We start from the raw sequence: 120,494 nt of genomic DNA, 5'->3' as shown, positions 1-120,494 counted from the left end.
TCTCGATCTCCTGACCTCGTGATCCGCCCGCCTCGGCCTCCCGAAGTGCTGGGATTATAGGCGTGAGCCACCGCACCCGGCCAGTCGTCTTAATTGACAGCTGTTGCCTACCACAAACCCCACTGACAACAGGGCCTGGAAGTGGATTGGGTAACCTGCTTTTAAGTCTCATTGCTACCTCTGGCAATGATTGTCTCCTGCCTCACTAAAATCACCTTAATAAAAGAGAGAGAGGCGGGGCAGAGTGGCTCACGCCTATAATCCCAGCACTTTGGGAGGCCAAGGTGGGCGGATCACCTGAGGTGGGGAGTTCGAGACCAGCCTGACCCACATGGAGAAACCCCGTCTCTACTAAAAATACAAAATTAGCCGGGCGTGGTAGCGCATGCCTGTAATCCCAGCTCAGCTACTCGGGAGGCTGAGGCAGAAGAATCGCTTGAACCCGGAAGGCAGACGTTGCAGTGAGCCAAGATCCTTCCACTGCATTCCAGCCTGGGCGACAAAGTGAGACTCTGTCTCAAAAAAAAAAAAAGAGGAGAGAGAGAGAGAAAGAAAGAAAGAAAAGCCACTAAGTTGCCCAGGCTGGGCTCGAACTCCTGGGCTCAAGCGATCTGCCCACCTTGACCTCCCAAGGAATGAGCCACCGTGCCCAGCCTAAAAGCACCTTTTGAAGTTTATGCTATGACCCATAGCTTTTCATTATGGAGGTCATCTGTAAGATCTCTGACTCCGTTCTGGTGGTGCACGCCTGTGGTCCAGCTGCTCAGAAGGCTGAGGTGGGAAAATCACGTGGGCCCTGGGAGGCTGAGGCTGCAGTAAGCTGTGATTGCACGACTGCACTTCAGCCTAGTGACAGAGCAAGACCCTTCTCAAAGCAAAAGAACAGCCACACAAAAAAAAAAAAATCTCTGACTCCTGTCGACAAAAAGAGTCAAAGTCTGTAAAATTGTTGCCGGAAAAAACAGAGTCCTGATCCAGACCCAAAGAGAAGGTTCTTGGATCTCGTGCAGGAAATAATTTGAGGTGAATCACAGAACACAATGAAGGAAGCAAGTTTATTGGAAACTACTCCGTTGAAGAGCGGAGCAACCTCAGAAAGCAGGCGGAGGAACACAAGGTCCTTTGTTACTGTCTCTGCTTGTAAGAAACTGTAAAGAGCTGTGATTAAACTTGGAATGCGCAGATGTGCTCACTAAAGGTAGGGCTATTGTGCTTTCAGAGACCATTAATCTTTCAACCTAAGCTTGCTCATTAACGTCATCTTTAAGTAAAGTGGGCTGCTCTTTAGAACATCTGGACATTCTGCAGGCTTAGTGGGAGATGTCCTGTATGGCCATAAATATTCTGTAATTATATTTGGTGGCCAGCTTAGAATGTGGCTATTTTTAAACCATAAGCATTAATTTTATAGGAGCCTTGTAAGTGCCTAGCTACTTTAAGATGGAGTCACTCTAGTCATGTTTTATTAAACCACAGGTCTGGTAAGCAGGGGTTCCTCTAACAGAATATTTAAAGAGGTTTATTCTGAGCCAAATATGAATGACCATGGCCTGAGGCACAGTCTCAAGGGTTCCTGAGAACATGTGCCCAAGATGGTGGGGCTATAGCTTTGTTTTATACAGTTTTAGGGAGACATAAGACATCAATCAATACACGTGACGTATACATTGGTTCTGTACAGAAAGGTGAGGCAACTCAAAGTGGTGGGTTCAGGTCACAGGTGGACTCAAAGATTTTCTGATTGGGGCGGATGCGATGGCTCACACCCGTAATCTCTACACTTTGGGAGGCCGAGGCAGACGGATCACTTGAGGTCAGGAGTTTGAGACCAGCCTGGCCAACATGGTGAAACCCCATCTCTACTAAATATACAAACATTAGCTGGGCATGGTGGTGCGCACCTGTAATCCCAGCTACTCGGGAGGCTGAGGCAGGAAAATCGCTTGAACCCGAGAGGCTGAGGTTGCAGTGAGCCGAGATCACACCACTGAACTCCAGCCTGGGCGACTGGGTGAGACTCTGTCTCAAAACAAAACAACAACAACAACAACAACAAAGATTTTATGATTGCCATTGGTTTAGAGTCAAGCTACTATCTAAAGACCTGGAATCCATAGAAAAGTTTCTAGGTCAAGATAAGTGGTTGTGGACCCCAGGGTTAGTATGAAGTCTCATAGGTGGCCACCCAAAAGTACTAGAAGCTGGATGTGGTGGCTCACACCTATAATCCCAACACTTTGGGAGGCTGAGGCTGTGGATTGCTTCAGCCCAGGAGGCAGAGGTTTCAGTGAGCCCACATCATGCCACTGCACACCAGCCTGGGCAACAGAGCAAGACCCTGTCTCAGAAAAAAAAAAAAATTTAGGCTAGACACAGCGGCTCACACCTGTAATCCTGCATTTTGAGAGGCCAAGGCAGGCAGATCACCTGAGGTCAAGAGTTCAAGACCAACCCAGCCAACATGGTGAAACCCCATCTCTACTAAAAAGACAAAAATTAGCCAGGCATGGTGGCAGACGCCTGTAGTCCCAGCTACTTGGGAGGCTGAGGCAGGAGAATCGCTTGAACCCAGGAGGCAGAGGTTGCAGTGAGCTGAGATCACATGCCACGCCACTGTACTCCAGCCTGGGTGACAGAGCAAGTATTGGATCCTCAGTTAATCTCTTCAGGATTGGGAGGGCCTGCCAGGGGAAAGATCTTCTTATTTATTTATGAGACGGAGTCTCACTCTATCGCCCAGGCTGGAGTGCAGTGGTGCCATCTCTGCTCAGTGCAACGTCTGCCACCTGGGTTCAAGTAATTCTTCTGCCTCGGCCTCCCAAGTAGCTGGGATTACAGGCATGCGCCACCATGCCCAGCTAATTTTTGTATTTTCAGTCGAGACGGGGTTTCACCGTGTTGGCCAGGCTGGTCTGGAACTCCAGACCTCAGGTGATCTGCCTGCCTCGGCCTCCCAAAGTGCTGAGATTACAGGCGTGAGCCACCAGCCAGCTTCTTTACAGATGTAGATTTCTCCCCATAAGCGACGACGTTGCAGGACCATTTCAAAATATAACAAAGAAACATATTTTGGGAAAAAATATTTTGATTTCCTTCTTTATCTGTCATGTGATGTTATGCCAGTCAGGTTGGAAAGTAAGCTGGGTTATATAGGCTTCAACAAAACCCATCTGATGAGATTTTTATGGCTTGTAGGACATGACTCCCCAAGTTCTGTAGATAGGAATTTGGACAAGAAAGAAAAAAGATCAGAGTTTAGTTCTCACTCACTAGGCCTCATTCTAAGATTTGGCAGCTAGGCGCAGTGGCTCATGCCTGTAATCCCAGCACTTTGGGAGGCCGAGGCAGGAGGATCACTTGAGGCCAAGAATTCCAGGCTAGGTTGGTATTCTTCTGCCTCAGCCTCCTGAGTAGCTGGGATTACAGGCGTCCACCACCACACCTGACAAATTTTTGTATTTTTAGTAGAGACAGGGTTTCACCATGTTGGCCAGGCTGGTCTGGAACTCCTGACCTCAAGTGATCTGCCCGCCTTGGCCTCCCAAAGTGTTGGGATTACAGACGTGAGCCACCGTGCCCAGCCTAATTTTTTAAGGTTTTTTGTTATACAGAGAAGGTCTTACCATATTGCCCACACTGGTCTGGAACTCCTGGGCTCAAGTGATTCTCCCACCTTGGCCTCCCAAAGTGCTGGGATTGTAAGTGTGAGCCACTGCCCCCGGATTGCCTCTACAGTTTACTCCCTTAACTAATACTTTTTTTTTTTTTTTTTTTTTGAGATGGAGTCTCACTCTGCCACCCAAACAGGAGGGCGGTGGTGTGATCTTGGCTCACTGCAACCTCTGTCTCCTGGGTTCAAGCAATTCTCCTGCCTCAGCCTCCTGAGTAGCTGGGATTACAGGCCTGTGCCACCACAGCCCGGCTAATTTTTTTTTTTTTTTTTTTTTTTTTGTATTTTTAGTAAAGACGGGGTTTCACCATGTTGGCCAGGCTGGTTTCAAACTCCTGACCTCAAGTGATCCACCCACCTTGGCCTCCCAAAGTGCTGGGATTACAGGCAACTAATACTTAATGCGGCTCTGTGCCAGGCACTGCTCTATGCTTTTCACAAATGTTAACTATTTAATCTTCATAGCAAACTTAGCCCTATTCCTGTTTTACTGATGAAAAAAATGAGGCATAGAGAAATTAAGTAACTTGCTGAAGGTCACACAGTAAGCAGCAGAGCCAGATTACAACCCAGAGTCTGAGCCCTTACCCATCATGCTATGCTTCCTCCCAGGTGACCTGCTTTTAGTCACATGCCCACCACTAGGCTAAGGGAAAGCAAAAACCTTGACCACTATACCCACTGAGACCTTCAAAAGAAGCATGAATGAATCATGGGAGACCAAAAGACAACAAATGTTCACTATACCAGCGGGAAAAAAAATCATGAAGTCAAGATTATACAGCCCAATTTTCATTATAAGTATTTCAGCAATTAAACTTTAATTATATTAAATGATATATGACACAGAACTAGGATCTCTTACAAAAGTTTAGATCAGAGTGTCATTGCAATTAAGCCCAATGTAGCCAAAAAATAGATTAACACTCTTCAAAGTCACAGGAATAAAAACAGGAAGTTTAATGTAATACAAATTGCGTATTCAACCAAAAGGGGTATTTTGTTGTTGTTAGTTATTCAACATCTTGCCCTGAGAGGACAGGGCCATTAGCATGTGAATGATTTGATCCGTTCTCCTCTTCCAAAGCTATAATATCTGGAATTTCATCAGTCTCAGATGTCAAGTCTATGGTGGTGAAATCAAACACCTGTAAAAGAAGAATCTTGGATATTGAAACAAACACCGATGAAGTGAGTTGTCAGGTCCATCTGAGCTCATGGAGACTTTAGTGCATGTAGGTGAACCTTGCTTTGTCCATAGCTGTGCTTTTTGAAAAGATGTTTGTGGTCTTATTCCTGCAATTCCCTCATACTATAAAAGCACTAAGGAAACCTTTTAAAAAGGAAACTAACTAGTGGTGGAACCTAGTCAATGAAGCTTTTTAAAAAAATACCAGATATAAAGCATTTTTTGTTATTCAACTATTAATCTATTACTTTCTTAAAAACAATAATACCCCACTTTTCCATAAGCAAGTGTCTAGGCAAATGTTTAGCAACTGAGGAAACAAAAGGTCTTTTTATGGTTGAAACAGCCATCACAAAACCCTACCTCTTCCCTGCACAGGAAAGCCTTTAGGGACAAGAAACTCTATCAAATTTTATTTTATATACAATTTCGATAAGCTAGGTAACGTTTCTTAGCAAACAACAGATTAAAACAAGAAAATTAAGGCCAGCTGCAGTGGCTCACGCCTGTAATCCCAGCCCTTTGGGAGGCCGAGATGGGAGGATCACGAGGTTGGGAGATCGAGACCATCCTGGCTAACACAGTGGAACGCTGTCTCTACTAAAAATACAAAAAGTTAGCCAGGCGTGGTGGCATGCCCCTGTAGCCCCAGTTACTCAGGAGGCTGAGGCAGGAGAATCACTTGAATCCAGGAGCAGTGAGCCGAGGTTCACCACCACTCCAGCCTGGGCGACAGAGCGAGACTCTGTCTGAAAAAAAAAAAAAAAGAAAGAAAAGAAAAAAAATTAATAACATATAACATATTACCAAAGGCTAGAATCTTGATAGTGGAGGAAAAAATGTAGCTGATTACCTAACAGAGGAAAAAGAGCTAACAGCAACAAAAATCCCTCAAAAAGACCGGATGCGGTGGCTCACGCCTGTAATCCCAACACTTTGGCAGGTGGATCATGAGGTCAGGAGTTCGAGACCAGCCTGGCCAACATGGTGAAACCCCATCTCTACTAATAATACAAAAATTAGCCGGGTATAGTGGCAGATGACTGTAATCCCAGCTACTCGGGAGGCTGAGGCAGGAGAATTACTTGAACCCAGGAGGCAGAGGTTGCAGTGAGCCAAGATTGCACCATTGCACTCTAGCCTGGGTAACAGAGCAAGACACTGTCTACAGGGAAAAAAAAAAAATCCCTCAAAAAATAGAAGGAAAGAGGGAAATTGGGGAGTTACTGTGGGTTTTTTTGTTTTGTTTTGTTTTAGATGGAGTTTCACTCTGTCCCCCAGGTTGGAGTGCAGTGGCGTAATCTCAGCTGTCTGCAACCTCAGCCTCCCAGGTTCAACTGATTCTCCTACCTCAGTTTCCCGAGTAACTGGGATTACAGGCGTGCGCTGCAACCATGCCTGGCTAATTTTTGTATTTTTTAGTAGCGATGGGGTTTCACCATGTTGGCCAGGCTGGTCTCGAACTCCTGACCCCAAGTGGTCCACCCTCCTTGGCTTCCCAAAATGTTGGGATTACAGGCGTGAGCCACTGCACCCAGCCTGGAGTTATTGTTTAATAGGTACAGAATTTGTGCTTAAGATGAATATAACGGTGATGGTTGTATAACATTGTGAATGTGCTTAATGCCACATAATTGTACACTTAAAAATTGAAAAAATGGAAATTTTGACATTGGATTTCTTTTTGTTTTGTTTGTTTGTTTGTTTTGAGATGGAGTCTCATTGTCACCCAGGCTGGAGTGCAGTGGTGCGAACTCGGTTCACTACAACCTCCACCTCCCAGGTTCAAGTGATTCTCCTGCCTCAGCCACCCAAGTACCTGGTATTACAGGCGTGTGCCACCACACCCGGCTAATTTTTGTATTTTTAGTAGAGATGGGATTTCACCATGTTGGCAAGGCTGGTCTTGAACTCCTGACCTCAGGTGATCCACCCACCTTGGCCTCCCAAAGTGCTGGGATTACAGGCATGAGCTACCGTGCCCAGCCAGCTCTACTATCTTTTATATGGCACTCTCAAATGGCACTTTCATAAAATCTGTACCAGCTAAAAACCTAGAAAGTATATTATGTATCAAGACTAGGCTCCCTTGTGAGATTCAAAGCCTTTCATTATATTATATTTCATATTATATCTCTAATCTGCAGGCCCAGTTTAAGCAAGAAAAACATGAGAAGAATCTCAGGCAATTCTGTCTACCTCCCACTGCAAACATTTTCCCCTCGACTGCCTTCCTATCACTTCAGTTAGTCATCTTACTGACAATCTTAACAATTTTTTTTTTTTTTGAGACGGAGTCTCGCTCTGTCGCCCAAGCTGGAGTGCAGTGATGCCATCTTGGCTCACTGCAACCTTCGCCTCCCAGGTTCAAGCAATTCTCATGCCTCAGTAGCTTGAATTACAGGAGCGAGCCACAATGCCCAGCTAATTTTTGTATCTTTAGTAAAGACGAGGTTTCACCATGTTGGCCAGGCTGCCGTTGAACTCCTGGCCTCAAGTGATCTGCCGACTCGGCCTCCCAAAGTGCTAGGATTACAGGCATGAGCCACCGCACCTGGGCAATTTTTACAATTAAAGATGTATTGTGTTAATCAGCAGTTTCATCTGTCAAATTCAACGAAGTATAGGCTGCCTGCCTCTCACCACCAATTAAGAGTATAATTTTCTAATTCAGTCTTTTCCTTCTGAGCACTCTATTCCTGACTCTCAGCTTAGGATGGTTAGTTAGAAGTCCTTAACCCTCACCAGTCCTAAAAATATGACCTGGGACTAGCCCAGTGAGGGTCAAATTGACGCCATTTTTTTTTTCAGGAGTTAATAATTTCTAAAACTAAGGTTTTAGAAGTTCAGTTCTAAAGAAGTTCATTTTGGGGTGGAGGGAGTGGGGTAGCATCAGAATCTCAAAAGGTAACCAAGAAAGATACCATAAAACAAGTCTTTGGCTTAAGCTGACCTGTAGCCCTATATCTTACATAAACCAAATTTTAGCTTTTTCCTTTTCACTTCATTAGTTGTTTTTTTTCCGCAGCCTTGAACTCCTGGGCTCAAGCAATCTTCCTGTCCCAGCCACCTGAGAAACTGAGACTATAGGTGCATACCACTAGGCCCAGTTTCATTAGTTCTTTAATACCTATAACTGCCTTATCAAAGTGGATGTATTTTCCTAACCATGAGCTGGTATTATATACTCACACCTTGAACTGCCAAGTTAAAGATACTACATGTCACTGTCCCACAGATGATGTCCCCATGCCTCTAGCGCAAATTTAAAAAACACACCCCCATCCTCAACACTCACTTCCATCTGTTGAGGCAACATTAACTTAATAGATGAGAAAACTAAGGCTCAGAGATTAATGGCCAATGCATCATATTCCTTTGCATTTTTGCATAGGACAAACTAGAAAGACTATGTTATCATTACAGGCAAAGGAAAAAACATTCTTGAACACTCCCTGAGGCACACCATGCCAGGTTTCATGCAGTCAAATGTTTACGAACCTGCCATGGTTACATACTATGTTAGCCTTAGTCAGTATTTTCCCTCAAAAGAACTGTTTTCTGGAGGAAAAAAAGTCTGTAAAACCAAAATTTTCTGCCAGTTTATGCAACAATGAAGCTGCAAGATGTGAGAACACAGGCCAGGTTCAGTAGCTCATGCCTGGAATCGCAGCACTTTGGCAGGCCGAGGTGAGTGGATCACTTGAGCTCAGGAGTTTGAGACCAGCCTGGGCAACATGGTGAAACCCCATCTTTACAAAAATACAAAAATTAGCCAGGTGTGATTGTGCATGCCTATGGTCCCAGATACTCAGGACACTGAGGAGGGAGAATCGATTGAGCCTGGGAGGCGAAGCTTGCAGTGAGCCAATCACACCACTGCACTATTGCCTGAGCAACAGAGCAAGAGCCCATCTCAAAAAAAAAAAAAAAAAAAAAAAATGCCAGAACACCATAAATCCTGAGACATGTTGACAAATGAATGAAATGCATGTAGACACAAACTTGAAACACAAAGACAGCAAAACCATGACCAACGTGCACAGCTCACAGCAAAAAGCAAGGGCTGCTGGTGCTCTTCTAGAAGCTAAGGATGTTCTACATTTTATTCTGCCCCTGCTCAGGAAGAAGAGCTTTGAGACCTCTCTCCTTTTCATAAGCTATTCAGTAACGACTACAATTCTTTTTTTTTTTTTTAATTTGTACTAAAGTAACACACTATAACTCTTATAATAGGGAAACACAAAGGTGTATGTTCAGGATAAGAAAGCATGTGTGGCCAGGCGTGGTGGCTCACGCCTGTAATCCCAGCATTTTGGGAGGCCGAAGCAGGCAGATCACTTGAGGTCAGGAGTTCGAGACCAGCCTGGCCAATGTGGTGAAACCCCATCTCTACTAAAAAGACAAAAACTAGCCAGGCATGGTGGTGCACGCCTATACTTGGGAGGCTGAGGGTAGGAGAATAGCTTGAACCTGGGAGGTGGAGGTTGCAGTGAGCTGAGACCACACCATCACACTCCAGCCTGGACAACAGAGCAAGACTCTGCCTCAAAAAAAAAAAAAAATTAAGAGGCAGAGGCCTAGAAAATGCCAGTCACTGGGAACAGGAAGGCAAGTGAGTGACTAGGCTCTGTCCTGGAAACCCATAAATCACAAAAGTCCATCCTTCCCAGAAACCAGAAGCTCCTTATCTGCAAAACAAATCCTAGGGATTTCCCACCTACCCTCCAACTCAACTCACCTGTTTACTGATTTCTGGAGTTACAATGAGAAGAAAAAATTTGTAACTTGATAAAAACCTTTTTTTTTTTTTTTTTTTTTTTTGAGACAGGGTCTGTCACCCAGGCAGGAGTGCAGTGTCACAATCTCGGCTCACTGCAACCTTCACCTGCCTTGGTTCAGGGGATTCTTGTGCCTCAGCCCCCAAGTAGCTGGGGTTACAGGTGCATACAGCCATGCCCGGCTAATTTTTGTGGGGTTTTTTGTTGTTGTTATTTTTGGTTTTTTTTTTTTTTTTGAGATGGAGTCTCGCCCTGTCGCTGGACAGGCTGGAGTGCAAAGGCGCAATCTCAGTTCACTGCAACCTCCACCTCCAGGGTTCAAACGACTCTCCTGCCTCAGCCTCCCGAGGAGCTGGGATTACAGGTGCACGCCCCCATGCCCAGCTAATTTTTGTATTTTTAGTAGAGACAAGGTTTACCATGTTGGCCAGGCTGGCCACTGTTGGCCTCTCCTGACCTCTTGATCCGCCAGCCTCAGCCTCCCAACGTGCTGGGATTACAGGCCGTGAGCTACCACGCCCGGCCTAATTTTTATGTTTTTAGTAGAGACTGGGTTTTGCCCTGTTGGCCAGGCTGGTCTCAAACTCCTGACCTCAAGTGATCTGTCCACCTCGGCCTCCCAAAGTGCTGGGATTACAGGCATGAGTCACCGTGCCTGGTCGATAAAAAACTTTAATAGACTCACTCACACCAAAGGAACATGTAAAGTTATGTGCCGCTTCCTTGTTTTCATGGAGAGAAAGGGGTGAACCAGGACAGAAAGAGACTAATGTGAGTTAGACTTCCCAGTTCTGCTGAGGGCAGCCCTGCTTACCTTTTAGCAGGGACAGCCAGAAGCATGTAGCTCTATTTCACACTTTTTTTTTTTTTTAAGACAGAGTCTCACTCTGTTGCTCAGGTTGGAGTGCAGTGGCGCAATCTTGGCTCACTGCAGCCTCCACCTCCCAGACGCAGGGGATTCTCCTTGCCCAGCCTCCAAGTAGCTGGGATTATAGGCGTGCACCACCAGGCCAGGCTAATTTTTGTATTTTTTGTAGAGAAAGGGTTTCACGTTGTTGGTCAGGGTGGTGTCGAATCCCTGACCTCAGGTGATCTGCCTGCCTCGGCCTCCCAAAGTGCTGGGATTACAGGTATGAGCCACAGCGCCTGGCCTATTTCACAAGTTCTGAGACTCACTTTTAAAAACTAGTTTGACATATTTCATCTGTGTGACAAGGAGATTCAGGATGGTTCCTAAATAACCAATGTTGAATGGACTAGAAGTCTGAATACCATAGGCAGAAGGTAAGAAGAACCTTTTTCTACAGGGGGCTTAAAGTCTTTTTACTTCTAATTAGTCTCACATGGTCTTCTATACGTATGTCCCCAACAACAACTGAGGTTAGTGACTTTTTCCCAAAATGACAACACAGTAAGTTAAGTCCAACTAAGGCTGGACACTGAAGAATCTCCCTTTAGGACTCACGCTTTAACTGGTTCCCTGGCAAGAAATGCCCAATGCCTTTACATGATGCTGATTTAAACAATCACTTACTTCCTTTCAGCTCTGATTCCTTTTCAGTGAGGTAGTCAGACATGACTAGGCCCTTTTACTGGTTTAAAAACCCACTCACAGGGGTCCAGTAAGTTGGCAAACAAAGAGGGCCAACTGTCACCTAGTAAAATTTGAATATGCACATTAGCTTTTAATTTGTTTTAAATCTGTTATCAAGCATCCTATTTTTTTTAATCTGTTATCAAGCATCCTATTTTCTTTTCTTTTTTCTTTTTTTTTTTTTTTTTTTTTTTGAGATGGAGTCTTGCTCTTTCGCCCAGGCCAGAGTGCAGTGGCGCTATCTCGGCTCACTGCAAGCTCCGCCTCCCGGGTTCACGCCATTCTCCTGCCTCAGCCTCCTGAGTAGCTGGGACTACAGGCACCCGCCACGGTGCCCGGCTAATTTTTTGTATTTTTAGTAGAGATGGGGTTTCACCGTGTTCGCCAGGATGGTCTCGATCTCCTGACCTCGTGATCCGCCCACCTCAGCCTCCCAAAGTGCTGGGGTTACAGGCGTGAGCCACAGCACCCGGCCAAGCATCCCATTTTTAACATTAGCCTTCCAATGTTCTCACTCTGCCAAACTCCCCAACAGGCCAATTGAAACTCATGTATGTATAATAACTCTGTCATGCAGGTTAAGCAGCTCTACGAAAGCAACACACAAAGCATATGGAACAAACAGCATGTAACTGGTCTATCCTGCATTGAATTTTATTGAATTCAAAGGTAGTATTCCTATTTGAGAAATGAAAAACTAAAATCAAGTTTTACAAGCAAGCATCATGAGATAAAGCAGTGAAGAGGCCTTTTCAGATCACACCAGAGCAGACACCAGTTTCTACCCCAGCCCACATGAAGATGTTTTTATTCAATACAAACAGTAACAGAGGCAACACAATGGCCATAGAATGAGAACATAAGTGCATTTGAATTTTTTCTGAGTTCTGGCTATAGGCTCTGACAAGCCTATCATTCTTTTCTTACCAGGTGAACAGAAATCATCTGCTAATGCCAGAAACTTTAAAGCTCTTAATTCAGCTGGAAACAACTACAATTGAGGGCCTTTATACTAGCTACTTGCTTCCCAATTTAGGGTTGCCTAGCAAGTTAATTTCAACATAACAAAAGGTGTCATCTGTCTGGCCACAGCATGCACTAGTGATAGGGGCAGGTTTAATGAGTTTTGTGCTCAGATCGCTGGGTCTCCTGGCTGCTCTTGTCCATCTCTGCACCTTGGTCCTGAGCATTCTGAGACTCAGTCAGCTGAGGATAAAAGGGACCTACCAGCCAGTTGAGGGGCGTGTTGTTAACAAGATAATCCATCACGTCATCTAAAGATTCCTTCATTTTCTGCAGCTGCCCCTTGCTAGAAGTGAGGAGGCCGTCAGACACTTCTTTAAAGGAGGCAGCATTGCGGAACACTGAGTAGATGTCGCCTGCCATCACCCCCATGTGCTTGGCCTGATCTTGGATGTTCTGCGGTACACCTTGGATGTTGGACAGGAGTGTGTGGCACGTGGTCTGGAGCTGCTGAGTCAGGTTGCGGGCAATTGCAAGAGTACGTGACTCAATGTGCTAAAAATAAAACTTAAAATTAGCAGTGGATCCAATAGTGCTATGTAGAAATTAGTTCAATGACAGTAAGCTGGTTATGTGTCCACCACATATGTGGATTCTTTGGCTTTTAAAAATCCTCATTACAATGCCGAGTGCAGCAGTATTATTCACATTTCATAGATATGAATATAAGCTTAGAGTTTAAGTAGATGGCTTCAGTTAACAACTGGAAAACAGCTGGGTAGGGATTCGAACTAGTGCCTGAGTCTCCAAAATTCATCATCTTAAACTGAAGAAACATATTAGGTAGGGGAGACCCAAAAGAATGGAAATATACTTCATGTTAGTAGTGTAATGTATATATTCCCTCCTCAAATAAAATGACAAGACATGAACGAACAGTTCATATTGACTTCAGAGCTTTTGGGACACAACCACTTTCTAGGACTATAAGAGGATATTTCTTTTCCCTTCCTTCCTCCCTGCTTCCCTTCCTTTTTCTTCTTTCTTTCTTTATTTCTTCTTTCTTTCTTTTCTTTTCTTTCTTTCTTTCTGAGACAGGGTCTCAGTCTGTTGCCCAGGCTGGAGGACACTGGCACAATCATGGCTCACTGCAGACCCGACCTCTCGGGCTTAGGTGATCCTCCCACCTCAGCCTCTCGAGCAACTAGGACTACAGGTGCACACCACCACACCCTGCTAATTTTTGTATTTTTTGTAGAGATGGGGTTTCACAGTTGCCCAAGCTGGTCCTGAATTCCTGGTCTCAAGTGATCTGCCTGCCTTGGCCTCCCAAAATGCTGAGATTACAGGTGTGAGCCATTGCACCCAGCCAAGATGCTATGTCTTCCCTCTGGAACCTTGGTCACCTTATTGCCCTTTCACCTAGTTTATTCACCCATTAGTTCTCAGCTTACCATTCATCTCTTCCAGAAAGCAATGTGACTCAACTACCCCCACTCCAAGGCTGCCTGAGATAGTCTTCCCATATGTTTTCTTTTTTTTTTTTTTTGAGACAGAGTCTTACTCTGTTGCCCAGGCTGGAGTGCAGTAGCATGATCTCGGCTCATGGCAACCTCTGCCTCCCAGGTTCAAGCTATTCTCCTGCCTCAGCTGCCCGAGCAGCTGGGACTACAGGCACGTGCCACCATGCCTGGCTCATTTTTTGTATTTTTAGTAGAGACAGGGTTTCACCATGTTGGCCAGGATGGTCTCGATCTCCTGACCTTGTGATCTACCCGCCTCGGCCTCCCAAAGTGTTGGGATTACAGGCGTGAGCCATCGCGCCCGGCCAATAGTACCTGTATTTATGCCGTTAAACAACAACTGGACTTGGCTACTCTGAGTGTACTGCCTATGAGATAGCCCTCTTCTGCAAGGAGCATTAAAAAGGCACAATAGGACAGCATGGCTGGCTGTATCCCCTGTTAGTCTGTACCCATTATGAGGGCAAGGCCTGTGTTTCTCATTTAGTTGTATCTCACTTGGGGCATATGTATACTCATAGGTTGTTAGATAAAATTATTCGCTGCCTAGTTTTGCTTTTCTGCCACATAACTAGCCACCTATGTACATGGTATTGTTCAACCTTTTGATAGAGAAGAGTATTCTAAGACATAGTATGGAAAAATTGAAATGAAAAGTCTGATAAGAATTTCTTCAGCAACCAGCAAATGACCGTCCCAGTCATCTTACCTCAGCACAGTGGGACTCATCAGTATCATCATATCCAATGCTCCTTTTCCACTCTACCCACGAGAGGTAGAGCTTATCCTGAGCATCCTGAATTTTCTGATTGGCACTATATACATTCTTCCTGGCAAATTCAATCTAGACACATTGAAACAAAACAAAGGAACATACAAGTCAGATATTCACGTTAGCCTGTTTGCAGATGTATGATGTAAATCAGGCAACATAAAAACTAAGAATTTCCTGGAGTTGAATAAGATCTATTCCTGCTATCATTATTATTTATTATCAATATGTATAAATTAACCAAGCAGTAGTAGCTCTTTACTGCCTCTATTTAACTATTAAATCACTGACTCCACATTTACTTCCAGTTTAGCACAGGTAAAGCAACTAAAAAACTACAAAAAAATTTTTTTTGAGTCTCACTCTGTCACCCAGGCTGAAGTACAGTGGCGCGATCACAGCTCACTGAACCTCCGTCTCGTGCCTTAGCCTACCGAGTAGCTGGGATTACAGGCATACGCCACCATGCCCAGCTAATTTTTGTATTTTTAGTAGAGACAGGATTTCACCTTGTTGGCCAGACTGGTCTCGAACTACTGACCTCAGGTGATCCAACCACCTTGCCCTCCTAAAGTGCTGGGATTATAGGCATGAGCCACCACGCCCAGCCAGCAACTAAAATTTAATGTGTACATGAGTAAAGGATAAGTTAGAATTACAAAACAGAAAGGAATTTGACCTTCCTCTTCCCTGTTGCCAACCACTATTTCCCCTTCTAAGAAGAAATGGTTTTCTCATGGCAGTACAGAATGGTACATACTGTTCTTTAACTTGGAAACCTTTAATGGCTACACAGTAGTCTATTGTGATATATCAATTTAATTAGTCCTGTTAGTGGATGTGCATTGTTATAGTCTCTTGCAACTTTAAACAAATATACACATCTGTAAGATAAAAAGTAAAACAGCTCCAAGTGTAGGTATGCTTGTAACTTTACTAAAACTGTCTCTTGGATCAGTCCCTTAGAGCAAGAGCTGCACAAGTGTGGTTCTTTCTCTACACCGTTGCCAACAGCCACATTTCCCATGTGGCAGGACAAGAGAGATGTCAGTATTTGACCCCTCAGAGCGAGATTAGCATTGCTTCCTATATTTCAACTAGTTATACTTCCTTTTTCTGTGAGCTGTCTTCATATTCTTTGTCCAGTTTTCTATTGGGTTGTTCGTCAACTAAGAATGAAATTCTTGGATTTTGTGATTACATTTAATTCTTGATCCTAGAGATAAATGAACCCACTTCAGATACCTTAAAATAAAGTTTTACTCACCAGGTGAACAGTAGAATCGAGCTGAGAAATGGTCTGTTGGCTTTTTTGCTTAGCTTCTTTAACCCTGCTGAGAGCCTGCTGGTAGGCACGGGAGCGAAGCTTGGTAGACAGGGATCCCAGTCTAACATAATAACTTGGCTTCTGAACCAGATCAAATCCTTCAACTTTTTTTGCTTCTTTTTCTGAAGTTAGAAATAAGAGACAAAAAAACTTAAGGGATCACAGTGACAAGTGATAAGGCCTGGACTCTAACCTGGGTCTTGACTTTCTTACTTCTACCCAATCACTTAGCAATCATGCAGTCATTTTTCCAAGACTGCTCACGTCTGCTGCTGGACTTGACTACCCTGAACATATTACTGTATCTGATACACACTGCATGCATCTACACGTTTCTCCCACTAGAGTAAACTGCTTTTTTTTTTTTTTGGAAACAGGTCTTGCTCTGTTGCCCAGGCTGGAGTACAGTGGCACAATTTTGGCTCACTGCAGCCTCAACCTCCCGAGCTCAACTGATCCTCTCACCTCAGCCTCCTGAGTAGCTAGGACTCTAGGAACAAGCCACCATGCCCAGCTAATTTTTGTGTTTTTTAGGGTTTCGCCATGTTGCCCAGGCTAATCTCAAACTCCTGAACTCAAGCGATCTGCCTGTCTTAGCCTCCCAAAGTGCTGGGATTGTAGGCATGCATGCACCATTGCGCCCAGCCTAGAGTGAACTTGAGCGGCATGGTACCTGGCACACATTACCTAATGATGATTCTTTGTAATGAGGATTTTATAAAGCAATCCATTAAAGACTATCCATTTACAGAAAATATTTTTCAAGGCCAATTTTTGCTAAAGTTTCAAAACTTACTACGTACGATTCAATGTGAACTTTATGATTGCTTTAGGAAGGAAAATCTATAGAGGCAAAAAGATTAGTGGTTGCTCACATCTGTAATCCCAGCACTTTGGGAGGTCAAGGCAGGTGGATCGTTTGAGCCCAGGAGTTCGAGATCAGCCTGGGCAACATAGTGAGATCCCATCTCTATAAAATTAAATTAAATTAAAAAGGACTGACTGCAAACAGGCATGAGGATCTTTTGGGGTAGCAGAAGTGTTCTAAAACTGGATTGCGGTGATGCTTGCACAACTGTGTAAATTTAGACTAAAGATGAGAGTATATATGTCAATGAAGCTGTTTAAGAAAGATTTAATATAAAACAGTATTTCAAGATAAAATTCCAGTTACCTAGTTCTTCCTCAGTGAGAGGGAGGTACTGTTCTACCAACAGCTCTGATTTGGTGAGTGCACTTTCTACGCCACTGCTCACGAGCTGCATCATCCGACTCCCCAAGACTGTGTTAATGCTGCCACTGACCACAGACTTGGTCTTCTCCACACTGCCAGTCACCGCCCCTTTGGTCTTGTCCATCACCCCTGTGATCGTGCTGGCCACAGAATCCTTGGCCTCAGTCACAGTAGTCGTCACAGCATCTTTTGCCCCAGTCACAGCACCTTTGGCATTGGCAACAATCTGTAAGTAGAAAAGCAGATCCCTTGGCTGGTGAGAAAAATGAGCATAAGGACATACCTAAGGTCTTAACTAAGGCAGCACAGCTGAAGAGTTAAAGAAGCAATCTAGTCCTCTCACTCTAGCTTTAGGTCTTGGGCAAGTCACTAAGAGTTGATGAGCTTGAATTTCCCTATCAAGTATATCTGCCCTACCTGCCAATCCTTGGGAATTGCTGGAGGAGCAAATGAAGTAAACAGATATGAAATTTGTCTGTTTGCCAAGGCTGCAGTGAGCCATGATTGTGCCACTGCACTCAGCCTGGGTGACAGAGCAAGACCCTGTCTCAAAAAAAAAAAAAAAAAAAAAAAAAAAAAAAGAAGAAGAAAAAAGAAAAAAAAAGAAAAGAAAAGAAGGTAAGTTATATAGCTTATTCCAAAGTCACACAAATCCAGAGAGGAAACTGAAGATCAAACTATACCTGGCCCTCGGGGTGTTATTAGTATGCAGTTATTATACATGGCAGGGCATGGTGGCTCATGCCTGTAATGCCAGCACTTTGCAAAGCTGAGTCGGTTGGATCACCTGAGGTTAGGAGTTCGAGACCAGCCTGACCAACATGGTGAAACCCCGTCTCTACTAAATACAAAAAATTAGTTGGGCGTGGTGGCACATGCCTGTAACCCCAGCTACTTGGGAGACTGAGGCAGAAGAATCACTTGAACCCCAGAGGTGGAGGTTGCAGTGAGCCAAAATTGTACCATTACACTACAGCCTGGGCAACAAGAGCAAAACTCTGTCTCAAAAACAAACAAACAATGACAAAAAAAATTAGCTGGGTGTGGCGGGGCGTGCCTGTGAACCCAGCTACTGGGGAGGCTGAAGCAGGACAACTGCTTGAACCCAGGAGGAAGAGACAGCAGTGAGCCGAGATTGTGCCACTGCACTCCAGCCCGGGCGACAGAGCAAGACTCTGTCTCAAAAAAAAAAAAAAAAAAAAAAGAACACAAGTTACCAACATTTAAAGAAAATATCCGAAATGGAAAATAACTCTCACCATTAGCACAGTCTCAAGCAATGTAAGTGAAAAATTTAAAAGATTTGCACAAGCATTCTAAAGGCTATACACTAAACTTACCTATAGTTGTGTACCACATAATATTTTGGTCAGCGATGGACCACTATTCAATGATAGTCCCATAAGATTATAATGGACTGCCCTGTAACAGGTATACTGTTTTTTTTTCACTGTACCTTTTCTAGTTTAGATACACAAATACTTATCATTGTGTTACAGTAGTCAGTGTAGTCATGCTGTGCAGGTTTGTAGCCTAGAAGCAAGCAACAGGCTGTATACCATATAGCCTAGGTATATAGCAGGCTATACACCATATAGCCTAGGTATATAGCAGGCTATACACCATATAGCCTAGGTATATAGCAGGCTATACACCATATAGCCTAGGTATATAGCAGGCTATACCACAAGTCCCTAACCCCCGGGCCATGGACCATTACCAGTCCATTACCAGTCAGAGGCGGCATTAGATTCTCATAGGAGACCTAACCCTAACCCTCTTGTGAACTGTGCATGTGCATGCTCCTTATGAGAATCTAATGATACATATAGTGCACTTGAATCATCCCAAAAACACCACCCACCCCCTGCTAGTCCATGGAAAAACTGTCTTCCATGGAACCAGTTCCTGGTGCCATAAAGCTTGGGGACCACTGGGCTCTACCATCTAGGTTGGTGTGAGCATACTCTGTGATGTTCACACAATGGCAAAATCACCTAATGTGCATTTCTCAAAATATATTCCCATCACTAAGTGACAGATGACTGTATTTAGATTATGAAAAGACACAGAGCTATATTTTTCCCTAACTGGTATCCTTTTGTGCCATTCTGTATTCTTAATTTGAAACAAAATTTTAGGACATTATCTGAACCAAAGGATCACCAGGACAGACAAGCCTATCATTTTTGTCAACACTGGCTAGCTATCCCATATGGATGGTAGTTCCTGGCAGCATTGTACAAGCCAGGTGAGAAAAGGTTATATATATCACGTCTGCATTTATTTAATACCACAAGACAATCAGTTACTTGAGACAGCAATTTCATTTATAGGAGCAAAGACACAAACTGATAGACAACACACTAAAAGTTTTCTAATCCAAAGGAGGCTAGTTCTTCTCTGCTTCGTAGATACAACTTGACAACAGTTCAGGAAGTAAGGAAGTGGCCATTATTTTTCAAACATACATCCAGATCCAGGTTGGGAAAACAAGTATTTGCCTGTTTGTGATATGTACAGCTTGTTTTAACAGATAGAAGATGAAAACATGTGAAGTGTCAAGTCTCAGCACTTTTGTCCCAAGCTCACCTGAGTTGATGGCTGATTCAGAATAGGCAGTCTCTCCTCAATCCTGTCTAGCCCCTTACAGGCATAGGTATTGGCAACTGCAACTAGAATCACAAATGGGAAAATGTTAATGTAGTACTACAGGTATAGAATGAACACACATTTCCATAGGCCTTATAAAAAATGGCAATAATGGGCTGGGCGCGGTGGCTCACGCCTGTAATCCCAGCACTTTGGGAGGCTGAGGCAGGCGGATCACGAGGTCAAGAGATTGAGACCATCCTGGCCAACATGGTGAAACCCCGTCTCTACTAAAAATACAAAAATTAGCTGGGCGTGATGGTGTGCGCCTGTAGTCCCAGCTACTCAGGAGGCTGAGGCAGGAGAATCGCTTGAACTCAGGAAGCAGGGGTTCCAGTGAGCCAAGATGCATCATTGCACTCCAGCCTGGGTGACAGAGCAAGACTCCATCTCAAAAAAAAAAAAAAAAGGCAAGAATGTTGATCTTATACAACAGAAGGCATTGCCTGGTTTATCTAGTTCTGACAGGAAGAGGCCTGGCAAGTTGCTGGCAACTCTCTTCTAAAGGTAAGGAAATATGGGGGTGTGAGGGAGGAGCAGGCAGAGGCAGTGACAGGCCAAACAGGAAGCTGGCTCTGAAGCTTCTTCCTTATCAACTGGCCCCTAATGTTAATGCCAAGAGTAGCCGGGCTTTCCCTGAACTGTCATTCAGAGAATAAGGTATCTGGAAACGCTCTCAAAATCGGCATTCCCATGCTAGTTTAATCCCTACCTACGCTTACTTCAGCACAGGTCAGTGTATTTGGGGTCCTCAGGAGGAAAGAGTATGCCAAGACCACCCTGGATCTCCCTAACAAGGGAGATTTTAGTGTGAGCTTCCCGCTAAGAATACCAAACCAAGTACTAGTACCAAATTCATTTAGGAAGTAGCAGAGTTGGAATGGCTGGTCTCTAAAGGCTCCTTATAATCCTAAAAGTCCCTGGCTTAACCATTTGAAAGAATGATTTAAATCTTTATTCAAAAGCAGTTCATGATGTGGAGAAATTGGAGCCTCCATACAGTGTTGGTGGGAATGTAAAATGGTACAGCTGATTTGGAAAACAGTCTGGCAGCTCCTCAAAAGCTTAAACAGTTATTATATAACCCAGCAATTCCACTCCTGGATATATACCAAAAAAACCTGAAAACATGTCCACACAAAAACTTGTATACAAATGTTCACAGAAGCATTATACATAATCTCCAAAAGTAGAACGAACCCAAACATCCATCAGTTGAAGAATGAATAAATATTGTCTGTCTAGACAGTAAATTACTATTCAACAATAAAAAGAGATGCAGTACTGATATGATGTGACAAGACAGATTAACTTTGAAAACATTATGCTTAATGAAAGAAGCCAATCACAAAAAAACCCACACATTTTATGATTTCGTTTATAAGAAATATCCAGCATAGGCAAATCTATAAAGACAAAGTAGATTAGTAGCTGCCTCAGGGTGGTTGTTAGGAAATGGGGAGTGACTACTAAGTATGAGAGTATGAGATTTCTCATGGAGTATGAGATTTCTGTTCTTTATTTTGGTAAAATATACATAACAAATTTCACCATTTCAACCATTTTTAACTGTGCAATTCAGTGGCATTAAGTCCATTTACAACATTATACAACCATCACCACTATCCATTTCTAAAACTCATTCATGGCCAGGCATGGTGGCTCACACCTGTAGTCCTAGCACTTTGGGAGGCCGAGGCGGGCGGATCACCTGGGGTCAGGAGTTCCTGACCAGCCTGGCCAACACGGCAAAACCCTGTCTCTACTAAAAATACAAAATTAGCCGGGCATGGTGGTGTATGCCTGTAATCCCAACTACTCAGGGAGCTGAGGCAGGACAATCACCTGAGCCCGAGAGGCAGAGACTGCAGTGAGCAGTCTCAAGTTCCAGGCCTCAAGCGATCCTCCCATCTAGACCTCCCAAAGTGCTAGGATTACAGGTGCAGGCCACCGTGCCCATCCTCTGGGGGATTTTTAATTAAAGGATCATAAACATCTGCCAAAGCTATGAAACAGGCCTTCTGTGGACAGGCGCGGTGGCTCACGCCTGTAATCCCAGCACTTTGGGAGGCAGAGGTGGGTGGATCACAAAGTCAGGAGTTAAGCCTGGCCAATATTGTGAAACCGCGTCTCTACTAAAAATACAAAAATTAGCTGGGCATGGTGGTGGGAGCCTGTAGTCCCAGCTACTCGGGAGGCTGAGGCAGGAGAATCACTTGAACCCAGCAGACAGAGGTTGCAGTGAGCCAAGATTGCGCCACTGAACTCCAGCCTGAGTGATAGAGTGAGACTCCATCTCAAAAAAAAAAAGGAAAGAAAAGAAAAGAAACAGTCCTCTTACGGTAATGAGGGTCACCTGAAAGTTTCTAGGTAAAGGCAGTGTATGCCCCAGGAAGGGCTGAGGAGTTCCAGATGTTACTGCTGTGAGCTCAGGGGCTCGCCACTGACCAGTCCCTTGACTTGCATCTTGAAAAATCAGAACTCACTTTGCGGCTCTAGCTTCTGGATGATGGGCAGAGCACTGGTCATGGCCACGGAGGTGATGGTCTTCACACCGTTCTCTGCCATCTCACACACAGACTTCAGGTAGGGATACTGGTCCTTTGTATTGAGATAGGCTGAGGACATGAGGTCATACGTGGAGCTCACCAAGGGCAGGTTGACCACCCGAGTCACCACACTCTGCAATCAAAGTAGGGAGGGTATGCTTATTAATCTATCAAAACACAAAAGGAGAGAAAGTAGACAAAGGCTACTCAAAATTCATACCGGTTGTGGATCAACTGCAACGGATGCCATTTTTCTTCCTGGAGAAAGAAATCTGCAGAAAAGAGACTTATTTCAGAACACTGGGATAAGACTCTCCCAAATTCATTCCCCAACCCAAGCAAATGCTGATTACAAGTGGAGAAAAATGCAGGGTGAGCTCCGGGTAGTCTTCTGCACTTCTTTCCTCTCTCCAGCTCTCCAGGTCCCCCTCCTGAAAGAGCCACACCCACACAACCCCACTCCCTCTTTTGAGGCAAAGTTTCAGAGCTTATGTGTAAACTTGCAATACTCAGGAGGGAGAAGTAAAGTTGTTGACATACTTCTCTTGTTTCTCCGAGTATCTGTTAACAAAAATGCTAGCCAAGCCGGGCGCGGTGGCTCACGCCTGTAATCCCAGCACTTTGGGAGGCCGAGGGGGGTGGACTGCTTGATGTCAGGAGTTCAAGACCAGCCTGACCAACGTGGTGAAACCCCGTCTCTTCTAAAAATACAAAAATTAGACGGGCGTGGTGGCGGGCGCCTGTTATCCCGGCTGCTCTGGAGGCTGAGGCAGGAGAATCGCTTGAACCCGGGAGGCGGAGGTTGCAGTGAGCCTAGATGGCGTCACGGCACTCCAGCCTGGGCGACAGAGCGAGACTCCGTCAAAAAAAAAATGCGGTTTTCTAACGCGTTTCCCTTTCGATAATGTCCCTTCGACAAATATTAATTGTTTTCCCACAACCACCCAAGCAGGCCAAGGGACATTCGATAGCAATCGCCCTAAATCTGTTGGCAGGAAAGAAGCCTCAACGCACAAAGGCAAGGGTCGAAAGCGCGGGTTCAGGAGACCGCCCCTACCCAGCCAGGACCTGGAAGCCGCGAGGCGAGCGGGGGGTCTCGGACCATCACCCCCGCGTCCCGTCCACCTTTGAGCCCCGCGGGGAGCAGAGCAGCGGTCCCAAAGCCCTGGGGAGCCCCCCACCCCAACTGGGCGCCGCTGGGGGCCCGGGACCTGTTCGCTGGGGCACCCACTGGGCGCGCACTCACCGACGGACTGCAGCGAAAGGCGAAGAGCAGGCGCGTCCCGAAGACGACTCCGGCTGCCACGACCCGGTCAAAGCGTGGGGCCCGCGGGCGCCCGGGCTATAAACCCCGCCTCGCCGCCCCTCCCCAAGCCTCCGCAGCACGTGACCCGCGGCAGCACGCCCTGTCCTAAGCCCGAGTGTCACCCTCGGGCACGTCCCGGCGCCCTCCCCCAACGACGGCCCTCCTAGAGGGGTGGGGGCCCGGTCGGGGTGAGAGGGTGTGCTGCCTGGGCGAGGGGCCCCGCCACGGGGAGAGGAGGCTGTCGGGAGCCGGGCGGGGGCCCGGCCTGGGGAGGCTGGGAGTTGGAGGTAGCCCTGCCTGGAGTCGGGGCGCTGCCTGGAGTCGGGGCGCTGCCTGGGGTCGGGGCGCTGCCTGGGGTCGGGGCGCTGCCTGGGGTCGGGGTCCTGCCTGGGGTCGGGGTCCTGAGAGGCCCGGGGCAAATGGGGATGGCGCCCAGGCCGGCTTTGGGGTTTTGAAAAATGCAAACAAATTCACACCAACTTTTGAACGGCGTTAGTCCTCAGAATAGAACTCTAAAAATGGAAGCGATGGCTCACGCCTGTAATCACAACACTTTGGGATGCTGAGGCGAGAGGATCTGCCGAGCCTAGGAGTTCGAGACTAGCCTGGCGAAGATTTTTATTTTATTTTAAAAAATAGCCCAGCGTGGTGTCGTGCGCCTGTGGCCCCAGCTACCTGCGAGGCTAAGATGGGAGGATCGCTTGAGCCTGGGAGGTCGAGGCTGCAGTGAGCCGAGATCGCGTGGCGCTGCACAATGGCTTCTACGCTGTTATTTTTAGCGAAGTAATAACTTTTAAAAGTTTTGTGGCGGCTGGGCGCGGTGGCTCACGCCTGTAATCCTAGCACTTTGGGAGGCCGAGGCGAGCGAGGCCTGGCCAACATGGCGAAACCCCGTCTCTCTCAAAATACAAAGAAAGCAGCCCAGCGTGGTGGCGCGCGCCTGTAGTCCCAGCTAGTCCCGGCTGTTTAGCGGGGTTGGGGGCAGGTGGGTGGGTGGCTGAGGTGAAAGAATCTTGAGCCCAGGTGGTCGAGGCTGCAATGAGTCGAGATCGCGCCACTGTACCACTGCACCCCAGCCTGAGTGACTGAGACCCTGTCTAAAAAAAAAAAAAGAAAAAAGAAAAAGAAAACAAAAAACTTAACCCCAGATCACTCCAGAATGACACCTGCCTAGGGTTATGTGACATAGGCAACTTTATACGTGCAGGGTTATGCATTGTTTTTCAAAGACAACTTAAAACGTCATCTGAGTCCCAGTTGTGTTTTTTTGTTGTTGTTGTTTTGTTTGTTTCTTGTGTAAAACGCACAGATTTGGAACGAGATTATTTGAGCAGACAAGTTGCGCCAGCGCCCGAGGCCAGATAGGGCTCGTGGGACTTCTTCCCCCGTGAGTGGCGGGGGATTTCCAGATGAAGCTGTCCGGCCTCGGCCCCCACTCCCCCCCCGCCCCCGACACAGCTCGCAGGGAGGATACAGCAGAGAGGAGGGTTGGGAGGTGGGAAGGGAGCAGGCGCTGGCGCCGCGGGTCCGCCCCCTGAGAAGCCCACAGCGTTGGAGTCCCTGGCTCCAGCCAGGAGGGACTGGCTTTGTGAAGCTTTGGAGTTGAAACTGTAGGAAGCTCTCAGAGACTTTTACCCCAATTTGTTTTCATTTTCTGTTGTTGTTGGTGGTGGTGGTTTTTTTTGTTTTGTTTTGTTTTTGAGACGGAGTCTCGCTCTGTCGCCAGGCTGGAGTGCAGTGGCGCGATCTTGGCTCACTGCAACCCCAGCCTCCCGGGTTCAAGTGATTCTCTTGCCTCAGCCTCCCGAGTAGCTGGGACTACAAGTGCGGGCCACCACGCCCAGCTAATTTTTGTATTTTTAGTAGAGACGGGGTTTCACCATGTTGGCCAGGATGGTCTCGATCGCTTGACCTCGTGATCCGCCCCCCTTGGCCTCCCAAAGTGCTGGGATTACAGGCGTGAGCCACCGCACCCGGTCTAACCCAATTTCTTAACCAATCTTGCATGCACACAGATACTGTTGATCATATTTAAAGCTCCAAACGGACCCATTAAAATGGTATCCCTTATACCATTATACCTGCATACATAATAGTACTTACTTAGCAAGAAAAATTAAAGTATTTTTACCCCTCCTCCCCACATGTAATTCAAAATAAAATACTAAGCCATAAATACTGAACCATAAAATGTTATGAAGTCCAAAAATGTTCTGGTTTGGGTTTTTTCCTATGTTGCCATCTTCAGTGTTTTAAGTAATTAAATTATTATGTTTTTCTTTTCTTTTTCGTGTTCCGGCGCTGTTTGTTCCCTAAGCAAATGTTTGCTCTGCTTACTGATAATCCATCCCTGCTCTAATGACCTCTTATTTTGCATCAGAAGACTCTCGCCCTTTCACCTACAAAATGCCTCCATCTTTTCCTTTTTTGTTTTAAACCTGTGAGTCATTTCCTCACTTAAGGCTGAGCAAGCTTCTTTTTGCTTTTATTTGCCTGTGAAGCAGAGGGCCCCAGGGAATAATTTTGGGAACAAGAGACTCTTCAAGCCCACAAAGGATGAAGCACATCAAATTCTGCATCCCCAACTGTTTTTCAGCTTCGTGAGTCTGAGAACATGAAACCAGTGGCAAGAATAACACCCAAGGTGAGATGTGTAGTGAAGGAAACCAAAAAATTTTACCCCAAAATATACTTCTTTCACATATTTTGAGATATGGCTGTTCAGAGGACCTGCAGGCGGAAGTAGTCCTACGAAGCTGTTTGTGTGTGTGTGTGTGTGTGTGTGTGTGTGTGTGTGTGTGTGTGAGAGGCTTGCAATATACAGAGAAAATCTGCATTGATGCAGCCAGGTGCTCTCTGAGGTTTTCCCTTGTCCAGATATAGAAAGGTTAATGGACAGTCTGACACCTTTAAAGGTCTGAAAGAAACATCAACCATCTATTCTTTCCAATGGCTACTACCTGTGAGGTTTCATCTACATCAGCGGTCCCCAACCTTTTTGGCATCAGGGATAGGTTTCATGGAAGACAATTTTTCCATGGACCAGGGCAGGGGGATGGTTTTCAGGATGAAACTGTTCCACCTTAAATCATCAGGCATTAGATTCTCATAAGGAGCTGCAACCTAGATCCCTTGCATGTGCAGTTCACAACAGTGTTCTTGCTCCTAAGAGAACCTAATACCAGCTGCTGACCTGACAAGAGGCAGAGCTCAGGCGGTATTGCTCACTCACCCGCCACTCACCTCTTGCTGTGCGGCCCTATTCCTAACAGGAATGTAAATGGCCACAATGTAAATGGCCCAAAGTTTGAGGACCCCAATCTACATAATGAAATGACTTTTGCTAGCCAAGTTTCCATTTCTGTCTTGCCACTAAATCCTGATTTACCACCATTCTCTGAGCCCCCAAACTTTCTGTAACCTCAGGAGGGGTATATAAGCTTCTGAGCCCACTGAGAGGTGGAGTAATTACTCTGTGGTTCCCCCACATGCCCAATAATACATTTACGTCTTTTTATAATAATACATGTATATCTTTTGCCCTGTTAATTTGCTTTCCGCCAGTTGATTTTTCAGTGAAACTCCAGAGGACAAAGGAAACGTTTTTCCTTGGCCCCTGCAGTAGGTTGCCATTAGATAGGGTGTGTACAGTGTGGCAGTCCTGGGGAGTGGCAGGACATTACCAAGGATTTGGCCAACCTGAGACTCCTGGAGGTTTTCAGGGTTTTGTTTGGTTCCCTCCAGGATTCGATTTACCGTCATTCAGCATCTGGCTCCTGTCTCTTTCTCACCAGCTTCTTCTCCGGACTTTACCTGTGTGAAAGGAAAATAAATCTTGGGACCCCAAAATCACTGAACCAAAGGGAAAAGTCAAGCTGGGGACTGTGTCACACAAACCTCCTATTCAAAGATAAGCTACATAAGCCAGGCGCAGTGGTTCATGCCTGTAATCTCAGCCCTTTGGGAGGCTGAGGCAGGCGATCACTTGAACCCAGGAGTTTGAGACCAGCCTGGGCAACATATTGAAATCCCGTCTCTACAGAAAATACAAAAGTTAGCCGGGTGTGGTGGCATGCGCCTGTAGTCCTACTTGCTGGGCTGAGGTGGAAGGATCATTTGAGCCTGGGTGGTCAAGGTTGCAGTTGGGGACCGCTATAATGGAGACACTGCACTCCAGCCTGGATAACAGAGTGAGACCCTGTCTCAAAAGAAAACAAAACAAAAAAGCTACATACCTCCCTCATAATTTGCCCACTAGGAAATTCCTTGTGGGCCCCAAGATCTTTACCCTAAAAAGTTCTGTTGAATTTCATCCTCACAATGTAAATTGATAGCTTATATTCACAGATGTGGGACATAGGACAGAACACAATAGCATCCCTCTGCTCACCTGAGACAAATTAATATTTGATTGCTCCCTCTGGCCTATGTTTATTTTATCTTATGTAAAAATGCAGATTCACTGAGCTAGATGAATGCGTGACTATTCCTCTACCCCCCCATCTCACATGTCAATGGCTAATCAAAGACTCGAAGGAATGCAAACATTTGCCTCTTACTGGCCCACACCCCTTAAAAATTTCTCCTCTCCCCAATATCCACTCCTTTCCCCTTTAGATATTGAAACCCTCAAAATCATCTTTGGAGAAAGGCACAGACCTGTCTCCCGTGTGTGTGTCCTTACCCTTGGCAAAATAAACTTCTAAATTGATTGAGCCCTGTCTCAGATACTTTGCGTTGCACCTATCTTAAATTTTAAGCTCTAGTCACACAGATTTACTTACAGTCCTTTGAACACATCCTATTATAGGATTCCTGTATGTCATTGCTCATGCTTTCTCCACCTTGTTCACTGGGAATTTATCCTTCAAATTCCCACCTGGGAGTGGTGGACAGATGCCACCACCCCCAGGAAGACCTCCCGACTACCTTAGATGGAATCTATCACTCAGACACCTTTGCACCTCCGTACTTTGTACATTTATGCTTGCTTTTTTTTTTTTTTGAGACGGAGTCTTCACTCTGGAGTGCAGTGGCACGATCTCCGCTCACTGCAAGCTCCGCCTCCCAGGTTCAAGCAATTCTCCTGCCTCAGCCTCCCGAGTAGCTGGCATTACAGTCATGTGCCATCATGCCTGGCTAATTTTTTTTTTTTTTTGAGATGGAGTCTCACTCTGTTGCCCAGGCTGGAGTGCAGTGGCATGATCTCAGCTCACTGCAACCTCCACCTCCTCGGTTCAAGCGATTCTCCTGCCTCAGCCTCCCGAGTAGCTGGGATTACAGGTGCCCACCACCATGCCCGGCTAATTTTTGCATTTTGAGTAGAGACGGCGTTTCACCATGTTGGCCAGGCTGGTCTCGAACTCCTGACCTCAGGTGATCCACCTGCCTCGGCCTCCCAAAGTGTTGGATTACAGGCGTGAGTCACTGTGCCTGGCTAAAACAATTTTTTTTTTTTTAAGATTGAGTCTCACTCTGTCGCCCAGGCTGGAGTGCAGTGGGGTGATCTCTGCTCACTGCAACCTCTGCCTCCTGGGTTCAAGTGATTCTTCTGCCTCAGCTTCCAGAGTGGCTGGGACTATATGTGTGCACCACCATGCCCAGCTAATTTTTGAACTTTTAGTAGAGACAGGGTTTCACCATATTGGCCAGGCTGGTAAAAAAAATTTTTTAATGAAAAAAAAAAGTTGGCCGGGTCCGGTGACTCACGCCTGTAATCCCAGCACTTTGGGAGGCCAAGGCAGGCGGATCACCTGAGGTCAGGAGTTCGAGACCAGCCTGACCAACGTGGAGAAACCCCATCTCTAATAAAAATACAAAATCAGCCAGGCGTGATGGCGCATGCCTATTGTCCCAGCTACTGGGGAGTCTGAGGCAGGAGAATCGCTTGAACCCAGGAGGCGGAGGTTGTGGTGAGCCGAGATCGCACCATTGCACTCCACCCTGGGCAACAGGTGCAAGACTCCATCTCAAAAAAAAAAAAAAAAGAAAAGAAAAACGTTTTGAAAAGTTGAGGAGAAGAAAAATAACGGTGATTACTTCATAAGACTTGTGGGGATTAAATGAATCAATTCACTCAACAGAATAATGCCAGGCACATAGAAATGGTAGCTATTATTCATGGTTTTTTGTTTGTTTGTTTGTTTGAACACACCCCGAGAACTGTTGCCTAAGAAAGCCTTCCTGGGCATTGAGCTGAAGAGAGCTCAGCTCACAGGATTATTGGAAGGGACTTCAAGGGACCAGTAATATCCTAGGCCCCTTCCAGTCTGCCTTCCTAGACTAAGAAGTATAGGAGACTCTGCTGGAAAAGCCACCTTTTCTAGAGTTTGTATTATAGCAACTCACGCTTCTTTGGGTATGTTACTGATGCAAAGTAATATTGATATAGCAAGAAAAAAAAAATCTGGCAGTGGAGTTTCCTCTTCCGGAGACAAGACAACAGTCTCCCTTTCTTCCCATAATTTCTCGTCCCTCCCCCAAGAGCTCCATGTGCTCCAGCTACAGCCACCTGCATCCCTTTCTTCATTAAGCTCATCCTCCCTGTCATAGCTCCTCTTCAGATATACTGCTCCCTCTGTCTGTATTGCCTGACCCTCTGGAAAACTCCACTTTCTCTGTGTAGCTCAGCTTTTCACCTCTCTGAGGCGCTCCCCAGCCCTAAATCATAAACTAGTAAATGGCAGAGCCGGGCCCTGCATAGGGTTTGTCTAATTCTAAAGTCTACATTGTTACTTCTACTAAGTGTGTGCTCTTGGGCAACAAATACACTTAACCTGACAGGCTTCAGTGTCCACATAGACATCATAAGATGAAGGAATTAGACTTGATGATATCTAGGGTTCCCTTCAGTTGTGTTGTCTTAATCAACAACAACAACAAAAACAATTGCTTACATTGTATATGGCTTTATAATGTCCTTTCCAAAACATTATCTCAGACAGGTGACTTTTGCTATTCTCTTGTCACAAGATAGCTCTATCCAATCACAGAGGAAAGTTCCTATATTCATTTCTTCTTTTCTTTTCTTTCGTTCTTTTTTATTATTTTGAGACGGAGTCTCATTCCGTTGCCCTGGCTGGAGTGCAATGGCACAATCTCGGCTCACTCTAACCTCCACCACCCGGGCTCAAGCAATTCTCCTGCCTCAGCCTCCAGAGCAGCTGGGATTACAGGCGCCTGCCACCATGCCCGGCTATTTTTTGTATTTTTGGTAGAGATGGGGTTTCACCATGTTGGCCAGGCTGGTCTTGAACGCCTGACCTTGTGATCTGCCCACCTCAGCTTCCCAAAGTGCTGGGACTATAGGTGTGAGCCACCGCTCCCAGCTTTTTTTTTTTTTTTTTTTTTTTTTTTTGAGACAGAGTCTCTCTGTGTCACCCAGCTGGAGTGCAATGGTGCGATCTCGGCTCACTGCAACCTTCACCTCTCGGGTTCAAGTGATTCTCCCTCAGCCTCCCGAGTAGCTGGGATTACAGGCGCATGCCACCACACCTGGCTAATTTTTGTATTTTTAGTAGAATTGGGGTTTCTCCATGTTGGCCAGGCTGGTCTCAAACTCCTGACCTCAGATGATCCACCCACCTTGGCATCCCAAAGTGGTGGGATTATAGACATAAGCCACCATGGCCGGCCTCATTTCTTCCTTTCACCTGAGCTTGAAATTAGATCAAACTACTTTTCTTATGAATCAGAGACCAAGATAATGGGGTTACAAGTTACCAATCAGAAGGCCAGATGATTTCTGTTTTGACCAGTTCAACTTCCATGCAAACTGGTCAGCAGCAAGAACAATTTCTTGGATGACTCAATTACTCAGCATTCTTAATCACCCCTGAACTTGATCCTCTGCTTTTCTTTTTGTGTTTCTTCTCCAAATACCATGAAGAGGAAAAGGCAATGCCTCTTTCACATGGACCTTGTTTTGACTTTGTTTCCAAAGAGACCAACCTCCTTCTCCCCATCTAAACCAAATCTTTGAGCCTGCCCTGGCCCCTTCTCTTTCTGAAACAGGTAATTCAAGCAAAAGGATTCAAAAGATAGACCTTGTCAATTTCAAATCTATTTCTCATCTAGACTACTTGTCTTCTCTATTTTGAAGCTAGCTGTATGTTTGAGATCTCATGAACTGAAATTATCCTGGGCTGTCACAATTTCAAGTATTTTTATTCTCTTTACATGAATGCAGTTGTTTAGTAAATTCATAATTGTAGCTTGCTTTTTATTATTTGTTTATATCTAATTCATTCTCCACCACACAAAAGATTTAAACTGCCTTACAAAAATGCACAGAGTATAGGAGGAATAAACTTTAAGTAAGCAAGAAGAATAAAGCAAAGAGAAATTCAGAAGAAGATTTTAGTTTTCTGGGTTTTTGTTTTGTTTTGTTTTGTCTTTTTGAGACAGGGTCTTACTCTGTCACCCAGGCTAAAGTGGAGTGACATAACACTTATAGCTTTTATATTGTCATCACCACATCAAGCAATTAAGGTTCACAATAGGAAAAACTCATGATTCACCAAAAATGAAGAAACAACTCCCAATCTACTGTATACAAATAAGGTGTGCACTGGAGCTTATCAATTACAGTAAGCTCTTTTGTGGTTTCTTAGTGGAGCATTGTATAATGGAAAAACCATTGACTTTTTTTCAGGCAGCCCCTGAATCAGAATAGGTTCAGAGAGACTCCTGAAAAACCACTGACTTTGAAATCAGATTTCCCAACTTTGAATCCATGCATACTATGGTGATAATAATACCTACCTCAAAAGATCATTGTGGAGAAAAATATGACAGTGTATATAAAAACCTAAACATACTACAAGGCAAGTAGTAGTTTCTTTTCTTTTTTTTTTTTTTTTTGAGATGGAGTCTTGCTCTGTCACCCAGGCTGGAGTGCAGTGGCGCGATCGTGGCTCACTGCAAACCTCCACCTCCCGGGTTCAAGCGAGTCTCGTGCCTCAGCCTCCTAAGTAGCTGGGACTACAGGCACGTGCCACCACCCTCGGCTAATTTTTTGTATTTTTTTAGTAGAGACGAGGTTTCACCATGTTGGCCAGGATGGTCTCGATTTCCTGACCCAGTGCTCTGCCCACCTCAGCCTCCCAAAGTGCTGGGATTACCGGTGTGAGCCACCATGCCTGGCCTGCAAATAGTAGTTTCTAAATCTTTGTTATTTCCTGTCTCCTTTTAATTTTGCTTTGATCACAGAAAAATAGAGCTAACTACAATTTGGGTCATGAGAATTATAGAATTTTTGAGCAGGAAGAGAATCTGTTGACGGTCTTATCAGTGGGTCTCTGTGTGCTTCTGTGTGCATGACAATGGCCTGAGCACTTGCTAAAAATGCAGATTCTAGGGCCTCATCTCCAGAGATTCTTATTCACCTGATCTAGGACACAATCCAGAAACTTTTATTTTATTTTTAAATGATTAGTTTAGTTTATAGAGACAGTATCTCACTCTTTTGCTCAGGGCTGGTCTTGAACTCGTGGGCTCAAGCGATCCTCCCACCTTGGCCTCCCGAAGTGTTGGGATTACAAGTGTGAGCCACCCAGGTCATTCTGATGCGGGTGATCCAAGAACCACAGATTAAGAAACACCGCATTCAAGTCAGACTCTTCATTTACAGAGGGTTACAGCAATCGAGTTATTTGCCTAAGGTACCACAGCTGGCAGATTGAAACCAGGACCTGGGGTGCGTGACTCCACGGCCTTTCCTCCATGCTGCATTGCTTCCACAATGCATATAAAAATACAACTAAACAATAAGTCTATTTCACCTCATCATTTTTGCATAAATTGCCCTTTATTGCTGGGCACAGTGGCTCACACCTGTAATCCCAGTACTTTGGGAGGCCAACATGGGTGGATCCCTTGAGGCCAGGAGTTCAAGACCAGCCTGGCCAACATGGTGAAACCCCATCTCTACTAAAAATACAAAAATTAGCCAGGCATGGTGGCACATGTCTGTTTTATACATTTTTTTTTGTTTTTTGTTTTTTGTTTTTTACAATTTACAAAATACCTTCTCATGTGAAGTGGGAAGGACATGTTTTTCCTATTCTGTCCTCTGCCTGAAAGAGATTAAGTTACCTGTTCAAGTTTCCCCAGTTTGTAAGTATAGAGTTAGATCAAAGATCCTGTCTACAACCTTTGAAGCCAAAGTTTTTTCAGTTATATTATGCTGTCTCTGAGGGATAAATGTCTGAAGGTCCCCAGTGAATGTTTGTTGAATGAATGTTGAAAGAAAGAGCAAGAGGGAATGAGGTAATGAGAAAGAAAGACAAAAAAAAAACAAAAAACAAAAAAAACTGAGCATTATTCCCTTAAGGGGGCCAGAAAGGAATTGTTTGTTCTTGGTAGATAGAGAAGGCTATGTAAAGTTAACATCCCCCTCAGGCCGAGCGCAGTGGCTCACACCTATAATCCTAGCAGGAGTTCAGGACCAGCCTGGCCAATATGGTGAAACCTTGTCACTACTAAAAATACAAAAAATTAGCCGGGCATGGTGGCACACGCCTGTAATCCCAACTACATGGGAGGCTAAGACAGGAGAATCGCTTGAACCTGGAAGGCAGAGGTTGCAGTGGGCCAAGATTGTGACATTGCACTCCAGCCTGGGCAACAGAACGAGATTTCCTCTCAAAAAATAAAAACAACTCCCTCAACACAGACAGACACACACACACACTTCTTCCCCCACACACTATTGAAGCAGCCATTGTAAAATTGTAACTGAGACAGTGAAAGAGATCTGACCTAACCAACATCATCTTGCTTCTCGCCTCCAAGCTGTACTTGTTCACTCCTGGATGTAGGCTGAACTAACTTTAGGAGGAACTTAGTTTAGAGGTTTTGTTTTTTTTTTGTTTTCGTTTTTTTGTTTTTTGATACGTTGTTTTGCTCTTGTTATCCAGGCTGGAGTGCAGTGGTGCAATCTTGGCTCACTGCAGCCTCCACCTCCTCAGTTCAAGCGATTCTCCTGCCTCAGCCTCTGGAGTAGCTGGGATTACAGACATGTGCCACCACACCCTGCTAATTTTGTATTTTTAGTAGAGACGGGGTTTCTCCATGTTGGTCAGGCTGGTCGCAAACTCCTGACCTCAGGTCATCCACCCACCTTGGCATCCCAAAGTGCTGGGATTACAGGCGTGAGCTACCGTGCCCGGCTATAGTTTAGAGTTTAAAGCAAAGATGATAACACCCCTTTCCCAAAACAAACCCCCTTCTTGCCTAGGGACTAGACTGCCTTTGTAGGACTGTCAAATTAGCTGCAAGATTAGAAATTATGGTTTAGGGCCGGGAGCAGTGGCTCATGCTTGTAATCCCAGCACTTTGGGAGGCCGAGGTAGGTGGATCATGAGGTCAGGAGTTCAAGACCAGCCTGGCCAAGATGGTGAAACCCCATCTGTACTAAAAATACAAAAATCAGCTGGGCATGATAGTGGGTACCTGTGATCCCAGCTACTCAGGAGACTAAGGCAGAGAATTGGTTGAACCCGAGAGGCGGAGGTTGCATTGAGCCGAGATTGTGCCACTGAACTCCAGCCTGGGCAACAGAGCGAGACTCTGTCTCAAAAAAAAAAAAAATATTATAGTTTAGTAGTCATGAAACTGGAGGCTACACGACTCTGACCCTCTCCAAATTGCTCCTGGGAATAACATCACCTAAATTTTAGGTTTATTGTAAAACCTAAAACCAGTGCTTAAGGTATTTTGCGGATCCTTCACTTGATGGATCAGCTGGCACAACCTAGATCAATAAACTAGCTCATCTGATCTTATAGCCCTCCCACCCAGGAACTGACTTAGTGCAAGAATACAGCTTTGACCCTATGATTTCATCTCTGACCTGACCAATCAGCACCTCCAGATCACTGGCTTCCCCCTACCCACCAAATTGTGCTTGAAAATCCTGATACCTGGTGGGCCAGGCACGGTAGCTCACACCTGTAATCCCAGCACTTTGAGAGGCTGAGGCAGGCAGACCACCTGAGGTCAGGAGTTCAAGATCAGCCTGACCAACATGGAGAAACCCCGTCTCTACTAAAAATACAAAAATTAGCCAGGTGTGGTGGCATATGCCTGTAATCCCAGCTATTCAGGAGGCTGAGGCAGGAGGTTTGCTTGAACCCAGGAAGCGGAGGTTGCAGTGAACCAGATCGCACCATTGCACTCTGGAATAGCTGCCTCTGCAGTTTTGTTGGAGGCAAGTGCTGTTGCTAGCCACGTTTGGGAAAAAAACAAAAAACAAACAAAAAAAAAACCCTGAGACCTTTTATTTTGGCTCAGTATTTTTTTTTTTTTAAGAGGCAAAGTTTCACTGTGTTGTCCAGGCTGGCCTCAAACTCTTGGGCTCAAGCCGTCCTCCTGCCTCAGCCTCCCATGTAGTTAGGACTACAAGTGCAGGCTTGAGAAGCCATGTCCAGCTCAAGCTAGGCTTCCTTCATTTTTGTGAAGATGCCTGATCCTTTCATTTCTGAGTCCTATTTTTTGAGAGCCAGTAGGAAAGAGGAGTAGGAGAAAAGGAGTGATTTTTTATATATATTAGTATGTTAATTTTGGAAAGAGAACTGAGCTAAAGTTTCAGGAATAACTTAACCATTATATTCACTGTCTATACCTCAACATTCCAGCTCTGGAATTGCATTTGGCAAATATTCTTTTCTTAGGTTGGCTTCTGACAGGGCTAATGTTAGTAGTTCTTAATGACTCAAAAACAACTGAGGGAGTTCGGGGTACTATGACTTTACCAATCAGTGCCAGTGTATCTCATTCTCTGAGTTGGTAGAGTGAATCCCTCAAGGTCAGGATTAATTTTTGTCATCCCTGGACAAGTCATTTCTTTTTTTTTTTTTTTTTTTTTTTTTTTTTTTTTTCCAAGGCAGAAGAATTTTTCTTAGTACAGAACAAAATGAAAAGTCTCCCATGTCTACCTCTTTCTACACAGACACAGCAACCATCCGATTTCTCAATCTTTTCCCCACCTTTCCCCCCTTTCTATTCCACAAAACCGCCATTGTCTTCATGGCCCGTTCTCAATGAGCTGTTGAGTACACCTGCCAGATGGGGTGGTGGCCGGGCAGAGGAGCTCCTCACTTCCCAGTAGGGGCGGCCGGGCAGAAGCGCCCCTCACCTCCCGGACGGGGCGGCTGGCCGGGCGGGGGGCTGACCCCCCACCTCCCTCCCGGACAGGGCGGCTGGCCGGGCAGAGGGGCTCCTCACTTCCCAGTAGGGGCGGCCGGGCAGAGGCGCCCCTCACCTCCCCGACGGGGCGGCTGGCCCGGCGGGGGGCTGACCCCCCCACCTCCCTCCCGGAGGGGGCGGCTGGCCGGGCAGAGGGGCTCCTCACTTCCCGGTAGGGGCGGCCGGGCAGAGGCGCCCCTCACCTCCCGGACAGGGCGGCTGGCCGGGCGGGGGGCTGATCCCCCCACCTCCCTCCCGGACGGGGCGGCTGGCCGGGCGGGGGGCTGACCCCCCCACCTCCCTCCCGGACGGGGCGGCTGGCCGGGCGGGGGGCTGACCCCCCCACCTCCCTCCCGGACGGGGCGGCTGGCCGGGCGGGGGGCTGACCCCCCCACCTCCCTCCCGGACGGGGCGGCTGGCCGGGCGGGGGGCTGACCCCCCCACCTCCCTCCCGGACGGGGCGGCTGGCCGGGCGGGGGGCTGACCCCCCCACCTCCCTCCCGGACGGGGCGGCTGGCCGGGCGGGGGGCTGACCCCCCCACCTCCCTCCCGGACGGGGCGGCTGGCCGGGCGGGGGGCTGACCCCCCCACCTCCCTCCCGGACGGGGCGGCTGGCCGGGCGGGGGGCTGACCCCCCCACCTCCCTCCCGGACGGGGCGGCTGGCCGGGCGGGGGGCTGACCCCCCCACCTCCCTCCCGGACGGGGCGGCTGGCCGGGCGGGGGGCTGACCCCCCCACCTCCCTCCCGGACGGGGCGGCTGGCCGGGCGGGGGGCTGACCCCCCCACCTCCCTCCCGGACGGGGCGGCTGGCCGGGCGGGGGGCTGACCCCCCCACCTCCCTCCCGGACGGGGCGGCTGGCCGGGCGGGGGGCTGACCCCCCCACCTCCCTCCCGGACGGGGCGGCTGGCCGGGCGGGGGGCTGACCCCCCCACCTCCCTCCCGGACGGGGCGGCTGGCCGGGCGGGGGGCTGACCCCCCCACCTCCCTCCCGGACGGGGCGGCTGGCCGGGCGGGGGGCTGACCCCCCCACCTCCCTCCCGGACGGGGCGGCTGGCCGGGCGGGGGGCTGACCCCCCCACCTCCCTCCCGGACGGGGCGGATGGCCGGGCGGGGCGCTGACCCCCCCACCTCCCTCCCGGACGGGGCGGCTGGCCAGGCAGAGGGGCTCCTCACTTCCCAGAAGGGGCGGCCGGGCAGAGGCGCCCCTCACCTCCCGGATGGGGCGGCTGGCCAGGCGGGGGGCTAACCCCCCCACCTCCCTCCCGGACGGGGCGGCTGGCCGGGCAGAGGGGCTCCTCACTTCCCAGTAGGGGCGGCCGGGCAGAGGCGCCCCCCCCACCTCCTGGACAGGGCGGCTGGCCGGGCAGGGGGCTGATCCCCCCACCTCCCTCCCGGACGGGGCGGCTGGCCGGGCGGGGGGCTGACCCCCCCACCTCCCTCCCGGATGGGGCGGCTGGCCGGGAGGGGGGCTGACCCCCCCACCTCCCTCCCGGACGGGGCGGCTGGCCGGGCAGAGGGGCTCCTCACTTCCCAGTAGGGGCGGCCGGGCAGAGGTGCCCCTCACCTCCCGGACGGGGCGGCTGGCCGGGCGGGGGGCTGACCCCCCCATCTCCCTCCCAGACGAGGAGGGAGGACGCTTCTCACTTCTCAGACGGGGTGGCTGCCGGGCGGAGGGGCTCCTCACTTCTCAGACGGGGCGGTTGCCAGGCAGAGGGTCTCCTCACTTCTCAGACAGGGCGGCCGGGCAGAGACACTCCTCACATCCCGGACGGGGCGGCAGGGCAGAGGTGCTCCCCACATCTCAGACGATGGGCGGCCGGGCAGAGACGCTCCTCACTTCCCAGATGTGATGGCGGCCGGGAAGAGGCGCTCCTCACTTCCTAGATGGGATGGCGGCCGGGCAGAGACGCTCCTCACTTTCCAGACTGGGGAGCCAGGCAGAGGGGCTCCTCACATCCCAGACGATGGGCAGTCAGGCGGAGACGCTCCTCACTTCCCAGACGGGGTGGCTGCCAGGCAGAGGCTGCAATCTCGGCACTTAGGGAGGCCAAGGCAGGCGGCTGGGAGGTGGTTGTAGCGAGCCGAGATCACGCCACTGCACTCCAGCCTGGGCGCCATTGAGCACTGAGTTAACGAGACTCCGTCTGCAATCCCGGCACCTCGGGAGGCCGAGGCCGGCGGATCACTCGCGGTTAGGAGCTGGAGACCAGCCCAGCCGACACATCGAAACCCCGTCTCCACCAAAAAAATACGAAAACCAGTCAGGCGTGGCGGCGCACGCCTGCAATCGCAGGCACTCGGCAGGCTGAGGCAGGAGAATCGGGCAGGGAGGTTGCAGTGAGCTGAGATGGCAGCAGCACCGTCCAGCTTCGGCTCGGCATCAGAGGGAGACCGTGGAAAGAGGGGAGAGGGGAGAGGGGAGAGGGGGGAGGGGGGAGGGGAGAGGGGAGAGGGGAGAGGGGAGAGGGAGCTCTATCTACCACACAGTCCTTCTCTGAACTCAACAGGACATTCTTTAATTATAAGTCATTTCTTTTATCTGGGCCAATTACTCAAAGCTCCACATTCAACTTAATATTTCATTAAAGAAAAATCCAAAAGGCTTCACTATGTGAAGACAGAGGGTTACATCATGATTTCCAAAGTTTAGCAAACATGTGATTACCACACTACTTATAAATGTTATGAAATCCATCAAGAATTCAGAATTTATCTTCTAAAATGTAAGGCTATATTGATGTCAAGTCAGCCTGATGTAATTTTAACAGATCTCTAAAACACACAAAAAATCATCTGATTGAGGCATGCAAAGAGGCAGAGAAAAATAAAAGAAGAAACAAAAAACAAATCAATGGCCGAGTCTGGTGGCTCAGGCCTGTAATCACAGCACTTTGGGAGGCTGAGACAGGCAGATCACTTTTGGTCAGGAGTTTGAGACCAGCATGGCCAATGTGGTGAAACCCCGTCTCTACTAAAAATACAAAAATTAGCCAGGTATGGGGTCTCATGCCTGTAGTCCCAGCTACTCGGGAGGCTGAGGCAGGAGAATCGCTTGAAGCTGGGAAGCAGAGGTTGCAGTGAGCCGAGATCACACCACTGCACTCCAGCCTGGGTGACAGAGCAAGACTCCATCTCAAAAAACAAAAACAAAACCAAATCAATCTGTCTTTGAAGTTAGAGCACTGCAATGAAAAAATAAAAAAGGTTTGTGATCCAAAGTTATGCTGTAAGAATGGCATCTACCATAGCAACATCACTTTTCTTTTTTTCTTTTCTTTTCTTTTTTTTTTTTTTTTTGAGATGGAGTTTCACTCTGCTGCCCAGGCTGGAGTGCAGTGGCATGATCTCGGCTCACTGCAGCCTCTGCCTCCTGAGTTCAAGCAATTCTTCTGCCTCAGCATCCCAAGTAGCTGGGATTACAGGTGCCTGCCACCAGGCCCTGGCTAATTTTTTGTGTTTTTAATAGAGACGGGGTTTCACTATGTTGACCAGGCTGGTCTCGAACTCCTACCTCAAGTGTTCCGCTCCCCCACTCCTCCCAAAGTGCTGGGATTACAGGCATAAGCCATCGTGCCCAGCTGAAACATCACTTTTTTCTTTTCTTTTCTTTTCCTTTTTTTGAGACAGAGTCTTGCTCTGTTCCCCGGGCTAGAGTGCAATGGTGCAATCTCTGCTCGCTGCAACCTCCACCTACCGAATTCAAACGATTCTCCTGCCTCAGCCTCACCAGTAGCTGGGACTACAGGTGTGTGCCACCACACTGGCTAATTTTTTGTATTTTTAGTAGAGACGGCGTTTCACTGTGTTAGCCAGGATGGTCTCGATCTCCTGACCTCATGATCCGCCTGCCTCGGCCTCCTAAAGTGCTGGGATTACAGGTGTGAGCCACCGTTCTCAGCCTGAAACATCACTTTTGTAAGCTTCCAGAAATGTTCAGGCTTAGGCTTTAGCAAATGAAATCACTCTAGTCTACTGTCGGAGAAGAAGAAACAGTCCATTGCTCTGAAACTAAAATACAGATCAGCCATGAATCTGCCCTTGTTGACATTCATCACTCAGATTCTGATTAGATACAACTAACAGAAATGGAATATGAACTCAGAAACACTCTGCCACCCCTCCACTCCCTATATTAACGCATCTCAGGCTGGCTTTATAGGACTACAGATGTAACCCTGGAAATGTAGAATGGCTAAATCCAAACGTCTCTAGTTAACCAAGAGCTGAATTAAATTAATGTCATACATATAATGCATCTTGATTTTTTTTTTTTTTTTTTTTGAGACAGAGTCTCGCTCTGTCACCCAGACTGGAGTGCGGTGGCACGATGTCGGCTCACTGCAATCTCCACCTCCTGGGTTCAAGTAATTCTCGTGCCTCAGCCTCCTGAGTAGCTGGGATCACAGGCGCCTGCCACCATGACTGGCTAATTTTGTTTTTGTTTTTGTTTTTGTTTTTGTTTTGAGACAAGTTTCACTCCATCACCCAGGCTGGAGTGCAGTGGTGTGATCTCGGCTCACTGCAACCTCCACCTCTTAGGTTCAAGCGATTCTCCTGCCTCCCAAGTAGCTGGGACTACAGGCACCTGCCACGGTGCCTGGCTAATTTTTGTAATTTTGGTAGATTCGGGGTTTTGCCATGTTGGCCAGGCTGGTCTCGAATTCCTGACCTCAGGTGATCTGCCTGCCTCGGCCTCCCAAAGTGCTGGGATTATAGGCGTGAGCCACTGTGCTTGACCAATTTTTTTTTTTTTTTTTTTTTTTGAGATGGAGTCTTGATCTGTGGCTCAGGCTGGAGTGCAGTGGTGAGATGTGGGTTCACTGCAACCTCTGCCTCCCAGATTCAAGCGGTTCTCCTGCCTCAGTCTCCCAAGTAGCTGGTATTACAGGTGTGTACCACCATGCCTGGCCAATTTTTGTATTTTTAGTAGAGACGGGATTTCACCATGTTGGCCAGCCTGGTCTTGAACTCTTGACCTCAGGTAATCCACCTGCCTTGGCCTCCCAAAGTGCTATGCATGAGCCACCGTGCCTAGCCCAAAGTGTGGTTTTTAGATGGATATTTGTATCAGATTCTACTTAATGCTCATAGAACTAAACAACTAACAAGAGAAGTCACTGATGAGTGCTAAATTCTACCTAGAACTTGGTTACAGAAAGCCTGTAATTGGATGCAGCTCACTGTCCTAGAAAATCCAAGCAAAATTTTACACATGTATGTGAATCAAGGACTCCCATAGCAGCTTGGAGATTGTCAGTTAGGGAGTCTCAAACTGCAAGTTAATTCATGAGCCAAAACATATTCTCTCAAATGTTCTGTAAAAGTGTGGACGTGGGAGCATAAACTCAGCAAAGCAGCCACACTGTTACAGAATGAATAAGAATCTAGGGGGCTGGATGCGGTGGCTCACACCTATAATCCCAGCACTTTGGGAGGCCGAGGCAGGTGGATCATTTGAGGTCAGGAGTTCGAGACCGGCCTGACCAACATGGTGAAACCCCGTCTCTACTAAAATACAAAAAATTACCTGGGTGGTAGTGGCATGCACTTGTAATCCCAGCTACTCGGGAGGCTGAGGTGGGAGAATCCCTTGAGCCTGAGAGGCGGAGGTTGCAGTGAACTGAGATCAGGCCACTGCACTCCAGTCTGGGTGAGAGAGTGAGACTGTGTCACAAAAGAAAAAAAAAAAACAAAACACACACACACACACACACACAAAGAATCTAGGTCTCTATCTCCTTTCTCCAAGCAACATGTATCCTTGAAACACAAGGACTACTCTCTGGAACTGCTTAGTGGCTGGTGCACTGAGTGGGTATGCCCAAAACGCACACGGTTTTACTTCCATGAGGGAGTCGAAGTTTAACTTGCAGGTTTCCCAGTAATTGTTTACAAAAGGGTTTCTCCTCAAGCCACCACTACAGAATATCCTTGCTAGGCATAAAAAATATGGCCCCTTCCCTTTACATGCTCATAAGAACTTCAGGGATGCTTGGGCAGAAACCACACCTAGACCACCATGTTCTTCTTCCTCTTTTTTTTTTTTTTAATAGAGATGGGGCCTTGGTATGTTGCCCAGGCTAGTCTCAAACTCCTGGGCTCAGGCGATCTTCCCACCCCATCCTCCCAAAGTGTTGGGATTACATGCGTGAGCCCCTGTGCCTGGCCTATCACCATGTTCTTGACAGCTCTCCACCAGGGGAGCATATGAGGCTCATAACCAGTTCTTATTTATTTAATGGAGGGTGGGGGAGATTCTGATTGGGGTAGTCTCGGACTGAACTAAATTTTAATATATTCATGTTAAATAAATGATTTGGCTACCTAATTAATAACACAATTTCCTGTGAAAGATAAAAATCAAGAACTGAAGACTATTTCCAAGAAAAAGAATAGTGGTGATTTTGTTACATTTATTCTTTCTCTCTCTTTTTCTCTTGTACCCACCCATACACACAGATTGAGACATACACTCCAAACTGCCAAGGAATCTGTTTGTGGTGCAATTTTTGGAAGTCGAAGATATTGCACATTTTAAGTCACAACCTGGCTGGGCACAGTGGCTCATAATCCCAGCAATTTGGGAAGCTGAGGCAGGCGGATGACTTGAGCTCAGGAGTTGGAGACCAGCCTGGGCAACGTGTCGAAACTCTGGCTCTACAAAATATACAAAAATTAACTGGGTGTGGTGGCATGCACCCATTATCCCAGCTACCCAGGAGGTTGAGGTGACAGAATGGCTTGAGCCTGAGAGGTGGAGGCTGCAATGAACCAAGACTGCACCACTGCACTCCCTCCTGGGTGTCAGAGCTCTATCCTGTCTCAAAAAAAAAAAAAAAAAAAAGACACAATCTGCTTCAAAATCAGAAAGCATGCCATCTCGAGAGATATACCAAATAATTGGCAATGGTGATCTGGGATAGATGGGCAGGGATCATAAAAAAACTTCCACACTTTTCATATTATATATTTCTTATAATGTTTGAACATGTTTAGTGAGCCTATATTTCTCCTTTTGTAAGCAGAAAGTATAACACAGAGAAAGTTTAAAAACAAAAGCAGCATGCCACATCTCTTAGCAGTGGACCACATACTACCATCATTCACTTCATGCCGGACTCCTTGTGATAGTTCTGCCTGTTCATGAGAATCCCTGATTCACAATCTCCAAGCAGCTGTGAGGGTCCCTGAAAAGATTTGGCAGCTCCTTACCAGTCCTCTGAATGGGTAGAAAATCAGGCAGGCACAGTGGCTCACGCCTGTAATCCCAGCACTTTGGGAGGCCAAGGTGGGCGGACCACAAAGTCAGGAGTTCAAGACCAGCCTGGCCAACGTAGTGAAACCCTGTCTCTACTAAAAATACAAAAATTAGCCGGGTGTGGTGGCACATGCCTTTAATCCTAGCTACTCGGGAGGCTGAGGCAGGAGAATCGCTCAAACCCAGGAGGCAGAGGTTGCAGTGAGACGAGACCGCACCACTGCACTCCAGCCTGGGTGACAGAGCAAGACTCTGTCTCAAAAAAAAAAAAAAAAAAAAAAAGGAGGGGCTGGGCGCGGTGGCTCACGCCTGTAATCCCAGCACTTTGGGTGGCCGAAGCGGGCGGATCACGAGGTCAGGAGTTTGAGACCAGCCTGGCCAACATGGTGAAACCCCATCTCTACTAAAAATACAAAAATTAGCCAAGTGTGCTGGTTTGTGCCTGTAATCCCAGCTACTTGGGAGGCTGAGGCAGGAGAATCGCTTGAACCCGGAAGGCAGGGGGTTGCAGTGAGCTGAGATCTTGCCATTGCGCTCCAGCCTGGGCAACAGGGCAGGACTCCGTCTCAAAAAAACAAACAAAACAAAACAAAACCAAAAAAATCACACATGCAGATACAAATCTGGGACAAAGTAGAAGCCCTTGGGCTTCCTTTCCTTGTAACCTTTTCCCTCGGGTCTGTCAGGACTGTCTTCACCATCAGCATGAGCAATTTCCCTGTGGGTCCTTACCTATCTTCTCACCCCCATGTGCCTTTTGTTTATGGTTGATTTCCCAGGCCTCTCTGCAAATGGCTAAGGGACACAGAGGTTTAATCTGGTATTGACTGTCAACACTAACAAACCTCATGCTTAGTGAAAGATGTGCTTAGAACTGAACTGTTAGGTAGAGCCCTAAAAATGTGTGGAGAAAGAATGTTGAAGATGAGGTGGGGAACTTCCGTGCTTTTGGGCATGGAAACCATTTAGCATAGTGCACATTGGCAGGATGTCAAGAAACTGTTTTCCATGACCCCCAAAAGAATAATATACTGTATTCAAGGAGGCCCTGGCAAGTGTGCAGCCCTGTACTGAGTAACATTAGGGAATCAACAGAGGTAAAATTAATGATCCCTCGGCTGGGTGCAGTGGCTCATGCCGGTAATCCCAGCACTTTGGGAGGCCAAGGCAGATGGATCATGAGGTCAGGAGTTCAAGACCAGCCTGGCCAACATGGTGAAACCCCATCTCTACTAAACAAATACAAAAATTAGTCGGGCGTGGTGGTGCACACCTGTAATCCCAGCTACTGGGGAGGCTGAGGCAGGAGAATCTCTTGAACCCAGGAGGTGGAGGTTGCAGTGAGCTGAGATCACACCACTGCACTCTAGCCTGGGTGACAGACAAAGACACTGTCTCAAAAAAAAAAAATTTCATGACCCCTGCTCTTGAAGAGCCCAGAATATATAGTTAGTAACTGAGATCTCTGTTGTAAACAGGCAAGGCAATACTGTTCTCTCTCTTTCTCTCTCATGGTGTATGTGTGCATGTGTGTAAGGTACTGATTCCTTACTACATGGACTCAACAAGACCAGCTCATCACCAGTCTGCTACATAGACAAGTTCCTTGAAGACATTCTTCATGTCTTCACCAAGTCATGTACTGATGGCCAAGCCTTCCCTTTTCTGTGGCCCCTGGCTTTGGCACACTCCTCCTCATCACTAGCCACACTTGCTGTCTCTGTGGGGATGCACGAGCAGAAGGGCTGCTTTCACACACCTCAGCTTACCCCAGTTGCTTCAAACTACTCTCCACCTCCCTTGCTTGGTAGCCTTTCTTCCATGCATCATTTCAGTGTCAGCCACTGCTAGATTATTAGCCCTTGAGGGCTCCTGCTTTCTTTTCCGGCCAAGCACACTTCAGGAAGAAAGCCATAATTGTTCTGACAAAACGTTCTGTTCAACAAGAATGAACTCAAAATGGAATTCTGGGAACTCAGGCAAACAACTATTGCCAATCAGGTTGCTGCCAGCCAACTCCAAGAACGGTCTGGAAGTAAGAGCCTGCTGATTGCTCTGCCTCCTCCCACCCTATGTCAAATGGTGTCGTGCTCACAGCTGACAATGTCTCCATTCTCCTGATGACACCATTTCAAAAGACTTAAATCATCTCCTCCTTTGACCAGCATGTGTGGGTTTATGACGTTCCTTGCCAAGCCACAGGGTCATCTGCAAATGGTAATTCTCCTGGCCTGGGTAAGTTCCCAGAACCACTAGGTTGGCCATATAATTACAAACTCCAGAGCATTAATAAAGACAAGGAAAAGTGAAGTGGCTGGCTCATGCCCATAATCTCAGCACTTTGGGAGGCTGAAGCATGAGGATTCTTGAGCCCAGAAATTCCAGACCAGCCTGGGCAACATAGTGAAACCTCATCTGTATAAAAAAATACAATAATTAGCCAGGTACAGTGGTGTGTGCCTGTAGCCTGTAGTCCCAGCTACTAAAGAGGCTGAGGTGGGAAGATTGCTTGAGCCGGGTTGCAGTGAGCCGAGATCAGGCAACTGCACTCTGGCCTGGGTAACAGAGCAAGACTGTCTCAAAACAAAAAAAGAAAGAAGAAAAGTGGAGTGGACAATGGAGGAGGACAAATTATTTTACAAAGAACAACAACAACAAAAATACCTTGAAATCTTCATAAACACTAAATAGCCAGGCATGGGCCAGGCATGGTGGCTCACACCTGTAATCCCAGCACTTTGGGAGTCTGAGGTGAATGGGTCACTTGAGGTCAGGAGTGTGAGACCTGCCTGGCCAACATGGTAAAACCCTGTCTCTACTAAAAATACAAAAACTGGGGCCTGGCACGATGGCTCACACCTGTAATCCCAGCACTTTGGGAGACTGAGGCAGTTAGATTACCTGAGGTCAGGAGTTTGAGATCAGCCTAGCTAACATGGTGAAACCCCGTCTCTACTAAATATACAAAATTAGCTGGGCGTGGTGGTGCACGCCTATAATCCCAGCTACTGGGGAGGGTGAGGCAGGAGAATTGCTTGAGACGGGGAGACAGAGTTTGCAATGAGCCAGGACTGCTCTCCAGCCTGGGCGACAGTGAGACTCCATCTCAAAACAACAACAACAACAAAAACCAGCTGGGCGTAGTGGTGCACACCTGTAATCCCAGGGCTTGGGAGGCTGAGTCAGGAGAATTGCACGAACCTGGGAGGCAGAGATTGCAATAAGCTGAGATTGCCCCACTGCACTCTGGCATGGGCAACAGAGTGAGATTCCGTCTCAATAATAATAATAAATAGCCAGGCATGGTGGCATGTGCCTGTTGTCCCAGCTACTCATGAGGCTGAGGCAGGCAGATCACTTGAGCCCAGGAGTTTAAGAGTGATCATAGGAGATCACAGTGCTGTCATGCACTATGATCACACCTGTAAATAGCCACTCACTTCAGCCTAGGCAACACAGTGAGAACCTGTCTTTCTCTCTTTTTCCTTTTTTTTGTGGGGCAGACAGGATCTCACTCTGTCACCCAGGCTGGAGTGCAGTGGTACGATCTCAGCTCACTACAACATCTACCTCCCAGGTTCAAGCGATTCTTCTGCCTCAGCCTCCCGAGTATCTGGGAGTACAGGCATGCACCATCATACCCAGCTAATGTTTTGTATTTTTAGTAGAGACAGAGTTTCACCATGTTGACCAGGCTGGTCTTGAACTCCTGGCCTCAAATGATCCACCTGCCTTGGCCTCCCAAAGTGCTGGAATTACAGGTGTGAGCCAGTGTGCCTAGCCAATTGTTATTTCTATGCCTATGTAATATGCCACACAGAATCACATTATATGTAAATATTTTTAATAAAGTATTCAAAATGATAAGCTAGTAGGAAAAAAAGATTTGCCTATCTAATGACTCAAGTTGAAATGAATTTCTGAAAACAAAGACAATATATTGCAGTGATTACAAGCATACCTACAATCACCCAGATCTATCTTTGATGACAAAATAGTATTCAACTTGTAGGAAATGCCTCTAAGAGAAAATGGGAAGGAGCCAGGAGAGGCTGGCAGGCCCATCAGACTGCGATGCAGGCCTCAACCCAAGTGAAGAAGAGAGGAAAGGAGAGAAGGGTGGGTAGAAGCACGTTACATTATAGTGTACTCTAAAGAAATTTCATTGAGGCTGTGGGAGCACCCCAGTCATCACAGGAGTCCCATATCTCCAAAGTATCACCCTGCCTTAATATCCCTGCCACACTCTGTCACTGGCTGAGAGTAGCCCATGGGTGCGTGGCCTCAGCTCACACGTGGTGATGGAATTCAGAAGGCAGCAGGGGCCCTCAGTCAATTGCTCCCCGCAGTTAGAAGGATATCTGAGCGGTGTATCTCATGGTCACCACACTCAGTTTTCCCCTTTAGCAAGACAGGACAAAATCCTTGCCCACTTGCCATCCAGAGAAATTGGATGACTCAGAGAAGGTAATGTCAGTAAACACTTTGTAAACTTTAAGTATGGAACATGTAAAATATTCCTTACACAGGACTATGACCCAGTCGTGATGTGTAGCTCTTCACTCCCTATCTCTGTCTACATCCTTTAACACACACCTATGAGACCTCCAGTCTGCCTCTGGCTACCCAACCTAGATACTTCCTGACCTCAGCCCTGTCTGGAACGCAGGAATGGAAAATACAGTCCTTTGGGTCATAGCTAAAAATGTCCTCAAATAGATCCAGCCAGCTGGCTGTGCATAGGTCAATTCAACCTCATTATGTACCACTTCAATGAAGCTGGACATTGACCTCTTTGATAACCAAGGGCCATGCACAGCAAATTCTGCAACTTAATGATTAAACTGCTTGGAAGAGAGGCAAACTGTTAGACTTTGAGAGCTCTACGTTTTTATTTTGATTTTATTTATTTATTTGAGATGGAGTCTCGCTCTGTCTCCCAGGCTGGAGTGCAGTGGTGTAATCTTGGCTCACTGCAACTTCTGCCTCCCAGGTTCAAGCAATTCTCCTGCCTCAGCCTTCTGAGTAGCTGGGACTACAGGTGCTTGCCACCACACCTGGCTAATTTTTCTATTTTTAGTAGAGATGAGGTTTCACCATGTTGGCCAGGCTGGTCTCGAACTCATGACCTCAAGTGATCTGCCTGCCTTGGCCTCCCAAAGTGCTGGGATTACAGGTGTGAGCCACCATACCTGGCCATAATTTTATTTATTTTTGAATAGGTAATACTTACACATGATCTGATATGCAAAACCTACAAAAGATAATACAGTGAAAAGCCTCCCTTCCATTCTGTCTTCTACTCACAAAGTTCCCCCTCGCTGGAGGCAATCAATGCTATCCTTTCTTTTCTTTTCTTTTCTCTTTTTGTTTTTTTTTGAGACGGAGTCTCTCTCTGTTGCCCAGGCTGGAGTGCAGTGGCGATATCTCGGCTCACTGCAACCTCTGCCCCCCGGGTTCAAGCAATTCTCCTGCCTCAGCCTCCTGAGTAGCTGGGACTACAGGTGCACGCCACCACACCTGGCTAATTTTTTTTGTATTTTAGTAGAGATGGGGTTTCACTGTGTTGCCTAGGCTGGTTGCAAACTCCTGAGCTCAGGCAATCTGCCTGCCTCGACCTCCCAAAGTGCTGGGATTACAGGCGCGAGCCACCGCACCCAGCCAATGCTATCTTTTTCTTATGTATCCTTTCAGAAATATATATATATATATTATTTTTCTTTTTTTTTGGTATGTTGTCTCTCTCTGTCGCCCAGGCTGGAGTGCAGTGGTGCGATCTTGGCTCACTGCAACTTCTGCCTCCCGGGTTCAAGTGATTCTCCTGCCTCAGCCTCCCGAGTAGCTGGGATTACAGGCGCCTGCCACCACACCTGGCTAATTTTTGTATTTTTAGTAGAGACAGGGTTTCACCATGTTGGCCAGGCTGGTCTTGAACTCCTGACCTCAGGTGATCTGCCCGCCTCGGCCTCCCAAAGTGCTGGGATTACAGGTATGAGCCACCGTGCCCGGCCCTCAGAAATATTTTATGTGTATTTCTGCCTCCAAAATAATTTCTAAAACTGCTAAAAGAATGTCCCTTAGAGAGTAACTACTGTTCAGACTGGGCTAATGTTATTTACATTCCTCTATTTTACTCTAATTTATCTAATTTCAACCTTATTTGGAGGCATATTTTTTCAACATTTCACTCTGAAGATTTTTCAAACATGCAAGAAAGTTGAAAGAATTGTTCAGTGGGGCCAGGTGCAGTGGTTTACGCCTCTAATCCCAGCACTTTGGGAGGCCAAGGTGGGCGGATCACTTGAGGTCAGGAGTTTGAAACCAGCCTGGCCAACATGGAGAAACCCCGTCTCGACCAAAACTACAAAAATTAGCTGGGTGTGGTGGCAGGCACCTGTAATCCCAGCTACTTGGGGGGCTGAGGAAGGAGAATCACTTGAGCCCCAGAGGTGGAGGCTGCAGTGAGCTGAGATCACACCACTGCACTCCAGCCTGGGAGACAGAGCAAGTCTCCATCTCAAAAACAAAAAAAAAAAAGAAAGAAAGAAAAGAAAAGAAAGAAAGAATTGTTCAGTGAACACCCACACTCCCACCACCTAGATTCTGCAATGACTAATTTGCTACATTTACTTTAGGTATTGCTATTATTATTCTCATTTTACCGCTGATGAAACTGTGTCTTGTTGCAAAAGCTTCTAATGGTATCTTGCTTAATCTTTTTTTTTTTTAAATTATTCCAGCATTTCAACCAAGGTCCAAAGAGATTAACGTTCCCTGAGAAGAATTTAAATCCAGTTTCTTGTGTCCGAATATGGTCTGTAGATAAGCCCCAAAGAACACAAGTTCTCTTTTTCACTTGTAATTGCTCCACCCTTTGGCCCTTATCATTCCACGTGGTGCTGTTCTCCCTAACAGTTTAACCTCCTTCAGCTGACCTCCTTCTTCTTGAAAGCATGGTAGTTTTTAGGCATGTGAGGGAAGCAGACCAGGCATCCCAGCTGACTCATCTGTTTTTATCTCAACAGCCTACATGGACAACCACTTTTCTACTCACAGCGTGGTTCACAGACCAGCAGAATTACATCATAAATGCACAGTATCAGGCCCACCCAGACCTATAGAGTGAGAATCTGTCATTTCACAAGATTTCCAAGTGATTCCTATGCACATGCCACATCATTACAGTCTCACTTCAGCCATGGTTAAAAGGAGCCCAGTGTGATTTGCTGGTCATACGTGGAAAAAAAAAAAAAAAAGAGTAGTTCATGACATTTATCTTGACCAGCCATGGTAACTCATGTCTGTAATCCTAACACTTTGGGATGCCAAAGTGGGATGATCACTTGAAGCCAGCCTGGGCAACATAGCAAGACTATAAAGAAAAATAAAGACATTTATCTTTAAAACAACCCTTTCCTTCTTCTTGTTTTTACATCTCATTTGCCTCTTTACTCCCTTTCTTCACAACCTGTAATTCCACTTATTGAGCCTGCTGTGTCTGCTATGTATGAGGAACATCATTGCTAACCCTCAGAGGTTTACAGAAGATATTTTATTCCTAATTTACAGATGAGGCTCAGAGGATTAGAAATCCACCTAATATTAAACAGCTGTAAATATTAAGTATGTTTTTTTCCAAGACCTACTGCTCTCTTTCTACTGTAAAACAATGTATTTCCAAACTCTGGCAATTGCCTAAGCCTAGACCTTTCCCACTTGGGCCAGAGAGCTTATGTCTGCCTGTCATCCAAGGCTTGTGGACTTGTCTCTCTCTCAAGCCTCTTTCTCATGTCTTGTTCACTACTAGTTGCTCTGGATCTTGTTCTTTTAGCTCCCAGGCATCAACCAGGTGTTCTATAATCTAAGAACTTAGGTAACACCTGTGCATTGTAATGATAGCCTCCTACAGACGGTGAGAGGAGGTGGGAGTGAGAAGATGACAGACAGGTGAAGAAATATTTGGCGAGGTAGGATGCACTCTGCCAGGGCATGCCCCATTTCAACCTAAATAAAGAGCTCAAATAGCTGCTGTGCATATGGTATCTTGCTAATGCCTATGCTGGGTACAGAGATCTACAAAATGTAATTCCTGCCCTTAATAAGGATAATTAATCCAGCAGGGGAGCTAGAACATGCACACATAAAAGCCCCATGAACAAAGTACGGCAGGAACATAGAAGAGAGGCTGCTTCTGGGTGGTGAAATAGATGATTACAAAGAGCGTGGGATGGGAGGCAGAGAGCCTCCCAAGCAAGGGGAGAATGTGCAGAAACAGAAGGAAGGAAAAGCACCTTTGGGGAGTCTCCTGCACAGAGTCCAGGGTGGCTGATGGAGAAGTTATGTTAGATTAAGGAGGAAGCTTGGGAATGCCTCATAGGGAGACACTGAAGGTTGATAAGTAATGTGATCAGAAGTGGGCAGTTCGGTTACTACTTTGGCAGAGAATGTGGCTCAGAGCAGACAGTGACTAGATTGAGTGAGGTGACAGATTCATACCTAGAATGAAACTCAGAGAACAGGTAGACAAGCAGCTTTCAAACTTTTTGGCCCTGAAACCCTTTGTGCAAATGAAATGTTAGTCAGCCATTGTAAACAAATAGATTGAAGCTAAATTACTCTGGTTGGAATAAGCGGGAGGGAAGAACTGAGTTCTTTCCTTCCTCTCATTTCTTTCTTGCTCTCCCAGTGGATTCTGAAGGGGCTTCTTGTTTGAAAATCAATGATCAAAGGGCTTAGCAAACCACAACCAGCTCCTGTCTGCCACCTGCTTTTGCAAATAAAAACCTATGGGGATACAGCCATGGCTCTTTGATTTCATATTATCTCTGCCTGCTTTCATGTTACAATGACCAAGCTGAATAATCAGGATAGGGAAACCCTATGGTCCACAGAATTGAAAGTATTTGCTATCTGGTCCTTTAAAGATAAGGTTTGCCAACCTACCATCTAGGGCTTTATTACAATGCACAGGTGTTACCTATGTTCTTGGTCTGTGGTCTAAGTGTCATCCTTAGACACCAGCACACATTGTCCCTCTGTGCACAGATAGCTCAGGGTGGTGAAGGTTGATTTAGGAGTCATTGACAGCCAGGCGCGGTGGCTCATGCCTGTAATCCCAGCACTTTGGGAGGCCGAGGTGGGCGGATCACCTGCAGTCAGGAGTTCGAGACCAGCCTGACCAACATCCAACATGGAGAAACCCCGTCTCTACTAAAAATACTAAATTAGCTGGGCATGGTGGCACATGCCTGTAATCCCAGCTACTCGGGAGGCTGAGGCAGAAGAAGCACTTGAACCCGGGAGGCAGAGGTTGCGGTGAGCCGAGATCACACCATTGCTCTCCAGCCTGGACAAAAAGAGTGAAACTCTGTCCACCCCCCCACCCCCCTGAAAAAAAAGGAGTCATTGCCTTAGAATTAGGAGTTAGGAGTTGTGTGACATGGCTTATGGTCAAGAGAGAGGGTCCAGAGAGAAAAGAAAGGAGGTTCTGAGAAAACCTTCAGTAATGGCTAGATTTAGTGAACAGACTGAGGGAATCATAGGAGAAATCACTGGGAAAAGTACCAATTCTCATTGATGCCAGAAAATTATGACACATTGGGCCGGGTGCAGTGGCTCACGCCTGTAATCCCAGCACTCTGGGAGGCCAAGGCGGGCGGATCACAAAGTCAGGAGATGGAGACGATCCTGGCTAACATGGTGAAACCCCATCTCTACAAATAATATAAAAAATTAGCTGGGCGTGGTGGTGGCGCCTGTAGTCCCAGCTACTCCAGAGGCTGAGACAGGAGAATGGCGTGAAGCCGGCAGGCGGAGCTTGCAGTGAGCCGAGATCGCGCCACTGCACTCCAGCCTGGGCAACAGAGCAAGACTCTGTCTCAAAAAAAAAAAAAAAAGAAAATTATGACACATTGAAAGCCTTTTCTTTCTCCTTCTCCTTCCTCTTCCTCTTCTTCTTCTCTCTTCCTCCTCTTCTTTTTTGAGCAGGATCTCTCTCTGTTGTCCAGGCCAAAGTGCAACGGCATGATCGCGGCTCATTGCAGACTTGACTTCCTGGGTTCATCCTCCCACCGCAGCCTCTCAAGTAGCTGGGACCACAGGCGCACACCACCACACTTGACTAATTTGTTTGTTTGTTTGTTTGTTTGTTTGTTTGAGATGGAGTTTTGCTCTTGTTGCCCAGGCTGGAATGCAATGGTGTGATCTCAGCTCTCTGCAACCTCAGCGCCCTGTGTTCAAGCAATTCTCCTGCCTCAGCCTCCAGAGTAGCTGGGATTACAGGCATGCGCCACCACGCCCAGCTAATTTTGTGTATTTAGTAGAGAGGGGGGTTTTCCATGTTGGTCAGGCTGCTCTTGAACTCCCAACCTCAGGTGATCCACCTGCCTTAGCCTCCAAAAGTGCTGGGACTTTTTTTTTTGAGATGGAGTCTGGCTTTGTTGCCCAGTGTGGAGTGCAGTGGTGTGATCTTGGCTCACTGCAACCTCCGCCTCCTGGGTTCAAGCGATTCTCCTGCCTCAGCCTCCTGAGTATTACAGGCAAGTGCCACCGTGCCTGGCTAGATTTTGTATTTTTAGTAGAGATGGGGTTTTGCCATGTTGGACAGGCTGGTTTTGGATTCCTGACCTCAGGTGATCCACTCTTGTTGGCCTCCCAAAGTGCTGGGATTACAGGCATGAGCCACTGTAGCCAGTCATCTTACTTTTTTTTTTAGTTGACATAAATGTCAGGCAAGTTACTACCCAAACTTGAAAAATGAATGAACATCCTTTTATAATCCCAACCTTTATGTGCCTGCTTTTTACTCTGCGTATCTTGCAAAAGGCCTACAGAAATATGCTTTCACAATTGTTAATTATTACTTTTAAGATAGAACATTCTGATTACTGAGGTTTGCCTCAAAGCAATTTTCCTTTTTTCTTTTTTTGAGATGGAGTCTCGTTTTTGTCACCCAGGCTAGAGTGCAGTGTTGCAATCTCAGCTCACTGCAACCTCTGCCTCCGGGGTTCAAGTGATTCTCCTGCCTCAGCCTCCTGAGTAGCTGGGATTACAGGCGCCCACCACCATACCTGGCTAATTTTTGTATTTTTAGTAGAGACGGGGTTTCAACATGTTGGCCAGGCTGGTCTCAAACTCCTGACCTCAAGTGATCTTCCCACCTTGGCCTCCCAAAGTGCTGGGATTACAGGCGTGAGACACTGCGCCCAGGCGCAGTTTTCTAACATGGTTGTTTTACTGATGACTTCTTTTTTTCCTTTTCTTCTTTCTCTACTGTAAGCCTAAGTCATTTACCAAGTGTGGAATATTCTAAAGCTAAATCATTAACAGTTATTCTCCAAGACGATGTTATGATCAATGTTACCCTCAAGTGCTCCCAAGAACAGTTTTTTTCTTTTTTTTTTTTTTTTTTGAGACAGAGTCTCGCTCTGTCGCCCAGGCTGGAGTGCAGTGGTGCAATCTCGGCTCACTGCAAGCTTCACCTCCCGGGTTCACGCCATTCTCCTGCCTCAGCCTCCCGAGTAGCTGGGACTACAGGCACCCACCACCGCGCCCGGCTAATTGTTTTTTGTATTTTTAGTAGAGACGGGGTTTCACCGTGGTCTCGATCTCCTGACCTCGTGATCCACCCGCCTCGGCCTCCCAAAGTGCTGGGATTACAGTGTGAGCCACCGCGCCCAGCTTTTTTCTTTTATTTATTTGAGAGACAGTCTAACCTTGTCATCCAGGCTGAAGTGCAGTTGTGCCACCATGGCTCACTGGAGCCTTGACCTACTAGGCTCAAGTGATTCTCCTGCCTCAGCCGCCTGAGCATCTGGGACTACAGAGGCAAGCCAACACGCCTGGCCAATTTTTCATTTTTTGTAGAGATGGAGTCTCACTGTGTAGCTTAGGCTGGTCTTGAACTCCTGCCCTCAAGGGATCCTTTTGCCTAGGCCTCCCAAAGTGCTGGGATTACAGGCATAAGCCACTGCCCCCACCCTCCCAGAACAGTTTCTTAATGGTATACAAACTGTAACTCCAGGCTGGGTGTGGTGGCTCACGCCTGTAATCCCAGCACTTTCGGAGGCCGAGGCGGGTGGATCACGAGGTCAGGAGATCGAGACCATCCTGGCTAACACAGCGAAACCCTGTCTCCACTAAAAATACAAAAAATTAGCCGGGCGTGGTGGCACACGCTTGTAGTCCCAGCCGCTTGGGAGGCTGAGACAGGAGAATCACTTGAACCTAGGAGGTGGAGATTGCAGTGAGCTGAGATCGCACTCCAGCCTGGGCGACATGGCAAGACTCCATCTCAAAAAGAAAAAACAAAACAAAACAAAAAACCAAACAAACTGTAACTCCACTGATCCGTACCAATGATCTTTCCAGATTAGTACTGTCTGGTTGAACTTTCTACAGTGATGGAAATGCCCTGTATCTGTGTTGCTCATACACTAGCTGCCAGCCAGGTATGGCAATTGAGCACTTGAAATGTGAATAATGTGGCCGGGCACGGTGGCTTATGCCTGTAAACCCAGCATTTTGGGAGGCCAAGGTGAGTGGATCACCTGAGGTCGGGAGTTTGGAACCAGCCATAGCCAACATGGCGAAACCCCGTCTCTACCAAAAATACAAAAATTAGCCAGGTGTGCCGGCACGCGCCTGTAATCCCAGCTACTCAGAGGCTGAGGCAGGAGAATTGTGTGAACCCAGGAGGTGGAGGTTGCAGAAACCTAAGTAGAACTTGCAAAGGGATATAGAAATGAAATAGTGTCAGTTCTCAATCTCAAGGAGCCTACGTTCTAGAACAGATTATAAACAGCAAAATGTACTACATGGGGGATGGAATGTGATCTACAGAGAGAATCAGATATACCATGCCTTGAGGACATAGCTGAAGGAGCAGCTCATTTAGAGTCAGAGTGGGAAGAGGAATGAGGTCAGTGTTGCAAGGATGCTCTCACAAAGCGGGTGGATTTGGAGCAAGGTCTTTAACCTCTGCTTCTTGGGAGGCTATAGCATGTAGATCGCTTGAGCCCAGGAGATCAAGTCCAGCCTGGGCAACATAGAAATACTCTGTCTCTTAAAAAAAAAAAAAAAAAAAAAAAAAGCAGGGCGCGATGGCTCACTCCTGTAAGCCCAGCACTTTGGGAGGCCAAGGTGGGTGGATCACCTGACGTCAGAAGTTCAAGAACAGCCTGGCCAACATGGTGAAACCCCGTCTCTACTAAAAATACAAAAAATTAGCCGAGCATGGTGGTGGGCGCCTGTAATCCCAGCTACCCGGGAGGCTGAGGCAGGAGAATCGTTTGAACTCGGTAGGTGGAGGTTGCAGTGAGCTGAGATCATGCCGCTGCACTCCAGCCTGGGCAATACAGTGAGACGCTGTCTCCAAAAAAATTATTTATTATTTTTAAATTAAATTTAATTTTTTCGAGATGATGTCTTGTTCTGTCGCCCAGGCTGAAGTGCAGTGGCACGATCTCGGGTCACTGCAACCTCTGCCTCCTGGGCTCAAGGGATTCTTTCGCCTCAGCCTCCTGAGGCAAAAGCTGGGATTATAGGCGTGCACCACCATACCTGGCTAATTTTTTTATTTTTAGTAAAGATGGGGTTTTGTCATGTTGGCCAGGCTGGTCTCAAACTCCGGACCTCAAGCGATCCGCCCACCTCTGCCTCCCAAAGTACTGGGATTACAGGCATGAGCCATCATGCCCAGACGAAAAAAAAAAAATCTAATAAAAAAATAAAATGGGGATAATAACAATAGAGCCCACCTCATGAGAGTATTACCTAAAGGGCTTAGAATAATACCTACTGTGTGGTAAGGACTCTATCAATATTAATTAGTAGTATTTCCACAAGATGAAAATTATAGACCAGTGCTGTTTTTTATGGGTGAGATAGAGGAGTTTTGGCCAGTCCCAGTCGCTCATGCCTGGAATCCCAAAGCAGTGGAAGACCGACCCAGGTTGATCATTCGAGGTCAGGAGTTTGAGACCAGCCTGGCCAACATGGCTGAAACCTCATCTCTATTAAAAAATACAAAAAATTAGCTGAGCATGGTGGCGCGAGCCTGTAATTCCAGCTGCTTGGGAGCCTGAGGCATGAGATTCGCTTGAACCCGGGAAGCAGAGGTTGCAGGGAGCGGAGACTGATCCACTGCACTCCAGCCTGGGTGACAAAACAAGACTCTGTCTCACAAAAAAAAAAGAAAGAAAGAAAGGAGTTTTAACTTTACACGTATTTGCTAATATTTATGAAGTGTTTAGATATCTCAAGATCAATGAAGAGGATTATTAGGCCCACCTGCAGTACTGTTAATAATTTCAGGGAATCAGCTATCTAGGTGAAAGTTCACAGGGAAGTACATGTCATTGTAACACAAATTAGACCAAAGTTCAGGAAGAGACAGTTACTGAGTCATTTATCTGTCTTATCATAAGATCAGTAAGCCTCTTAGCACCACAAAGTAGATGTAACATTTTAACAGGAAATGACTCCAATCTAGAGCAAAGTTAGTCCCATGCACAAAGTGAAAGGTTGCACAACACAAAAATGATCTGCGCTACGTGTCACACATGATCAGGTGGCATATTGCTCAAGATACTGGTATGCAATCAGTCTTTGCAAGAGTCAGATCATTGTCTCACCTTAGGAAAGGCTTTCCATGTGCCCTAAAGAGACAGTTTCCCTTTCTGGGTTACTTCCTAAAGTACATTCACCTTAACTTATAAGAAAAGGAAATCTTTCTCAAGTGCTCTGAGTTTATTATTTCCCTTTTCTAGACTCTCATCAGGGTCATCTGCATGTGGATGAGGTTCCCAGAGAGGACTGCTGGAGGACATTGCATGTTTATGAATTTCACAGGTATTCAAGGGTGGCTGCACCTGGAGCTGGGAGCGGAGCATCAGGAAGATTAAAACACAAAGTATGCTCATCAAATTGAGAGGAGTGGGCCAGGCGTGATGGCTCACACCTGTAATCCCAGCACTTTGGGAGGCCAAGGCAGGTGGATCACCTGAGGTCGGGAGTTCGAGACCAGCCTGACCAACATGGAGAAACCCCATCTCTACTAAAAATACAAAATTAGCGCGGCATGGTGGCTCATGCCTGTAATCCCAGCTACTCGGGAGGCTGAGGCAGGAGAATCGCTTGAAGCCAGGAGACGGAGGTCGAGGTGAGCTGAGATATCGTCACTGCACTCCAGCCTGGGCAACAAGAGCGAAATTCTGTCTCAGAAAAAAAAAAAAAAAAAAAAATGAGAGGAGTTAGGAAGAATCATCTTCTCAAGTCAATTAACAACATTGGGAGGCAGTGTGGTGCCACAGTTTGTGGCTTTACACTCAGATTTGGTTTATAATACTAGCTTTCACCTTTGCAAAATTCCATATGTACAAGGTAATTCACAGCAGCATTGTTTACAATAAAAAATGACTGGAAAGATACTAAATGTCCATCGATACAGAACTAATTAAATAAATTATGGGTATGACAATGTGGAAAGTTATCCAAATGGAAAAGCAAGATACAGAGCAGGGTATAAATTGTTACCCTTTGTAAAAAAAATAAAACGGGGGAGTTTTTTTTCTTTGTTTTTTTTTTTTGAGACAGGGTCTTGCTCAGTTGCCCAGGGTGGAATGCAGTGGCATGGTCACAGCTCACTGCAATCTCTGCCTCCTGGGCTCAAGCAATCCTCCCCCCTCTGCCTCCCAAGTAATTGAGACTACCGGCACGTACCATCATGCCCGGCCAATTTCTTTTATTTTTAGTAGAGATATGATCTCATTATGTTGCTCAAGCTGGTCTCAAACTCCTGAGCTCAAGCGATCCTCCCGCTTTGACTTCCCAAAGTGTAGAAATACTTACTTAATAGCTGCTTGTTTAGGAAGTAAAATATCTCTGGAAGGGTATTGAAGAAGTTAGCAATGCTGATCGCAGTGGCTCACACCCATAATCCCAGCTCTTTGGGAGGCTGAGGCGGGCGGATCACTTGAGGCCAGGAGTTCAAGACCAGCTTGGCCAAAAAAGTGAAACCGGTCTCTAATAAAAATACAAAAAAGTGGCCGGGCGCGGTGGCTCACTCCTGTAATCCCAGCACTTTGGGAGGCCAAGGCAGGCGGATCACAAGGTCAGGAGTTCAAGACCAGCCTGACCAACATGGTGAAACCCTGTCTTTACTAAAAATACAAAAATTAGTCAGGCGTGGTGGTGCACACCTGTAATCCCAGCTACTCAGGAGGCTGAGGCAGGAGAATCGCTTGAACTCGGGAGGTGGAGTTTACAGTGAGCTGAGATGGTGCCATTGCACTCCAGCCCGAGTGACAGAGCAAGAATCCGTCTCAAAAAAAAAAAAAAAAAAAAATTAGCCAGGTGTGGTGGCACATACCTGTAATCCCAGCTACTTGGGAGGCTGAGGCAGGAGAATCTCTTGAATATGGGAAGCGGAGGTTGCAGTGTGAGCCGAGATCCGGCCACTGCACTCTGGCCTGTGTGACAGAGTGAGACTCTGTCTCAATAAACAAAAAAAGATTAAAAGGGAAGCTTCGTGTATTTTTCAATTTTGAACTATGACTGTCATCTGGTCAAAAATTAAAACAACCATTTTTAAAGAAAAAGTAAAGGAGCATCTGGTAACAACTTACAAAATGAAAAAAAAAAAAATCCCAGCTTTCTGGCTGGGCACAGTGGCTGATGCCTGTAATCCCAGCACTTTGGGAGGCTGAGGCGGGCTGATTACTTGAGGTCAGGAGTTTGAGACCATCCTGGCCAACATGGTGAAACCCCGTCTCTACTAAAAATACAAAAACTAGCCTGGCGTGGTGGCATGTGCCTGTAGTCCCAGCTACTCTGGGGGCTGAGGTGGGAGGATTGTTTGAACCCGGGAGGTCAAGGCTGCAGTGAGCTATGAATGTGCCACTGTACTCCAGCCTGGGCGACAGAATGAGATGCTGTCTCAAAAACAAACAAAAAAAGAATCTCAGCCTTCCTTTTTACTAGCTATGCATCCATGGACAAGTTATTTAACAACCACAGGGCTCAGTGTCCCTTTGTATTAAAGGGACCTATCACCTAGGTTTGAGCGAGGATTAACTATTGATGTGCATTAAAACATTTAGTATTATATGGCCAGGCGTGGTGGCTCATGCCTGTAATCCCAGCACTTTGGGAGGGACTTCCAGCACTGTGCAGAATAGGAGTGGTGAAAGAGGACATCCTTGTCTTGTTTCAGCTCTCAAGGGGTTTGCTTCCAGCTCTGGCCCATTCAGTGTAATGTTGGCTGTGGGTTTGTTATAGGTCTTATTATTTTCAGGTATTGAAATTCCATTCTTTAAACGGCATCACTGAATCCTTTGTTCAAAAAACCCTTCAGAAATGACTCAGCTCACTCACAGTAAAATCCAAGCCTTTAAGACATGATCCAGCACCACTTGCTTCTTTGATTTGAACTCCTACTCTTCTTCCCTTTACTCACTCCAGTTGAACCACACATGGGCCTCCTTGCCATCCCATGAGCATGCCAAGGTAGGAGATTGTAACACATATCTCTTTTTCAATTTTTTTCTTTTGAGACAGATTCTCACTTTGTTGCCTAGGCTGGAGTGCAGTGGCACGATCTCGGCTCACTGCAAGCTCCGCCTCCTGGGTTCACGCCATTCTCCTGCATCAGCCTCCCAAGTAGCTGGGACTACAGGCGTCCGCCACCACACCTGGCTAATTTTTTGTATTTTTAGTAGAAACGGGGTTTCACCGGAGATTGTAACACATATCTCAAAAAATGAGAGCTCAAGCCAAAAAAAAGATTTATATTAAGAGTATGAAGGGCTGGGCGCGGTGGCTCACGCCTGTAATCCAGCACTTTGGGAGGCCGAGGAGGGCGGATCACGAGGTCAGGAGATCGCGACCATCCTGGCTAACACAGTGAAACCGCGTCTCTACTAAAAAAATACAAAAAAATTAGCTGGGCGTGGTGGCGGGCGCCTGTAGTCCCAGCTGCTCCGGAGGCTGAGGCAGGAGAATGGCGTGATCCCAGGAGGCGGAGCTTGCAGTGAGCGGAGATCGAGCCACTGCACTCCAGCCTGGGTGACTGAGCAAGACTCTGTCTCAAAAAAAAGAAAAAAAAAAAAGAGTATGAAGATTTGTACAACACAATTAAAACAGTTCCTCAAATGACCTACATAGAACTCTGAAACCAAATATTAGAGAAAAAACTTTTTCTTTTCACGCACAAAGGATTACTTAATAAAACTGACAATGTACTAAGCCAAAAGAGAGGTCTTCTTAAATTAAAAAATCAATATTATATAGACCAGATCCTCAGATCAGAATATAATAAAGTAAAGAACTGATAACAAAAAGATAATTTAAAAATGAATTAGAAAATAATAATAGTTCAAAAAATAGCAAAACACCCATATTTATGCAGCCTTTGACTTTCAAAAAGGAACCAAAGCAATCCAATGAGTAAATGAAAGTAATTCAATAAATTATGCTGCATATCCTTATGGAAAAAATAAATCCCTTCCACCAGCTCATAACACACAAAAATCATTTTGAGATAGATTATAAACCTAAATGTAAAGCTATAACCATAAAGCTTTTAGAGGAAACGTGAAAATAACATCTTGACTTGTGAATAGGCGAAGGTTTGAGAAAGCAGTAGACTTCATCAAAAAGAAATACTTTTGGTTACCAAAAGCCACCATCGGCTAGGCATGGGAGGCTGGGGTAGGAGGATCACTTGAGTTCAGCCTAGCCTGGGCAAAATAGGGAGACCCATCTTCACAAAAAATAAAATAAAATTAGTCTGGCACGGTGGCACGTGCCTGTAGTCCCAGCTATTTGGGAGGCTGAGGTGGGAGCGTCTCTTGAGCCTGGGAATTTGAGGCTGCAGTGAGCTGTGGTCGCTTCACTGCACTCATCCTGAGCAACAGAGCAAGACCCTGTCTCAAAAAACCAAAAACCAAACAAAAACATGCTGAACGCAGTGGCTCATGTCTGTAATCCCAGCACTTTGGGAGGCCGAGGCAGGCGGATCATTTGAGGTCAGGAGTTTGAGACCAGCCTGGCCAACATAGTGAAACCTCCTCTTCACTAAAAATACATTAATTAGCTGGGTGTGGTGGTGCAGCTATAGTGCCAGCTACTCGGGAGGCTAAGGCAGGAGAATTGCTTGAAGCTGGGAGGCAGAGACTATAGTGAGCTGAGATCATGCCACTGTACTCTAGCCTGGGTGACAGAGCGAGACTGTCTCAAAACAACAATAAGTCATCTTTTTTTTTTTCCCTGAGATGGAGTCTTGCTCTTGTTGCCCAGGCTGGAGCACAGTGGTGAGATCTCAGCTCACTGCAACGTCCGCCTCCCAGGTTCAAGTGATTCTCCTGCCTCAGACTCCCAAGTAGCTGGGATTACAGGCACCCACCACCACACCTGGCTAATTTTTGTATTTGCAGTAGAGATGGGGTTTCACCATCTTGGCCAGGCTGGTCTTGAACTCCTGACCTTGTGATCCACCCGCCTCGGCCTCTCAAAAGTGCTGGGATTACAGGCGTGAGCCACTACGCCCGGCCTTTTTTTTTTTTTTTTTTTTTTTTTTTTTTTGACACGGAGTCTCGCTCTGTGCCCAGGCTAGAGTGCAATGGCTCGATCTCGACTCACTGCAACCTCCATCTTGCGGGTTCAAGTGATTCTCCTGCCTCAGCCTCATGAGTAGCTGGGATTACAGGCACATGCCACCACGCCCAGCTAATTTTTGTATTTTTATTAGAGATGGGGTTTCACCATGTTGGTCAGGCGGTCTCGAACTCCAGACCTCATGATCCGCCCACTGCGGCCTCCCAAAGTGCTGGGATTACAGGCATGAGCCACCGTGTCCAGCCCAACAAGCCACCACTAGGAAACAGATGCAAGCCACACACTGGGGAAAAATTATTAACAAAATATATATCAGATAAGGCTGCAGTATCTAGGATATATAAGGAATTCCTACAACTCAGTAATAAAAAGACAACTCATTTTTTTGAAAGGGAAAAATATTTCAATAGATACTTCACCAAAGTAGGTATGTGGCTGGCTATGGTGGCTCACGCCTCTAATCTCAGCACTTTGGGAGGCCAAGGCAGACAGATCACCTGAGGTCAGGAGTTCAAGACCAGCCTGGGCAACATGGCAAAACTCCGTCTCTACTAAAAATACAAAAATTAGCCAGGCATGGTGGCGTGCGCCTGTAATCCCAGCTACTTGGGAGGCTGAAGCAGGAGAATAGCTTGAACCTGGGAGGCGGAGGTTGCAGTGAGCCCAGATCATGACACTGCACTCCAGCCTGGGTCTCACACACACACACACACACACACACACACACACACAATAATAATAATAATAAAAAGAAGATATGTGAGTGTCCAGTAGCACATGAAAAGATGGTCAACATCATTAGTGTTCAGGGAAATGCAAACTAAAACCTGAATGACATACTGCTACACACCCACTGGGATGGCAAAAATTTTTTAAATAGTGAGGATGTGGAGCACCAAAACCTCATACACTTATTAGTGGTCATTAAAACTTAAAAGTATTTTAAGAAAAACTATTTGTGACTTTCCTCTGAATTTTCTTCATATCTATCAACATACACTACAGGCAGGCAAAGAGGAGAAGGATGGGGGCAGCGGGGGATGGGAATCTCAGGAAAAATGGAAAAAGTTTTCCAAGGACGGAGGTGAAACAGAGAGAAAAATAATGGGAGGAAAGTAAATAATAGAGACAAGAGGAAAACAGTAGGAGGCAGAAGCAAACTGTGAGCTACAGAAGGAAGAGGCAGTTAGGAGGAGAATAGACATGTGAAATCACAGTGTGAAAATGAGATGATATATAAAGTGCCTAAAATAGCACCTGGCATATAGGATTACATAATATTCAAATACAGTTATTAACTAGAAATCAGAGGGAAAAGTAAAAAAATGCCAAGTATTCTATAGCTGCTTTTTTTGGGTTTTTTTGTTTGTTTGTTTGTTTGTTTTTTGAGACGGAGTCTCACTCTGTAGCCCAGGCTGGAGCGCAGTGGCGCAATCTTGGCTCACTGCAACCTCCGCCTCCCAGGTTCAAGTGATTCTTCTGCCTCAACCTCCCAAGTAGCTGGAATTACAGGCATGGGCCACCATGCCCAACTAATATTTGTATTTTTAGTAAAGACTGGGTTTCACCATGTTGGCCAGGCTGGTCTTGAACTCCTCACCTCGGGTGATCCACCCACCTTGGCCTCCCAAAGTGCTGAGATTACAGGTGTGAGCCACTGCACCCAGCCGATAGCTGCTTAATGAATAAATGTTTAGGTGCCCTAGTGATGCATAAAGTACATTGGTTATATAAGTGTTCTGTGCTAAATTAGCATTGTATATTGCTAACGTTAGTTCCCCCCTAACCCCATAGTTCTATTTCTATCTTAATTTGAGCCTGTTATTGTTTTAGGTCTATTGTTGAGGCAGCAGCAAGGAATATTCAGGATGTAATTTGGTTTCTCATTTCCTGGTAACAATCACGTGAGAGGCAAATGAGAGGCTTTTGCTGAAAGGCTTTTTAAATCTGTAGTAATGAGAACAAATATTAAGTAATCCACTTGTGGATAAATAAAAGTTGCAGTGCTATAATTCAATCTTCATCTGATGAAACCAAAGTTCATTATGAAAACATAATTACACTCAAGATTCTGTACTGAGGCAGGGCTTGGTGACTGATGCCTATAATCTTAGCACTTTGGGAGGCCGAGGCAGGAAGATCCCTTGAGCCCAGGAGTTTGAGACCAGCCTGGGCAACATAGGGAGACCCTGTCTCTATCTTAACAAAAAAAAAAAAAAAAAAAAGATTCTGTACTGAAATGTGGTGTGAGGTTGGAACACTTACTGCATGGGAAAGTTGCAGGCGATGTCTGAGTTTCCCTGTGCAGGTTGTGAAACATACAACCAATTAAAAATTACTTTATGGCCAGGTGCGGTGGCTCACACCTGTAATCCCAGTACTTTGAGAGGCCGAGGCGGGCGGATCACGAGGTCAGGAAATTAAGACCATCCTGGTTAACACAGTGAAACCCCGTCTCTACTAAAAATACAAAAAATTAGCCAGGCGTGGCACACTCTTGTAGTCCCAGCTACCTGGGAGGCTGAGGCAGGAGAATCGATTAAACCTAGGGGGCAAAGGTTGCAGTGAGCCAAGATCGCGCCACTACACTCCAGCCTGGGCAACAAAGCAAGACTCAGTCTCAAAAAAAAAAAAAAAAATTACTTTAGATCACTCCTCAAGTATAAATAAATATCAGCATTCTGAAAAATGAAGGGGACTGAAGGTGGTGAGTGCCAGGACATTTTTCTTCCCCAAGAGGAAAAAGAGATATGGCAAAGGATGCCAATTGAATGATAAGATGCCTAGTGTGGTTGGTGCAGGACTGCCCACAGGTGTTTGGCAGTATAAGCGGGCCTTTAATCACCCACCTGCCAGTTGTCATACTTCACATCACCCCTCCAGGTCAACATTTCCCTTCCCCGACTCGTGTCTGCCAAAAATGCATTCATGCTACTATTGTTATTCCTTCTCATGCCAAATCTCATCTGTTTATTAGCCTAGGACCTGGGGCAGGGGGCAGTAAGGTTGGGGGATCACTTGAGCCCAGGAGGTCAAGGCTGAAGTGAGCCATGATAGTGCCACTGCACTCCAGCCTGGGTGACAGAGCGAGACCGTGTCTCAAAAAAAAAAAAAGACAGAAATTTCTAAATTGTCTTCTATTAACAGTAATCATAAACCAGTGTACACTCCCACTAAAAATATATGAGAATGCCTATTGTACTAAACCAAATATCAGAACTGTTGATATTTACCATGTAAGTTAAAATAGCATCTTTTTGTAGTTTAGTGTGCATTTCTTTTATTATGAAGAAGATTGGGAATCTTTTCCAGAATTTGCGGAGGTAGGTGGGTAAACAAACACAATACAAAAGTACTGTGACAAAGAGTTTTCTAGGAAGGTCAGATAAGGTCCCACAGAGGAGGTGGCATTTGATCTAGGTCCTGAAGGATGAGGGGGAACTCTGCCATGGAGCTTATTGATCCTGGTATGTAGTCAGCCAAAATGTTCAACAACTATATGTTGACTTAAGTGATAAAATTAGCCAGGTGCAGTGTCCCACGCCTGTAATCCTAATCCCAGCACTTTGGGAAGCTGAGGTAGGAGGACCCCTTGACTGCAGGTGTTCAAGACCAGCCTAGACAACACAGGGAGACCTCATGTTTCCAAAAGACACAAAAATTAGCCTGGTGTGGTGGCCCGTGCCTGTAAGTCCCAGCTACTCTGAAGGCTGAGGCCAGAGGATGACTTGAGCCCAGGAGCTTGAGGCAGCAGTGAGCTGTGATTATGTCGATGCACTCCAGCATGGGGAACAGAGACTCTGTCTGAAAAAAATAAAAAGAAGTTATAAAATTGAGATGTTTGGGTTGAGGTGGGAGGATTGCTTGAGTCTAGGAGTTCAAAGTTGCAGTGAGCTATAATTGCAGCACTTCGTTCTAACCTGGGCTACACAGCAAGACCCTGTCTCCTTAAATAAATAAATAAACACATATATAAGACATATAGGCAACAAGTTTTCTGGATGGCTAAGGGGATTTTTTGCTATACGTGGCAAGACACTGACACACAAATACCAGTACACGATTAAGCAAGCCACCCAGTATGACTGAGTCAGTCCCGGGGGACCTGGGCAGGCGCTTTATTGTGTACATCTGGTTTCTTCTACTTTTTGGATGTTGAGCGACATCTAATGGCCAAATAGGAAAAAGTCTATGTTTTCAGTTTCTTCCTTTCCTTTCCTTCTTTCTTTCCCTTCCTTCCTTCCTTTCTTTTTCTTTCTTTCTCTCTCTTCCTTCCTTGTTTCATTCTCTCTCCTTCCTTCCTTTCTTTCTATCCCTTTCTCTCTCTCTTCCTTCCTTCCTTTCTCTATTTTTTCCTCCCTCCCTTCCTTCCTTTCTTCCTCTCCTTCCTTTCTTCTTTTTCTCTCTCTCTGTCTCTCCCTCCCTTCCTTCCTTTTCTTTCTTTTTTTCTTCCTTTCTTTTTTTGACAAGGTCTCACTCTGTTGCACAGACTGGAGTGCAGTGGCACAGTCACAGCTCACTGCAGCCTTGATGTCCCGGGTTCAAATGATCCCCCCACCTCAGCCTCCTGAGTAGCTGGGACTATAGGCATGTGCCACCACGCCTGGCTAATTTTTCCATTTTTTGGCTGCCCAGGCTGGTCCAGTATTTTATTTTCAAAGAAAATTCTCTTGTAGGAACACATACACAACCAAAAAAAAAGTTTCTCCGTATTTAAGGAAAATTTGAGTCTTATTTTTCCCTGTGAACATAGAAGAAAACTGAATAAATTAGAGGTAAGCTAATTTTTTTTTTGAGACAATTTCTCTCTTGTTGCCCAGCCTGGCATGCAATGGCAATGATCTCGGCTCACTGCAACCTCACCTCCCGGGTTCAGGTGATTCTCCTGCCTCAGCCTCCCGAGTAGCTGGGATTACAGGCATGCACCACCATGCCCGGCTAATTTTTGCATTTTTAATAAATACGGGGTTTCACCATGTTGGTCAGGCTGGTCTCGAACTCCTGACCTCAGGTGATCCACCTGCCCTGGCCTCTCAAAGTTCTGGGATTACATGCGTGAGTCACCGCACCCGGCCAGAGGTAAGTTAATTTGTGTGGTAATTTTCTTTTCTTTTTTCTTTTTTTTTTTTTTTTGAGATGGAGTCTACGGAGTCTTGCTCTGTCACCCAGACTGGAGTGCAGTGGTGCAATCTCAGCTCACTGTAACCTCTCTCCCCCAGGTTCAAGCGATTCTCCTACCTCAGCCTCCCAAGTAGCTGGGATTACAGGCGCCTGCCACCGCGCCCGGCTAATTTTTGTATTTTTAGTAGAGATGGGGTTTCAGCATCTTGGCCAGGCTGGTCTTGATCTCCTGACCTCGTGATCCACCCACCTCGGCCTCCCAAAGTGCTGGGATTACAGGCGTGAGCCACTGTGCCCGGCCTTGTGTGGTAATTTTCATTGAATGAAATAGAAAAAAAAGATGTTAGAATTGGAAGAGACCTTACATCCAATCTCCTCATTTTGTCAATAAGGAAATTTATTTCCAGAGAGAAATGATTTGCCCAAAGCCACACAGCTAGAGAGTTATTAATGCTGTAATATAGTCGTGATTTTGCTACAGTGAAGAGAGGAACAGTGAATATATTTACCCATCCAATTGCAAAGCAAAAAAAAAAAAGGGCAAATACTTTCTGATTACTTTAAAACCTAATAATGTAAAATATTGGCCATGCATGGAATGTAATACTATAATGCTCGATAATATAGTAGTTACTGGCAATGAGGGTCTTGGCCTAGGGTATTTGATTTTTCAGGCAAATAGTGGACAAAAACAGACAAATTCCTATGAATGTCAGACTACATTTCAAAAGACCCAAGTAAGATTTTGACCTCTGTAACCTGAGAGTTGCTTCCCTAATATTTCTCTTTGCCTCTTATCTGACAATAGGCAAAGTTGAGGTAGGAGATGAGTATCAAACCACATCATTTAATCAACCAACCCGTAAACATGTATCTATCCCCTTTTGTATGTTTAGCATCACAAGGATTGTGGGGACACAACTGTATACATAATGGAGAACAAGTCATGGTGAACTCACTTCTCCTACCTGTTGATAGGAGTTGAATCAAAAGCAGCTTTGAGGTAGAAGGGAAGTTACAACAATACTATAACCACTCTTGCAGATATATTTATTAACTCATTGTTAAGTATTTGTTGAGTATCTACTATATACCAGTGCTAGGGATACAACAGAAATCCAGACCCAAACTCTCCATGAAGCTTATAACCTGGTAACTATATGCCAACAATTGTGATAAGTGCTACAAAAAGAAAGTACTGGCCGGGCACGGTGGCTCATGCCTATAATCCTAGCACTTTGGGGGCCGAGGCAGGTGGATCACCTGAGGTCAGGAGTTCAAGACCAGCCTGGCCAACATGGTGAAACCCCATCTCTACTAAAAATACAAAAATTAGCCAGGCGTGGTGGCACATGCCTGTAATTCCAGCTACTTGGGAGGCTGAGGCAAGAGAATCACTTAAACCCGGGGGGTGGAGGTTACAGTGAGCTGAGATTGCACCACTTCACTCCAGCCTGGGCGAAAAAGCAAAACTCCATCTCCAAAAAAAAAAAGAAAGAAAGAAAAAAGATGATGCTTTGGACCAGAGTGGTATAGAAGGAAGTGGTGAGAAGGGTTTGGATTCCGGAAATATTTTTAAAATAATATCAACAGATATTGTTGATACTTTAATGAGGGGTATGAGAGAAAGAGAGGATTTAGCGATGATGCCAAGATTTTTGGCTTGAACTATTGGAAGGGTGGAGTTAGTGGCTGGGCATGGTGCTCACACCTATAATCTCAGCACTTTGGGAGGCCAAAGCGGGGGTGAAATGCTTGAAGCCAGGAGTTCGAGACCAGCCTGGGCAACATGGCAAAACCCTGTCTCTACAAAAAAATACAAAAATTAGCTGGATGCGGTGTGGTGTGCCTATAGTCCCGGCTACTTGGGAGGCTGAGGTAGGAGGATCGCTCGAGCCTGGGAGGCAGAGGTTACAGTGAGCCAAGATTATATCACTGTACCACTGCACTCCAGCCGGGTGATAGAGTGAGACCCCATCTCAAAAAAAAGAAAAGAAAAAGAAAAAAAAGTGGAGTTACTGATAACTACAGTGGGGATTTATGTCATGTACATATCTTCCATATATGCATATATCTTTGTCACCTCTCAATAGTGCCTTCATGACCAGAATCTTTTTTTTTTTTTTTTGAGACAGAATTTTGCTCTTGTTGCCCAGACTGGAATGCAATGGCACGATCTCAGCTCACTACAACCTCCACCTGTTGGGTTCAAGCTATTCTCCTGCCTCAGCCTCCCGAGTAGCTGGGATTACAGGCATGCACCACTAAACCCAGCTAATTTTGTATTTTTAGTAGACAGGGTTTCACCATGTTGGTCAGGCTGGTCTCGAACTCCTGACCTCAGGTGATCCACCCGCCTTGGCCTCCCAAAGTGCTGGGATTATAGGCGTGAGCCACTGCGCCTGGCCCCAGAATCTTAAAAATATATTGTTCATAGCCAATATATATTTATTATTTATGTGTGACACATGATATCACTAATGTAAATATAATATTAAAGGCTTTTTTGTTTTTTGAGACGGAGTCTCACTCTTGTCACCCAGGCTGGAGTGCAACGGCACAATCTTGGCTCACTGCAACTTCCGCCTCCCAGGTTCAAGTGATTCTCCTGCCTCAGCCTTCCAAGTAGCTGGGTTTACAGGCACCCGGCTAATTTTTGTATTTTTTTGTAGAGATGGGGTTTCACCATGTTGGCCAGGCTAGTCTCAAACTCCTGGCCTCAAGTGATCTGCCCGCCTCGGCCTCTAAAAGTGCTGGGATTACAGGCATGAGCCACTGTGGTGCCTGGCCCTGAATTTTTTTTTTTTTTTTTTTTTTTTTTTTTTTTTTGAGACAGACTCTTGCTCCGTTGGCCATGCTGGAGTGCAGTGGTGTGATCTTGGCTCTCTGCAGCCTCTGCCTCCCGGGTTCCAGCGATTCTCCTGCCTCAGCCTCCTGGGTAGCTGGGATTCCAGGCACACGCCACCATGCCCGGCTAATTTTTTTTGTATTTTTAGTAGAGATGGGGTTTTATCATGTTGGCCAGGCTGGTCTTGAACTCCTGATCTCAGGTGATCCGCCTGCCTCGGCCTCCCAAAGTGATGGGATTACAGGTTTGAGCCACCGTGCCCTGCCACCCCTGAAGTATTTTTAATTGGACAGATTTTCTTAATTTTGAAGAATCAAATTCTTTAGGATCTGGAGATCCACTTCATTCTTTCTAATCTGTATGGTATATCACAGGATGTACCATATTTAACCATTATCTCGTTTGATAGACATTTAGATTGCTTCCAACATTTTTCCTACAATTAAAACATCTTTACCACATATTTTCAAGCATATGAATAAGGACTTAAATAGGAGAAATCCTTTAAAATACTTTTGTTTTGTTTTTATTAGTTGGTTTTGAGACAGGGTCTCACTCTGTCACCCAGGCGGGAGTGCAGTGGTGCAATCACGGCTCACTGCAGCCTCAACCTCCCAGGCTCAAGCATCCTCTCGCCTCAGCCTCTGAGTAGGTAGGACTAGAGGCCCTCGCCACAACACTCTGCTATTTAAAAACAATCTTTAGTAGAGATGTGGTCTCACCATATTGTCCAGGAAAGTCTTGAGCCCCTGAGCTCAAGCAATCTGCCTGCCTCCAACTTCCCAAAGTGCTGGGATTACCAGCATTAGCCACTGCGCCCGTTCTCCTGTAAAATGCTTTCTAAAAGCAGGAGGCTGAGGCAGGAGAATCACTTAAACATGGGAGGCAGAGGTTGCAATGAGCTGAGATTGCACCATTGCACTCCAACCTGGGCAACAAAAGTGAAACTCTGTCTCAAAAAATAAATAAATAGGCCAGGCATGGTGGCTCACGCCTGTAATCCCAGCACTTTGGGAGGCCAAGGCGGGTGGATCACCTGAGGTCAGGAGTTCAAGACCAGCCTGGCCAACATGGTGAAACCCCGTCTCTACTAAAAATACAAAAAATTAGCCCGGCTGGTGGCGGGTGCCTGTAATCCCAGCTACTCAGGAGGCTGAGGCAGGAGAATCGCTTGAACCAGGGAGGGAGAGGTTGTAGTGAACTGAGATCGTGCCATTGCACTCCAGCCTGGGCAACAACAGCAAAACTCCATCTCAACAAATAAATAAATAAAAATAAAAATAAAAAATAAAAGAATCAATTTGGCTGGGCACTGTGGCTTATGTCTTTAATCCCAGTACTTTGAGAGGCCGAGATGGCGCATCACCTGAGGTCAGGAGTTCGAGACCTGTCTGGCCATCATGGTGAAACCCTGACACTACAAAAAATACAAAAAAAAAAAAAAAAAAAAATTAGCCAGGCATGATGGTGGGCACCTGTAGTCCCAGCTACTTGGGAGGCTGAGGCAGGAGAATCGCTTGAACCTGGGAGGTGGAGGTTGCAGTGAGCCGAGATTGTGCCAAAGTACTCCAGCCTGGGTGACAGAGTGTGACTCTGTCTCAAACAAAACAAAACAAAAAAGTGAGGCTGGCAAGGTGGACTGAGGCCAAGTGTTATAAAGTTATAAGGCCTCAAACACTAGCCGACGGAATTTAATAAGTAGGCAGTGAAGTCCCATTGAAGATTTTGAGGAAAGCAGTGACAGAATGACATACTGAAAGCAATATGTTAGGAAAAACCATTAAGGAGAAATTTCCAAAACTTGACAAGCCACCATGATTTTTTTTTTTTTTTTCAAACAAGAGTCTTGCTGTTGCCCAAGCTAGCATGCAATGGCACAATCTCAGCTCACTGCAATCTCTGCCTCCCAGGTTTAAGTGATTCTCGTGCCTCAGCCTCCCAAATAGTTAGGATTACAGGTGTGTGCCACCACACCCAGCTAATTTTTTTTTTAAAAAAACAAAGTTTTGCTCTTCTTACCCAGGCTGAAGTACAGTGGTGGGGTCTCGGCTCACTGCAACTTCCGCCTCCTGTGTTCAAGCAATTCTCCTGCTTCAGCTTCCTGAGTAGCTGGGATTACAGGTGTGTGCCACCATGCCTGGCTAATTTTTTATATTTTTAGTACAGACAGGGTTTCACCATGTTGGCTAGGCTGCTCTCGAACTCCTCACCTCAGGTGATCCACCTGCCTTGGCCTCCCAAAGTGCTGGGATTGATTACAGGCATGAACCACAATGCCCAGCCAAAGTTTATATTTTTTAATGGAATCATATGAAAGTAATGTTCCTATCAAATGGTTCATTTATTTGTAGAGATGTTAGCCGTATTTTTTTTTTTTTTTTTTTTTTTTTTGAGATGGAGTCTCGCTCTGTCGCTCAGGCTGGAGTGTAGTGGCGCCATCTCGACTCACTGCATCCTCTGCCTCCTGGGTTCCAGCAATTCTCCTGCCTCAGCTTCCTGAGTAGCTGGGATTATAGGCAGGCGCCACCTTGCCTGGCTAATTTTTTTTTTTTTTTTAGCAGAGACTAGAAAAAATGTTTGGCCATATTGGCCAGGCTGGTCTCAAACTCCTGACCTCAGGTGATTCACCCATCTCAGCCTCCCAAAGTACTGGGATTACAGATGTCAGCCACAGCGCCCGGCCCCAGTATTTCTTTTAAATACAAAATATACATTATCCTTTTCTTTTTCGCTGCTCTAGGGGAAAATGTACATACTATCTTAAGGCAAACACAGAATATACTAAAACTAAATGCTGGCTAGTTATAAGATAGGAATTTGGCAGGACTTGTTTCACAAGACGTAGGTCACAAAGACCCTGCTTATAAAACAGGGTGCAGTAAAGAACCCAGCCAAGGGCTGGGTGTGGTGGCTCATGCCTGTAATCTCAGCACTTGAGAAGCCAAGGTGTGAGGATCGCTTGAGGCCAGGAGTTCAAGAACAGCCTGGCAACATAAAAACAAAACAAAACAAAAAACAAAACAGTTAGCCAGCTCCCTCCCAAAATCAAAATCAAGATGGCAAAGAAAGTGACCTCTGGAGGACGTGCGCAGTGGTTCACGCCTGTAATCCGAGCACTTTGGGAGGCCGAGGTGGGTGGATCACAAGGTCAGGAGTTCGAGACCAGCCTGACCAACATGGTAAAACCCCGTCTCTACTAATAATACAAAAATTAGCTGGGCCTGGTGGCGGGCACCTGTATTCCCAGCTACTCAGAAGGCTGAGGCAGAAGAATCGCTTGAACCTGAAAGGCAGAAGTTGCAAGTGAGCTGAGATCTCTCCACCGCACTCCAGCCTGGGTGACAGAGCAAGACTGTCTCAAAAACAACAACAACAACAACAAAAAAAACAGAAAGTGACCTCTGGTCATTCTCATTGCTCATTATATGCTAATTCTAATGCATTATCAGCGCCCTGAAAGACACTCCCACTGGCACCATGAAAGTTTACAAATGTTATGGCAACATCCCTAAGTTACCCTATAGAGTAGGAGATGGGGAGGACCCTCAGTTCTGGGGAACTCCCCACCCCATTCCAAGAAAACATGAATAATCCACCCCCTTTTCAGCACGTAATCAAGAAATAACCATAAGTATAGTTAGTCCAGCAGTCCATGCTTCTACTCTGTCTATGGGGTAGCCACTGTTTCATTCCTTTACTTTTTAATAAACTGGCTTTCACTTTATTCCGTCCACTTGCTCCTGAATTCTTTTTTTTTTTTTTTTTTTTTTTTTTGAGACAGAGTCTTGCTCTGTTACAGTCCAGGCTAGAGTGCAGTGGCATGAGCTCCGCTCACTGCAACCTCCACCTCCCTGGTTCAAGCAATTCCCCTACCTCAGCCTCCCAAGTAGCTGGGATTACAGGTGCATGCCACCACACCTAGTTAATTTTTTTGTATTTTTAGTAGAGATGGGGTTTCACCATGTTGGCCAGACTGTTCTCGAACTCCTGACCTGAGGCAATCCACCTGCCTCAGCCTCCCCAAGTGTTGGGATTACAGGCATTAGCCACCATGGCCTCCTTAATTCTTTTCTGCCAAAAGTCAAGAACCCTTATGGCCTCCTGGGCTGATCCCCAATTTGGAGGGTTGCCCTGTGACAGTTAGAGAACCCAGATGTCTTTATATTATAAAATTACTTTAGGTCTTTGTGCCGACAATTTGAAGACAGCTGTCAAAGGGGACTTCTAGCTCTGGGCTCCAGTACATTAAACAAGAAATATCCTGATGTACCCCCAGATCAAGCTGCATTAGAATCACTGTAGGTATTTTTACAAATATAGGTTCTGAGGCCCCACCCCATACCCACTTAATTAGAATGGGGAGAAGGGGAGTCTGTGGTTTTACCAAGCTTTGTGAATGATTTTTAAGCATTCTGCTGCATTGCTTTCTAAACTCAGGCCTGTTTCCCACACCACTGTAATCAAGAGGGAACACTGAAGTTTCCTCAGTTCCTTCCTGTTTTTTCCTGTTTCCTTCTGCAGTGACCAACACTATCAGAAATGGCATTTTGGCGGGGACAGGGAGTACAGGAATGGAAACAGGAAAGGCATAAACAAGACTCCTCCTCTGCCCCAGGACTCTCTCCTGTGGGTCACATTACCAATGAAGGCTTGTGAACTCTGATTTAGCTAAGTTAATTTTGTGCAAAAAAATAAATTTTGGCTGAGTGCGGTGGCTCACACCTGTAATCCCAGCACTTTGGGAGGCCGAGGCAGGTGGATCACGAGGTTAGTTCAAGACCAGCCTGGCCAAGATGGTGAAACCCTGTCTCTACTAAAAATACACGCAAAAAATTAGCCAGCGTGGTGGTGGGCGCCTGTAACCCCAGCTACTCGGCAGGCTGAGGCAGGAAAATTGCTTGAACCCAGGAGCTGGAGGTTTCAGTAAGCCGAGATCACGCCACTGCACTCCAGCCTGGGCCACAAAGCGGGACTCCATCTCAAAAAAAAAAAAAAAAAAAAGAATTTTGGTGAGTTGTAGTGCTTGTTAAAAACAGATTCCGGGCCGGGTGCAGTGGCTCACGCCTGTAATCCCACCACTTTGGGAGGCCGAGGTGGGTGGATCACGAGGTCAGGAGTTCAAGGCCAGCCTAACCAAGATGGTGAAACCCCATGTCTACTAAAAATACAAAAATTAGCTGGGTGTGGTGGCGGGTGCTGGTAATCCCAGCTATTCGGGAGGCTGAGGCAGATAATTGCTTGAACCCTGGAGGCGGAGGTTGCCAGTAAGCCAAGATTGCGCCATTGCACTCCAGCCTGGGCAATAGAGGGAGACTTCATCTCAAAAAAAAAAACACAGATTACAAGGTCCTTTAGTAGAGATGATGATACCTTAATCTAGATGATTCAAATGTAGGTAGCTCTCAGGACACACTTTGGAGAGCAATGACTTAAATCCAGTGAAGAAAATCTCCAAGAAACTGTGACAATATGTGGTCTCTTGAAATCTAGAGATTGGCGCTGCATGTGATGGCTCACCCCTGTAATCCTAGCATTATGGGAGGCCAAGGCGGGTGGATCACTTGAGATCAGGAGTTGAGACCAGCCTGGCCAATATGGTGAAACCCCATCTCTACCAAAAATACAAAAATTAGCCAGGTGTGATGGCGCGTGCCTGTAATCCCAGCTACTTGGGAGGCTGAGGCAGAAGAATCGCTTGAACCCAGGAGTGGGAGGTTGCAGTGAGCTGAGATCGTGCCACTGCCCCTCAGCCTGCACTGAGCTAGACTCCGTCTCAGAAAGAAATCTAGAGATTGGCTACTGAATATTGACAGCTTTATCTTCCCAACTAGCAAAACGATCCCTGCTAGAAGGAACGGATTCATTTTGGAAAGAGTATTCAGTAATCCCTGAAGCACAGAAACATTTTTTTCATTCTTGCTATGCAAACAGATTGTTGGCCTTCTTCAGTGAGGCAGGCCAGGACAAAATCTCAGCAGGCCCTTTCGACAGCATTTCTCCACAAATCAAATTAGGTCAAAGAGAAAATTCAGAGCAGTCTGAGGAAGGGGAAAAAAAAGCCCTGAAATGTGTTATAAAACTGGTGGGCAGGGGACAGGGGAACATCCCACCTACTTTGTTTGCTCTGGTAAAGGCTGGTGGCTTGTCACATGAACCCCAGGCCTTCCTGTTCTCGGCAGCTGCCTTCTGAGTCACTGTGGGCTGCAGGGGAGGGCCCCCTAACGTCAGGGAACATAACAACCATATGACTCTTAGGTGAGGCCACTGCACCAGGCCAATTCAAAAATTAAAGAGCGACTACATTGCCGATTTTCATTTATTTTAAGAACTTCTTTACTCCGTTTTTGTCTACAACTGCAAATTAGCAGAAGACAAAAAACAAACTAGTAAGTGGAATTCACATCTGGTAAGTGAGAACTGGTGCCAGTCCTATTAGTCACCAAGATCACTTAAGGGTGGAGTGCACTAGCAGGATAAAACATTAAACCAAAAGCAATACTTCCTTGTAACAGCTGGAGTTTCCTAAGAAATTAAAAAAATAAAAACCTAGAATGCCTAGCAGACAAAATACCATAGTTAGAAAAGTCAACCTTTACTTTTCTCTTTTGATTGTCGTCAACTGTTGCATAATTTTTTTTTTTTTTTTAGACAGAGTCTTGTTCTGTCGTCCCAGCTGGAGTGCAGTTCACTGCAACCTTCGCCTCCTGGGTTCAAGTGATTCTCCTGCCTCAGCCTCCCCAGTAGCTGGGACTACAGGAGTATGCCACCACGCCCGGCTAATTTTTTTTTTTTTTTTTTTTTTTGTATTTTTAGTAGAGAGGGTTTCTCCGTGTTGGCTAGGCTGGTCTCGAACTCATGAACTTGGATCATCCACCTGCCTTGGCCTCCCAAAGTGCTGTGATTACAGGCGTGAGCCACCGCACCTGGCCTGTTGCAGAATGTTACTGGGTATATTATATTATACTATGCGAATTAAGAATTCTCTATTAAACAGTTTTAAGTTGTAAGAAAGCCACCCTAAGTTTAAAACTTTCAGTCTTTTAAAACTGATGCATTCAAGAACTACTCCAAATAAGAGAAACAACACTGAGGTGTGATTCATTTGAACTTGAGTCCCAGTTCCTTAACCCAATGCCTGGATGCTAGAGATGTTCAATAAAGACTTAATGACTGCATAACCAACTTATTAGCTGTAGAACAGTTATAATAATTAACTTCCTTGAACCTTTGTTTTCTCTTCTGTGATCAGGGAAGAAACCTCTTCTGTCTACCTCAGAGAATTTTTGTAAGGATCAAATAAAATAATGTGTGTTTAAGTTTTGATTTCTTTCTTTTTTCTTTTTTTTTGAGATGGAGTTTCGCTCTTGTAATCCAGGCTGGAGTGCAATGTGGTGTGATCTCTGCTCACTGCAACCTCTGCCTCTGGGGTTCAAGCGATTCTCCTGCCTCAGTCTCCCAAGTAGCTGGGGTTACAAGTGTCCACTAACACGCCCGGCTAATTTTTGTATTTTTAGTAGAGATAGGTTTTCACCATATTGGCCATGCTGGTCTTGAACTCCTGACCTCAGGTGATACGCCTGCCTCGGCCTCCCAAAGTGCTGGGATTACATATACAACCTTTTTTTAAAAAATAATTATTTTTATTTTTATTTTTTGAGACAGAGTCTCGCTATGTCACCCAGGCTGGAATACAGTGGGGCAGTCTTGGCTCACTGCAACCTCCGCCTCCCTGGTTCAAGCGATTCTTGTGCCTCAGCCTCCCAAGTAGCTGGGATTACAGATGTACACCACCACACCAAGTAATTTTTGTCTTTTTAGTAGAGACGGGGTTTTGCTATGTTGGCCAGGCTGGTCTTGAACTCCTGGCCTCATGTGATCCACCCGCCTCTGCCTCCCAAAGTGCTGGGATTACAGGTGTGAGCCACTGCATCTGGCCAATACAACCTCTTTTTTTATTACAGCTTTGAAATTGGGGTAGGTTTACTGAAAATAGAACTGTACCAGCGAATTGCATCTGAAATATGCAAAGCTCACCTGGATATCTCAATAGCATGGCAATAACCACCCTATAACCTTTTTAAAAATAAACCTGAGTGGAAGTGATGCTGAAATCTCTCCTTAAGGTCCTCTTTCTCAATCAACTATAATTCAGCAAACATTAAACTTCAGTTACCCGGAAAAAGATTAGGTAATAAATGTGTTAATCATAGACTGGATCGTAATCAGCACCGTCACCTAAAGAATACTCACCCCTTAAGTAATCCAAAAGAAAACTAAGAAGCAAAAATCCAGGGTTTGTTTCTCTATAACCAAAATAGAAGAATGTCCATAGTCATTACCGAGCATTAACCATTTGAAGATCTCCTTCCTTTTAACCTCAGGACATTATAATATCTCTTCCTTACTGTCAGGAGACCTAGAGTTCTGTCCTGGCTCTGTGCCTATAGTCATAAGTTGATCTTATCCTTAAAAACGTAAAAATCTTTGTCTTTATTTTGGCCGAGCATGGTGATATATGACTGTAATCCCAGCACTTTGGGAGACTAAGGCAGGTGGATCATTTGAGGCCAGGAGTTGAGGACAGATCGCTTGAGACCAACCTGGCCAATGTGGTGAAACCCTGTATCTACTAAAAATACAAAAATTAGCGAAGTGTGGTGGCACACACCTGTAATCCCAGCTACTTGGGAGGCTGAGTCACAAGAATCGCTTGAACCCAGAAGTCAGAAGTTGCAATGAGCCCAGATTGCACAACTGCACTCTAGCCTGGGTGACAAGGAGTGAGACTCTGTCTCAAAAATAAAATAAATAAATAAATAAATAAATAAAATCCTTGTCTTTATTTTGAAACCAGAACAACAAAGGACACAGTGTGATCTTTGCAAAATCACAGAATCTTGAGCTGAAAGAAGCTTAAAGTTTATCTTGCTAAGTAGTTACTTTTTTAAGCACAATTTTTATTTTTATTTTTATTTTTTTTCAGAGATGGTGCTCAAGCTGGTCTCAAACTCCTGGCCTCAAATGATCCTCCTGCTGTGGCCTCCCAAAAGGCTGTGATTACAGGCATGAGCCACTATGCCCAGCTCAGAACTATTTTATTCAAACAAAAATTTAAGAAGAGGAAAGCTAAACAGCTTTGGTTGAAGAAAGGTAGGTTATTTTGTGGCTGTCTGCTGGCCTCCCAGCCCCTCTCTGCTGTCCTTCAGGGAAGCCCTAGGACTCCACAGCACAACTTGAACCACTGACTTAGTCTAACCTTCTCATTCATTTCATGGATTGTTAAAACTGAGATCCAGAGATATTTAGGGACTTTCCAAACTAATGTAAATAGCAAATTCAGGACTGTTTAGTTGTATCCATGGTCATAACGAATATTTATTGAACGATTTACTGCTGTGTTTCACTTGCATCATGTCATTCATACTTTTTCTTTTTTTTTTTTTTTTGACACAGGTTCTTGTTCTGCGGCTCAGTCTGAAGTGCAGAGGTGCGATCGTGGCTCCTGCAATCTCTGCCTCCCAGGCTCAAGCGATCCTCCCACCTCGGCCTCCCAAGTACCTGGGACTACAGGCACATGCTGTCACAGCTACTTTTTGTATTTTTTGCAGAGACAGGGTTTCGCCATATTGCCCAGGCTGGTCTCAAACTCCGAGGCTCAAGCAATCCTCCCGCCTTGGCCTCCCAAAGTGTTAGGATTACACGCGTGAGCCACTGTACAGGGCCTTTTTTTTTTTACTTTTTAGAGACAGGGTCTCACTCTGTTACCAGGCTAGAGTGCATTGGTTTGTTTGTCACTGATTTGTCACTGATTTGTTTGTTTGTTTCTGAGATGGAATCTCACTCTGTCAGCCAGGCTGGAGTGCAGTGGCACAATCTCAGCTAACTGCAACCTCTGCCTCCTGGGTTCAAGCGATTCTCCTGCCTCAGTCTCCCGAATAGCTGGATTTACAGGCGTGAGCCACCATGCCTGGCTAATTTTTGTATTTTTAGTAGAGACAGGGGTTTCACCATGTTGGCCAGGCTGGTCTCGAACTGCTGATCTCAAGTGATCTGCCCACCTCAGCCTCCCAAAATGCTAGGATTACAGGCATGAGCCACCACACCTGGCCCACAGCTCACTGTTGATATAGGAACTAGAAAGAAACTATTTAGGCCGATACTGAGGGTTCTTACCAAGTAGCTCCTAAATCATTTCTTTTCTAACAAAGAGCAGCCTGAAAAATTGAGCTGCAGACATAAATAAGCAAGCTGGAAGCTTGCATAGGTAAATGCCAACAGCTGTGCCAATAGGAAAAGGCTACCTGGGGGTGAGGCATGTTCAACATGGAGGCTCCATTTTCCCTTTTCTTTGTCAACCATGTGTACAGCAAAGAAACAGGCAACATGGCTCCGGCCAGGTAGAGGACCATCTGCATAATAAAAGATTCGGGTGGGGTAGCCAGCTTCTTTGCGTGCTATGTAAATGGCACACCTGGTCCATCCAATCTCTCGGGCACTATGTAACTCAGACACTGCCTCCACAAGCTTGTCTATAAAACCCTTTGCGTTTCACCATGAGACCAAAAGTCCCACTCAGGAGCCCCTCTCTCTGTAAGAGAGAGAGGTATTCCCTTTTCTCTTCCTTTTGCCTATTAAACCAATGCTCTTAAATTCACTTCTTATGTGTCTGCGTTCTTGATTCCCTTGGCATGAGACAAGAAACCTCTGATATTTATCCCAGACAACAACAGCACTTCTCTGTGACTTCAAACTCCTGGGCTCAAATGATCCACCCGCCTCAGCCTCCTGAGTACCTAGGACTTCATGCACCACCATGCCCTGCTAATTTTTAACCTTTTTTTTTTAGAGACTGGGTCTTGGTATGTTGCCTAGGCTAGTCTCAAACACCTGGGCTCAATTGTTTCTCCTGCCTTGGCCTCCCAAAATGCTGGAATTACAAATGTGAACCACTGTGCCCAGCCTTTTATTATCCATTCCTTAAAATAACCCTTAAACGTATAGGAACTGCTGAGATCAATTTGATAAGAAAAGTGAGAAGATAGGTAAATTGCCCAAGGTCACCCAGTCACCGTGTTGTCTTCAGTTGCTTTATCTATAAGAAGGATCTGGACAAGAAAATTTCTGAAGTGCATGCTAGTGTGCACCGCTAAAATTCTATGGCCATAATTGCAAGTCGTGAGACTGGTTCTTACGACTAAAAGTAATTGTTACCTTTAGAATCAATTATGCATTTCTGAGGCGCTTAACTATTTGAGGCTTACAGAGGGACATTTCAAGATGTTTCATTGGAAACTTGAAAAATGAGTACCAAAATCTAAAAAAAGAAAAAAGAGAGTGAAGATGCAATCGTTTCAATTAACCAGTCAGGGGAGTCTAATAACCTCTACCTGTGAGCAAGTAATACCATGAATCCATTGTTGGTTGATGCAATAAATGGTATTGCAGGGGATTAGAACAACCTACCCCACCCCAAATATGTCACTTTCAAATAAGATTATTTTGAGCTGAAGACAACTGAGAAATAGCTGATGCAGAAGAAGCTCCTGGGGCTCACACCTGTAATCCCAGCACTTTGGGAGGCTGAGGTGGGAGGATTGCTTGAGTCCAGGAGTTTGAGACCAGCCTGGGCATCACAGTGAGACTCTGTCTCTACAAAAAATAGTAAAAATTAGCCTGGCGTGGTGGTACATGCCTATAGTCCCAGCTACTGAGGAGGCTGAGGTGGGAGGATTGCTTGAGCCCAGAAGGTTGAGTGCAGTGAGCCGTGATTGTGCCCATGCACTCCAGCCTGGGCAACAGAGCAAGACCCTGTCTCCAATTAAAAAAAGAAAAACCTCTTGGGCTTCTTTCCTCTGTCTGGCTAAGAACAGGATATAAATTGTAAGGGTGTCTCCCTTCCCCTCCATGAAAAGGAGAACAACTCAATCATTCCTGACTCTTAGTCCAGACTAAGAGGACAGGGATCAGACATAGCACTGAAAGAGGAATCCACATAAAAAACTTTACTAAGATAACCTTTGGCTGGGTACTGCGGCTCAGGCCTGTAATCCCAGCACTTTGGGAGGCCAAGGTGGGTGGATCACTTGAGGGTAGGAGTTCAAGACCAACCTGGCCAACATGGTGAAATCCCATCTCTCTTTTTTTTTTTTTTTTTTTTTTTTTTGAGATAAGGTCTCACTCTGTCACCCAGGCTGGAGTGCAGTGACATGATCTCAACTCACTGCAAACTCTGCCTCCCAGGCTCAAGCAATACTCCCGCCTCAGCCTCTCTGAGTAGCTGGGACCACAGGAATGCGTCACCATGCCCAGCTAATTTTGTATTTTTGGTAGAGATGGGGTTTCTCCATGTTGCTCAGGTCGGTCTCGAACTTCTGAGCTCAAGGGATCTGCTCACCTCTGCCTCCCAAAGTGCTAGGATTACAGGGATGAGCCATTGTGCCTAGCCTGAAACCCCATCTCTACTAAAAATAAAATAAAATAAAAATACCTGGGTATGGTGGCAGGTGTCTATAATCCCAGCTATTCAGGAGGCCGAGGCAAGAGAATCACTTGAACTTGGGAGGTGGAGGTTGCAGTGGGCCGAGATGGAGCCACTGCACTCCAACCTGGGCGATGGAGTGAGACCCTGCCTCTAAAGAAATAAAATAACCTTTATCTTCCAGTGGTTTCTCCCCCACATATTTACCTCCCCACAGTTTGCTGCCCCTAAAAGCTGTAACCCCTTTCTCTTGTCACTTCTCTACAAATATATTGTTCCATGTTAAGATGCTATATAAGCCCCGGATTTTAACCACCCCTTTGAGTTACTCATTACTGAGTTTCTCTTGTGTGTATGTGTGCTGTACATGTTAAAAAAACTCTGTTTTTCTCTTTTTAATTTATCTTTTATCAGTTTGATTCCCAGGACTCCAGCTGGAGAACCTAGGAGGATAGAAGAAAAAGGTTCGTGTGTGTTTTTCCATCCCCTACAGTGATGGTGGTACATTATTTTGGTTTTGATCTCTGTGGTCAGGGAACAATTAAGTAAGTGATGACAAGAGGTAGGAAAAAAAAACTTCCTTTGCGAAGATTATTTAGCAGCAGAAGTAACAAAAAGATGAGTTGCAAAAAGTAAGTGGAGTTTAAGAACAGGCAAGTGGTAACAACAGCAGGTAATGACTGAGACAACGTGATAATGATAAATTTAGATAAATTTCTTATTATGTAAATAGATCCATTAGCAATAAGCAAAATTTTACTTTTTGATCAACTTGACTGAAAAGATAACTTTTGGCCCAGGCGCCATGGCTCACACCTGTAATCCCAGCACTTTGTGAGGCCAAGGTGGGCAGATCACCTGAGATCAGGAGTTTGAGACCAGCCTGGCCAACATAGTGAAACCCTGTCTCTACTAAAAATATAAAATTAGCTGGGCGTGGTGGCACATGCCTGTAGTCCCAGCTACTCGGGAGGCTGAGGCAGGAGAATTGCTTGAACCCGGGAGGCGGAGGTTGCAGTGAGCCGAGATTGTGCCACTGCACTCCAGCCTGTGCATCAGAGAAGACTCCGTGTCAAAATAAATAAAAAGATAACTTTTTACATGAAAAACAAAATGTATTACCCCAATAATTCTGGAGCCATTGCGATGATCTTGCAAAGAAGAGAGTAGTGTTTTTATTAAGATAACCAGTTCTTGAACTTTGACCAGTGTATTATACATAGACAAGACTTCATCTGACATCAAAGTAGTAGGACTCTTTAATCACCCTATTTTATTATTTCAAATAACATTTAAACTCAAGGATAATTCACTACTTCCCTTGGTTTGAATTTTCTGCATACAGAGTTAGATTTCTTATCTCTCTGTGTATACATGCCAACCTAAAGAATGTGGGTTTTTTTCACTCAAAGAGGAAAATGACTATGATTTTAAAAATTGGCATTATAATTCTGTTCTGCCTCAGAGTTTTTCCTCCCAGCCTTGTCCCTTCCCCCATTCACAGTGTATCCTTTGCTCCAGTAATATCCAATTTCCTATTGTTCCCCAATACATTCTGTCCTATCTCTGTAACTTGGCACATGCTGTTCCCTCTAACTTCCCTTCTTACTCTTCCCCACCCTACATACCTGGCTAACTCCTATTTACCCTTCAAGGCTCAGCTCAATTAAGTATCACTTTCTCTTGGAGATCTTTACTACTATAAAACTGTAATCAATATTTTTTCTTCTTTGTACATATATTTGCATACATTCCTGATTGTGCCCTTAGTGGAAATGATTAGAAGTGGACTTCCTGTGACGGAAATTCTCTTAAAATAGTCATGAGTGATAAAATGTTTGTAAAGTCAAGCAGTTCCTGACTTGCAAATGACAGCACAAACAAGCAGCCCCTTGTGCTTCACTATTCTTGCTCCTGGGCCCTTCTGCTGCTGATACCTGCTTCCCTTTCATAAATGCCCCAGCTATTATTTCTGGAGGAGCTTTGAAAGGTCTGGCCCAGCTCCTCTTCTTGTGCAAGAAGTCTCCGCTGTCTCTGTTGCCCTGGAGCTGTCCACCTGCCTTACCCACATCCTACCTCTCACAGCAGACAGGGGCTCCAGGCTATGGAATGTAAGATGAAAAGGAGAGAAGTTATCATTTGAGCTCGGGAGGCGGAGGTTGCAGTGAGCCAAGATAGCGCCATTGCACTCCAGCCTGGGCAACAGATGAGACTCAATTTCAAAAATAAATAAATAAATAAATAAAAAGGAGACGAGTGGTCAGATTTCAGGGACTAAACAAACATACTTTCAAGGCTTAGAAAAAGTTCTTACACGACTTATGAATTTGCTAAGTATTGGTAGGGCAGCCTAGGAACTGCAATCTCAACTCACCATTGCATTTCAACTTCCTTCAGTCTCTTTGGGAAAAGGTATTTATTCATGTATTCCTAAAAGTGACCAATATGTCTTAACTTGTTTGGGACTTTTCTGGTTTTAGCATAGAAAGCACTGAGCTGATATCGCACCACTGCACTCCAGCCTGGGTGACATAGCAAGACTCTATCTCAAAAGAACAAAACAAAACAAAAATTCCAATTTCAAATCATCTCTTTGTGACCGTATGTGACTGTATGCTTTCAGAAAAATCCAGATCACCTCTTGAATGTTTTGCTGCTTAGAAATTTCTCCTGCCAGATGCCCTAAATCATCTCTCTCAAGTTCAAAGTTCCACAGATTTCTAGGGCAGGGGCAAAATGCCACCAGTCTCTTTGCTAAAGCATAGCAAAGTGACTTTTGCTCCAGTTCCCAAAAAGTTCCTTATCTCCACCTAAGACCACCTCAGCCTGGACTTTATTGTCCATATCACTATCAGCATGTTGGTCAAAACCATTCAACAAGTTTCTAGTAAGCTCCAAACTTTCCCACATCTTCCTGTCTTCTTCTGAGCCCTCCAAGCTGTTCCAACCTCTGCTCATTACCGAGTTCCAAAGTCACTTCCACATTTTCAGGTTATCTTTATAGCAGTACCTCACTCTGTTAGTACCAATTCTCTGTATTAGTCCATTCTCATATTGCTATAAAGAACTGCCTGAGACTGGGTAATTTATGAAGGAAAGAGGTTAAGTTGACTACAGTTATGCATGGCTGGGGAGGCCTTATGAAACTTACAATCATGGTGGAAAGAGAAGGTGAAGCAAGCACCTTTCTCACAAGACGGCAGGAGAGAGTGAGCACAGGGAAAACTGCCACTTTTAAACCATCAGATCTCATGACAACTCCTTCGCTATTACGAGAACAGCATAGGGGAAACCACCCCCATGATCCAATCACCTCCCACCAGGTCCCTCCCACAACACATGGGAATTACAGTTCAAAATGAGATTTGGGTGGAGACACAAAACCAAACCGTATCAATCCCCAATCCTCTTCTCATCCTGTGTGATCTGCCCTGGACAATCTTATTAAGTTTCCATGACTTCAACTCTCATCTGAATACTGAAGATTCCCAAATGTAGCCCAGCTTTTTATTCTGACCTCTGTTCTCTATTTCCACCCTCAGCTGGAACATCTGTACTAGGATATGCATTGGTATTGTAGACATAGCTAAAACCCCATCACTAACATCATACTTAATGGTGAAAGATTGAATGCTTTTCCTCTAACATCAGAAATAAGACAAGCATGTCCACTTTGTCACTGCCATTCAACGGTGCACTGGAGGTTCCAGTGAGGGCCATTAGGCAAGAAAATAAATAAATACAAGGTCTCCAGATTGGACAATAAGAAGTAACACAATCTCTACTTGCAGGTTGTATGATCTTGTATACAGAAAATTTTCAGGAGGCTGAGGCAGGACAATTTTTTGAACCCAGGAGGCAGAAGTTGCAGTGAGCCGAGATCACGCCACTGCACTCCATCCTGGGCGACAGACGGAGACTCCATCTCAAGAAAAAAAAATTCTCTTTCATCAAAGGTGGTTTATAAATAACAGAGGAGATAAAGTCAGTCTTTCCAGCCGGGCACAGTAGCTCATGCCTGTAATCCCAGCACTTTGGGAGGCCGAGGCGGGCGGATCACGAGGTCAGGTGATCGAGAGAGAGACTGCAGGGAGCCAAGATCATGCCATTGCACTCCAGCTTAGGCGACAGAGAGAGACTCCGTCTAAAAAAAAAAATTTGCTGGGTGAGGTCTGGCGCAGTGGTTCACACCTGTAATCCCAACAGTTTGGGAGGATCACCTGAGGTCAGGAGTTCAAGACCAGCTTGGCCAACATGGTGAAAACCCATCTCTACTAAAAATACAAAAATTAGCCAGGCATGGTGGCGGGCCCCTGTAATCCCAGCTACTCAGGAGGCTGAGGCAGGAGAATCACCTGAACCCAGGAGGTGGAGGTGCGGTGAGTCAAAATTGAGCCACTGCACTCCAGCCTGGACAACAGAGCCAGATTCTGTCTCAAAAAAAAAAAAAAAGTGCTGGGTGTCGTGGCATGCAGCTGTGTAGTTTAGCTACTCAGGAAGTTAAGGTGGGAAAAGGGCTTGAGTCCAGGAAGTTGAGGCTGCAGTGAGCTATGATTGCACCATTGAAGTCCAGCCTGGGTGACAGAGTGAGACCTTGTCTCAAAAAAATAAATTAAAAACAAAAATACAGCTGCCCGTGGTGGCTCATGCCTGTAATCCCAGCACTTTGGGAGGCTGAGGTAGGCAGATCACCTGAGGTCAGGAGTTTCAGACCAGTCTGGCCAACATGGTGAAACCTCTTCTCTACTAAAAATATAAAAATTAGCAGGGTGTGGTAGCATGCACCTGTAGTCTCAGCTACTTGGGAGGTTGAGGAAGGAGAATCGCTTGAACCCTGGGAGGCAGAGGTTGCAGTGAGCCGAGATCACACCACTGCACTCTAGCCTGGGTGACAGAGCAAGACTCTGTCTCAAAATAAATAAATAAATAAAATACAAAGAAATACATTTAACAAAAGAATTGCATAATGGGTACTCTGAAAACTACAAACATTGCTGAAATAAATTTTAAAAGATCTAAATCAATGGAAAGACATCGTATGTTCATGGATTGGAAGACTTAACATTGTTAAGATGGCAGTACTCCCCAAACTGATCTACACATTTAACACCACTCCTCTCCAAATCCCAGCTGTCTTCTTTGCAGAAATCAACAAGCTGATTCTGAATAGTTTGGAAATGCAAAGGACTAAGAATCGCCAATACAATCAGGAAGAGGAAGAATAAAATTTGAGGACACATATATTCTGACTTCTTATTTATTTATGAGCCAGGGTCTCGCTCTGTCCCCCAGGCTGGAGCGCAGTGGTGCAATCACAGTTTACTGCAGCCTCAAACTACTGGGCTCAAGTGATCCTCCCACCTCAGCCTCCTAAGTAGTTGGGACTACAGACTCTTACCACCACGACTGGCTTTTTTTTTTTTTTTTTTTTTTTTTTTGAGACAGGGTCTTGTTCTGTCACCCAGACTGGAGTGCAGTGATGAGATCAGGGCTCACTGAAGCCTTGACCTTCCAGGCTCAAGCCATCCTCCTACCTCAGCCTCCCAAGTAACTGGGACTACAGGTACATGCCACTATACCCAACTAATTTTTTGTTTGTTTGTTTGTTTGAGACAGTTTCACTCTTTGGCCCAGGCTGAAGTGAAGTAGTGTGATCTCAGCTCACTGCACCTCTGCTCCCTGGGTTCAAGCGATTCTCCTGCCTCACCCTCCTGAGTAGCTGGGATTATAGGTGCTCACCACCATGCCCAGCTAATTTTTGTATTTTTAGTAGAGACAGGGTTTTGCCATATTGGCCAGGCTGGTCTCGAACTCCTGACCTCAGGTGATCCACCTGCCTCGGCCTCCCAAAGTGCTAGGATTATAGGCATGAATCACGGTACCAGGCTTCAACTAATTTTTTAAATTTTGTATATATTGGGTCTTGCTATGTGGCCAGGGCTGATCTCAAACTCCTGGGCTCAAGCTATGCTCTGACCTAGGCTTACCAAAGTGCTGGGATTACAGGGATGAGCCACCATGCCCAGCCTGCATTCTGATTTCTGAGTAAAGAAAAATAGCTCACAGCAGTCTGGGACATTGAGATGCAAAATTTATTGAGTCCAGAGAGACATGAGTATGTCAAGCTCCCCCACCCACCCAACATACACGTCCAGGGGGGCAATTGTTTAAAGGGATTTGGGGCCGGGCACGGTGGCTGACACCTGTAATCTCAACACTTTTGGAGGCAGAGGCAGGAGGACTGATTGAGCCCAGGAGTTCCAGACCAGCCTGGGCAACATAGAGAGAACCCATCTCTACAAAAAATTAAAAAAACAATTAGCTAGGTGTGGTGGTACGCACCCAGATACTTACAGGGCTGAGGTGAGAGGACTGCTTGAGCCTGGGAAGTGGAGGCTGCAGTGATCAGTGATTGCACCAGTACGGTCCACCTAAGCGAGAGTGAGACCCTATCTTAAACAAAATCAAAAGCAAAAACAAGCCAGGCATGGTAGCTCATGCCTGTAATCTCAGCACTTTGGGAGGCCAAGGCAGGTGGATCCCCTGAGTCCAGGAGTTCAAGACCAGCCTAGGTACATGGCAAAACCCTGTCTCTATAAAATAAAATAAAATAAAATAAAATAAAATAGAATTTAATTAAATTAAAAAGAAAAGTCAATGCATAGCCAATTAATAGTTTATGTTATTTTATGGGAAATTCTTGGTAAACAACTTAGGAACTACCTCTTCTTTTTTTCTTTAAAAATTCACTTGTAGGCTGGGCATGGTGGCTCACACCTGTAATCCCAGCAGTTTGGGAGGCCGAGGCGGGCAGATCACGAGGTCAGGAGATCGAGACCATCCTGGCTAACACAGTGAAACCCCGTCTCTACTAAAAATACAAAAAAATTAGCCAGGCGTGGTGGCGGATGCCTGTACTCCCAGCTACTCGGGAGGCTGAGGCAAGAGAATGGTGTGAACCCGGGACGCGGAGCTTGCAGTGAGCCAAGATCGTGCCACTGGACTCCAGCCTGGGCAACAGAGCAAGACTCCTTCTCAAAAAAAAAAAAAAAAAAAAATTCACCTGTGACTGCTGCTGATCATGGCATATATTCAAGGCAACTTAATTAAAGGTCCCAGGTTGCAGTCCTCAAACTTGACCCATATAAACTATCTTTTCAACAAATAATGCTGAAACAAGTGGATGCCACATGAAAAAAAAAAATGAAGTTGGAACCCTAGCTCACTTCACATACAAAAATTAACTCCAGGCTAGGCATAGTGGCTTTGTCCTGTAATCCTAGCACTTTGGGAGGCTGAGGTGGGAAGATTGCTTGAGCCCAGGAGTTCAAGACCAGCCTGAACAATATAGTGAGACTTCGTCCGTACTAAAAATAAAAACATTACCTGGGCATGGTGGTGTGTGTCTGTAGTTCCAGCTACTCAGGAGCCTAAGATGGAAGGATCACTTGAGTCCAGCAAGCTGATCATGCCACAGTACTCCAGCCTGGGCAACAGAGCAAGACCCTGTCACACCCACACACACACACAAATACCCTGTCTCTTACAAAATTGTAAAAATTAGCCATGTGTGGTGGCGAGCATCTGTAGTCCTAGCTATTCAGGAGGTTGAGACAGGAGGATTGCTTGAGCCTAAGAGTTTTGGAAGTTGCAGTGAGCCAACTGCCATGATTGTGCCATTGCACTGAAGCCTGGGCAGTTGAGCAAGATCCTATCTAAAAAAAACCCAAATAAATAAAATCAAAATGGACCATACACCCAAATGTAAGAGCAAAAACTATTAGAGTTTTAAAAGAAAACTTATGTGTACATATTCAGGAGCTTTCATTAGACAATGGTTTCTGGGATATGACATCAAAAGCACAAACAACAAAAGAACAAATGAATATATTTGTCAAAAGACAAAATTACAACACATTAAGTTTAAAAATCTTAATTGTTACTTATTTGTGATTCTAAACTCAGGCAATATATCATTCTATAAAACAGAATGAGTCTTCCAATGAACAAAGCAGAAGAGATTGCTTTTATAAACAGGCAGAGAAGACTTCCTTATCATGCCAGAGATAGCTTTTATAGACAGGCAGAGGGGATTTCCTTATCATGCCAGCTAAAACTGGCCTGTTTGAGGATTTGGCTATTCTCTCTCTCTCTCTCCTGATTTCTCAGAAGGTCAGATAAAGATCTTAGTTTTGACTTAGTGACATGACATGCAATTTCAGCATAAGTAACTCCATTGTGGTGGGGTCTGTTAGGCCTAGGGCAGGAACTCAGTCCAACTCAATGGCCTCCTGTAAATTTAATTCTACATATTGAACATCACCGAAATATAAAACTTTTTCCTTCCAAGGACACCATCGAGAAAATGAAAAGCCAAATCACAGAATGGGAGAAAATACATGCAAATCATATATCTAATAAGGCTGTTCTTTTTATAGTGTAGATATATACATGGTGAGGATATGGAAAAATTGGAACTCTTGTACATTGCTAGAAGAAATGTAGGATGGTACAGCCTTTGTGGAAAACTATTTGGTGGTTCCTTCAGAAGTTAAAACACAGAATTAACATATGACCCAGAAATTCTACTCCTAGGTATATATCCAAAAGAATTAAAAACAAGTACTCAAATTCTGTTTTTCGAGACAGAGTCTTGCTCTGTTGCCTAGGCTGGAGTGCAATGGTGCAATCTCAGCTCACTGCAACCTCCACCTCCTGGGTTCAAACGATTCTTCTGCCTCAGCCTCCTGAGTAGCTAAGATTACAGGCACCCGCCTCCTTGCCCAGCTAGTTTTTGTATTTTTAGTAGAGATGGGGTTTCACCATGTTGGCCAGGCTGGTCTTCAACTCCTGAGCTCAAGTGATCCACCCACCTCAGCCTCCCAAAGTGCTGAGATTACAGGCTTGAGCTACCCTGCCTGGCCAAATTCTTATACATCATTGATCATAGCAGTATCATTTATAATGGCCAAAAGGTGGAAAACACTCAAATTTCAATCAAATAATGAATGAATAAACAAAACGTGGTATAGCCATACAATGAGTTACTATCCAGGCATAAAAAGAATGAGTACTGATACATGCTACAATATGGATGAAACTTGAAAACATTACACATGTGAAAGAAGCCAGACACAAAAGGCCACATATTGTATGATTTCATTTAAATAAAATATCCAGTATAAGCAATCTATAGATATAAGAAGGAGATTAGTGATTGCCAGGGGCCGAGAAGAGGGCAATGGGAGTAACAGGGTTTTTTTTCTTTTTCTTTTTTTTTTTTTTTTGTGAGTCTGATCTTATTTATTTTTTACTCACTTAGAAGTAGAAGCTCGCAGAGAGGAAAGTCTGCGTCTCTTCACAATTTGTTCCTGGCGCTTTTCCTTAGCCTCCTTCATTCTCTTGCCAAAAGCTTAGCATATTCTGCAGCCTCTTCCTTATTTTTCTTAGTATGCTGCTTCTTCAGAGCAATACACCGCCGTTTGTGCTGCAGGACACATGGAGTAACAAGACGCTGAATCTTGGGTGCTTTGGTCCTAGGTTTCTTACCTTCTTTAAGGGCTTTCTTTAGAGAGATTGAAAAGTTTATGGATTCTGCTAGCTCTTTTGGGTCCCAGGTGATGAGGCACCATAGTATCAGTCAGTCCAGGAATATCCTTCTCTCCTTTTTTTACAATAACCAAGTTGAGAATGCTCAGATTGGCAATCACAATGCAACCATGAACTGATTTTCCCTTTCTTTCTCCAGTTCTCCTTGGTCTGTAACAGGAATGCCCCTTACTCAGTAGCAAGTGGACACGGCCGTGGGTCAAGACACCCTGCTTCATGGGGAAACCTTATTTGTCGTTCCCACCACTGATTCGGACCACATAACCCTTCCATTCTTCACCCAGTGTGTCAGCAGCAACTTTTGTGGCCGTACGTTTCTCATAAAAAGTACGAAGTTTGCATTCATCATCCACTTCAATGAGTTTCTGGCAGCCAGTGGCTGGGCAGGAGATGTTCAGCTTCATCTTGAAGCATCCTTTTTTTTGGGGGGGGATGGAGTGCAGCAGCGTGATCTCGGCTCACTACAACCTCTGCCTCCCCAGTTCAAGCGATTCTCCTACATCAGCCTCCTGAGTAGCTGGGACTACAGGTGCGTTCCACCGCGCCCGGCCAATTTTTGTATTTTTAGTAGAGGCGGGGTTTCACCGTGTTAGCCAGTATGGTCTCCATCTCCTGACCTCATGATCTGCCTGCCTCGGCCTCCCAAAGTGCTGGGATTACAGGCATAAGCCACCACGCCCAGCCAACAGGGTTTCTTTTTGGAATGATGATAATGTTCTGGATTTAGATAGTGGAGATAGGTGCACAAGTCTGTGAATAGGCTAAAAGACATTGAATTGTACAGCTTAAATTGGAGAATTATGTGTTAAGTAAATTGTATCTCAACAAGGGTTTTTAATTTCCCAAGGCTTGGGTGAAAATCAATGTGTATAACTTTCAATGTAAGAGTTGGAAAAGTATCATAAAAATGCTAACAGTGACTAGATAAGATGATGCATGTTCTGTCTTTCTAAATGTAAGACATATCTTTACAATATGAGTTCCTGCCTAAGATAAAATGGGTATTTAAATATTGTATTTAAATGTTCTAAGTGTCAGACTTCCTTTCTTTAGCTTTTCCACAGATACAGAATTTTAGCTCTGGCTCAAACTCTGCATGTAAAATGAGAATAGAAAAATGTGACTCTTAAACTACAGATATTTAATAAAGACTAATTTGCAGACATCAAGGTGAAATAAAATGATTAATTTTTTTAAGATATAAAGCTCATTGTTCAAATAAAATCCAAGTTCTAAAATCTTAGATTGTATGAAATGGATGTGAAATGGATGAAAGTGTTATGAATGGCGCTGCTTTGCTTGAGGTACTCCTTTATCTCCACTCCTCCAAACACAAACATATCAGGGCAGGCAGGTCTAAGCAGCTCCTTGGAGCACAGTTTAAAAGGTCTGAGGGACTCTAGCAGCCCAGTTGGCCCTAAATTGTGTAGTCTTTGGTAAGGTACAGAAACTCCATGGGCTCCTGACAGAAAACTCCTGTTTCCTATTTGTCAGATAAAGGCGGCCAAGCTACAACTCCTTGAAAGCCCTTTTCTACGGTCGAAGTCTACAATTCTATGATCCTGAAAAAGCTAAAATAAAAGCTAGTAGCCACTGGCTTCTAAAATGTTTACCAATCACCCCAGAGCTTAAGGAACAAAGATCAAAACAAGCCTTGGGCTATAATCACCTTATCCAAACCTAAAAAATAAACAGCAGACTAAAAATAGAGAGGGGTAAGTCTTATTTCAAAGTGAAATGATCTGAACAAAGGGCAGCTGGTTTTCACTGATCTTTCTTATCTCTTAGATAAAGTTTGTTAATGGGCCATAAATACACAAAGGGTCTGGTTGCCAAGTATCCCTGCAAAAGGGAGGAGAGGCCATATATCACTTCCTGGGGGATGGGAGGGAGTAGCATCTCAAGGAGAAGTAGCACAAAAGGCCCCTCCTGAGATAGGAAACAGGCCCTGGGTCAGGCAGCTGTGGGTCCGGCAAACACCCTCAGATCTCAGAACAAGAAACCCGTTGAAGGCGGGGCACAGTGGCTCCTGCCTGTAATCCCAGCACTTTGGGAGCCACAGTGAGAGGACTGCTTGAAGCCAGGAGCTAGAGACCAGCCTAGGCAACATAGGGAGACCCGCCCCCCTGCATCTGTCTGTCCAAACAATTTAAAAATTAGCTGGGCACAGCTGGGCACGGTGGCTCAGGCCTGTAACCCCAGCACTTTGGGAGGCCGAGGCGGGTAGGATCACGTGAGGTCAGGAGTTCGAGACTGGCCTGGCCAACATGGTGAAACTCCATCTCTACTAAAAATACAAAAAATTAGCCGGGCGTGGTGGCAGGTGCCTTTAATCCCAGCTACTTGGGAGGCTGAGGCAGAGAGAATCGCTTGAACCCAGGAGGTGGAGGTTGCATTGAGCTGAGATCGCACCATTGTACTCCAGCCTGGGCAAAAAGAGTGAAGCTCCTTCTCAAAAACAAAACAAAACAAAAATTAGCTAGGCATAGTGGCATGCACCTCTAGTCCCAGCTCCTCGGGAGGCTGAGGTGGGAGGATGGTTTGATCCTGGAGGTTGAGACTGCAGTGAGCTGTGATCACACCACTGCACTCCAGCCTGATGACAGAGCAAGACCCTGTCTCAAAAACAAACAAACAAAATACATATGTGTGTGTGCGCATGCGTGTGTGTGTGTGTGTGTGTGTAAAACCTGTTAAAGAGCTGGGGGCTGGGTGGAACAGAGATTGTGCTGGCCAAGGTGGGGAGAAGCTATATACTATATGGAGGACAGGACAGCCCTCACACAGAAACACCTGAAGGAGCCTCAGCTGATATTCTCCTGATGACATAGTCTGACTCCTTGCACTCAAAATGGGATCAGTGGACCATCAGCACAGGCAGCATCTGTGAGTTTATTAGAAATGCAAAATCTGGCCAGGCGTTGTGGCTAATGCCTGTAATTCCAGCACTTTGGAAGGCCAAGGTGGGTGGATCACCTGAGGTCAAGAGTTCAAGACCAGCCTTGCCAACATCGCGAAACCCCATCTCTACTCAAAATACAAAAAACATTAGCCGGGCATGGTGGCGCGCACCTGTAATCCCAGCTACTCAGGAGGCTGAGGCAGGATAATTGCTTGAACCCAGGAGACGGAGGTTGCAGTGAGCCAAGATGGTGCCACTGCACTCCAGCCTGGGTGACAGAGTGAGACTACTTCTCAAAAAAAGAAAGAGGCCAGGCGTGGTGGCTCACGCCTGTAACCCCAGCACTTTGAGAGGCCAAGGTGGGCGGATCACGAGGTCAGGAGATCGAGACCATCCTGGCTAACATGGTGAAACCCCATCTCTACTAAAAACACAAAAAATTAGCCAGGCACGGTGGCAGGCGCCTGTAGTCCCAGCTACGCAGGAGTCTGAGGCAGGAGAATGGTGTGAACCCGGGAGGCAGAGCTTGCAGTGAGCCGAGATTGCGCCACTGCACTCCAGCCTGGGTGCAAGAGCGAGACTCCGTCAAAAAAAGAAAGAAAGAAAGAGAGAAAGAAAGAAAAGAAACGCAAAATCTCAGATCCAACACACACCTACTGATGACAGTCTGCATTTTACCAAGATTCCTGGTGATTGCCTGTGCATTAAAGCTTGGGTGTAGCTGGAAAAGTACCTTCACAAAGACATCAACCATACTGGTTTTACCTAGTGATTAGGGAAAACCCTGAGCACTCAATACATTGTATCTATGACTTCCAGCATTTTTTTTTTAAAGAGGGTCTCCCTCTGTTGCTCAGACAACAGTGCAGTGGTGCAGTGCAGTGCAGTGGTGCAATCTCCACTTACTGCAATCTCCACCTCCAGGGCTCAAGCGATCCTTCACTTCAGTCTCCAGAGTAGCCGGCACCACAAGTGCCATGCCACCATGCCCGCCTAATTTCCGTATATTTTTGGTAGAGATGGAGTCTCACCATGTTGCTCAGGCTGGTCTTCAAGTCCTGGCTTCAAGAGATTTTCCTGCCTTGGCCTCCCACAGTGCTGGAATTACAGGCCTGAGCCACTGCGCCTAGCTGTTAATTATATCCTTTTTAAATTTTATTTATTAATATTATTTATTTTTTAGTAGATACAGGGTTTTACCATGTTGCCCAGGCTGGTCTTGAAGGCTGGTCTTGAACTCCCGGACTCAAGTGATTGGCCCACCTTGGCCTCCCAAAGTGCTGAGATTACAGGAGTGAGCCACCGTGCCCAGCCTCCTTATTTTTTTTTATTTTTATTTTTTCGTGAGACAGAGTCTGGCTCTGCGCCCAGGCTGGAGTGCAGTGGCATGATCTTGGCTCACTGCAACCTCCGCCTCCTAGGCTCAAGTGATCCTACTACCTTAGCTTCCTGAATGGCTGGGACTACAGGTGCAGGCCACCATGCCTGGCTAATTTTTGTAGTTTTAGTAGAGATGGGGTTTTGCCATGTTGCCTGGGCTGGTCTCAAATTCCTGAGCCCAAGCCTTCCACCCTCCTGGGCTTCCCAAATAGCTGGGATTATAGAAGTAAGCCACTGGGCCCAGCCCTGGCCCTACATATATCTTAAAAAAAAAAGTCCAGGCATGGTTGCTCACACCTGTAATCCCAACACTTTGGGAGGGGAGGTAAGAGGATCACTTCAGGCCCTGAGTTCAAGACCAGCCCAGAGGCTGGGCGCGGTGGCTCACGCCGGTAATCCTAGCACTTTGGGAGGCCGAGGCGGGTGGATCATGAGGTCAGGAGATCGAGGCCATTCTGGCCAACATGGTGAAACCCCGTCTCTACTAAAATACAAAAAAAAATTAGCCAGGCATGGTGGCATGCACCTTTAATCCCAGCTACTTGGGAGGCTGAGGCAGGGGAATCGCTTGAACCCAGGAGGTGGAGACTGCAGTGAGCCGAGATCACGCCATTGCATTCCAGCCTGGCAACAGAGCAAGACTCCATCTCAAAAAAAAAAAAAAAAATAATAATAATAATAAAAGACCATCCCAGAAAACAAAGTGAGGTCCTGTTTCTACAAAAAAAAATTTTTTAAAAATCAGCTGATTATGGTGGCACATGCCTGTAGTCCCAGCTACTTGGGAGGCTGAGGTAAGAGGATTGCTTGAGCGAGCAGTTGGAGGCTGCAGTGAGCTATGATTGCACCACTGCACTCTAGCGTAGGCAACAGAGTGAGATCCTTCTGGAAAAAAAGAAAAACAACTGCACATTATTGGCATGGCGGTATGCTAGGACCACACTAGGCTGTAAACTCCGTGAGGGCAGGAACCATGCCTGGTTTGTTCAACACAATATCCCCAGCATGAATTTGGCATGCACCTAACATATGGCTCAGGAAATATCTGAAATGAAATGTCTGAATATTTGAATGAAAGACAAGTTGAAGTGAATGAAAGGCAAGTTGATTCTCCATGAACATATCATTTTCAGGTATGTTCTCCATGGACATACCTGAAAATGGAATAGACATTAGCTGCACTTAGATGAAACTACTCTGCTTTAATCCCTGGATTTTCTTTTTTTTCTTTTTTCTTTTTTTTTTTTTTGAGACGGAGTCTCGCTCTGTCGCCCAGGCTGGAGTGCAGTGGCGCGATCTCGGCTCACTGCAAGCTCCGCCTCCCGGGTTCACGCCATTCTCCTGCCTCAGCCTCCCGAGTAGCTGGGACTACAGGCGCCCGCTACCACGCCCGGCTAATTTTTTGTATTTTTAGTAGAGACGGGGTTTCACCGTGTTAGCCAGGATGGTCTCGATCTCCTGACCTCGTGATCCGCCCGCCTCGGCCTCCCAAAGTGCTGGGATTACAGGCGTGAGCCACAGCGCCCGGCCCCCTAATCCCTGGATTTTCATGAAATCAAGGATGAATTTACCTGACATTGAAAAGGACCATGAATCTTGTGTGAGTTGATATCATATGATGTTTATCATCATAACTTAATTGTTTTACATTGAATTTTAATATTTATTTTTTAATTTTAATTTTATTTTATTTATTTTGAGATGGAGTCTCGCTCTGTCGCCCAGGCTGGAGTGCAGTGGCGCGATCTCGGCTCACTGCAACCTCCGCCTCCTGGGTTCACGCCATTCTCCTGCCTCAGCCTCCCAAGTAGCTGGGACTACAGGTGCCTGCCACCACACCTGGCTAATTTTTTATATTTTTAGTAGAGATGGGGTTTCACCGTATTAGCCAGGATGGTCTCGATCTCCTGACCTCGTGATCTGCCCGCCTTGGCCTCCCAAAGTGCTGGGATTACAGGTGTGAGCCACCGTGCCTGGCCTTTTAATTTTTATTTTTTTGAGACAGTTTCAGAAAAGAAGTTTCACTCTGTCACCCAGGCTGAAGTGCAGTGGGGCAATCTCAGCTCACTCCAACCTCTGCCTCCCAGGTTCAAGTGATTCTTCTGCCTTAACCTCCCAAGTAGTTGGGATTACAGGCATGCACCAAAAAACCCAGCTAATTTTTGTATTTTAGTAGAGACACGGTTTCACCATGTTGGCCAGGTATGGTTATTATTTTTTTTTTTTTTAGGGACAGATTATCACTATGCTGCCCAGGCTGGCCTTGAACTCCTGGGCTCAAGCAATCCTCCTGCCTTAGTCTTGCAAAGTCCTAGGGTTACAGGTGTTAGCCACTATGCCCAGCCTAGTTCAATAATTTCAACTTTACCATAATATGAGGAAAACTTGAGCCTAATATTGGTCTGTCTTATCTGTTCCAGTTTCTCAAATACTTTTTATTTTTACAGAAAGGGTCTTGCTCTGTCACCTAGGCTGGAGTGCAGTGGCATGATCATAGCTCACTGTGGCCTCAAACTCCTGGGCTCAAGCCACACTCTTGCCTCAGCCTGCAAAGAGCTGGGATTACAAGTGTGAGCCACTGTGCCCGGCATAGTTTCTGAAATGCTTTTAGAAATGCTACTTATAGCAGCATTAGCTGTAAAAAAGGCCCTGTATGTGAGTCCTGCCATGGGAGGCTTGGGCAAATACTGGGGAAACAGGAAGTTTATCTTTGGCCCTTTCAGGATTAAAAAAAAGAAAAATTTTAGTGTAATATTTGATACATACAAAAGGATGTGTTGTTAAATATAATAGAATAAACACTCTGCTTAAGAACAAGAACATTATCAATATGAGGATTTACTTCCTTTTGGGATCTTATGCCATTTTCTGAAAAGGTCTGGGTTCTAGCTGCCTAGCATTAACATAAAAGGTTTGAGAAATATACATTCAATAAGCTGCTATCTGATAATGGCTTTAGATTTTTCTCATCTTTGAGTGTATAATTTTTTTTTAGTTTTATTTTGTAGAGGCAGAGTCGTGCTATGTTGCCCAGGCTTGTATCAAACTCCTGGCCTTAAGCAATCAGCCTCCTAAAGTGTTGGGATTACAGGTGTGAGCCACCACACCTGGCCTCATAAAAATTGCTATAGCATTTTTTTCCTGATAATAGAAGTGTATATCTTTCCTGTAGAAAAATTTTAAAATAGGTTAAAGTATAAAGAATATAAAAATAACCATTATATCCATTCTCTCCAGAAAATTATTGTTAACCTTTTAAAACACACACACACACACACACACACACACACACACACACACACGAATACATTTTAATAGCTAGCTTGAGTTCCTTTCAAGACAAAAAGATATGAATATTTCTTGTGGAATTTCAGGCACTGTTGCAAGCTGGCGGGAAATCTATCTGGGGTAAAAATCTTCTCAAACTGTAGCAAAGTATTTGCATTTCCAGAAAGACAGCATTATATTGATATTCCCAAATAGTCAGATATTAAGTAACTCAAACAGCTCTGGGTCCATGATATCAGTGTTAATAATTTGACATTAGGTGGGCGCGGTGGCTCATGCCTGTAATCCCAGCACTTTGGGAGGCTGAGGTGGGTGGATCACCTGAGGTCAGGAGTTCGAGATCAGCCTGGCCAACATGGTGAAACCCCGTCTCCAATAAAATACAAAAATTAGCCGGAGGTGGTGGCGCATGCTTGTAATAGCAGCTACCCAGGAGGATGAGGCAGGAGAAATGCTTGAACCTGGGAGGTGGAGGTTGCAGTGAGCTGAGACCACACCATTGCACTCCAGCCTCGGCAACAAGAGTGAAACTCCATCTCAAAAAAAAAAAAAAAGAAAAAGAAAAAAAAATTGACATTATAATTCAAACAAGTTGGCGTCAAATTCATATACTCACAATAAGGTTTTATAAGAGCATTTCGGCAACTTCATGTTAAGTAAGCATATGCCTGGTGCCTTGTGCATTCATATGTCTGCAGATGAACATGTACCTGGACTAATGGGTGGTGACACAATCAGGAAAGGTGAACAGTGAGACACCAGAACAGAACTAGGATACAGAAAAACCTTAGTGTCTCCTGCTAAACTAGTGGTGAACCAGACAAAACTGTGCAGGCAATTGTCTGTACCTGGGGAGCAAATGAGGAGATGAGCATTCAATGAAAGGCAGATTTCAAGTGTGTATCACAGGAATGTCTTTTCTTAGTTCAGCAATGACAACTAGTCTAGCAGGTTCTTCTTGCCTTGTTGGGGGAAAAGCCTGTACAAACAGATAACTCTTGCATAATGTCTTTTGGATTAACAAATTTATGTTTTTGTGTGAGGACCCTTCACCTAAGAAGAGATCATATCAAGAGACTAAGAAAGATGCTTTTCTAGCTGAGGTAATATTTCCCCTGTAGTTTTAGTCTCTAGGGCTTAAGAAATAACATCTGTTTACAAGGTTTGTGGGTGGAGCTTGGGGGTGTCAAGTTCAGGAATTTTGAATTAGATACAAGCCCAGGATGGAACAAGAATTTTAAAAAAATGCCAAAGATAGGATCCAAAATATGTAGAACCAAATAAACTAAAATCAGAATCCAAAGCTAAGTTCACAAATCACATTGTCAAGACGGAAAAGATAAATAGTAAGATTCAGAATACAAACGGAGTACAGGAAGACTGGCTTCAAATAGCGAAGCTTCTGTATATTTTTCTAAAGAGGGTTAAAAATGTAGACAGTCACCTTTGTGAGTGGATCTGGCAAAGCTGGATGAGAGATGAAGTAACTTCATCCCTCATTTGGCCAAAGGTTCATATCTGGCAGCTAACCCTGATACCTGACTACATAGTATGTTATGGATTAAATCAGCCAGTACAGGTATTTAATAAACAATGTTAAGCAAATAAATTAGTACACCTTACATTTGTTTAAATTGTTATATTGAGAAGGAGTTCCTGATAATTAATTTTTAGTTATAATATTTGTAGGTAGAAATGATTGTGTGCTCACTTGGAAGAAGTGAGACAGAGTCTTGCTCTGTCGCCCAGGCTGGAGTGCAGTGGCATGATCTTGTCTCACTGCAACCTCTGCCTCCCGGGTTCAAGCAATTCTCCTGCCTCAGCCTCCCGAGTAGCTGGGACTACAGACACGTGCCACCACGCCTGGCTAATTTTTTGTATTTTTAGTAAAGAGGGGGTTTCACCGTGTCAGCCAGGATGGTCTTGATCTCCTGACCTTGTGATCTGCCCGCCTTAGCCTCCCAAAGTGCTGGGATTACAGACATGAGCCACTGTGCCCTGACATATAATTCTTAATAGTCCCCACACTTCATGCCAATGTAGTCTCAAAATTCTTCTGGTAGCATGAACTCTATAAGGATTTTCTTCATCATAATCAAGTTCAGACTATTCTCTTGCTACACAAAGTGACTTCAAGAGTTTATTTAGATTTAGTTTTCCTAATTTCCCACCTTGATCAGCTAAAGGTTTTTTTAATCAGTTTCCTCTCATTGCTTTGTTCTCTTTCCACTTGGCTTTAGAATAAAGAGATGATAGTCACAAAAACACATCCTTAGGTTGACAGAGTAAGTTCCAGATCCACAGGGAATCATTTGCTATTCTTCTTTTAAAAAGAGCAAACTCCCTTACCAGTAGAAATCCAGCTGTTCTTTATTTGCTTTTGTTTCCTTCAGAATCTACTTCTGATAGACTATCTTATTTTTTAACTTATTCCAAAACCTAGTCTTCATTTAAACATTTTATAGCTTTCACTAGATAACTGTAATATATGTACACTGAATACGTACGTGTACACAGTTAAGCAAACTGAAGACCTCATCAGCCTTTGTGGTGTTTTTTCTACACACGTGTATGCATATGAATATTCACACAAATTTAAAAAGTGATCTTCTGGTGCATATATATGTGTGTGTGTGTATGTGTACACATATATTTGTGTGTATATGTACGTATATATATATGTGTGTGGGTGTATAATTTTTTAGAAGAGGTTGCCCAGGCTGGAGTGCAGTGGCACAATCTCGGCTCACCACAACCTCCACCTCCCAGGCTCAAGCCATTGTCTCGCCTCAGCTTCCCAAATAGCTGGGACTGCAGGCAGGCACCATTATGTCCGGCTAATTTTTGTATTTTTTGGGGGTAGAGACAGGGTTTCACCGCGTTGCCCAGGTTGGTCTGGAACTCCTGAGCTCAAATTATCTGTCTACCTCAGCCTCACAAAATATTGGGATTACAGGTGTGAGTCACTATGCCCAGCCTGGTTGCCGAGTTTTGATTGGCTGACATAGGTCATGGCCAAAGGGTTGATTCAGGTGGCATTAACAGGAACATTAAAGTCCCAAAGTTAAGTAGATGTGTGGGTTTTCCCGGAACTCAGAGTACATGTGTCACCCAAGTTTAAGTGCAGTGGTGCAATTATGGCTCACTGCAGCCTCAACCTCCTGGGCTCAAGCAATCCTCCCCATTCAGCCATCCGAGTAGCTGGGACTACAGCTGTGTGCCACCATGCCTAGGTAATTTTTAAATTTTTTGGCCAGGCACGGTGGCTTATGCCTGTAATCCTAGCACTTTGGAAGGCTGAGGCAGGTGGATCACTTGAGGTTAGGAGTTCGAGACCAGCCTGGCCAACATGGTGAAACCCCATCTCTACTAAAAATACAAAAAATTAGCCGAGCGTGGTGGCGGGTGTCTGTAATCCCAGCTACTTGGAAGGCTGAGGCAGGAGAATCACTTGAACCCGGGAGGCGGAGGTTGCAGTGGGCCAAGGTTGCGCCACTGCTACTCCAGCCCGGGCAATAAGAGTGAAACTCCGTCTCTAAATAAATAAATAAATAAATAATTATTTTGTAGAGATGATGTCTCACTATGGGCTGGTCTCCAACTCCTAAGCCCAAGTGATCCTCCAGCTTTGGCCTCCCCAAGTGCTTGGATAACAGGTGTGAGCCACTGCACCCAGCCCTATTCATTTTTAAATATAAATTACAACTAATAATATTTCTAATTAAAATGAGGGGTAACAATTCTAGGTGTACTAACTTTGGGGTAGATGAGGTCACTAGAGGTCAGCTGCTAGAATCCTTGCTTTTTAAAAAATTTTATTTTTGAGATGGAACTCTGTGAGACAGAACTCCTGGCCTCAAGTGATCTATCTGCCTCGGTTTCCCAAAGTGCTGGGATTACAGGCATTAGCAACCACCCCCGGCTCCCTGGCAGTTTCTTATGCCAGTGTTTAGTCACTTCATATAAGAATGTTCCTTCTTAGAAGAGCAATACTGATAATGTGCCAGGGCTCTAGAGTCAGATAGACCTGGGATCACATTTAGGCTGAAGGTTGCTGTGGACTTGAGCAAATTACTTAGTCTCTGAATTCCAAATTCCTTATCTATAGAGAAAATAATAGTACCTACCTCACAGGGTTCTTGTGAGTCTTAACTGAATCAATAGCTATAATGCGGTTATCAAACCTCCTGGCAGCTATTATAATTATTATTTTTTATCAAATGTTTATTCATGTATAAAGCAACACAGTGCCAAAATCCAAAAAAAAGTTGCCCTCAATGAAAATATTCTGGGCCGGGCGCGGTAGCTCACGCTTGTAATCCCAGCACTTTGGGAGGCCGAGGCGGGTGGATCACGAGGTCAGGAGTTGAAGACCAGCCTGGCCAAGATGGTGAAACCCCGTCCCTACTAAAAATACAAAAAATTAGCCAGGCGTGGTGGTGGGCACTTGTAATCCCAGCTACTCAGGAGGCTGAGGCAGAGAATTGCTTGAACCTGGGAGGCGGAGGTTGCAATGAACTGAGATATTAAAGTAATTCAAATTTTAATCTGTTTTGTTTTGTTTTGTTTTTTTGAGGTGGAGTTACGCTCTTGTTGCCCAGGCTGGAATGCAATGGTGTGATCTCGGCTCACTGCAACCTCCCCTCCCAGGTTGAAGCCATTCTTCTGTCTCAGCCTCCCGAGTAGCTGGGATTACAGGTGTACAGCCCAGTTAATTTTTGTATTTTTTTTTTTTTTTTTTTTTTTAGTAGAGATGGGGTTTTACCATGTTGGCCAGGTTGGTCTCGAACTGCTGACCTCAGGTGATCCGCCTGTCTCAGCCTCCCAAAGTGCTGGGGTAACAGGTGTGAGCCACTGCTCTTCGCCCCTTTTTTTTGTTTGTTTTTTGTTTTGAGACAGAGTCTTGCTCTGTCACCCAAGCTGGAGTGCAGTGGAGTGATCTCAGCTCATTGCAACCTCTGCCTCCCGGGTTCAAGCAATTCTCTTGCCTCAGCCTCCTAAGTAGCTGGGACTACAGGTGCGCTCTTACATACCTGGTTAATTTTTTTGTATTTTTAGTCAAGATGGGGTTTCACCATGTTGGCCAGGCTGGTCTCGAACTCCTGACCTCATGATCCGTCCACCTCGGCCTCCCAAAGTGCTGAGTTTACAGGTGTGAGCCACCGCCCAGCCTGGGACTTTGCTTTCATATAATTTCAATTTCTAAAACTCACTGGAATTAATATTTTTAAAACATGCATCAAGTTCAAAATATAAGCAAAAATCATTCTAACACTTCTGTTTTTCACTTTAATTGAATAAAGGGAGAGCAACTGGCAGGGGAGACTTGGTAGTGGAGGGAGACAACAGGGAAGGCTGGGTATGCAATAATGTTCTGGATGGGTATATATGTAATAGTAAGGAAAAAAAAAATTCTGGCTATGAATAAAGTCTTAAGTAATCAGATAATTGGGAAGCTACCACCAATCCCAATTTCTGTCTCCAGGAACCCTCTTTATTTTATTATAGTTTTTTTTTTTTTTTTTTTTTTTGAGATGGTGTTTCGCTCTTGTTGCCTAGGCTGGAGGGCAGTGGCATGATCGTGGCTCATCACAATCCCCGCCTCCTGGGTTCAAGCAATTCTCCTGTCTCAGCCTCCCAAGTAGCTGGGATTATAGGCGCGCACCATCACACCCCGCTAATTTTGTATTTTTAGTAGAAACGGTGTTTCTCCACGTTGGTCAGGCTGGTCTCAAACTCCCGACTTCAGGTGATTCACCCTCCTTGGCCTCCCAAAGTGCTGGGATTACAGGCATGAGCCACCGCGCCCGGCTTTATGCTTTTAACTAAGTGTCTTGTAGTCCCCAAGAGTTAGGGAAGTAGTGGGAACAGACTTAGAATTTCTGAAGAAACCTGTTTTCTTTTTTTCATTTCTTAACTAATGATCCCCATTAGGAGCTATTAGTACATCAAAAGAGTATGAAAAGTGGCAATTAAACTCGGCGACTAAACACAATTTCCCTTTGACAAGCTAAAAAAACGTACTTTAATAATCCTTAATGAAGGCAGCAGTAAATAAACCATTGAGAATTAACATATTCATGTCAGTTAAGACAGAATTTGCTAATGTGCTGTTCTCTTTTACATATTAAAGGTTACTGCTGTCACAGAAATGTTCCTATTTAATATTTAAAGCTCTGACCCAACTCAAACAACTTTCTTATATATATGGCACAGGGAAGAAATATGGAGAGTAAGAGGCCCAGAGATTTCAGACATGTTCAGGCATATCTGCAGGATTGGAGAGTTGGGGCCAGTTGGGGTCTACCTGCACTAGGGTTTCAGTAGTCCCATGGAGAGAACAATGACCAGAAACATGGAGGCTGAAGGTTGTTGGAGACAACAGACTTCTAAATGCTCCTGTTAATTATTTTATTTATTTATTTAGCGATGGGGTTTTGCTATGTTGTCCAGGCTGGACTTAAACTCCTGGGCTCAGACAATCTTCCTGCCTCAGCTTCTGTAGTAGTTAGGACTACTGGTGCAGGCCACTGTTGCTAGCTCCTTTTACTTATGTGACTGATTCACCAACAAATAGTTATGGAATATTACTACTGCTCTAGGTAACAGGGATAGAATGGTGAATAAAATAGTTTCTGCCCTTATGGAACTTACATTGTTAGTAGGGGAGATAGGCAATAAACACATAAATAAATAATGTCAGTGACCAGAGTATGGGAAGAATTTAAAATAGGCCAAATGATAGAGAGTAATGTGCATGCTCTTTTACACAAGGTGGAAAGGGAATCCCTACTTGGGAGGCTGAGGCAGGAGAATTGCTTGAACCCGGGAGGCGGAGGTTGCAGTGAACTGAGATCGCACCACTGCACTCCAGCCTGGGCAACAGAGCGAGACTCTTGTCTCAGAAAAACAAAACAAAACAGTTACAGTGCCTAACACTATATTAATTCTTTTTATTCTGGCACCTCGCCGGAATGTTTGGCCAATAGGCACTCAATAAATAGTTACTGAAACTCTTTATCATAACGTACCAGTAAAACCACTGGCATCTCAGCCATAGGTAGCTGCTTCTATTTAATGTGGTTTACAAAATTCTATCACATATTTTAAAATTAAAACAGCCTTCTTTTCCTCCAATTTGAAACATGGGATTTTTTCTCCTCTAGTTTCTGGCCTGTCTCGGCTCGGGATCAGTTGGTTGAAGTCCCCTGCCACCATATAGTGGTAGTTGTCCTGTCTCTACCTGTTGCTATGTTAAAATGAAGAAAACAGCTTCCCCATTTGTGTTGAGATGTGTAATATGATTAGAATGCATAGCTTCTTTTTCCATCTCCAGTGATTCCTCTACTGATATGGTTCTACCATTTATTACATCTTTTTTTCCATAATCTCTTTCTCCCAGGGTACCTGGGACAGTTTCTCTGGATTAAGGCATAGAATGGTGTGGATGATATGCCAAAAATCTAGGAACTCTCTCTCCTCCAGGTGAGCACCTTCCCCCTCTAGTACACTGCTTAAGGTATCATTGCCTACCCTTCTTAGTTGCTCAGTGCATTTTAGTCACATCACTACCTTGCCATTCCCATCCCTCTACTTAGAATCTCTTCTCCCAGGTATCTTCTGTGGCTACTTCATTCATGTCTCTTTTCAAATGTGATCTTCTCAGAGAAGTCACATTTGAAAATAGAATGGGCCACACCCAGCCTATTTAATTTAATTCTTATAAAAACTCTAAGGCCGGGTGCAGTGGCTGACGCCTGTAATCCCAGCACTTTGGGAGGCCGAGGCGTGCGGATCACCTGAGGTCGGGAGTTTGAGACCAGCCTGACTAACATGGAGAAACTCCATCTCTACTAAAAACACAAAATTAGCTGGGTGTGGTGGCACACACCTGTAACCCCAGCACTTTGGGAGGCCGAGCCGGGTGGATCATTTGAGGTCAGGAGTTTGAGACCAGCCTGGCCAACATGGAGAAACCCCCTCTCTACTAAAAACACAAGAATTAGCCGGGCGTGGTGGCACATGCCTGTAACCCCAGCTACTCTGGAGGCTGAGGCAGGAGAATCGCTTGAACCCAGGAGGCAGGGGTTGCAGTGAACTGAGATTGCGCCACTGCACTTCAGCCTGGGCGACAGAGTGAAACTGTCTCATAAAAACAAAACAAAACAAAACAAAACAAAACAAAACAAAAAAACCCTCTAATAAGTCTTACAGGCCAGGCGTGGGGGCTCATGCCTGTAATCCCAGCACTCTGGGAGGCCAAGCTGGGCGTATTACCTGAGGTCAGGAGTTCCAGACTAGCCTGGCCAACATGGTGAAACCCCGTCTCTTCTAAAAATACAAAAATTAGCCAGGTGTGGTGGTGCATGCCTGTAGTCCCAGCTACTCGGGAGGCTGAGGCAGGAGAACCACTTGAACCTGGGAGACAGAGGTTGCAGCAAGCTGAGATCACGCCATTGCACTCCAGCCAGGGCAACAAGAGTAAAACTCCATCTCAAAAAAAAAAAAAAAAAAAAAAAGCCTTACAATAACAGTAAAATACATCAGTTACTATTAGTACTATTATTATTTGCATTTCACAGATGCAAAGACCAAAGCTTAGAGAGATTACACAGCAAATGGTGGAGCTGGGATTTAAATACAGGCAGTTTTACTCCTAATTCATTACACAGAGTGTTACAAGTTGCTATCTTATTCTTGCTGATGTCGCCCTGTTGTTCTCCAAGGTTAGTACTGTCTAATGAAGCTTGGACTAAAAATGGTTTGTTCCACTTATCTTGTATTCATTACTGTCAGTTGAAAGACGCCACTTATCAGTGTCCTTTTTGATTCTGCTTTGAGGGCAGTGGTGGAGACAGCTGATATGCATTCTGTACCTTTCTATATGTCAACCATATTCTAGCCCTTAATCCCAAGATCTCAATTGGAGAGGAGTCTTTCGAGAAGGAGGAATGGTCAGGTTGTTGGAGGAAGTTGGAACTGTGAAGTAGAATATCTAATTGAGATGGCAGCAATGCTGGCAGGAAGAGATGGAAGCCAGTGTTAGGATGGAGAGAAATGGCAGTGAGGTGATAATGAAAATGCCTAATGAATTTTGTTTGGTTTTCATTTAATCTTTCAACAATACCGCAAGCTAAGTACTTAACCGGAGAGGTTAGACAAACTTGCCCAAGTCCAAGCTGGTAAATTGCAGAGCCAGAATATGAACTCACATCTGTTAGTCCATATTGTCTGAAGTGTCTGTCACAAGGTTAAACCATTATAACTGCCATTATTTGGAAAAATAAAGATATTTATGAATAATGTATATTGCCAGTTCTGCTAAACGCCACCTTGCCAGGCAGGAAAATTAATCTCACAGAAAGCAAGGTGGCTGAATTTTAGCACATAGTCTAAAACTTGGCACTTTCATATAAAGGAGAAAGTGACAAACTTTAATAAGGCACTTGGTAGGGAAAATTTTTATCTTAAGTCCAAATTTATCTCCATTACAGTTAGTATATGTGCTGCCAAAGCGAGCACATCTCCACTACAGTTGAAACCATGTTAGTGAGAAATGTGTTTGAAGAGGGCTGCTGCGAGCAGGACAAATAGAGTCCTTGAGAAACTGATTATTCTGTTTTATTATTGAGTGCTATTCCCTGCTTCTTCCAACCTTGTAATGCTCTTAAGGCACAATGTTATAGGAAAATAATTTAAAACCAAGAACTTATTCTAGGAAGGACTCCCTTTCCAACAAAGAATTGCAATAGTTTAGTTCTAGGAAGCCTAAGAATTTCCTGCATATCTATGAAATAACTATTAACACATTATTTTTCCTCAAATCAACTTTATACATAACTATTTAAACAGAAATCTCAAAATGATCAGTGATACAGGTTACACATGGCTCTCAATCAATAGGCTATTTATTTATTTATTTGAGACACAGTCTCACTGTGTCACCCAGGCTGGAGTGCAGTGGCGCAATCTTGGCACACTGCAACCTCTGCCTCCTGGTTCAAGCGATCCTCCCACCTCAGCTTCCCGAGTACCTGGGATTACAGGTGTGCAGCACCATGCCCAGCTAATTTTTTGTATTTTTAGTAGAGATGGGGTTTTGCCATGTTGCCCAGGCTGGTCTCAACCTCCTGAGCTCAGGCAATCCGCCCGCCTTGGCCTCCCAAAGTGTTAGGATTATAGGTGTGAGCCACTGCGCCTGGCCTAGGCTCTTCAGTTTATGTTACAAACTTTTTTTTTGAGACGAGGTCTGGCTCTGTCACTCAGGCTGGAGTGCAGTGGTGCAGTCTCTGCCTTCAGGGCTCAAGCCATCCTCCCAGCTCAGCCTCTTGAGTAGTTGGGACTATAGGAGTATGCCAGCATGCCCAGCTAATTTTTGTATTTTTTTGTAGAGATGGGGTTTTGCCATGTTGTCCAGGCTGGTCTTGAATTCCTGAGCTCAAGCAATCTGCCTGCCTCGGCCTCCCAAATTGCTGGGATTACAGGTGTGGGTCACTGTGCCCGGCAAAATTAAAACAAAAAAACTAGCCATTTTTGGGAAATGCAGGCAGTCTCTTCTTTTTTTTTTTTTTTTTTTTTTTTGAGACAGGTCTTGCTCTGTTGCCCAGGCTGGAGTGTGGTGGTGCCATCATAGCTCACTGTAACCTCAAACTCCTGGGCTCAAGTAATCCTCCTGACTCAGCCTCCCAAAGTGCTGGGATTAGGGTATGAGCCACTGCCACTGAGCTCAGTTGTGAATATTTTTTAATGTATTTGTTTGTTAAATCTTAGAAATTTGGCTGTATTGAACAATATTTTATTTATTTGAATAATGATGACACTTCATTCCTTTTATCAAGTAACGTTTACAAACCATTTGTTCTGATCGAAATGGAAATGGCAATTTGCTGTAATTATTATTAGGAATACTTTCATCAAAATTTCCACCTTCTCTCCAGCTAATCAAATTCCACCTATGCTTCAAAAACCAGTACAAATCCCACTCCTTGATGCCTTCTCAGATGACTCTAGCTCAGTGGCTCTCAAACTTATCTGTCCACTGGAATCACTTGTGAGCTTTAATAAATACTGATGTTTGTGTCCCAACCCAATAATTTGTGATTTAATTGGTATGAGATGTTGCTTCAGACTTTTTAAAAGATCCCTAAGTGACCCTAATGTGCAATGAAGTCTGAGAAACACTGCTGTAGCCTTTACTTTTTCTTACTTCCTTTACTGCATTCACAGTCAGTACCACACAATCAGTAACTGTTTTATGCTCCTTAAACTTTGTTTCTCTAATTGCTATTTAAGTTCTTTAGAGATGAGCATATCTTATGATTTTTACTCCTAGTGTGTCCAGCATGGTTGTAAACACAATCTGCCATGGCATTCTGCAAGGTAGATCAGGTAAACCTACTTAGTTAAAAAGAACATTGTGGTTTGCATTAGTTTCCTTTTGCTGCTGTAACAAATTACCAAAAGCCTAATGGCTTAAACATGAATTTATTATTTTATAGTTCAGTAAGAGAGAAGGCTGACACAGGTACCACTGGGTTAAAATCAAGGTGTCAGCAGGGCTGTGTTCCTTTCTGGAGACTATGGGGAAGAATCCACTTCCTTAGTCCTTTCCAGCTTCTACAGGATGCCTATATTCCTTGCATCATGACCTCCTCCCACCCTCAGAGCCAGCAACACTGCATCTCTCTGACCATTCTTCCACTGTCAATATCCCGCTGACTCTTCTGCCTCCCTCTTCCACTTCTAAAGTCCCCTTCTGTTTATATTTGGGCCATCTGGATAATCCAGAATGATCTCTTAAAGTCGTCTGATTAGCAACTTTAATCCATTTGCAACCTTAATTCCCCTGCCATGTTTTTTTTGAGACAGAGTCTCACTCTGTCACCCAGGTTGAAGTGCAGTAACGCGATCTCAGCCCACTGCAATCTCTGCCTGCTAGGTTCAAGCAGTTCTCATGCCTCAGCCGCCTGAGTAGCTGTGATCGTGCCACTACACTCCAGCCTGAGTGACAGAGAGAGACCCTGTCTCAAAACAAAAGAAAAAGACATCGGCCGGGTGCAGTGGCTCACGCCTGTAATCCCAGCACTTTGCAGGGCCGAGGCGGGTGGATCACAGGGTCAGGAGTTCAAGACCAGCACGGCCAAGATGATGAAACCCCGTCTCTACTAAAAATACCAAAATTAGCCAGGCATGGTGGTGGGTGCCTGTAATCCCAGCTGCTCGGGAGGCTGAGGCAGAGAATTGCTTGAACCCGGGAGGCGGAGGTTGCAGTGAGCCGAGATCGTGCCACTGCACTCTAGCCTGGGCAACAGAACATGACTCCATCTCAAAAAAAAAAAAAAAAAAAAAAAAAAAAAGAAAACAAAGGAAAAGAAAAAGACATCGAATTTAATACACATTGTTGATTCATTAACTTCAGACTCACCGCCAAAGGCGGTATAACTCGTGCCTGAGCACAGCTTATCTAATCCATCTTCTCTCCACACGGCACATCACAACCTTCCTGTGCCTAGGAATAGTAACCAGCACTTCGGCACTACCCTTTGCGGCCATTTTAAACAGCAAAATTACCAACAAAAAGCACAAATGCAAAAAATACGGCACAAAGTAGACTGTGAAAAGGACCACTTGTTTACAGTTTGAGAGCTGAAATAAGAAGGCAGAGTTTTGCCTTGTTTAACATCAGCTGGGAATGTGAATGTTGAGTGACTCAAATTTTTTTTTTTTTTTTTGAGACAGAGTCTCCCTCTGTCGCCCAGGCTGGAGTGCGGTGGCGCGATCTCAGCTCACTGCAAGCTCCGCCTCCTGGGTTCACGCCGTTCTCCTGCCTCAGCCTCACAAGTAGCTGGGACTACAGGCGCCTGCCACCACGCCCGGCTAATTTTTTGTATTTTTAGTAGAGATGGGGTTTCACTGTGTTAGCCAGGATGGTCTCAATCTCCTGACCTCGTGATCTGCCCCTGCCCGCCTTGGCCTCCCGAAGTGCTAGGATTACAGGCATAAGTCACCGCGCCCAGCCGAGTGACTCAAATTTTTTGCTTCTTTGTACATGCCCATGAATGACTGAAAAGGCCATATATATTGATTTTTAGCTTACAAATAAATTTTAGAAAGTAGGTAAATTCACAAGTATGGAATCCATGAATAGTATGGATCCACTGTATATCCACCTCCTGTTCCTATGCCTGACACACAGTAAATGCTCAATAAATATTTGTCCAATAAAAAGCAGAACCAGGCTGGGCGTGGGGTCACACCTATAATCCCAGCACTTTAGGAGGCCAAGGTGGGAAGATTGCTTGAGCCCAGGGGTTCCAGACCAGCCTGGGCAATATGGTGAAACCCTGTATCTACAAAAAATACAAAAATTGGCCAGATGCGGTGGTGCACGCCTGTTGTCCTAGTTGCTAGTGAGGCTGGGGTGGGAAAGTAGCTTGAGCCTGGGAGGTCAAGGCTGCAGTGAACTGTGATTGTGCCACTGTACTCGGCCTGGGTGACAAAGTGACAAAGTGTATTATTGTTATAATAACAATAATAAAAATGGTCTTTATCTTAGCTGGTGTGGTGCGTCATACGTGTAGTCCCAGCTACGTGGGAGGCTGAGGTGGTAGGATTGTTTGAGCCCAGGAGTTGAAGGATGCAGTGAGCTATGACTGCTCTGCTGCATTCCAGCCTGGACAACAGACCAAGACTCTATCTCTAAAATAAATCAATAAACAAATAGGCCAGGCGCAGTGGCTCAAGCCTGTAATCCCAGCATTTTGGGAGGCTGACGTGGGCGGATCCTTTGAGATCAGGAGTTCGAGACCAGCCTGGCCAATGTGGTGAAACCCCGTCTCTACTAAAAATACAAAAATTGGCTGGGCGTGGTGGTGCACACCTGTAGACCCAGCTACTCTGGAGGCTGAGGCAGGAGAATCACTTGAACCTGGGAGGCAGAGATTGCAGTGAGCCGAGATTGCGCCACTGCACTCCAGCCTGGGCAACAGAGTGAGACTGTCTCAAGAAACAAAAACAAAAACAAATAAAATGTTTTTATATTTTAGAGATATACACTGAAATATTTAAAAATGAAATAATATGTATTTGTTTCAAAATACTTAGGGGGGGTGAGGAGTCAGTGGAAATATACACGACACAAGATTAACATGAGTTAGCCAGGCACAGTGGCTCACGCCTGTAATCCCAGCACTTTGGGAGGCCAAGGCGGGCGGATCAGTTGAGGTCAGGAGTTTGAGACCAGCCTGGCCAACATGGTGAAAGCCCATCTCTACTAAAAATACAAAAATTAGCTGGGTGTGGTGGTGGGCACCTGTAATCTCAGCTACTCAGGAGGCTGAAGCAGAATTGCTTGAGTCTGGGAAGTGGAGGTTGCAGTGAGCCAAGACAGCCCCACTGTACTACAGCCTGGGTGACAGAGCTAGACTCTGTCTCAGAAAACAAAACAAAACAAGATTAACATAATTGTTGAAGCTGAGTGATGGATACAGAAAAGTTTACTACTATTTTTGTTTATGTATTATTGCTTTGTTTTCTATTATATATATATATATATATATATGTATATATATATATTTTTTTTTTTTTTTTTTTTGAGACAGAGTCTCGCTCTATTGCCAGGCTGGAGTGCAGTGGTGCGATCTCGGCTCACTGCAACCTCCACCTCCCAGATTCAAGCAATTCTCCTGCCTCAGCCTCCCGAGTAGCTGGGACTACCGGTGCGCGCCATCACGCCCAGCTAATTTTTATATTTTTAGTAGAGGCAGGGTTTCACCGTGTTGGCCAGGATGGTCTCAATCTCTTGACCTTGTGATCCACCTGCCTCGGCCTACCAAAGTGCTGGGATTACAGGCGTGAGCCACTATGCCTGGCCAAAACGAACGCCAGTATTTTTAAAATTTAATCTTTTTTGTTGTTGTTGTTTTTGAGACAAAATCTTGCACTGTCACCCAGGCTTGAGTACAGTGGCAAGATCTCAGCTTACTGCAGCCGTGACCTCTTAGACTCAAGCGATACTCCTGCCTCAGCCTCCCGGGTAGCTGGGACTGCAGGCGTGCATCACTACAAATGGCTAATGTCTTTTGGATTTTTTTTTTTTTAGTAGAAACAAGGTCTTGCTATGTTGCCTAGGCTGGTCTTGAACTCCCGAGCTCAACCAATCCTCCTGCTGCAACCTCAAAATGTGTTGGGATTACAGGTGGGAGCTACTTCACCAGGTGTAATCTTTGAAATAACACATATATTTCTGGATCCACGGTCAGGACAATTTGCTATGATGTGAGGAACATCAGAACTGAGGCCCAGAAAAAGTGGTTCGGGGAAGCAGGTAAGAATCAAGCTCAGTCAGTACAGACAACGGTCCTCTAAGGTGGGAAACAGGAACATAGCTAACTATTATAGACGGATGTGGACAAGTGCCACTTAGGGAAATTGGCCATATTTGGAGGTAAATGCTAAAGTAGTAGTAAAGTCAGCACAGACACTAATACCCAATAGTGGGGAAAGACTGAGGGCAGAGGACTGTTCCATTCACATAAAATACTTTAGGGAGCCCATAAAAGCCAGCTATGGGCCGGGCGCAGTGGCTCACGCCTGTAATCCCAGCACTTTGGGAGGCCGAGGCAGGCAGATCACCCAAGGTCAGGAGTTCGAGATCAGCCTGGCTAACATGGTAAAACCCCGTTTCTGCTAAAAATACAAAAAATTAGCTAGACGTGGTGGCGCACCCTTGTAATCCCAGCTACTCGGGAGGCTGAGGCACAAGAATCACTTGAACCTGGAGGCGGAATTTGCAGTGAGCCGAGATCGCACCATTGCACTTCAGTTTGGACAACAAGGGCAAAACTCCGTCTCAAAAAAAAAAAAAAAGAAAGAAAAAAAAAGCCAGCTATGGGCAGCAGGTCTTATGTCTCAGATACTCATATAGACTATCTTCCTGCCCATTACTCCTTTCTCTGTCTTCCTCCCTCTGCTAACGCCTGCTCTTCTTTATGACCTATTAAGATACTGTTCTCAGGATCACTTACTCTCCTCCCACTCAAGATGAGAAGCCTCGTGACAGTCCTTCCCACTCCTTGCCCAGCCACGTTTGGCCTGTAGGCCTAGAAAAGAAAGCTAGATAAAGAATGTGCTGAGTACCAAGAGACTCTAGCCCACTTTGATAATGCTGAGACAGAGTCCTAGCAAGACAAGATATGGGAGGGAGCACAAAGAGAAGAGTGTGCAAACACTCCCTGCGAAGGGTGGGATATTCTGGGTCATTTAAATAGGAGATTTAGTGTTTAATAAAACAGATTTAGTGTTTGTTGATGTTACTTTACTTAAAAATCTAAAACAGTGGCTAACGGTGCCTGCAGGTGTGAAGCACTGGGCCTTCAAATACTATGTTTTCTAAAATTAATGAGTTGGGGGACTGGAGCCAAATAACTCGCCAGTCTACCACATGCAGATTACATATTGGAAAGTGGAGACCAGGCTTGAATTTTAACGCTGTGGCGGCTCTCTTAGGAAATCTCAAACAAGTTACTGTTTGGTGAGCTATGTGACTTCTGAGGCTGGCAATCAATCAATCAATCAATCAATCAAAAGAACTTTGAAGTGAGTAATTTCTCCCCAATATGTAAATATGAAATCACCAAAACTGAGACTGAGAGACTCTGGACAAGTCAGTAAATTTGGCTGGGGCTTAATTTCCTCATCTTATCAAATCAGTTAATTAGAATAGATGATCTCTAAAGATTGGCATTCAGCTCCAAACTTCTGATTCCATAAAATACTTAAAAAAGAAGACTTTTTTATTACAGAAAAATTCAAAAAGCCATAAAAAGAAAAGGAACTCTTAAGTACCAATCACCCAACTTCCACGTGTCTAATCTTTTTTACCTACCCCTACCTACTCCCTTCTCTTTCCCGCACTCCTCCCCATCTCCCACGGATTATTTTGAAGCAAATCCTAGACAACATATGAAACACACTCTTAACAAATTTCTCTTCTATCAAAGGTGGTTTATAAATAACAGATGAGATAAAGTCAGTCTTTCCGGCTGGGTGCAGTGGCTCACGCCTGTAATCCTAGCACTTTGGGAGGCCGAGGTGGGTGGATCACGAGGTTAGGAGATCGAGACCTTCCTGGCTAACAGGGTGAAACCCGTCTCTACTAAAAATACAAAAAATTAGCTGGGCGTGGTGGCGGGACCTGTAGTCCCAGCTACTTGGGAGGCTGAGGCAGGAGAATGGTGTGAACCAGGGAGGCGCGGGTTGCAGTGAGCCGAGATCGCGCCACTGCACCCCAGCCTGGGCGACAGCGCGAGACTCTGTCTCAAAAAACAAAAAACAAAAACCAAAAGTCAGTCTTTCCACTTTTCCTACTTTTTCTTACTGCAATTGTAAACACTATCATTATGGTATTAAAATAAGCTTGGATCAGCATTACAGGATGCCAAGTCATATGCTGAATGAATCCAGTCATATTCACTAAAAGAAGAGCTACCATTAATGAGCACTTGTTACCTTCCAGATACTGTTGTATTAGTTATGTGTTGTCGTGTAACAAATTATCCCCAAATTTTGCAGCTGGAAAGAAGCAGCATTTATTACCTCACAGTTTCTTTGACTAAAGAATCCGGGAGTGGCTTAGCTGGGTGATCTGGATCACGGTCTCTCAGGACGCTGCAATCAAGATGTTGGCTGAGGCCATGGTCATCTCAAGGCTCAGTTTGGGGAGGATCCACTTCTAATCAAAATCACAAGGAAACCTGATGGCATGGTACCCAAGAAGATGAGACAAAGAATTTAAGACTGAAGCCACAGTCTTTTATCATTTCATCCTGTTAGAGTTATCATATCAGTTTTGAAGTACTCAGTGTATTAGAAACCAGTAAGTAAGTTCACCCCACACTCAATAGGAGGGGATTACACAAGGATATAAATGGCAGGAGGCAGGAATTGTTGTAAACCATACTGAGAGGCTGCCTATCACATGTGCTGATTATTGATTCCTGAACTGATGTGTTTAATATTTATAGCCTATTGTAAATTAATAAATGATCTTCTTTGTGAATATCATTCTACTTACTTTACAGATGAGGAAAAGTTAAGTAACTTATCCAAGAACAGAGAGAAAGAAAGTGAGAGAAGCATAGACTGATTTATGCCAGGCATTCATCAATTATTATTATTATTATTTTTAACTTTTTTTTTTTTTTTGAGACAGGGTCTAGGTGTCACCCAGACTGGAGTGCAGTGGCACGATCTTGGCTCATTGCAACCTCCGCCTTCCAGGCTCAAGTGATCCTCACACCTCAGCCTTCCAAGTAGCTGGGACTACCGGCATGCACTACCACACCCAGCTAACTTTTTGTATTTTTGGTAGAAATGGGGATTCGCCATGTTGCTCAGGCTGGTCTTGAACTCCTGAGCTCAAGCGATTTTGGCCACCTTGGCTTCCCAAAGTGCTGGGATTACAAGCTTGAGACACCACACCTGGCCCATCAATTAGTTTCTGAGAGACTATAATATATATGAGTTACTCTGCTAGGTCCTAGGCATCCAGAATAAAAACATATAAATACACATATGTGATATATATTACTCCTGCCCTCACAGGGCAATGATTAGAAGTTTTTGAAGCGGGGCTGGGCATGGTGGCTCATGCCTGTAATCCCAGCACTTTGGGAGGCTGAGGCGGGCAGATCACGAGGTCAGGAGTTCAAGACCAGCCTGAACAACATGGTGAAACTCCATCTCTACTAAAAATTACAAAAATTAGCCGGGTGTTGTGGCGCGTGCCTGTAATCCCAGCTATTCAGGAGGCTGAGGAAGGAGAATCGCTTGAACTTGGAAGGCAGAGGTTGCAGTGAACGAAGATCACACCATTGCACTCTGGCCTGGGCGACAGAGCAAGACTCCATCTCAAAAAAAAAAAAAAAAAAAAATCATGTTTTTTTTTTTTTTGAGACAGAGTCCCGCTCTGTCGCCCAGGCCGGAGTACAGTGGTGCAATCTCGGCTCACTGCAACCTCTGCTTACCGGGTTCAAGCGATTCTCCTGCCTCAGCTTCCTGAGTAGCTGGGATTACAAGCGCACACCACCACGCCCGGCTAATTTTTGTATTTTTAGTAGAGATGGTGTTTCGTCATGTTGTCCAGGATGGTCTCAAACTCCTGACCTCAGGTGATCTGCCCGCCTCGGCCTCCCGAAGTGCTGGGATCACAGGTGTGAGCCACCGCGCCCGGCCCCAAAAATATCTT

The 120,494-nt window shown here is 45.4% G+C and overlaps 1 protein-coding gene and 1 pseudogene across 2 annotated transcripts; both read right to left on the bottom strand.

Annotated features, from left to right (window-relative positions):
* Positions 1-4,459: 4,459 nt before the first annotated feature.
* PLIN2 (perilipin 2) lies at positions 4,460-24,458 on the bottom strand. 2 transcript variants are annotated; one of them, NM_001280227.1, is given in 9 exon segments: positions 4,460-4,818; positions 12,462-12,752; positions 14,430-14,564; positions 15,760-15,941; positions 16,994-17,279; positions 19,646-19,728; positions 22,192-22,387; positions 22,475-22,526; positions 23,501-23,604. In NM_001280227.1, coding segments are annotated over 8 exon segments (1,338 nt in total). In that variant the 5' UTR covers positions 22,505-22,526; positions 23,501-23,604; the 3' UTR covers positions 4,460-4,683.
* Positions 24,459-27,259: 2,801 nt separating this feature from the next.
* Positions 27,260-94,168, bottom strand: LOC740890 (small ribosomal subunit protein eS6-like; annotated as a pseudogene).
* Between the last annotated feature and the right edge of the window lie 26,326 nt (positions 94,169-120,494).

Source organism: Pan troglodytes, chromosome 11 (genome assembly GCF_028858775.2).
Source record: "Pan troglodytes isolate AG18354 chromosome 11, NHGRI_mPanTro3-v2.0_pri, whole genome shotgun sequence".
Taxonomy (NCBI): domain Eukaryota; kingdom Metazoa; phylum Chordata; class Mammalia; order Primates; family Hominidae; genus Pan; species Pan troglodytes.
Note: the sequence above shows the minus strand (reverse complement) of the source record. Positions and strands in the feature narration are given on the sequence as shown.

What these genes read in the sequence shown, in the direction of transcription:
- PLIN2 (XM_009456248.4), bottom strand. Translation starts at nt 22,504, where the DNA reads ATGGCATCCGTTGCAGTTGATCCACAACCG. An exon ending in TCGATTCTACTGTTCACCTG is followed by an intron (nt 14,565 to 15,759) that starts GTGAGTAAAACT and finishes CAATGTGTCTAG; the next exon opens with ATTGAATTTGCCAGGAAGAA. An exon ending in ATGAGTCCCACTGTGCTGAG is followed by an intron (nt 12,753 to 14,429) that starts GTAAGATGACTG and finishes TTTTATTTTTAG; the next exon opens with CACATTGAGTCACGTACTCT.